Source organism: Rhipicephalus microplus, chromosome 2 (assembly GCF_043290135.1).
Source record: "Rhipicephalus microplus isolate Deutch F79 chromosome 2, USDA_Rmic, whole genome shotgun sequence".
NCBI lineage: Eukaryota > Metazoa > Arthropoda > Arachnida > Ixodida > Ixodidae > Rhipicephalus > Rhipicephalus microplus.
This window is the reverse complement of record NC_134701.1, coordinates 248,803,798-248,947,976: the sequence shown is the minus strand read 5'-3', so window position 1 is coordinate 248,947,976 and position 144,179 is coordinate 248,803,798. Positions and strand designations below refer to the sequence as shown.

Genomic DNA, 144,179 nt, shown 5'->3' with positions numbered 1-144,179 from the left:
GCCCCTGAAATGCTACGAGATGTACTTTCTCAAATTATGTGTGGATGAAGTTATCTAATATCGAATATCAATCATTAGTATATACGGACCATGCCGCAAGGCTTATGGTGAAGGTTGTACACCACTGAGTCGCTGAATATCGACAACTATTCACGCTGTTAGTGGCTAATCAGTGATCACACTAGGTGATGTGGCGTGGAGCTTCAAGTTTCATATAGCTTTTTTCAGCGACAGACACTGCTCCAGACGAACACTGGAGGATTGTTGAGCAGTTAGCATAAATACTGTATGCACGTGAAAACATGTGCATACGAAAAGACACGCGAATTAAAGGTGGCCTTAGAATTAAAGGTGGCCTTTTCTCTAACTACCGTATTTCCGTTTCAGAAATATCTTATTTTCAAGCTATCGATCTTGAAATCATTCATGTTTACTCTACTAATTTCTGTGGCACATTAATTTTGTTGGTTTAGCATGAATATAAATATACTTCCAGTAAGTTTAGCATAAATAACACTGGTTCCTTGTTGTGCTACAACATGATAAAACAACTAATTATCATGGTGGAATGCCGAGTGGAAGAATATTATATCAGAGATAGGAGGGGGAAAGGGGAATTCATATTTTTTTCCCAGCAGGATGCCACCTTCACGTGCGCCTGAGTTTCCCGCACTTGGCCGTTTCATTCAACCGTCGTTTTCCATCGCATTCCTCGTACAATCTAAGCTTTCGTGTCCCTTTTTTTTCCCACTTGCAGCTCTCCTTGAGTCACTTCGTGCGCTCTTGTCGGATTCGCCACGTCGCTGCTTACTGCTACCCTGTCGTTTCTAGCTTTTCTATACGCCCTCCACATTCCCTTTCTGTGCGGCCGCGCCCATAGCGACATCAAAACCATCTGCGGCAGGACTGCGAGGCGGCCGCACGTTCACAGACGTTGCATGATCCACAGCGACTGTGGCTGGCTGCAGCCGTTGGTTGTGCTTTTCAACGAAGGGTCCCGAAATCGTGGGATTGGGTGTGGCCCCCTGCCGTTTATGATATCTCAGATTCGCTCGTTTCGTCGGAGCATTCGCCATAAAAAGCGTTCCTCCACATAGGGAGCATGTCGGAAGTGTATAGGCAGACTCCTTTGGTCAGCGTGGGATTTCAGGAACCTGGATTGTTTTCCAGTATGGTAGAAGTAAAAGGTAAATGGGGCGGGGGGGGGGGGGGCACTGTCGGAAATTGAAATGTCCAAAGACGTATACATTTTCACGGGCACTAGACCTTTGAAAAGCGTTATATTTTATTCTTTATGTATTTATTTCTGGGAGTCCCAATGGTATCTTCACGCTTATGTTTTATCTTGGGGGGGAATTCACAAAACTTTTTCTCGTAAGAAATCTTTGCCATAGGCTGGCTTGTTTCGGTAATATTTTATGCACCAGGATTGATTTGTAAACTCTACGAACGTTACATAAGATGTCCTTGGGAGTAAAAGCTAGCCATGGAGTTTCACTGCTTTTTTTTTCCTGGTTTTTCGAGCTAAGGAAGGCTGTTGAAAAAATGATCTTAAAATTAAATTCTTTGGTTTTATATGGAGATACTGTAAATTGAGTGGAGACTTCAGAGTAATTTAGACCTCAGGGATTATTTAAAACATGTATTCGGCGAAATATGTGAATTTTTCGGCATTTAAGCCCCATCGGAGCAGAACAGACTGAATTGTAACGATAAAGAAAAAAAACGGAGGTGATGAAGACTGTCTGAGCGGCACAGTAAAGTTAAGTTAAAGATTTTTTATACATACACACAATGCCAATTATGTCTTTATTAAGTCAGGCTTAATAAAGAAATTAACCCAGAGAAGATCTCATATGTTCAAGCTGAACCATCATATCCTGGTTATGAAATAATGGTAAACAAAAGTGGATAAAAGACCAACTTGCTGCAGGTGAAAGTTGAACTCACAAACCATGTGTTACGCGTGCAATGCACTGTGGACTTTTTGTTCTATGCTGGTGGCCATTCTTACATTCCCACTTAAGTATTTCTGTATTTGCACTGACAGTACCAGTGGGCTCAGTACTCGTTGCCACAGCGACGAGTATAAACTTAGGGAAAATATATACCGAGTAATAAAAACCACAGAGACGCTGCCCGTGGTGGAACATACCTTTGTGCTAAACTGCGTCATATTACGCGTAAGTATTTGCTAGCAATTGACCCATGCAAAAAACATATCGTATGCTACATAAAGGCGCCAAACCTGCCGGGTCGAGGCCCTCGCTGCTGCCCTAACACTTGGGTGAGCGAATCGAATGACGTGGTGAAGAAAACGGCCGGAGGTCAAAATAGGATGCGGAACCCTGATAAGAGATTTCGTAGTAAGGTAGGGCATTATAACACGTGTTCAGATAACGTCACGATTTCCTATGTACCTAGCGAGAAGGAACCAGGATGTTCGTCTTTAAGGGCACGTGCTGTAAGCGCGCGCACATGTAGGTACGCAGGATCCACATACGCTGCAAAATGAGGTTCCTAGATATTTAGGGGACATATAGATCTTCCTTCCCGGTTGCGTCGTGCTTTATCTCGATCGACAAATTACAATATGAAGACCAATGAATCGAACGATTGCACTATGAAGACCAATGTTTGTAATGTCATAAATTATATGGCTCCGACAGATACCGGGATACTTTGACAAATTGAGGCGTCATTTATATTTAGTGATTATTTGTGCAACTTTCCTAATCATTGCGAGCGGGACAGGGCACACAAATTCAAGCTTTCATGCTTCGTAAGCATATATATATATATATATATATATATATATATATATATATATATATATATATATATATATATATATATATATATATATATATATATATATATATATATATATATATATATATATATCGTAAAAATATATTTCGTCGTTAATAATTAGCGGTCGTGACAAGACAAATGCACTGAAGCTTCAGAAGAAGAATCACAACTAAATTGACCTCCATACATAACTATAAACGGAAATAAAACGTCACCTAAATGAAAAGGGCATCACTATTTGATGCAGAAAAAAAAAATCAGCTTCGTAAACTGAATTCAGACGTTATCTGAATGAAGAGGTGACCACTATTTGAACGCAGAAAAAAATCAGCTTCGTAAGTGCATATTTATGTCATTGGTGAGAGAATCTGGCCATTGGCGCGTTCTACAAGCAAGTTTCATGGCCAAACTTTATGGGCTAAAAAAAACAACGAAAACAGCATCAAATGCGCTGTGAGTCTCTCATTCATTCAGCGAATGAATGACGCACTTCGTTTTTTTTCTAAAGAAAGAAAAAGCTTCCTAATAAAGCTTTGCGTTTAGTGGTTAATTGCTTCCTGAACAACCATGTTGCACGCATCTGATGCAGTAGTGTGAAAGGAGAGAAAAGAGGTCATTACACATGAGATCCAAGGGCAAAAATTTTTGTCCGCTATCGTGGTTGAGTGACAAATTATATTTCCTGATGCATGCTGTTTCTTTATTCGATTCTGTATGTGACTACTCCGTGCCTCGTATACTGCGTTCGCCACAGACGCTGTCAAATGCACATAATACCAATGTTGATCTCTCTCCGTGTCCACGAGTAACTGATATGCAGCTATAAGCGCTGCGCGGCGGGTCATGTGCCAAGATTAGCAACTCGCACTCGATGCGTCATACTTGCGTTCCTTATCACCGTATCTCTCTGCTTATGTCATGCTTCCTTGGCAAGGAATGTCACTTTCTTACTGGTAGTAGTGCAATATATCGTATTTCACTTAGTTCTTGGCGTACGTTGCACAAGGCGTCTTAATCATGCCAACCTCAATATACTTCAAACCACTATATATATTTCTCAACCCGTGGAACATTACTATAATGCTTGTACCGGAAAAGAGGTGATGGGTACAGGTGTTCTTTTAACGGGTCGTGTAGATTGTAACGACAATCAGTTTGGAAAGCCACGGCTTTAGCTGGCGAAACACGTAAGCCAGGAGGATTATTCAGCCTAAAGAGTCTGACGTGAATCCTGTCTGTTCGCACAATAACATTGTTAAAGTTGAATCTTTACTTTCGGCAACGTGTACCGTTGTTATTCACTTGTTGGTGATATTCAAGTGCCCTGCCCGTCGATATTGCCTCTTCTATAGGCTAAACAGCACTCAAACATAAGTTCTTTTTCTTTTTCTCTCTTTTTCTTTCCCTTCTTTCTCTCTTTTTTTCTTTCTTTTTTTTCTCACTTACGTGTGTCTTATTGTAAGCTAATATTCGTCTGAATTTCATACACCAGTACGTGGTAGCCAGCCGATGTTTGCTGTGACCTTTTTGTCTTTTCCACTCTTCATCAGCATAACAAAATAATAAAAATTTAAAGGCTCTGTCATTTAATTAGGCACCATATTGATGAGGATTACCAGACTATGATGCCAAGAAAAGTAAAAGGAATGTTATTAGTAGCAATTGTAATCTTAATGTGAAGAAAGAAAACAAGCAAACAAAAAGACAAGTAGCCGCTAGCAGCTGGGGACCGAACGTGTGTGCGAATAGTTGGAATAGTTGTGGCATTCTAGTTACGAAGCGGAAAAAGTGATATATATATATATATATATATATATATATATATATATATATATATATATATATATATATATATATATATATATATATATATATATATATATATATATAGCTGCTTGTGTCTTTTTATAAACACGTGTCAGCTGTGACCCCGAATCCTACAAAACTGTACTATATATATATACTCATATAGCTGTACTAAAGGTATTGAGGAAAAAACTAGTGGCGCAGCTCATGCATAGGATGTAAATATTTATTTTTTATTTTAAGCATACGGCTCTTCCTCATGTGAATATTCGGAGAGTTAATATGCTTGAACATTCCATAATCTTCAGCGCTAGCCCATTAAATCTAAGTACAGGGGCCTTTATGGTATTTTGCGGCGAATTGTGGGGCTGGTGGTTTCGCCATTCGATCCCGTGACCTGCGGGTCAGCAGACAAACATCTTAAGCATAGACCACCATGGTTGGTAGTCTCCCTTTCTAAACATCAGAACAGTGTATAACCTGCTAGAACTATGTCCACTTGTTACGTTTAACCAAATTCGGTTATCGTCTTGTTACAATCTCTATATAAAAAAAAAACGAGAACAAAAAACAAAGAAGCTAAACGTTCAGCGCGTAAAAAGCAAGCTGTGATTATGCATGACGTACGATGTTGTGTAATGGATTACATACATAATAGGACCACTAGATATATGTAAATAATAACTAATCAATGCGTTAATACAGTAAGCCCATGGCTTATATCACTCTTCATCTCTCTGGCGATGTTCGCGCGAATTCTTTGCTGAAGACCAAATGGGAAAATATACGTGGCCCAGGACAATACTCGAGGAATACTTTGATTTGGACAAGTTAGTACATATATGCTTAGCTGGTGAAAAACACAGTGCAGCAAAAATACGAGAATGAAGGAACACAGCGAACAGGATGAACACATGCGCTCGTCCTGCGCAGTGTCTTCCTTCGTCCTTTTGTCGCGTTGTATTTCTTCAGCTAACGAGGACAGAACGTCGCTCGAGATTTTTTGATGCAACCGGAAAACGCAGGAACTGAACGAGCGTTGCATGCAGATCTTTTGTCGCTCGAAAGATGACACTGGCGTGCAGTACCCTGCTTCCTTCCTGCCAGCGCACGTTATCGGGGACGCCGTGTATCTCCCACGAAGAAGCGCAGCAGCGAGAACACCTCTGGCTCACGTAGAATGTGATAACGGAAGCTAGATTGCACAAACCGTCGGAAACGGAACCGGAGGGTCGGACTCGAACCGCGGAAACCCGCCGATAAACGGCGGGCCGACACGAGGCATTTTCCTTTGGCTGGCGGCAGCCGAGCGTCCGGAGTGAAGTGGAATCTGCGTCACAAGACACGCTCGCGCAATCGTAGTGCGTAGTTTGACGCGAAAGAATGCCATTTCGTTGTCCAGCGCTCCGCTTAACGGCTACGGATAATAGTGATAATAATTCTTGGGGTATTACCTCCCAAAATTATGATATAATGGAACGCTGGAGTGTAAAGATAGATAGATAGATAGATAGATAGATAGATAGATAGATAGATAGATAGATAGATAGATAGATAGATAGATAGATAGATAGATAGATAGATAGATAGATAGATAGATAGATAGATAGATAGATAGATGGGTAGATTGATAGATGGATGGGTAGATGGGTAGATAGATAGATGGGTGGATGGACGGACGGACGGACGGACGGACAGACGGACAGACGGACAGACAGACAGACAGACAGACGGATGGATGGACGGATGGACGAATACATAGACGGGCAGACAGACAGACGGACGGACGGACGGACGGACGGACGGACGGACGAATGGATAGACGGACGGATAGACGGATGGACAGACGGATGGATAGACGGACGGATAGACGGATGGATAGACGGACGGATAGACGGATGGATAGACGGGTGGATGGATAGATAGATGGATAGACGGATAGATGGATAGGTGGATGGATATATAGACGGATAGATAGATTGATAGACGGATAGATGGATAGATAGACGGATAGATGGATAGATAGATTCTTTACTAGGGTCCTGAAGGACTACAGTTACGAAAATTTCGACCACCTGGGGTTCTTTAACGAGCACCTAAATACAAGTACACGGGCCTTTGCCATTTTGCCCCCACCGAAATGCGACCGTGCGGCCGGGATGAAACCCGTTACAGTCGGGTCAGTACCCCAACACCGCAACCACTGCATCATCGTGGAGGGCACTGTTTTGGAAATAAGCATATCAAGATAAGGAAGCGCGATTTTCCTTTTTGTGGCTGTACACCCTGATGGCCACAATGGTGGCACGCCTGTGGAAAGGAGTATCATCAATCATATCTGCTCAGTAGGACACCTCTGCAAGGGCTCAGGCTATAGGGAAATTGCGCTCATCGTTCTTTGTTCCAGCTCGTTTCAGTGATCATTCTACACTCTCAGTCTGGTGCTGGATAACGAACAGCTTATAGGCGGCACGCTTCTAGGCATAGATGAAACGCAGCTGTTCGAACTTTGAAGCTGCCTAAATTTGCTTTTTCTTTTTTCGAAGGGCATATAAATTGGTACATACTGCCTCGTATTCATTCGTCACTCGGAGCCAGACAATACACTGGGCTAAAATCTCTTAGGTTAGCATTAAAAAACTTCATCCGTTCATCTAAGCGGCGAAAAGTTATTTCCAAACTTACTGTAGCACACCCAGGAATTTTAGCGACTTTCTAGTCTCTTTCTCTCTCTTTTTTCATTCTTTTTCACAGTATGCATTTATCTTCGCCTACTTGTTAACATTTCTTTATTGATCGGCAAACATTAATTTTAAGTAACTTAATGATGAAATCAAGTTACAACATGAAGTACGCCCTACCATGCAGAAAGATAAATCTTTAGCATTTCATGGCTTTTCATATAGACTATAAGATACAGAGCCAATAATGACTTTAAACTAGAATGCATTGCCATTTGTTTGAATTTATTGTACTAGTGATAAAATTTTGACGCTGTCTATAAAGATTATCTCGATATAATGAGGGGGGATATGACATTGCATTGTTCCTTCTTCAGCCCGCAATTAGGGCGGGCAACACAACCCGTGCCCTGGCGTCGCGTCCACTTCGGTTGCGCTGATGCCCGTATAACATTTTTTCTTGTTTAACCCGCAAGCAGGATTGCAAGCATCGTCCCACGCGCTGCAGGACGGCGGTTCCGGTCGCGTGGAGCCAAGCGACGACGCCGGACGTCGCCCAAGGTCGCGCCGCTACGTCGCGGTGCAGTCCGCCGCAGACGTCACCTTCTTGGAATGCCCCGCGCACCGGTCGACAAAGAGCAGCGCCCGATCCACTCTTCCGCTCCTTGCAAGCCATTGTTGTGTGCGAGCCGCAAAGGAGGAAGACGGTCCGTCGTATCTGCCCGCAGCTCTGACAGTTCATTGATTGATATGTGGCGTTTAACGTCCCAAAACCACCATATGATTATGAGAGACGCCGTAGTGGAGGGCTCCGGAAATTTATGACCACCTGGGGCTCTTTAACGCGCATCCAAATCTGAGCACACGGGCCTACAACATTTCCGCCTCCATCGGGAAATGCAGCCACCGCAGCCGGTATTTGAACCCGCAACCTGCGGGTCAGCAGCCGAGTACCTTAGCCACTGGACCACCACGGCGGGGCGCAGCTCTGACAGTTAGAGGTGCAATGTATTCGCCGTTACAACCGCATTATATACTATGTTCGTTCGTTTGATTACTGTGCACTTATTTGAATATTTACGACCACGTTTGTGCTTAGGGGGACAATTAATTTTGTTTTATTGACAACTGTTAGGGATACCAGAATAGTCACTTTATGCTGGGTATTTATTTATTTATTTATTTATTTATATGTAGATACTATGATCTCGTACAAGATCTTGGCAGCGTGGTACGTATATAAGTGCATAAAAGCGAAAAATAACGAGAAAAAACAATGCATCGGTTTGTTCGCACATGTGCTTTGAAGAACAAAACAAAAATGCAAGCGACGTTATTCTAACATTCTTTAAATCAAGCAAGCAATGAGTTAGCACGACTAAGAACGGGAAAAAAGTACGTAAGTTATGAAAAGGGAAGGGGGACAGAAGGGTGCAGGTTGGAACGACACCTTCGTGTGCAGGTTGGGACGACACCACGCACTTGAATCCACCGCTCCCACATTGGACGTTTAGTTTTCAAGGATCATATTTCATTTTGTTTTTTCACTGTTAAGTAGCTAATATCCATCAAACAAACGCTGAAGTTAGAAGTACTTTGCGATTTCCAGAAGTGACGCTTACCTCTTAGTTTTTGGAAGACGCTGTTCAGCAGAGGCTTTCTGATGATATGTGGGGTTGAACGTCCCAAAACCACCACATGATTGTGAGAGACGTCGTAGGGGAGGGCTCCGGAAATTTTGACCACCTGGGGTGCTTTAACGTGCACCGAAATCTGAGCACACGGGCCTATCTTCGCCTCCATCGAAAATGCAGCCGCTGCAGCCGGCATTCGATCCCGTGACCTGCGGGTCAGCGGCCGAGTACCTTAGCCACTAGACCACCGCGGCGGGGCAGCAGAGGCTTTCTTAAATGCTACAGTTAGGCGTGCCGCAAACACTTTATTACTCTTGGCTTCAGGATGCAAAGTAAGTACAGAATCTCTGATCATCTGCAATTATTCATGTCGAAGACTTGAAAGAAACTTGAAAACTTGAATGTAGTATGATTCCGAGTTCTCGCGACTGGGCACGAAAAGGACGATAAGTGAAAGACGGGGTAGATTAGGGGCGGTAGCCGGATGATGAATCGCCACACAGTGATGACGATGCGAAGGTGGTTTGCTGGTTCACTGGGCACAGGCTTGCGTGACACTTGTCGCTCTAGAGGTGCGATCGTGTTGGAGCCGTGCATCCCGTCACTTAATGGAGGCCTTTAAACAAAGGCACGAGAAACTTTTTCAAATAAAACCCGGCCACACGCGTCCATCTCTTCGAACACAGAGCGGTGTGTGTGAGCGAGAATAGCGCATAAACAAGGAGTCGCCACAACTGGGCTGCAATGCTCTTCGGTTCGCAGCTAAATGCACAGAGGGTAACACGTGTTTAAGGAGCGATGTCACGCTAACAACCGCTTGCCTACGTCATTCTTTGCCTGCGCTTGTCAGCGAACACTCAAAGCAGCTCCGAAACACAGCTTGCCGAGCGTTAATTCCCCAGACATGTTCTCGGTAGGTGCCGCGGCTTCAGTCGAACACCCTCAATCGGTTATATTCCGCATGTCTCCGTGCAACAAGCACCGCGTTTGGGGCATGCCCTCCCCAGGAAAATAAAGTAAGAATATGATAAAAGCAAAGACGCGACGGAACATAAAGTGCTAGCTGCACTTATCCAAGCTGCTCTGTAAAGTGCGATTATTATTCCGTTTATCGCCGGACGCACATATCGCGTCTCCTTCGAGCGTTTGACGTGACCTCTGCACTGTGCCTTACTTGCGTATACCGGATCTCCCATTCTGACTGGCTGTTTGAGATACACGGTGAAGGAGAAAAATATAGGGATGAAAATGTTACGCGGGTTCCTCTCAAACGGTGCCGCTGCACACGTCAGACAGGCGCGGGCGACTGTACACAGTCCTCCATGCTACGTAGGCTGCAACATGGCTGTGCCCAGACAAAAGACCCGGCGCCACACACTACACCCCCACATTTGAAAAAACACGCGGGCATCAATGTTTAATGCCAGACCACTGGACAGACCGATCTTTTCGGTGGGCGGAGGGAGACCCACGGGGCCGTCTGCACCGACGGATGGCCCGGCCTGCATCTCCCTCCACAACTTCGCTTCAACCGATGTCCGGCCGTTTGCTAGCAGTATCGTGGCGATGCCGCGGTTTTCCGTCGCTGAGTAAGACTCGAGGGCACGGGCGATCTTTTTAAGCGGCCCCTGGCCTCTTTAGTCGTAATGAGGGGTCTTTTGTGCGCCTCTAATGGCCTTAAGTACCTCAGAGTGCCGCGAGGTGGTGCTCGATACGACTGGAGCGCGTGCGCGCCCCGTGCGGCTTTGGGAAAGGCTTTTGTAATGACCCGTTGTGGTGGGGGCCTTTCTCTTTTTCGCCCGAAATCCGGGACTGCCAAAAGACCATGAATCAAAGTCAAACCACGTCGCTTCGTTCGGCTGTCCACTTCGGCGTAAAGACGTGTTCTTCTTCATTTACATTCATATATATATTAGAACTCTACTCTTGTATTCCGGATATTATAGGAAAGGTGATACCGCTTTTGCGTGTTAGAAGAAGGGTAACACTATGATTGTGATTGCACCGATATGCTTTTGTCGCGTGACCCGTAAGTAAGCGACAACTGAGAACTTTGATGACAGCTTAGAAGGCATGTCGCGAAAAAGGAAATTGGGTTGCGCTCTTCGCTACACAGTTAGAGACCAGTTGATGCCAGCATTTTTTTTTTACTACTGAAGCGGTGTGTCTGCCCTTTCAAATATTGCCACCTGGTTACGAATAAAACCTGCAATTTTTTTTTCGGATGATGTTCTTTTCAAATTTTCCATTAAAATAATCGTATAGACAACCTGCGATACCGCAAAATATATAACGGTTGCCGTGTAGAGGCTAGTAAGTTTGCCAATTATTTTTAAAGCTCAGTAGTTTACTCAGGCCCATGAAATACGTAGTTATGTAAGTTTAAAAGTATTATTCTAACCGCAAGGCATCAGGAATCAACATGTACTTTTTCAAGGCCCTGACAATTGTCTCTTTTTGCAATTTTGCAATGTTTTTGTAATGCTTATTTGGCCCTCGGTTTTAGTGAACCACATGGTCAAGCGTTGGGCAACGGCCCTGCTTGATTTGTGTTCCCTTTGCAGCACCGTATTACAGTGTCTGAACTTCAAATTAATAACAAAGGAATAATAAAATTGTAAACCGATTTGGTTCCATATCACCTGCTTGTTTCATATCACCTGCATGCATGCTTGTTTTACGCGCGATTCTTATTCCTAGTAACTATATATCATTACTTATTCTAACCAATGTAAATGACATACGCACAGAAAGCCACATATATACCGTAAAATCTGTGACATTGCTCAGGTGTCAAGTGAGCCATTGATCATTATTTGTCTGAACATACTGCCGATGCCTCTGTTTTTCGCTCGCTCGCAGGTCAGGAAAAAGAACAACGAGAAAAAATGTATGAGGAAAAAATGTTAAGCGCCCGGGAAGCTGCGGTAACTCCAGGCATGCCGTTTCATGACGAGTGCAAATGACCCTCTATAGATGGGAACCGTTTGGTGAGACGATTGCCCCTATGAATAACGATAGCCCGTATGCATTCAAGACGGTGAGGTTTTAGCATGTGGGCTTCGGAATGCCCCCGAGAGCTTCGGAGGGCTTCGCAATTGACCCGACCAGGGATGAGAACGTTTAGGTTTAGACGGGAAAATAATAATGAACAGCAACGCACGCTCGATGTGCCGCATCCGAGACATGCAGCAGACAGGCGAAACCCGCGTGTTCCTGTCTTTACAACGAGGGCTGTAATTTGTTGCCTCCGGAGAAAGCGGCTGCGCTGAAAGAGCATACGTGGCGGCATTCTGTTCTCCGTGTATACGTGGACTGACGCGACTAGCAAGGCGACTTGTGTTGCGGGCGTGTATACCGTGTTTGCTCTTTTACTGTCGTATCGCTAAGCCTAACTTTATTTGACAGCTTCCTTACATGACACGGTAATGAACAAAATGGACCGTTTGCAATAATCTTGCAAGGCGGCTTTTCTGAAAGGTTTCTTTTCTAACCGAAAACTCTCGTTCACAGACTGCTTTTATCGCTCGTTTTGTTGTACTCGCGTGCTCGCCTGCCTTCGCTGGACAATGAGCGAGAAAAGCAGTCTGTGAACGAGAGTTTTTGTTTGGAAAACAAGCCTTGCAGTAAAGAAGACTTGCAGATTATTCCAAGCTGTCCATTGACTCCGAACAAAGCTTACTCTTTCTAAAAAGTCGCGGCGTACACTCCTTTTGAGAGTAAGTGGCAGAATGGTAAAGAATTAAGCCAAATGTATACGCGTTTGTTCTAAGGACAGTTGATATTTATTTCGAATGGAAACTTCGATTACTTGACAAAAGAAGAAAATACAACCATTCACCCACTGTACATATGTGCAGCGTGATTGTTGTCTTTCGGCTCGTGTCAGCGCGTTTTGTCTTAGCACTGACTACTAATGCGACAGGTCCTCCCTCAGAAGTTACTCCTTTTGGGGAGTTATCTTCACAGCAGAGTAGTCAGAACCTTTTTTTTTTTTTCAGGGTGTAAATTTCTATTGATCGAGTCCACACAGTCAGGGAAAGGTGATAGATTATCTTTTATTGTGTTTGAAATGTTGCGAGCCGCAGAAAGGTACACGTGCTTTTGTTTTGTTTTGTTTTTCTCTCGCTAGTCGCTCGCGAATGAGCGTTCACGAAATGCCTTCGTTCACAACAGCGCGTAGGGATGCCGCAGCAGCCTTCTTCCAGTTGCTTCAACGCTTCAACACGAGCAAACGATTCTGCATGCAGGCACAGTTCCATTGCAGAAAGAATACACATTTGCGGGTTGTACAGTGACAAACGCGGTTGTGTTGTGGCCGGTGCGGCGGCGTGCGTTTCCGATCGGTATAATCAGCCCCATCTCCGCGAAGTAGTTTGTCATTCGTGCCTCATTGACAGCTCTGCCGAAGATCGTGAGGTGCGGGCCCCACTCTCTCGGCACGCTTCATCACGCACTGTAGTATATGCTTTTCGCATACGTATAGTAAGTAAGAAAGCCGCATCGTGGTGCCTCGTCCAGATGCAGGGAATTGGGCAATTGTCGCCGAGGATATTTGTATCTGGTGCAGCTGCAGAAACGGGAACTATTTACGGGATTCAGTGCGATTTAGTGCACACACTTGAGCCACCTCATTAGGCGACTTTGAAGTGAAATACTAGAAACGAGACTGTAACGTTTTGGTGTACTGCCTAAAGCGGGCTACAGGAAGTTTTTGATGATGATGATGACGTTTCATTACATACTTTACGTTACATGACGTTACATTACATACTGACAGTTGCATTTCTTTTCTTTTTTTCTGTTTTGTGTGCAAGGGTATCCACTTTCATTTCATATCGCAGTTCGATGTTTGCGAAGTAGAGACAACTCCTTAGTTTATCAAGTTGATATAATTTACCAAGCAAAGGCAGTGTGATCATTTATTTATTGTCTAATACGGCGTAACAATGATGATAATATATAAGCACATAGCAGCAGGTGGTTTCATCACTATTCGCTGTCTTCGTTCTGAAAATCTTCGCTTGGCTGGTGATGTAAATCACTGAGTGCTGTCATACTTTGAAGGTTTGAGTGAATGAGAAATATAATGTATGTACCGGATATATTCTATAGCAGCGATGTCCAAGTCTCTATAGCCTCAAAAACGTCACATATGCTTCAGTTGTTTATACAACGCTGAAAGTAATGCATTCTCAGCGTAACGACTTTTAGAAAAATAATTATTACAATTATAGCGATTTTCTCAAGCTCCATATGTAGTCCAGCGGCATGTAATCCAAATTCAATGTCACTCGGGCACTACAGTGAGGGCTCGTTATTACTGAAATGGCACGGTGACTATTACATAGAGTTCCGAGAAAAACAGCTTTCGCTCTCTGTCCTCCTGCTCGAAAAGCAGACGTGTCTGATAATTATAACCTTGTTTTTTTCACGAGCTCGACATTCGGTGTGCGTAATGCGACTGATCACGTGGTCTCGGGAGACGGCATTGCGTGTATACACTTTGTACGCGAGTCGAAGAAACGGACGCGTGGCTGCGACGGTGGCGTTGCGAATAGAGACGCACCGCTGCAAGCGTCGCATCCATCCGTCTTCATCGGACGGGTGAATCTGAAATGCAGATGAGGCGTGTACGCGAGGCCATCCTCCGTTCGGGACATTCTCGACAGCTCGGCCTGCTGTACCGCAGGGCCACATTGTCCCAAAGAAAGACCAAGGTGCGAGACTAGCTGGCTCCCCTCCACCTCTGCTACACGGCGAGCACGACGATATATGCGAGTCGGCTATATCGTCTCGCTGTTCCGATGTGACCGCTTGCTGCGCTGTCGCCCCTACGTGCTTTCGCGTTGGCTCGAGGCCAGGGGATCCGTAGAGAATGGCACGATCGTGTGTAAAGGCCCTTACAGACGGCTCATTTATGGACATCGCGAGATCTACGAGCGAAAACATTAAATTGTGAACCATATGTTTCCTTGAATACATACGGCACCAGATCTCCTTGAGGTTTGTGCTGTGCTATACGCCCCTCCCCTTTCCATAAAGTTTTGATCAGCGATCTACACAGGAGGCGTGTCGATCCATAGGCGCATTGTTTAGTATTGTGCAGAAAAGAAACGCTATACACTAGAAATAGAAGAGAGAATGAGAGAGAAATAAATAAAAGGAAGAGACAGGGAAGTTAACCTAGAAGAATTGGTTTGCTACCCTGTACAGGGGTGGGGGAAACTGGGTCGGAAAGAGGATAGAGGTAGAAAGATGTAAAATAAATTATCGAAAAATTCACATGCGCACACATGTAAAATGACTGGAGATAAATTATGCAAGCTCCTTATATCCTGGTTATTGCGATGCAAATGGTTAACGCCTAATCAGTACACGTTCAACGAAAGGTGTTGCTCGGAGACGTTGTCACAGAAAAGACAGACACAACGTTCAAATTTACACACTGGGTTTCATTCGAAGCCAGACGCTTATACTAATTTTTCCAGCGGTGGACAGCCTGCTAGTCTTTTACGGTCCCCTAGCAATACGTTTTTATGAACGCTCCTGAATAAACCATTCGCGTTCCGCCTCGTGCATCACTGGTTCGATGCCTTTGCCCCATAAACGTCACCGAACCAAAGAAGATCGTTGTATACAAAACTGTGACGTGCACCCACGAAACAGCACATAGCTGTCGTACGCGCATTTTGCTCCCCGGACAAAAATGTGACGACTGGCAGTGAGTGAGTCTTTTCACGTCGCTCTCGATCCATCCTCGGGTCTTCGTCATCCTCGCTAAGGGGGGAAAAAAAAGCAAAAGGAACTCGAGTCCCGCGGTATGCTCGAGCGTGAAAAATCTTGTTGTGGCAGCAAGTAAGTGTAGTGTCGAAGACCGTACTTCCCCCGCGAGGAAGTGATCCATCAGGCGGGGAGAAGTCGGCGCGTCGCGTCACCAAAAAACCTGTCGCGCGCACCACACAGGGCCCGGCAGCACGCCGGCCCGCGGACGAGTCTTCAGCGATTGAAGTCCCCAGCGCACATCGTCCTGCTAGAAGCGACGTCTAGAGAAGCGACAGCCGCTCACGTGACGTCACCGTACACTGGCGACGCGGCTTCGTTTGCCGAGATGCGTAGTACGCCCGTGTGTGTGCACACTGTGCGAGGCTGCGCGGTTGTTGCGGGTGCCGAGGTGATCCGACTTACACGCGTTTTTCAGGAGAGCTTCTTTTGTGCGCCGTGCCGCCGCCGCTGCTCGGAACGGTTCCAGTACGGGGCAGCGTCTTGAGACGGGGCCATATCTCCCATTGTGAAGGACGCGGCCGCTGTCAAAGCGCATGATCGAACGGATTTAATGCGAGCCGATCTCGGATTGCTCTTCCGGTTCTTCCATGGCGTCTCTGTCAGCCGTCCCAGCCGCCCGCTTTAGCTGAGTGCGTTGCGTTGCCATTCGTTGGCCGACCCTTCTTTCTACAGTGCTCAACCATGCCAGACGGCCTTCGCGTTTGTTCAAGTCGGTGGGCGACGGGAGAATAACTCCAAAAAGAAACGAAAGGGAACGTCCCGCTTATAGAAACAGTGCTTTATCGATCTCAGTGAGGGGGCCGGACGGGGCGGAAAAGCGAGCTGTTCTGTGCATGCGCGTCCCCCACGGCTACTACTAATTGGAAGCTGATCGATCGGTTAATCGGCTTTGCTGAGGCGTACCATCCTCTTTCACGGCAAGATGCCTTTCGACGCCCCGAGTTGCGCACCGCTGCGTGGTCCCATCGCTCACATGGTTTCGGGCCATTGGAGACGGTCCGAGCACGTCCACGCATACAGTATAGACCTTGGAGGGAGGCTCTTTTCCAGCACGGAACTGATCACTCTCCCATGCCGTATCCCCCCCCCCCCCACCCCCCGACCTGCTCAACACCACAGGCTCCCCTTGCTTTTATCATCGGCTGGCTCAACGTCTCCTCGCTGGCATTGCGTCTTCGCTGTCAGCACTGCTTGTACGCGCTTTACATACGTCGGTCGCGTAAGTGCACCCGCCTATACGACCGCGACATGCGATACTGATGCTGACGTGAGATTGGGGTCACCCAAAGTTCGGACGCAACTGCTCAGCAACAAGCCGTCAGATTCTACAGCTTGCTGTCTCCTCCTTACAACTTTTTTTTTGTCTGTAGTCTTGCTGGGGTTGTGTTTTTCTGCACTTATAATTTTTTATGTTTGACTTTGCGAGCAGTTTTTTTCTTTTTTTTTTCATTTAAAATGAAATAAGGTAGTTAAAAAGGATGTGTCATCTGTGAAGGAAATTGAGGAACGATCAAAACAAACCAATAAACAAACAGATAGATAGATAGATAGATAGATAGATAGATAGATAGATAGATAGATAGATAGATAGATAGATAGATAGATAGATAGATAGATAGATAGATAGATAGATAGATAGATAGATAGATAGATAGATCTTATGCGTCATTATTTGCCCTTAGAAGAAGAACGCCTTATGGGCATTGGGTGTATAAGCGGCCACATTGTTTACCGAAAGTGATTCTTCCTTAGTGATGACTGATGAAGTCACACTGACTGCGCATTGCAGTTCGACCGTGAGGAAATTTTATCCTGGGTATATCGAGTGCACTCCTATAGAGCGCTCTAATGCCTGATGCGCAGTGAACTACGGAGAACGGACATTAATAAATCAGTTTTTACGGACGTGTGAGGATCACTGATCAATGGCACCATACGTTGGCTCCATCTGTGGCTTCTGACTAATACGGCGCATTTCCGCAACAGTGATAAACCTCACACTGTGCGGTGAAGGAAAAAGCTAAGTTTTGGCCGGCTCTCCTCCTTCTCCCCCGAAAAGAAGGAGCTGACTTTCGCTAATTTTGCAACCAAGTATCGTTCCTTCAAGCTCCTAGACGTAATCAAGGTGGTAACCATCGGCATACAAGACAATAGAACAACGTCTCTGCTGCTTATAAGTCTGCAGGTTATCAGCTCATGTAACTCCTACATTTCCCTGCACTGCATAAAGCTGGTGGCATGCTCTAAGCGGACAATTCAAATAAAGGTACGTACTTATCTCAACAGCCTGTGTCTAACGACCATACAGTCTTAACGTATAGGTCTTGCCAGGTACAATGCAGAAGAGATGATCGGAGTTACGTGAGAGGAAAGCTATGTGTGCAAAATGTTCGAGAAAAGTAGCTCAACATATGGTACACGAACCGCGGAAAGATCTGGGTTGCCACTTAAAATGTAGGTATCTCCCACACTAGAATCGTTTTTCGACCAATCACCATGTATTGTCTTCGTTAATTAATTTAGCAGATGAGTCAGGTGGGAAGCTTATGCAAGAAGATGGTGAACCCGCTTAACTTTGCAAGGGTGTAGGTGTTGTTGCTAAACGGGAGTCATGGCATCCCGCCGCTGGTACCGCTGTTGCAAATTGAGTGTCGCTGCATCCCACCGCATCCATCTCTGTTGCGACTTTGCGTAGCGTGGTCCAGACTGGAGCCCTTCAAGCGTCAGGATGTAGACGAGCCAATGAGCCGGAATTGAATAACAAGGAACGTTTATTTACAGTAATTTAAATGATGGAGGTAGCGTGTGACTATATGATGCTAGTTTTCCAGGAGTCTCGGCACTCGCATATTCTTAAGCCTGATGGCTCTTCGCAGGATCCTCTGCCAGAAGCCTGCTCCAAGGCACTCGGCTCATTGTCTGGTGCACCCTGCTGAACAAAGCAGCGCAGAGGTTACCGCTTTTTTTATGGCAGTTCTAGCTGCAAACAGCCCGCCTAAAATCCGTCAGACGGTCAAACATGTCCAAAGAGGCCACCGGCCCTGAGGCCAGTGGCCCTTGTTTTTTTTTCGTTTTTTTTTTTTGACAAACTGTACGACCGTGTGGTGTCGACGCCGCTTCGGGATGTTGCTCTCGGCTGCTGAGAAGGGCTTGGCCAGCGACAACTTCGTGCCAAACGGAGCTGGTGACGTGGCGTATTGCAAGATTTTCCGTATCTGTCACCATCCGAAGGACGAAGACTCCGTGGTATTTGAGCGAGACACAACACTGCACTTTGTTCCTATGTGAACCTTTATGATGTTATGGCGCGATTTTGCAATAACTGGAAAAGATTTTGTGAGATTTCATGTTAGGTAGAAGACTGGCGAAATGGTAATTCTGTTTGAGGATGGTATAAATCATTGATTCAGTGACCAACACGCCCCAGCGCCGTCACACACAATAAAATTCTGCGACGACAACCACAATGTAGACAGGCCAATAATGGCTAGCCAACTCACTACTAGTTATCCATAGCAAATCGCAGGTTACCAGAGGTTCCATTTCCTCAATTAGATTCATCTGTGCACTACTTGAAAATATAATACGGAGGTAAAAAAAAAATAGGCACACAGGAAACCCACGCATGGACTGCGCACGGGGTGGCCTTCGTGGTATAGCCGGGTAAGTTCGAATGGGCTTGGCAGCTTATGTAGAATTTCTTAAGTTCCTTGTTTTGACAAAAGAGGAAAGCGTGATACTGAGACGCCTGCAAAGCAACACATACACACATGTAGCCCTAATGCACCGTCTCTACCCAACGAGATATGGCTCTATGTGACCGCTCTGCAGCGTACCGGAGACCCTGGCACACTTGCTTCTTACATGCCAGTGTATCGCTAGACGTAATCTACAACAAAACACGACTGATAATGAAGCAGGACGGACGAACGAAGACTTAACTGAAACGTGAGAGGCGAAGCTCGCACTCGTGGACCTGGAAGACCGAAAACAACTCGTCGCCAGGGCCAAGAGTAGAAGCCAAAGAGTTCCGGGACTAAGGAGCCCTCCCACCTCAGGGTGACACCGGGCATTGCTCGGGGCACTGTTTCAATACTAAACGTTTACTTCTCTCTCTTCTCGTTGTGGGTCCAGACTATGTCAAAGATTGCTGCATACGAAAGCCATGCAGGCCATGATCAAAACTTGAAATACGTAACAGTAGGTAACAAACACGCGTACCTGCCTGAAACATTTCTGCGTGAAAAAGGCGATGACGTGGCAGCCCCTGCGTGGACCATTGTTGTATGACAGACAAGGCTAGACCAATTTCATTCATTAAGACCACACTGGTGCTACTTACGGCATCTTGCATACAGAAGCGCCACCCAAGTGGGGATGACTGATGATTTTCGGTGCATTTGTTTTAGCTCCGTCTGTTTTAAACTGCACAATTAGACAGAATTATCTGAAGATGTCTGATTATTGGGGTATTGTCTCTGTTTAATACAGGGCGGAAGCATAGATGCAGGACCTGCAAGAAACAGAACGCCTTTTGGCAAATGGTACTAAGCTGTACCGGTTTGAAAGTTTCCGATGACTAGGAATAAAAACGGTACATGACCAGAAAAAGTCATAAGAAGGCATGATCGTGGTTGAGAGTGCGTATAGGGCCTGCGGTGGCTAGCGAAACATGTCCAGAACGCAGTAATTATGAACGGCAGCAGAGTGGTAAGTGGTATGAATGGCTATCTGGACAAAGGTGGCCACAAGGCAAGGGTGAAGAAAAGCAGAGCGGCCCTGGAAAGCATGAACGCTTACTTCTTTCTCTCTCTCTCGATCAAAACTTCCTTCTGTAATGATTTATTGTTTAGTAAATGTGCCTGACAGACAACTGCGTACAAGCAACCACTCAGAACGTAACGTGCCTCTTCAGACTTCCCGCGAAGCGAGAGGACGTTTGATTAGGGGCGCTATTCACGCCGCGCGCTTGGCTACTGGCGGTTACGGCCTTTCGGCGGTGGCGGGGTCTCGGCACACAGTCCTCTTGTAGCGTCGCCAGTCACGCCTTTTCGCCCCCGAGAGGCGGGACCGACCCGGTAATGACCCGATTTGTGACGGCCTGCGTGGGCAGCGGGCCGCCGATGTCTCCGACGCCGCGGGTGCCTCAACTTAATTGAGTTGTCAGGGCTGAGCGCGATGCCGACTTGGTGGGCCGCGGAATCGAAAGCGAATCATCGCCAAATAAAAGGCGTAGAGGGAGAGTGAGGGTCGAGGAGAACAGCGGCCGCGTGGCGCTGCGACGGACGCAAAGCGTGATCTCTCGAACCGTCCAGCGCAGCGTCGCGATGTTCGACCGCGTCACGTGACACAAAAAACACGTAAGCTTCTACATGGTCGCTGTCAAGTTCGCGGCGCCGCGCGACTCGTTCCTCGCGACGGGGCTTCCCTCCTTGTCCACTCGTGACTTCACCGCTGCCTACGGAACGAGCGGTGCAAGCGGAGCTCGCAACTGGAAAAGCAGTCAGGCTGTTATGTGTGGAATACAAGAACACACGGCTCCTCCGGTTGGCTCAGTGACTCGAAGTGACTCGATGCACGAGGTCACGGTTAGTGGTCTACCCGGGCGGTAAAATGTCATCCGAGCCCCCTCGTACACACTGCAGACCCTGATAAGAATGCGTCGCAAAACTTCCGGGCGTTTTAACAAGTGCTCGTCGAACAATATTCCTTAATGCGAGCCCAGGTGTAAAAGCTAGAGCAATGATGCCAGCTTATTGTGATGGTTAAGTGCTAAATGGAGGCAGTTCTTCACTATTCTTTTTTTTTAATTTTGTTATATGCAATGGCGCTAGAACTGTTCATTCAAATAGAAGACATGATAACGTTTCCAGGCATTACAGATGAGCCTAGCTGCCCAACGCCCACTGCACTGTAATGTAGCTGGTCAACATTTGTCCTTTTTAACCAACAACGTTATTACCTCTCCTTGTTTTTTCTTGAAGCGAGAGGTATATCAAAGTTAAATATCTGCAAACCAATGGTCTCGTCCTTTTCCAAGAAACTGAAAGTGAACTGTCGCTACACAAACTGTGTTTAATCACGTTCAACCACCGGATATATCTATTTTTTACTATATTTATTTTTTATATTTGTACTAGCTTTCTATCACAAGCAAAATAGTGTAAATGATAACTCATTCATTCAATTAATTATTCATTCTGACTTCAACGTTGCACTTATTTTGAGCCTGCAACATCAGAAACGCCAAGCTGTTTCAAAGCAGCTTTCTAGACATGCATCTAAACTGTGAAGTTTCTCTATTCTTTGCTATAGTTTGATTGGTGACAAACAGTTGGATTTTTTTGGAACATGCCAAAGCACGGAGCCGAGCTCACAAGGCTTTTAATTTGCTTTTGAGTTGAATACAGTCGCTTTAAGCCAGCATGCACAGCAACGAGTGTTACTTCGCAAGTGCTCTTTGCCGTCAGCCATGCAGTCGGTCTCACTATTGACATTTCAAGCACCATGATAAGAGGCCCTTCATGCTGAAAAGTCATAGTGAAAGAAATGCTCTGCTAATCCTGGTTGTGAATCCACTTTTTTGAAATTTTTCAGATAGCAGCGGCTCTATAGTGAATACGAACGTGCAGCCTCTCCGTGTAGTTGGCAGGTATGCGACAAAAGTTGGCGTCGCTGGTCGACATGCGCACCATCGGTCTCGCAACAGAGTGTGGCCTGGTGAAGCAATCCTTGGAGGAGGAGCTTCCGAGACAGCCACGTCTCCCTCCTCGCATCTGCAGATTGGGAACGCACCCCTGAGAGAAATAAAGAATGAATTGAATGCAAGCGAAAACCAAAATGTCTGATTCGTTGCTAGCTTCGAGCATCGGATGCCGGCAGGGTGTCCTGCACGTGGGCGTGCGGACCGAGTAGCGATCACAGCAAGCCGTCCATTGTGCCCGCGAAAACGAGAGCTAAGCGTGATGCCCGCGAGAATGAAATGTCAAGGTGAGGTTCGACCTGAAGCGGAGGAAACGACAGCACGAGTTAAATAGCTGCCTGTTGCTGGCGTTGAAGAGAAAAACTCTGGAAGCTTGATGGTCGGCTCCTTTCTAGGACAGGCTGGTTGCAGTGGCGGCGTGTATTCGAGAGATGGTGGCGCATTTCTCCATTTTTCCCGCTCACCTCACCCATGTAATGGCTGCTTTCCGAATGGCTTCGCAATCGAGAACGAGCTGTGATGCGGGTATTGAGATGTGCAGTAGATGACTGCGAAATAATGGGTGTTGGTTCTTTACAGGTAGCTATTGTTTATCCTGCGATTGCACCAATCTGGTTGTAACAGGGAAATGGGAATCTTTTCAAAAGTATTTCACACAAGATGGCCACGAGCGTTATGCTTCTGGAGAAAAAAAATGAAAGCACCACACAAACCCTTCGGGCAGAACGATAACCAGCGAAGTTAAAACACGTGACGCCAGTGTTTATCACACTAAAGCCTTTCTTAATTGTTTGTTATGCCTGTACAGAAATCTTGATTGGTGTTGGCTATGTGTGTGCTCCCTTCTTCATTTTTAGTGTATCAGTGGTGAGTAGGGGGTTCACCTAATCTCTGTGGCACATAGTGCTAGGATGACTGCAGTTGGGCATGTTTTTATAGGTTCATGATCGATGAAGCAAGCGCAATATTCATGAAGACTTAGCAACGGAAAGCTTTTATTTCGGAAAGAACACTCGGTTGCTATCAATTCTGTTATAAATTCTGTCTGTTATTTTGTTGTTGCTAGTAAGCGCTCCGTACTGAGTTCTTACTCAGTTTTCGTGCATATAGTGCTTGTTTCATCATAGTGGTAGGAGTTTTTACGTACATATGGAGGACAAGTTTCGGCTTCGCTTAGCCATATACAGCTTAACACTGTCAAAAAAAAAAAAAAAACGCCAGGCCTACGCGAAACACGCAGCACTGTCACAGCGAAAGCTCGAAGAGCGTTCTTTCAGAGCGTTTTCTCAACACTCTGAGTAACTGCTACAAGCACACTTGATGGGTACCCACTACGCCTTAAATAATAATAATTTTTGTGTAGGAGGCTGGTATTCAATATATTCTATCATTTATCATTATTTTGAAAAGCGTGGCATCAGCTAAACTGTTGGGAGGAATTTCTGTGCCAATTGTTCATGAAGCGACTGACAACGATGAGGAATTACCCCTGAAGTGGGTATGCGCCACAGTTAATACGTGAACAAGAACAAGCTTTTGTAATGGGTTAGAACATTGGATGACCCACGCTTTACGCCCATCGCATTGTCTGACGCCTGGTTATTCCTTTGATGTTTTGGAACGCTTTATTATTCATATTAGTGCGATTCCTTTCGCGACATCAAGCTTGCCTGGCCAGTTTTGAAGTGAGTTTCAAGTGCCGGCGTAGCTGAGCGGTAGATTACTAGGCAGGCACGCAGTGGACTGGCGTTCAAATCCCGCTGTGTGTTTTGTGTTATTTTTTTACTGTTTTCTTTTTCTTATTTCTTGCGATATCGGTTATGGTCACCAGCGGTGGCGGACAACTACGGCGCCGCACAAGACCCGTGTTCTGATCTCATAACTGCTTTCGCTGTAAAATAAATATATGATGTTCTTCTAATCAATGAGTCCTAAGACTATCTTAAATAAATGTTTTGCAACAGACATGTAATACGTCAAGACAGTTATCGCTAGTGTACCATTTTTTTTCAGTTGTAAGTGCTGCGAGGTAAATATAGTGTACTGCATGTGTGTGTGTGTGTGTGTGTGTGTGTGTGTGTGTGCGTGCGTGTGCGTGTGTGTGTGTGTGCGTGTGTGTGTGTGTGTGTGTGTGTGTGCGTGCGTGTGTGTGCGTGTTTGTGTGCGTGCGTGCGTGCGCGCGCGCGTGTGTGTGTGTGTGTGTGTGCGTGCGTGTGTGTGTGTGCGTGCGTGTGTGTGTGTGTGTCAGAGAGAGAGAGAGAGAGAGAGAGAGAGAGAGAGCCTATGTGTGCACGAAACAAATGATGCAAGCCCATCAGGCAAGCTTTTCTAGTTTCGCACCTGCCTAGCTCACACTTCTTCATCAAAGTAAAAATGGCATAGGGAGATTTCTGACATGTCAACCAAGATAGTTTGCGCACTGTGACACGTTTGTGCTGTGAACAACGGCTGAACCAATTTCAATTTTTTTTTATTTTAGCGCTCGTATTTGATAAAATGATGCTGAATTGGGTGAACTGATTGTCTCGTTTCACCCGTCAGCTACTGCCGCTTGTTGAGCTCGGGCTTCTTCGACGTTGTCTTGCCGCAATCAAATCTCTCGTGAGTCAGTAACGTCATAAAAAGAATCGTGCTAGCCAGTCATGGTGTAATGTTGTCATTTTTCTATTAAACCAATTAAGGTGGTAGGCCACTCAAAAACAAAATTTTTTTAAGGGCAGGCAGCGTTGAAGTAAGTTTTTCCTCAAAACCAGCATGTCTTATTTAATTTACCCAGCTATTTACAGTGCAAAATATTGAATATTTATGTATTGGGAGGTAATCTTTGTCAAAAATGGCATTAAAAGTGCTGGCCACGCCAGGTGTGATAAGTGACTAATGGGTGGCTTTATTCAGTAAAGTTTTGACATTTGTGTAACTAATAGATGGAGCTATGCAGGGAACTAGAATAAATATTATGCAGTGAATAACAAGGAAGTAATGCTAAAAAAACAAAAAAAAAACGGGGAAAAAGAGCCAATTTAGACTGAACCTGTTGTAGAATTTAGCTGTGAACTGAAAAATATTCGGTGGATTTCTTTTATTCTAGTTCACGGCACACATATATACGTTGTAAATCATTGTGCAAAATTTCAGTTCAAAGTGCTGAGAAATATGTTATGAAAGTTTGCGTCGCAACATTTGGAGCAAATTTTTGTATTCAGAAAAACGTAAACGAAGAGTTCCGAGCTTGTAAAAAGGTCACAATCTTCGCATGCAGGCCTAAAATGCACCAGATTCATAGCTGGGCCGTTCTGCGGAAGCATTATTGTCTCCTTTTGTTCGGATGGCTGCTCGTCTTTTCTTCCTGGCCTGTTTTGTCCCATCCGCTGACTTGCGTTTAGCATTCTGCATGCGCAGGTGATCCCTGGCGATGCAAGCTTTCGTTGTGTGGTACCCTGGTTCTATGCCAGCTTGCCTCAGGATACCTAGGGTGCTTACACTGCCATTATTAAAGTGTGCCACAGCATCATGCAAGGCAAACATTACTGTAGGCAGGCTTACGTAGACCTCTTTGGGTGCCCGCTGCCATATTAGACCATTGAAACACTCACTAGCATTTTGAGTCTTTCCATGAAGGCACTTCATTAGAAGTTCATCAGAGCACAGATCACTGTAGACAGTTTTAACTTTGTTGAGCACATCATTTGGAGGTCTTCATTTGTGTACAATATTTCCCTTGGCCGAGTGCTTCGACCTTTTGGTATCCGCACCAGCTTTTCGGTCCAAGTGGACACAGGCCATGTCTCGGCTGCTTGTCGGTAGAGCTGCAATGAAAAAGACTGGCAAGGGTAGCCTTTTTCATTGCAGAAAGGTTCCCCACATTAGCCCTTATGGCGATGCCATAGTAGTTTTGCAGGCGGTCAATGAGGGCATCAGTGAGCTTTTCCTTACCACCGAGTCCACGCACTGTCTTCTTTAGTGCGTGGACTTTTAAACACAAAGTTGTATTTAATGACGTCATCTTATATAACAGTCACAATAAAATTCATAAAGTATTTTGAATAGCAATAATATAGACGAAACAACACTTGCTTTTGAAAGCGATTTTTCGAAACCGAAACCACAGTTGGAAATGTGGTTTCGGTTTTGCTATAGGAGCATAGGGTATAGAAAACTTGCTGTAACTCGCAAACTAATGACGCTAGGAGGATAATTTTTGTTGCAACATATATGTGAATGTTTGGGCATGCAAGAAAAATAAAACCCTAAAAATTTATTTCGCGAAAAAAGAAAGGTTTTTGAAGGTGGCCTACCACCTTAAAGTTCGTGCTTTAGCATCACAACTTCGAAATAACACTCAAATGTGTAACAAAATGGGTTAGCGAAGAACCCTTGGCTGTGCGGAGGCACTCCCTTACGGAAATGCCATATATGGCACTCACATAAATTATATCTGGCCACATATAAGCATATATGTCAGCATATGTGGCTTCCGTTGATCATATATGGATGTATATCTAGCGGGGTCGATTCATATATGGTGTTATATACAGCCATATATGCCGCGGTTGGTCTATATAAGGAGTCGAATCCGGCCTTATAAGGCACGGCCACAACACATATAACATATCAAGTTGATCCTTATATGTGAAAGTTCTCCCTTATATGGTATTAACCACGTATATATACCCCCACGATCCCAAACTTTTATGCGGATTGTCGTATAGCTCTATTGACCGTCAAGTAAGATTTGGGCACGTGGGGATGTCGTGTGCCATTTTCTCACAGATGCCTTGTGGTCAGACCACTGGCCAGAAGGGTTGCCTACACCCCCCTAATCTCTCGCTGCGGACCTTATCGTATTGTTGGTGTTTCACCATAAATAAATGGTAATGAAAATAGGTTCTTTTCCCAAATAGACAAGGCCTTCTACAAGGGGGCCCTAGCCGAAAAAAAAACTGCCTGCTTGTGGGCTTGCTTGTGGTATATAGATACAATTCGACACTACAAGACGCATGGTCCGTCACAACTAGACTATACGGTGACCACACCATTTTACTCCTTAGTGACACAGGGAGGAAGCCTCGATTCAAAAGGCGACTGCTCTCGTCACCGAACTTCGAGCGCACAGGATGATGTTACGGCACTCAACCGCGCGGCGGTGCTAGCTTCTCACAATCCTGGGCGGGCGTTTTGAAAAGACGGCATAATTCATCAGAACCAAAGGCGCTACAAATATCTACGCACTACTTAGGATAATTATCCATTCAATTTCGTGATTGACGGACAAAGCTTTGCTCTTTAAATCTTCGCTGTCATCATGAAGTTAAGCAGCCCATTCTCGTGTACACTGCTGGATAGAGGCCCCTCCCCTTTTGCGCGAGCTGTTTCTATACTTCGTGCCTGCGAACTTCCTTAATATATGTTTTGCCCACTCAGTCTAATTCGTTGCCGTACTCGTTTGCCCCAACATCCACGCTCTAACTGGACACCAGTTATCGGGCCTTCGTGTTACGAAACCCACTAAGGTCCACTTAGTGTCATACAGAATGCCGGCTACCCCTGTCAACGCGGTGGTATTAAAAAACAGACATCGCAAAAAATCCTGTTTATTTATTTATTGTTTTCTAGTGAAAGCTGTTAGGAGATCGCATCCGTGACGAGTCACGGGCGTCGCCGTATAGTTGTCCGCCGCCGCCGCTGGTGTCCGTAACCACTATCGCACAGAAGACTTGTGGTGACATAGTGGGATTCGAACCCGGGTCCACTGCGTGTGAGCCCAGTATTCTACCGCTGAGCGACGCCGGTGCTTGGGAGTTGATCGCAAACTCGCCTTAGGCAGGCTTGACGTTGGGAAAGAAATCGCGTTAATATCAGTAATAAAGCGTTTCAGAACAGCAAAGGAACAACCAGGTGTGACAGAATCCAAATTGCGTGGGTGGGTGGGTGGGTGGGTGGGTGGGTGGGTGGGGGATAGTTGCTGTGGTAGCTCATTGGTAGAGCACATCGAACGCGTTATTCGAAGATCGAAGGTTCGGTTCCTGCTCACGGCAAGTTATCTTTTCGCCCACTTTCCTTTCTCCACATTTACATCACAATTCGGTCTAATAACTTCCGCTATACATTCCTTGGCATTATTGTCTTTCAGTGTGTCAAAACATGGAAAAACGAGCCCTTAATAAGTATACACTTCTTTCCCTGTATATATATATATATATATATATATATATATATATATATATATATATATATATATATATATATATATATATATATATATATATATATATATATATATATATATATATATATATATATATATATATGAAAAGAAAAAGGCTGAGAAGAAAAGAAAACGTCTTTCCCGTTTCTAACATTGTTAGCGTGTTCTCTCAGCCGATCGTTCAGACACCTTCCGGTCGTTCCGACATAACAAGCACCGCATGAAAGGGGGATCATATAGACAACTTCCCGGGAGCATGCCGCATACCTGTTTCTATGTTGAACTCTGCACTGAGTAATGCACTGAGCACTGCACTGAGAATTGTGCGCCCCTTTTCAAGGACACAGCGACGCTGTACAAGCACAGAGATGAGTGCACCCGAGTCATTGTCGAGGCCGCGCAGATGGCACGCGAACAGGTGCTTTGTATTAGCAATTGAATTGCATAAACTTTCATTTGGTCCTCCAAAACACAGATCACTGTGTTGCGGGCAGCTCCCACGTGCGGACTGAGATGCCAAGCTCCTCAGCCGCCTCGCGGGCTTGGTGGACAGCCCAGAGCTGACCTGCCAAGGATGAGCTGCGGATTGCCGCCTCCCATCTGGCAGAGGTGATGTTCGATATATGAGCGAATTCGGTGCACTGCCAGAGCATGTGTTCTAATGAAGCTATTTCCCCACAATGTGGACAAAGATTACTTGGGTATACGTCAGGGTACATGATGTGTAACATTTTCAAAGTAGGGTACATCCGCATTTGCAAAAGCCTTAATGTAAGTGCTTGTGGCCGGGTTAGATTTTTGTGAGGTGGAGGGAAAATCCTTCTAGACAGGTAGAAATGTTTAGTGAGCTCGTTATATGTTGTAAGAATTTCCCAGTTATCCCCTTCACCGGTAGAACGCATCCCCGGGGAGGCGCGGTTGGAGAGTTCTCGCGCCGCCTCGTGTGCTGCTTCATTGAGATTGGGAGGGGAATCGTTGATTTGCCCAAGGTGAGCTGGGAACCAACTCAGAAGATAATGTGTTATGTTCTTGCCTTGCAGTATTCTCAGCGTTTGTTCAGAGACCGTCCCCTTGGCGAACGCCCGTAGTGCTGCCATGGAATCACTGTAGACGACTTCAATGTTATCCATCTTGAGTGCTAAGGCGATGGCCACCTGTTCCACAATGATTGGGTCTTTCGTCCTGACCGTCGCTGAGCTGACGACATGGCCAGCCCCATCGACCACCACTGCCATAAACGCTTTCCCATTGGCGTAGGAAGCCGCGTCAATAAATAAGACCCCTCGTTTCTCGTTTGAGACTTGACGAAGTATAGTCCTGGCCCTCGCTACTCTTCTTCCGACGTTGTGTTCTGGATGCATGTTTCTTGGTATAGGAGACACCGTGATATTCTCCCTGATGTAGCCGGGGATATCATTGTAATTGTGCCTGACTGCCATTGGGTGTTGGCCCAGCTCCTGCTGGATCATTCTCCCCGACCTTGTTGTAGATAACCTTGCAAACTGTGCTCCCTCTTGGGCTTCTGCTATTTCTTCGAGCGTGTTGTGAATGCCAAGCTCAAGCAGGCGCTAGGTGCTGGTATGTATGGGTAGGCCCAGGACCTTCTTGGTAACTTTCCTGAGGAGCACATTCAGTGTCTCCGACTCTGGTCTTGACCAGTTGTGCATTGCTGCCTCGTACGTGAAGTGGCTTAGAACAAACGCATGCATCAACCTGATGAGGTTGTCTTCCTTGATCCCATTTCTTTTGTTGGCAACTCTGCGTATGAGGTGCACCGCACTGTCTGTTTGCCAAGTTAACTTGGCTACAGATTTGCTGTTGGCGCCGGTAGACTCTATCAGCATGCCCAGGACTTTGATGGAGTCGACCCTCTGGATAGAATCCCCTTGATTTGTACGGAGGTGGATGTCTATCTGGTTTAGCGGCTTCCATCCCCTGGGCTTCGGTCCTCGGCGTGCAGTCCGATACAGTAAATGTTCTGACTTACTCGAGCAGCACTTGAGCCCAGAAGGACGAAGGTACTCTTCTACGGTGTCAATCGCCTCTTGCAGGGCGCTCTCAATCTGCCCCTTGCTTCCACCTGTGCACCAGATGGTAATGTCATCTGCGTAGATGCTGTGCTTCAATCCTTCAATACTCGATAATTTCTTTGACAGTCCAATCATGGCAATGTTGAACAGCATTGGTGAAATCACTGCCCCTTGTGGCGTGCCCCTTGCTTCTAGTTCGATTGCTGCGGTCTCGATATCTGCAATCTTCATCACGGCTTTCCGATCTGTAAAAAATGACCATACGTAGTCATAGGAGGCCTTCCGACCAAGCTTGGAAATTGCTTCGAGTATGAATGAGTGGTGGATGTTGTCAAACGCTTTTTCTAGATCTAGACACAGAATGGCTCTCACGTCTCTCGTTTTGTTGTCGATGACCTAGTGTTTGATAAGCTTCAATGCATCTTGTGTCGATAGCCCTGCCATGAATCCAACCATATTGTGTGTATATATGTCGTTATCTTCCAAGTACTTGTTTATCCTGTGCAGTATGGCATGTTCTGAAACCTTGCCGATACATGATGTCAAGGATATTGGCCTCATGTTGTTCAAGTTAGGGGGCTTTCCTGGCTTAGGAATAAGGATCATCCTGGCCAGCTTCCATTGGTCTGGCACCCTGCCTTCTTGCCATGCTGAATTGATCATATCCTTCAGTGTTTCAATTGAATCATCATAAAGGTTACGAAGGGCCTTGTTTGATATACCGTCCGGGCCAGGGGCCGACCTGCCGGTGAGACCATGCAAGGCTCTTCTGATCTCCTCGATGGTAAAGTCGCGCTCAAGACCTGGATTGGGCCTGCCCTGCAGGTACTGTCTACTTAGTGGTGCCAATCCTCTTTTGATTGGGAGGTACTTATGCACGAGCCGCTGCACAACTTGCTGTTCTGTAGTGCGCCCCATCTCTTTATGTAAAATTCGAGCGATAACATGCTTTTGATTTGTTTTGGTGGTGTTTTTGTTGAGGAGATGCTTTAACATATTCCATGTCTTGCCATTGCGCCTCTGACCATCGACGGAGTTGCAGATTTCGTCCCATTACTGCCTGGATAGTGCGCAACAATGTTCTTCGACTGATCTGTTTACCTCAGCTATCTTCTTCCTCAGTCTTCGGTTCAGGCGCTGACCCTTCCAACGGTTCAGTAGTGCTTGCTTTGCCTCAAGAAGATGAGTGAGCTGGCTATCCATTCTTTCAACCGGAAAATCTGTGGTAATGGTGGAGGAGACGGATTTGATGTCATCTTTAATCTGTTTGACCCCCTGCTCCAAGCCTTGTCTGTGGCCATCTTGTTCCCTTTCCATCCTTATCTTTCTGAACTTATCCCAGTCTGTGAAGTGAAATTCTCTCTAATTTTTACGCTCCCCGGAGAAAGTAGTGGCAAGAATGCAGTGGTTACTCCCTTGGTCACCAGCAAGGTTCATCCACTGGGCCTTCTTGATGTTCCTTACAAATGTAAGGTCCGGGGTGGAATCCCTGCAGCAAGATGTACCAAGCCTTGTTGGTAGGCTGGGGTCTGTGATTAGGGTGAGATCAAGTTCACTGGCACTTTGCCAAAGTCGATTTCCTTTCCCAGTGTTGTACTTGTAACCCCATGTATGATGAGGGGCGTTGAAATCACCTGCTATGACGAGTGGACATTCCCCGGCGATATTAACAGCTTTCTTTAGAACCGTCTTGAACCCTTGCTGTTGTTCCTTTGGACTGCTGTATATATTAAGAACGAAAATGCTCTGATGGTTGCTGGTACCTGTCACGATGTCTACCATGACGTGTTCCAACCGGCCTGCTTCTATCTTGAGGTCGTGGGTTACGTGCGTTAGTTTGTTGCATACGAAGGTGCATACTCCCCTCCCTACAGTATCCCCTATTACAGGCCGGAATCCAGGCAACGTTGCTTGCGGTGAAAGGGTTTCTTGTAATAATATAATATGAGGCTTTTCTTGGCTGCTCCTGATATACTGCTGTAGGGCTGCCTTCTTTTTAAGGTAACCTCTACAGTTCCATTGCCAGATACGAAATGCTTCACGTAGCGCTGCCATCATGGTTATTACATGGGCGGCTAGAGCCTGATGCTGCACCTGTCGACAGGTTTGGTACCACTAGTATTGGTGGCCGAAGGGGTGAGTTTGGTGCATGAGGAGGCCTTGCTGTATTGTGCAGATATGCTTCGACCTTTGTAATGCGCAAAGTCATATGCTCTTCCAGTGCCGCCACGCTTGACTGTAGCTTACCCATCTGCTCGCTAAGATTGGCTACTACTTTGCTGAGCGTGTCAAAGACCTCTTTCATATCTGACATGGTCGTTTGGTTGGCCTCCACGTGTTCTGCCATGACTGCCCTCTTTTTAGTGGTTCTCGAGTCCCCCACGTTTTCAGCCACAGGGACATCAACTGGCTGAGGCACTGGCTGTGAAGACTGCGCGCTGGTTAGCTTAGTGAGAAGAATTTTTATTTCCTTTAACTCAGCTGATAGCCTCTCGTTCGATTTTGTAAGTCTCGCGTTTTCTTGCTCTAGCTGTGCAATTCTATCATGCTCTGGCAGCTTACCTGTCATCACCTCTGCCGCGCCGTTGCGCACTCGCTCAGCCCAGCTGCCTTTCGATGTAACTGCAGGCGTCCTCCCTGTGTGTGAAGCCGTGATCTCAAACTGAACGCCAGGCAGCTGGCCATTCGGGTGCCGCCCAGGCTGATCCCGACCCTGATGGTGACCTTGAGAACTCGAGCGCCCCCGTGATTGGGAGCGGGCCTTGGGTCTAGAACTTCTTCTGGAACGCGACCTCCCCCTGGAGTGGGGCCGCCTTTTCTGTTCTTGTGAAGTCTGGATGCTCTGGGTGCCGTAGGCTGGAATAAGCTGCTTGTCGTTGATGTCTGGACTCGATGTGATTGATGCGTCCCGGGCTTCTGCGGCTGCTCGCGATCTTTCCCAACGTCTGCGTCTGACATTGTATGGCACTAAGAACCTGTTCTTGCACTCCTTGCCTGCCGTGGGATGGTGACCGTCGCAAAGCCTGCATCTTGGATTGCACTGGTGCAGGCTATCTGGGTTCTTGATCTCGCAGCCTCTGCAGATGGTTTCAGCTGGGTTGGGACAGACGTCAGACCGATAGACTTTCCACAGACGTAACATATATCGATGTTCTTGCGGTAAAGGGAGCACTGCAAAAGTGAAGGTCCATATCTCACGAATCTGGGCACCTTGTGTCCTTCGAACGCTATGATGATTGTCCCGGTGTCCTTGATTCTCTTGGCCGCAGCGCGAGCGGGTTGTTCGCGTTCACAATCTTTCGGGTCAAAATGTCCTGAGTATCGCTTACGGGGATCCCGCGAATTACTCCTTTACCAGTATCGTGGGGTGCCGTGGCGTACGCGCTAACCTCGAACACTTTGCCTCCAATGTCAATTTGCTTGACCTTGAGGTATCTTGAAGCTCTATCTTGGTCCGGAGTGCTTGCCACCATAATGTTCTGCTGCAAGTTGGAACAGATGATGTCCTGCATGGCCTCCTCCTCTTTGATGCCGGCCGCCAGTACTATCGCGTCTGCCACGGCTCCAGTGCCAATTCTCGAGATATTTAATCCTCCACGTGGTCGTAGCACAATTTTGCTGAAGTCCTTGGGTAGTGGCGGCATGCGTCCAGCTCGCACGATTGTATGCTTGGTATCATACCTACTACGACTGGTTCGAGCGTCTCCCGCAACGCCTGACTTAGTCGAACCCTTGGCAGCAGGAACGCTAACCGCGGCTTGCTTATTCCTTGAGCGTCTCGTTTCGGCTTCCTTCCAACCCATGTCTTCCGTGCAATCCTCTGGAGAGATGTCCTCTCCATCTACTTGGTATTCCATTCTCAGTTGCAGGTTCTGGAACGCGCAGAGCATTGAGTCAAGTTGGCGCCGGGTCGGCGCATAGGCGACAATCGCCTCCTTGATTGTTAGGCTTAAATTCCTTGGTGGCGTTGCCGTGTAAAAATGCCCCCAAAACGGTTTAAAAGTCCACTCACCAGCACAAAGGTGGGATCTGCTGATTTCTTGAGAACTTATGCACACGATGGGACTGAAAACTCGGCGACAAATTCGTGAATACCACAGGAAAGCTTTCTTGAAAGCAGGAGCCGATCTTCGCGTGTCCGCCTTGGTCGGCACCTAGAGCATCTCTCCTTGTATTAGCAAGCCCTCCGTGGCTCTGCCCGAGAAGGAAGTAAGGTTCCTCGGAGGTTTCGTCGCGCGCAAGTAGTTATATTATCTTTACTTTTCTGTTTCGTTTCCTTATAAATTTTTCTTTGCCTTTTTCTGTGCCTTTGTTTTTTCGTTTTTCTCTTACTCATGTTCTGCTTTTCGTGCCATATGGTTTTTTGTCACATGGTTACTGTCTCCTCTGTTTATTTTCACGCTATGCGCAATAAACGCAGTTGGAAGTTACGATCGTGTCCTTCGTGTCCGTCTTGTCTCTGTGTCGTCGTTTTGTTCTCGCGCTATAACTATCGTCTTTCTAACCTCGTCGAAAGTTACCTATAAAACTTCTGTCCCACTCGGCTTTCTCTTCAGTACAGAAGGATGACTTACCTGTCAGCTGTACAATTATAGGTAGTACACAATAAGCAATTCTATCGGGCCAGTTGGTATGAATCTATGTTGGTAGGAAGCGCAGCAACTATTACACGGAACATACAACACAAGTGCTCGTGTTGTGTGTTCCGTGTAATAGTTTCTGCACTTCCTACCAAAATGTATAGGCAACAGTTTTTTTTTATATTTTTGCCATATTCCCTGCATGTAAAGTTGCCGGGAATATCACCCTATTTTTCTTTCTGAGCGTGCACTTTGGACCTTCCTGATCAGTTTTTAGCTGTTTTAATTACACCGCACCTTTCTTACTGCTGCTACAGTTTTTCGACATCAGTGTAGATCCTTTAGTCGACGTTTTTATCCTTGAGGTTTTTTAGTTCCGCAAACTGTTTTAGAGCTTGAGTTTATCGCCTTCTTCATATTCATATGTTTTAGTTACCTTATCAATTATTTTCTTGTTTGTGAGAGTCTGCTTGCTTCTTGCTTCTGTGTTTCACGTCCAACTTCGATTGCTGCTTTCGAATTTCAGTTTATAGTTAGAGTTTGGTCCATTCATTTTATGTCGCTATTTTCTTCATATTCTAGTGCATCGTGCTTGTTTTCAAGGACAATGCTGAATTCAACTGCTTTTTTTCGGATTTAATCTAGGCTGATCTGTTTATTAGTGGTTAATTTTTCTGTTCTTAGATGGATGCCTCTTCTCGCTTCCACCAACCGATCTATGATCGCTCTATTTTACCTTGGTTGTTATTTTCGTGTTCTGTGCCGGACTGGGTTCGCCGGACGATATAAAATACACTTGATTGGTTGATATGTGTGGTTTAACGTCCCAAAGCCACCATATGATTATGAGAGACGCCGTAGTGGAGGGCTCCGGAAATATTGACCACCTGGGGTTCTTTAACATGCACCCAAATCTGAGTACACGGGCCTACAACATTTCCGCCTCCATCGGAAATGCAGCCGTTGCAGCCGGGATTTGAACCCGCGACCTGCGGGTCAGCAGCCGAGTACCTTAGCCACTAGACCACCGCGGCGGGGTTATAAAATACACTTCGTTCTTCGTTGCTTCGTTAGAGCTTTAATGTCACAAGCTAAAATCTACCTGTTATTTGTTCTTTAACATCCACTAAAAATCTAAGCACACGAACGGGGCCGTACTCACATCCCATTGACTAGCAACGAACGATGCCGGAAGTCTAACACACGACCTTATTCTGTATGGATGCCAGAACGCTATTCATTCTAAGCATCACAGTGAGCTGATTTATTTTCTCTTTTTTTTTCTGCTGTGCAGTGTCTTTATGGGTGTATGAACATATGCTGGCGAAAAGAGGCGGTAAATGAATGCCACGTAATCTGGAAAAAAAGATGGCACTTTTGGTTTATTCACTTGCGTAATTTTACAGCAATATCTTACAGCGTTTGCGACGACGCGTGAGAGGCAGTAAATATTAATTTGTTCAACGCACTGGCGCCGACAATTGCGTGGCCATCGCCTTCGCCAAATGCGTAACCATCGCTTCGCAGGCCCCGTCCCAGCCTTGTGCGCAAAGGTGTTTTTTTCTTCTGTAAAGCTATGTACATTACAATGGTGCTCTGTGGTCATACCTGTACGTTGGTCCACTAAACGCGATCAATGTACAGTCACAAAATGTATGGCACTTAAGACAAAAAACACAATTGAGCATAACGGAGAGGAGACCTTCCGCATCAACAGATCATTTTGAGCACTCTAGAGAAAAATATACACGTCACTGCATGGCGATTTCAAAACATACATGGCGATTCAGAAACGACACTCCCAAAGGAACAGACAAGTTGCAGTGTTCTCGTGTTTTAAGTACGTTCAACGAGAGATGATAGTTAAATTACAATGACAATAAACATTCAGGCACGTTGGTGGACAATAGACAGGGCAAGATTTTGCCTCAGTTCAAAAAGGCACGTTACGTTCATCAGTCTATGGAGTGAACCGTCTTCCTTACCATGTATCTCTATGCGCGATGTTCTAAAGAAAAAAAAAAGGCCACTGCTAACAAAAGCACGCTGTTTTTCCTTTCGAATCATTTTTTTACCGTTCTTTTGTTTTGTTGGAACTAGTTCCTATGAACAGTCATAAGGCACCTGTTTTGATAAATAGACAGAATATCATCACGCCCCAATGTCTGCTCGCGTTCGAAGCTGTGCCAAAAACAAAGAAAATAGGGGTGGTGGGGATGGAGGGATTTGGTTTTGTTATCTTAGCACTTCAGAGCTATGACTAAGAGCTGAAACGTTCTATTATGCTAACACTATGCGCTGCTATTTATTATACAATATGACATTTTACGACATTGATCACGATTGCTCTTCTTATGATTTCGATCATTAAAATTCTCGCCTCAGGCGACGGAAGAAACCTTCGAAAGAATTAAAAAGTGTATGCTAATGTCAGACAGTGACGACACAATTTCAGCGCAATTTCTGTCTATTCAACAAATTTTGATTCTACGGCAGTTCAACTGAATTAAATACCTGAGCATACGCTTGTGCTAGTATGACTTTTAATTTGTTCGTTTATTCACAATCACACTTTGGAGAAAGTCCAACTCCATCGAATAAATCGAACACTCATGTGGGATTGGAGAACGCCTATTAGCGTGCACTGTACGCTACAGGTAAACATTTTATCTGGTGATACATACAACGATGTTTGATTTTGTTCGATGACGAGAGTAGAACCAAAAGTGATACGCGCATAGTAACGTGAACTGAATAGAAATGAAATGGCAAGTTCACCAACAGCACCCGCGAAGTATGGCACGATCGAAAGTTTCATAAATGTATCGCTCGTTTACAACACTGAGGAAGGCACTCGTGCCTGCAAACCTTTACAAAGTCTCGCATTATTCACAGGCACCTGGTGAAAAATTCAGTCCATCTGTATAAAGGACGACTCGTTAGAATGCTTTTTTTTTCTTTTAGTTCCACGGTACTTCTTTAAATGAACTGAATCTTTATATTATAAACAAAATCGGCAGATCTTGCAACACTTTCTTCGTCAGAGTTTTTTTGGGACTCGTCAATATAGTAAGAAGGCTCCACACCAACAGAAAAAAAAATTATCTAGGCACTGAAAATACACCTGAAGCGGGCTGTTGGCTTTCGGGCACGAGAAATTAGTTTTGTTCGGGGGGCCAGCGCATGACAGAAAGAAAAATGACTCGCGACGAATTCGTGGGTGAGCATCACTCAAAAAACAAAACAGACAACGAACAACACGTAATAAAAAAAAAGAATGTGGCCGGGAAGAGCAGGAAAGATGACCGCTGGGCGATAACACAGCTTTCCCGTCACCTCCTCGCGGAACACAAAACGCGGCGCTGCGGATTTTATCGAAACACAACGCACGCTGCGCGAAACAACCAACATGAATGGCACTTGATGAATTCAGCAACAAAAAAAAAAAAAGAAATAAAGGCTTACCCCCGTATTCACAAACGCTCCTTGACTCAACCTTCACCCTTCACTTGACAGAGTTGAGCACTGCGCCACCTCTCGGCCGAAAATGATGCTGCGCTGCTCGAAAATCGCACCACTTTATTGCTGATATGCAGTGACTTGCCGTGCCTAGGGAGGGCGCTTCCATCGGCTTTCTCAAGTGAAGGTGAAGCGTTGAGTGAAGGGACGTTCTAGAATACGGGGGTTACACTCGGAGCGCGGAGGGCCTCCCAACAGCAGGAACGATAACTTTCTCGAGTGACGAGCTTGGCGTTTCGCAGTCTTTCGCGTGTGAGGCGACAACGTCACCAACCACACACGTCGAAACAAGAAGGCGACGGACAACACGAGGTATGCACGACGAGCGGTGACATAGACTGTATCGGTAAAAAATAAAAATAAAAAAAAACCCGAAGTGTTCACTTCCACGAGCTTTTTTTTTCTATAACCACGCGTATACACTTAAATAGTCCCGGAAGCGACATAACGTGGGCGATGAAGAACTTGGGTGGGGTCTTCGCAAGTTGCGTCCTGGCGATGCAGTCGATGCAGTTGGGCGATGCAGTCGCGCTCCGCTGTATACAGTCGACGCCTGCAGCTCGTTGTCGTCGCGAAGGGCGGTGAGAATCACTTGTTCTTGGGCTGGTGCCTCTTCATGTGCAGCGCCAAGTGGTCGGAGCGGGCGAACGAGCGCTCGCAGATGAGGCACTTGAACGGCTTCTGGCCCGTGTGTTTGCGGTAGTGGCGCGTCAGCTCGTCGGATCGAGCGAATCTCCAGTTGCAACCTTCCCATTGGCACAGGTAGGGCTTCTCACCTGCGATCGAGGAAAAAAAACAAACAAACAGAAAGATCGATTTTAGCTCAATGACACGACCAAGCCTAGCTATTATACGTTTCGAAAGAAAACAACTAATTGAAAATGCTAGAACACCTCCGTGATTACATTTTTACGCCTTTCAGAAATGTTGCTATCAACCATGCGTCCGTCCGGTCTTTGCATTAAATTGTCTCTCAAAGAATACGATACAGTGAAAATACGGGTACGTTAGTACCTATCGATATCCGATGCACAGTGAGCCATTGAAATAGAACCGTTGGCACAAATAGAGACATCATTATGCACCACTTTCAGTGTACACCCCCAAGCGCGGAATCGCACTGTACTAATGATGCAATATTATCAACGAGCGTACGTTTAGCAAGCGCGTGAACCGCACTAATAAACTAAAGTTCGGAAACTAGTATATGAGATCTGTTTTGTTCGGTCAGCTTCCTTCAGCTGTCATATTTGTATTAATAGGCTTCGCATCTTCAGTGCGACGCTGAGGCGACCTAAATACCTATATCATAACCTATGTACAAGCTTTCACATCTTAGGTTCAGGTGCTTTTAACCAAATGACAAATGTGCAGAAGAAGCAATTCTCCAGCTATGTCACTATATGTTCGCTGGTATATAGAGAACGGACAGATGTTACCTCAGCCCGAACCAAAGGCTGAGCGAGAACAATTATTCCATTTCGAATAGAAAGCCCATGTTGTCACTGTTGATACTGTTTCAATAGTAAGCGAGATTACCATAGACCTACACGCAAGAAAAAAAAAGCAACACCTAAATCACTGCTTTCTTTGCGGTTCGCGATGCACAATAAGGTGCGGCGACATTTGCGAGACCGAACAGTGCTCATGCATGGACAAGCGCGCGCCCACAGCCACCTGTTCGGTTATCTTCTGGTGTAGGCGCCAAATGCAGGGCTGCATCGCGTCCATTTGTACAACTCCGAAAAGGACGCGGCGTGCCTCCCGTTTTCAATTTCAACTGCCGTCCGAGACTTCGCCCGTGCATTCAATTGATAGCAGCCTTGAACTTCCCAGCCTTGCTTTCGCATTCCCACTGCCTATTATAATCGAACGACGCGCGCCGTATATCTCACTCCTCTATCAACCGCAAAGTGAACCGGTCGAAGAGAACTGAAAGCGTGCGTCACTTTCGCGCAGCGCCCAAGAAAATAGAGAGAGAGAGAGAGAATGAAGAAAAACCGAGGTTCCTTTCAAAGAACGGACGGCGAAGCTACGAAAGTTGCGGCGAAGGCACTGGACCCAACTGTACGTCTGCGCAGAATGGAGCCCTAATGGAATAATGTGGTTTCTACCAGGGATACATGGTGGTGCGCGTAAGTCTGCAAGCTCTCTATCTCGCTACACACACCCCCTCCTCCTCCCGACTGCACTTACCTACCCTTCTCCCCGTTTTACGCCCGATTGGAGACTTTCTCTGGCGTGACGACTCGGCTGAGCGCATGCAGCGTCCTTCGTCCTTTTGCCCCCCCCCCCCCCATCCCCCCTTAATTTGTGTCCACGATTTCTTTTCCCGTTCCGTCTTTCTTTGATACCCCGGGCGGCCCCGATGAACACCCAATCGCTATTTCTTCCTCCCCAATACTCTGTGTCGGCGAGATCGGGAGAAATAACAGCTCCTCCCTTCTTTCCTTTCTTTGAGTGCGAAGCCGGCCGCGAGAGAAAAAGCCCGCGACGAAGGCGTGCGCGAATCGCGCGTAACCGTGCGTAAGCGAACGAAGAATTACGGCCCGCGGTCGGTAGGAAAATCGAAAGCTAAGCGCGCCCTCCCCGTCGTCGGAGTGAGCCGGAGTCGCCCACGGGCACGGTGTAAGCTACTTCTTACACCGTGCCCACGGGGAACTCCCACGGTGAGCTCTGCTTGCCCCCCTTCTCTTCCTTCCCTTTTCTTCACCTTCCGATGGTGCCACGACGTAAGCGTCAAGGTCACGGTAACTTTACGGTCTACACAGCCACGTTTTGAAGAAAAATAAACCCACACCAAGTGCAGAAAAGCTTGAATGAGGATCGTTGGGATCGTCTCCCTCAGATCCCGTGCTCCGTGGCCCCGCCAGTCAAATCCATCCGGTCATTACCGGCTTATACCGGAGAAACACGAGATTGAGCAATAACGCTTTCTGTCACGAATCACGAATTGAGGAAACTGCTCGTCACGCCGGTGCCGGAGATCTTTAAGGTTTTCAAGAAGTCTGTATAGCGTCGAAATCATCGCAGGTTTCCTTTCCCACGAACCAATCTTTTTTTTTCTTTCTATCAGTAGAAGTAGTAAAGCTTACGCGGGACAATTTCATCGACCCCCTGATTATGTAGTTGAGCAGGAAAATAAAGCGGCACTGTGATTCATCACTGCACTGGACTGTACACTCCCACCCCCAAAAGTTTTTGGAGCACGAAATTTCCGAGACAGCTTTCTAACCACTTTTTCTGAGAACATATTATCCAAATAGCTGTTCCAGCATGTAGTATTTCCGGAGACTTACACAACTATGCTAGGTTAGAAGCGCCGAGCACTAATACAGCCACAATTTGCATTTTCATTGGAGCCCACGTTCTGTAAACTTTCGAGAGCAGGTATGTAATATAATCAACCATTTCTTTGACGCTTGTAATGTTCATACTCGTGCAAGAGAGCCAAGAAAGGAAACGCTACCCTGTGCAAGAAATATGTGTAAATTCACATCTGCACGGTCACTCAACTTTTTAAAAAAAATTAGACGTTACGCGAGTTCTGGAAGCGAGCACTAAGTCGTATTCCACAGTGAGCGAGTACAACGTTGAAATGTGAAAGGTGTTTTTCGAACTCGCCCTATAGTCTTCCCTCTATTGCTATAGTGCGTTACTTCGAATGCTAGTTCTGAACCACCATGGGTTCTGAATGACAAGAAGTTCAACACAACGAGAGGAGTAGGGGGCATCTGCGTGACCAACATTCTTTGTTGGTGCGTCGCCGCACACGGCCGGAGCTTCGCTTCGACAGCCGGGGTAAGCTTTGTACGCGACATCGTCACTTCAAGATATGACGCTCGACGTTGCCGCACCAGCTAAGTCCCGGACTGGGGGGGTGCTGAAAACGGTAGCCAGTGGAGGATCGCGTTTATTCCTGTTCTTTGCATTGTGTACACAGCATCAGCTGACACAGCGAAACCGGCTTAAGTAACAAGAGACGTCATGATGCGCCATCAGCGTGGCTGAAGGAAGCGCCGTTAAAGAGAAAACGATCAAAAGAAGAGAAAACACTGCAAACTGGCAGGGGATTAAGGCCACTTTCCGGCTGACCGGCCCGCGGCACGTCAACTTTGCGCGGATCATAAGCCGTTAAGATTGTGAAATGGGAGGCACACACACAAGCTTCGCCCGAAGCCTGTCACTGCTTCTCCAGCGCAGACTTGGTCATTCGAGCCCTGCACGAGCAACCGCCGCACGCGTAAACTGGCCGTCTCAAAAAAAAAAAAAAGAAAAAAAAAAACCTGCGATGGACGCGACGACTTCCGGAGCACGATCAATGGAGGCTGCATCGTTTACGACTGCCGGTCAAGGCGATCCGCCGCCTGGGCTGTAGACAAGTGGGGTCGGGCCAGCCATGGTTCCACTGTCCGCGCCGCAGGGATCGATCAACGAGAACAACGGCCGCTTCACAAAAGGATCTCCTCTGTGCCATTGTGAAGGATTTAACGGAGCCCTTTTAGCTGCCGCCGTATGATCTTACATATTGCGTCTGGGAACAACCGGCTTATGTAACCTTGGAACAGAATCCGCAAGCCAGGGTCACGTATGTCCGCCTGAAGGGACGCAAAATGCTCAGGTATAGACCACCTCAACGCTGCTTTATGACTTCCCTCTTTTTATACGAAGCGACCACCGGACGTCTTGACTTTCACGCCAACTTTAAGAGCTTCATATATCTCATTTCTGAAAAGAAAATGATTTTCAGAAGCCTAGAATGGGAACAGTTAGGGATAAGAGTTAATGGAGAGTATACCTTAGTAACCTGTGCTTCAGCGATGACATTGCATTGCTGAGTAACTCAGGGGACGAATTGCAACTTATGATTACGGAGTTAGACAAGGAGAGCAGAAAGGTGGGTCTTAAAATTAATCTGCAGAAAACTAAAGTAATGTACAACTACCTCGGAAAGGAGCAACGCTTTGAGATAGGTAATAGTGCACTTGAAGTTGTAAAAGACTATGTCTACTTAGGGCAGGTAATAACCGCTGAGCCGAACCACGAGATTGAAGTAACTAGAAGAATAAGAATGGAATGAAGCACATTCGGCAAGCACTCTCAAATTATGACAGGTAGATTGCCACTATCCCTCAAGAGGAAGGTATATAACAGCTGTATCTGGCCGGTGCTTAGCTACGGAGAAGAAACCTGGAGACTTACAAAGAGGGTTCAGCCTAAATTGAGGACGACGCAGCGAGCAATGGAAAGAAAAATGGTAGGTGTAACCTTAAGAGACAAGAAAAGAGCAGAGTGGATTAGGGGACAAACGGGGGTTAAGGATATCATAGTTTAAATCAAGAATAGGAAATGGACATGGGCCGGGCATGTGGCGCGTAGACAGGGTAACCGCAGGTGATTAAGGGTAACTAACTGGATTCCCAGAGAAGGGAAGCGGGTTAGGGGGAGACAGAAGGTTAGGTGGGCAGATGAGACTAAGAAGTTTGCGGGTATAAATTGGCAGCAGCAAGCACAGGACCGGGTTAACTGGCGGAACATGAGAGAGGCCTTTGTCCTGCAGTGGACGTAGTCAGGCTGATAATGATGATGATGATATCTCATTTCTACACCGTTATGGGCGTGCTCAGGTGACCTATATATATTACTAACACTTTGGACTGAGCTTTACATTGAGCTGAATCATTTTTGCACAGCTATGTATGCCACTGGCGGTAACTTACCTGTATGTATCCTTTGGTGGGCCTTTAGGTGAGAGCTCTTCGTGTACACCTTCCTGCAACCTGCCAAAAAACAAAAAAAAAAGCAAACAGAAGATTTAGTGAGCAGTCCGAGTACGTAAAATTTACTCGTCCTCTCATTACCTCGGCCTCCACGCGGCAGGAACTCAATTTTCTCGCGCCCGGCGCAGTCATGCATGTTTATACCCGCTATAGCACCGGCGTAAACGAGCACACCAAGTCACGTACGAAGACGCGGGCCCTTTCTCACATAAAACAAAATCGACGACGAAAGAGAGCGAGCGAATGCTGCCGCGGTCACAGCCCCCGTGGGGCAATTTCATTTCATCGTCGGCTCTTCCACGGCTGCGTTATAGAACGTCCCCGTGTAGAAGAGAGCAAGGCAGAAAGGTGAAAGCGCCACGGTTGAGCAGAGAGAAAAATGTTCATTGAGAAAAAACTGGTTGCTAAGAATGCGCGTGTAGGCATCGCGGCCCTGCGTGATCTCCCTCGCCAACTCCTCTGCTCGCTTCTCGTAGTCCGCTTTGCCGAAGCACGAATCGATCTCAGTCCCCGTAGCCTCTGGAATGCCGAGGAATCTTCAGTCGTGGGGGCAAGATAGAGAGAGAGGGGGGTGTTACGCTGTCTTTGCATCGAGAGATAACGAAACAACGAGAGAGTGACGATGGGGGGCATCTCGCTTGTACGAACAGGCATATTATACGCCTGAAGCGGGCAGAGAAGGGGGAGGGCGGCGACCTGGCCTCTTACATGGTCACTACGCAACGCTCGCGCACTCACACACGCCGCTCTTTCCCTGCGCGCCGGCGCAAGGCAGGTAGTAAAAAGGTAAGCAGTCTCTCGGAGGCATACGATCGGACGTGGGGGAGATTGGAGAGAGGCCTTCTGACGGCGCAGATGTTTCACCCGAGGCTATGTTTTGGCTGTTTACTTGTGGCCCGGGCTCGCCGCGCGGTCTGGGCGGACCGCGAACCGAGCGGGGGCCGGCCGTCGGCGGGTACGACGTTCGCCGCGACGCCTCCGGAACGCCGCGGTCGTGTGCGTGCGTGTGTGTGCTCGTCCGTTTTTGTCTCTGCATTGAGGACCCGGAGGGTGAGCGAACACGCTGATGCTTATCGGTGGCCCCCAGCTCAATTTGCGACGTTCAAATTGCAGTTCTGTCGCGGTAGGAATAGAAAGGCAGGGATGGGGTGGGGGGGTGTAGAGATGTCCGAGCCGAGCTCTCCCTTCCCCTCCGTCGCCTTCTTAGTGTGGCAGGCCCCAACGCTGCCGTTGCTTGTTTCTTTGTTTTCTTTTTTTTCACTCATCGATCGCCTTCGTCAGCTTCTCCCGCGTGTAGGCTGCCGCACTCCGCATTATGTCGCGCAGCCCGCGGTGATCGGCTTGTATTTAATGGACGCGCTTTGTTTTTTTTTTTTGTTTAGCTGGGTGTTTGGGTACGCTGCCGCGTTGGTGGCGGTTATAGGTGGGCGCGAGTTATGCGAAGAATGAACGGCGCGTGTGCGATCTATCGTTCCGCCCGCCGAAGATTGGGGCGGCCGGCCGGCAAGTGCGACTTCGTCGGAATGCGCCACTGTCGCTTTTCTTCGCCGGCGTGTTGTCTCGCCGGGATGCCGGCATTCTCTCGCATCTCCTGTAATGAAGGCGGCTTCGTATGTCCCCGTGACCTTGTCGCTGGACGAGATCGTCTAAGGACGGTTCGTGCTAAAGTGCAACACAGGTTTCCTGTGCCGTAAGCTGGTCGTGCTACTGCAGAACGCCTTCGATAGCTAAGTGCAAAGCAATCGCTGATAGAAAAATCACGCTTTGGTTCACCAGCCTTTCTCTTGCGATTACGTTGAGGTGAGAATGGCACGCTTCTTAAGTTCCTAGATGCATCGATATAGCGTGCAACACAGCGTTTTCCTTTCCTCGTATACCCAGCTTTCGGAGGCTCCGAGAACAAAACGCCAAATTAGCCTAGCCTGAAAATTTTATCGTTTAAAAGTTACATTCATATTTTTCTTGAGCTGAATAACGTACACAACTGGAAAACGATACGCAAAACTTGATTAGTCGATTTCACGGGCAAACAGTTATAGCGGCAGCGTCAGCATGTCAACCCGACACCTGTTGGTGGCGTATTTTTCACTGGAGGCTGATCTGCTCCCTTGAAATTTTTTTCCACAGGTTCCGAATTTTCTTTTGTAGCACTTTTCTGAGCAATTTTCGCCTCCTGTCTTTTGTGACCGTGTATATAAACCTTTCGCGGCTCGGAAGTACAATCATGTATTAGTTCGCGCATCAATCTGAGCTTGTTCCTGCGCTCTTTGCAGAGCATCATAAGATGAAGTCACGGGAACTAGAGTGCTCTAGCAGCCTTATTAGTGTATATTTTGCGAGTATTGCAAGTAGCCTTGCACATCAGTTACAATACCTCGGAATACATTTCAAAAGCCATCGAAATGCAGCTGAAAGAGTGGTTCTCAGACCCACCTTCGAAGTCGCAGTGGTGGATTCGTCGCTTCTCCAACTCGGGGTTATTCCGCTTGTTGTACTTGGGGCGAGGTGGTTCGGGCACCGCGGCACCGGAGGACGTGGACGGCGGACACTCGGCCGGGTACGGCGGTGGCGGTGTCCTCCGCGTCGAAGACGCTCCACCCAAGGGAACTCCGTCGGTCGACGGACTCCCGGGCTCTGAGTTGGGCGGCGTCGGGGGCATGCACGACACCCGCGCCATGGAGAAGTGTGGTCCCCCGACCATGAGCTTGAAGTTCGTGTGGGGCGCCGCTGCGGCACCCTGAGGCGAGTAGCCGCCGCCCGGATAGCACGACGCCTCGAGCCCTTGCCTACCCACGGCCCCGTACTGGCAGGGCGCCAGCACGGACCCTTCGGTCTTCACGACGGGCAGGATGTCAATCGAATGAGAGGGCGTAGCCGAGATGTCCGTATCCCGGGGGTTGATGCACGCAGAGAGCTCTTGCCACACGGACATGGAGCCGGCAGGCGGCGCGGACGGCTGCTGGTGAAGATGCTGCTGCAGATGCGGCTGCGGAGGGTTCGGCTTGGCGAACATGTCCTCGGACTTGGGGGCGGCCGATGGGTAGAGCCGGTAGTCGGTCCGCATGTGCGCCGTCGCATGCGCGGGGTACCCATGGTGGCGGTTCAGGTAAGCCGCCGGGGACGGGGATGAGGCGTAAGGGGCGTACGACGACGCGTTGATGCCACCGTCCCCCAAGGGCTCGACTTGGTGATCCTCGAAGAACTCGTCGACTTGAGAGGCGCTCTCGCGGCGAGCCTTTTGCTGGGCGCTCGCCTCGGATAGCCGCAGTTGCGCCCAATCGCCGTTCCGCTCCACGTAGGTGTCCAGGTCCTGCTTGACGGAGCCCTGCGACAAAAGGGACAGTTACGTTACGCATGTGGCGCACGTGCTCAAATGCCCGCTGTATTGCCATACGAGGCCGCGAAGTATGAAACATTCGCTTGGCAATGGCGCTGTTGAGAAGGTATTTCATTCAGTTCTCTATCATTAATTAGGCACTTTTAGCCGAGAGTTTATGATTCGCTTCGGTCATACTTGCGTTTGATCGCGATTTACACACAAACGCGCAGAAGGAGCTATGGCGCGCGTGCGCAGAACGATCGTGTGAGCAGCACAACGTGAAACCATGGAGTGGTAGACCACGTTTCTTGCTCCGCTGAAGTCAGCTGAGCGTAGCATAGAGGTGCGTCCACTTGGTTTCCCCGTCGTTTTGTAGAGAAGCTGATCGCGCGTCTCGGCGAGACGAGCGCGCTCGTCAGAAACGTCCCATATGTGCTGTTTTCATGGAAGTTCCGTTGTCTTTTTTATGTTCTATCCGCGGTAGTTACCTGCACTAGCTCTGCCCACTCTCGGGACGTCGCCTCTTCACGGGGCTGAGCATAATTAACCGACTCTCAGCTAAACGCATCTATATATGCGCCGAATCATTGGCCGTTTGTCGTGTCACTGCGGTGCCCTGCACAAACCACCACGTCTCAACATAGCGTTACAGAGCCTTAATATGCCACTGAAATTCATACTTTTGCGAAGGCGCAGAGCTCACCGACAGCCCTCGCGCTTCCTTATTCTAATGTAGTGTAGTGCGTCAAATGACATGGACGACGACAAATGCACACAGGGTGCTCGCTAGACTTGAGCTGAATATTCACTTTAGATGCATTACAAATGATGTGATAAGCGCCACCGCGGTGGTCTAGTGGATAAGGTACTCGGCTGCTGACCCGCTGGTCGCGGGATCGAATCCCGGCTGCGGCTGCTGCATTTCCGATGGAGGCGGAAATACTGTAGGCCCGTGTGCTCACATTTTGGTACACGTTAAAGAACCCCAGCTGGTCGAAATTTCCGGAGCCCTCCACTACGGCGTCTCTCATAATCATATGGTGGTTTTGGGACGTTAAGCCCCACATATCCATCAAATCAATCAAATGGCATGTTAAAAATGCCAGAAAAAAATAAAAGCAAGCAAACTGACAGCAGCGAAAAGCTGCCAAGCTATGTCTCGCGCCTATCTTCCCATAAGAAGAGGCAAACTTCTCGCAAGCGTGCATGTGGGAGAATCAGGTTAGCGCATTGTAATTTTTCGCGTAGAGGTGACGCTACAAGGTTTACATTATATTTTTTTTCGGGATGTTATTACATCGTTTGTCACGTATCTGTAGTAAACTTCAGTTGAAACCTCGAGGATCTTACGTGCACAAAGTTGACCCTGTCTGGTGGCCTCTTACGAAGTGATTCAACTTGCTATAAAGTGTTTTCTTGTACCTGCTGCGGTCGTAATTAGCAGGTGCGAAAAAAAAAGAATTCAGATGAAGGTGCGAAAATCTGTCCGCGTTAACGGCATTTTCTAGCCACTTTGATGGCAGTCCTTTCACAAGCGGCAGCGTACGCCCAGATGTGGTATACTAAGTCGGAGAGGTAAATAATGTTTCACATGATTATCTCTACGATTGAAATGCTGACAATTTATGCGTCCCACGCGCGCGAAAAGCATCAATTGCTCCTAAATGTACGTGCCAATTGGTTCATATAAGTGAAAGCATGAGCAGGGTCCCTTATTTTGTGTGGTTGCAAGCTTTAGCCCCCCCCCCCCCCCCTTCCACCTTTGTTGGTTGAGTCTCAAAGAACACAAGCTTTTGCAAAAATGAAAATGAAGCAATGACGTGCTTCCCACAGCGGCCTGTCACTGTTCCCCAGATTTCGAGGTGTAAAGGTGGGAAGTAATGGGTTCCATCCAGGAAAGCAACTTTAGGGTTCCCTCGGCCACTGTTACCAAAAACCTGCCTTGCTATTTAATCAATGACTGAGCAGGTTCAACTGAGTAAATGTATGGAGCAGACTTGGCGCCCCTTTGAAAAAAATCAGGAAAGCATACCCCCTTCCTCTTAAGTCGTTACATATTATGGAAAACAAGAAACACTCAAGGAGAAACAGATGCTGTAATTTGTAAAACGCTGTGTTTACACTTTAAGCCTGCGTTGTGTATTTGCCCCGTTACGACGATTACCGTGCTCCAACACCAGTCCCTGCTCTTTATGTTGTAGGCCCGTGTGCTCAGATTTGGGTGCACGTTAAAGAACCCCAGGTGGTCGAAATTTCCGGAGCCCTCCACTACGGCGTCTCTCATAATCATATGGTGGTTTTGGGACGTGAAACCCCACAAATCAATCAATCAGTCCCTGCTCTTTATGGCGAACGATCCGGGAACAAGTCTGAAACGCTGTCAGGCACAGGCCACCTCGAGGTAGAACGCGTTATCTGGCTTCGGCAAACACTGCAATACGACAGACTTTCAAGCATACTCCTACTATCAGTGACTCAACGCGAGGCCATGATAGCCCGAGGCCTTTGAAAGCGTCGAGACCGCTATACGCCGATGAAAGTGCGCCCTGACTCACGTCGATTGAGTCAAACAACACCTGGCGCGTCGCTTCACCGAGGCAACGTCGACTCGGACCGGAAGACGAGTCGATCGCGCCCCGAGCGGCAAAACCGCTCGAGGCTCTCGCGCGCGGCCAAACAAACGTTGCGGTTCAGTCGCGTGGGCGGTCGTGCTTGTTCAACGCGATGCGGGGGACACGACCTCGCGTAGGGCTACTCATAACATGTATACACTTCGCGTCGCGAAAGGCGGGAAAGACTACAGATGACCGCATGGAACGCGTTTCGCGACCGTCTTTTCCACGAAGTGGCGACGCGCGTGGGTTCCCTGGCCCATCTGCCGCTTCCTGCACTGGACGACCACGAGAACCGCTGAAGCCGCAGGCTAAACAAGAAAAGGCTGCGCGCTGCACGCTGTGTTCGCTCTGGCGCTACATTCGGCGCGTTGTGGCTTTGCCGCATCCTCCTTAGCGTTATTTTTTTTTTCCGACTTGGCCATTTCGTTGCTTCCGTTTACCAGGCGGCCGCATTTAGCTCAAACGCGCTCCGAGGTGGCACACGAATGGGTACGATGTTGGTATTTGAAAAAAAAAAAAGAATAAGCTAGACTGCGTGAACGCTGACCCAATAATGCTGTAATACGGCTGGTCGGGAAGTAATTGAACGTTTTATTTTTGTTCTAGAGTGTTCTTTAACTGAGTGTGATCGTGAATGACAGCAATGGTTATTGATTCGCTGTATTTCGTGGCACTCGGTCAACGTTAGGTTATGTTAGGGCATAACCTATGTTCGACAAATGAAACAATATCAATAAAAGTGAAAATTGACTTAACAAAAACAAAACGATACGCACTTCGAAAAGTAGCCAACGTAACACTACAAAGGCACAGAATGCATATTTGTACAGTGATATCGTAGATGACACTTACTGGAAGTGACGTTTAGGACAGGTAACCATATCTAACCAGGAACACATAATGGGGAACCGGGTCAAGCGAATGCAGATTAGGTTAAGTTAGCGGGAATGGTATAGTGAGCGAAGAGAAGAATAAGAAGGCGGGAGCTGGTGCCGTATACCAACGCCATCACTATCCCGGCACCTCCACCGCAAAACTCTTACGGTTGAGGTTCAAGCATGTTTATTGACAGGGCGAGGTTGATTGTCGTGTAGTGACGGCGCCGTGGTTGACTGCACCAGCTCACGCTGTCTTTTTCTCCGTGCTCGGCTCATACCCGTTGCAGTACGAATGATTGCACTTCAGAAGCAACTCAGTCTGGATGAACAAACCAAGGCGATATCAAGCCCGAAGAAGTGACTGAGGTAACATTTTCAGCTTTAATACTCAATGATCGATTTAGCTTATGATTTGATTTTAATAAGCATGGTGATCAGCATTTGCGAGACAGGTATACGCATACCATGGCTTCTGACGCCAGAGTACGTACGCTCAACGCAGGCAGCCTGGCATCTTCTTCATTCCACGAGAGGCAAGAGAGAAGGAAAATGCAGATAGATGACGTTACATATAGATAAGTGCAGGTAGATGAAGATACAGATCGATAGATATAACGAAACGTTATATAGTGAGGAACGAGTGGAATTAAGTCCCTTAGTATGTTTTTATGAATATTTACTTTAAAGCCTTCACGTAAAAAAACTAAATGCACTCAACGTGTTCAGTCGCGCACTTTGGGGAATGAACATCTTGAGGTTGCATGCATGGTACTAGAGTGAGAATTCATTCCAATTGATATAATTTGCGAACTGACTACATTTATTTCCCCAAGCAGTGTAATGTGGCGCAAAACGATGATGTGGGACGTAATTTTCGAACCTTTGTATATTAATATAGCATGCTTTTTAATTTCTCGTGTGATTGATCCAATTTATTCAAAGAATACCCTTCAGAAACTAGAATATATACACACGTTATGTCTGTAAATTTCCTATAATCTGAATAAAACTATAGAGAGGGGCGATCGCATATCTTGCAGCGTTGACTACGCAATAAATTACACACTTCGATTCAAGAGCTTCAGAGAAACGCGTTCTACGCGGAGATAACACACGTTTGTGTATTCCGTGGCTACAGCTAAAGATGGAAGTGTCCTGCGAGCCGGCGCGAAATGTCGAGCTCAGCAGGCGTTGCAGGGCCCTGTGTGTCCTTGGCCTTCCTACATTCACGATTAAGAAGGATGAATCAGTAGCCGGTAAAAAAAAAAACGGGCGGTGAAGAAAGAATGATCACTTATGTAGTCGGCTGACTACGTGTGTTGAATCATTCCGCCCACGCGAGCTTGCTTGCTTGTTCCTATATGCTCTGGCTCGTACCCACTATTGGAGATTGGCGAACTAACACCATTCAGAGGAAAATAGTTCTTCGTTCTCATCTTCTTTTTTTTTACAGATAAAGAAATGCGATGAAAGACAACTGGCGAATTATTTTGTTGGACTTAAGGGCCACATCGATGTCATAGACAGCTGTGAATTACTTTAAGTAAGGCTTTTAGATGCTAGAAATAATTATCTTACACCGCACCTACAGGCTTGTGTAAAGGGCGATGTGTGATTCATCCGACGGTGGTAGCTAAGCCCATTGCATATATTAGTACACACTTGGAGCGAAAGGTGTAACGAGATTAGAGCACGGGTCACGCGAGGCGCCGCAGTTGTCCGCCGCCATCGGTGTCCGTAGCCAGTATAAAAAAAAAACAAAAAAACTCAGTAAATAAAAAAACACTATATTGATACAATATGACTCGAAGCCGGTTCCGCTGCGTGCCAGAGTATTCTGTTACAGAGCCACGCCAGTAATTGAAACTCGTTTCCAAAGTGGCTTCGGCAGGCTTGATGTCGGGAAAGGAATTGCGTTATAATGAGTAATTAAGTGTTTTACAACATCAAAGGACCAGCCAGACATACAATGCGAATTGTTTAACGAATGGGTCGTCCAATATTTCAATTCATTAGAAAACTTGTTCTTGATCACCTATCAACTGTGGCACATAGCCACTTCAGACACAATTCTTAATCGTCGTCAGCCACTGCGTAAAAAAAATGCACACAATTCCTAACGAGTGTGCAGACGATACCACGCTTCCCCAAAGAATGAAGAAGAATAACATAGTGAATGGTAGCCTACTACAAAAAAAAATAATTATTTATGGAGTAGTGGGTGCCCAGCAGTGGGCTTGTAGCAGTTACCCAAAGAGCCTTTAAAAAAGGCTTTGAAAGACCACTCTTCTAGCTTTCGCTGTGTGCTGCGCAATCCGCGCAGGCCTGGCGTTTTTTTTTTTTTTTCGCTTGACATTATTGTACTGCGGCAAAACTGACTTAAGCGACACTCACGCGATCGACGTAGAGCAGAAAATTTATTTATAACCGCTGTTAATTTGTGTTCTTTTCTTCCTTCGGTGAGACTTGGGCTGTATTTCGGGAGAATTACGGCTATGCCCATATGACTGCATTTTGTCTAGTTTTTCGTGTCGCTACGTGAATGGATTAATATACTCTCTTTAGATGTTCATTTATGTAATATCATTTCGTAGCTGTGTGAAGGAGTAACCGCGGTGCTATATACAAGCGCTAATGTCTTCTAAGCAGCATATTAAAAAATAGGAAGAACTTCTCAAAACTACGGAGTCTCTTGGACAGATCAGGAGAGCTCGCAGGTATACGCATTGCCATTAGGTTCAGCTTGTCCTCAGCTATGGTGAGCGAGAAATGAGCGAAGTTAATCGTTGCATTATTATACCTATACTGTGCTGACAATGCCCAATTGATTATGACTCGATGTACAAGCCTATACCAGCACACTCTGGTACTGACCTCAAATACGCACATGTACCTAATATTACAAATTAGGATGCCACGCAGCCAATCTTGCGATTCGTGTGGTTATAAAAGCATCTACTCTGGTACTCATACACTCACGCCAGTGTGTGGGTGTTCGTTCCGAGCCTAAATCAGTGGGAACTTTCATTTCCCTGCTGGCACGAACACTTTACTCCTAAAGTGCTTAAATATGTTGGCAGAGCCAACGTAAAAGTGAGGCTGTTAAACTGTAGGTATACATCGTATAGAGGGGTGTTTCATAATCATCGTGGTTATGGTACGTTGAATCCCAACGATTATTATTAGTACATCGTATAGAAGAAACAGAGGCGACCGTAAGCGGCCTATACAGGTGATACAAGTGATAATACCTAACTTGGCGCTCAGACCAACGCCATGCACAGCATGACGTTGTCCTTCTTCGATGTTCCGCATTGCCACGGAGTGCGCGACGTGACCACTTCGACACTTCATCTCGGCGCCGGCACTTTGTTCTCGCGCCTCTCCAGGAGCCCCGTAACGAAGCCAAAGCCGGAGACATTAGCCGATGTCGCAACGCTGTCCCATTCTTGGATAACGCTTTCAGCAAAGAATAAAACAGAAACGCAAAGACGAGACAGCAAATCTACGAAGCCATTAATTCAACGCAGCGGGAAGCGCTGCCTCCGACGCAAGTTGCGACCGCGCTACAGCTTCTGAGTTCGCTTTTGCTCCCTTAGTTTTCCAACCGATCCGTTGGCAGCCTTCAGCACCGCGATCCCGCGGGCTCTAAACGGCCGCCCTTGCAAGATGTTCGCTTCTATCCTCCCCGCTTCGCCTCCCTTGCCGAAACACCGGAAAGGCGCCATCGCTTACGCGGCCGCTCAACGCGAAGCAGTGCATCGCCTGCCACGGTGCGTTGAAAGTGCTGATCGAGGAGGCGACACATCTTCGGAACGCGATTCTTCGTTCCCTTTTTTTTTTTGTTTTTATCCCTCGCACCAAGTTTATTCGAGTCGTCTGCGCTCGGCGTTTCTCTCCAATTTCTCGTCGTAGTACAACCTTCCTCTCGTTTCTCAGGCTACTCTTTCCAACTTCGTTCCCCGAATGCAGAGCATCTCGGTTTGAGCGAAGAGCCACTTCGCATTCGAGACACGCAACCAGCGCTACATGGGGTCTGCCTCCTCGGGAGTGTATGCGTGTGTGTGTGCGTCGGCCACGAGACAAGGCAGCTACGTCGGTTGTGCGCGCAGCAGCTGACCCGTTCGTCCCACTCCAAGCCGCAGCGAAAAATAGCGAGAGAGCATTCATACATTTGTTTCTCTTTCTCTTAAACTTTCTTACCCTTCTGCCACCGTCAACGTTGCTGGGCTCATTATTATTCTCGGTGTTCTGAGGCGCTTTCATGCCCCGCGCACCTTCTGTCAAGGTCAGAGCATGGCCTCACGTACGTGCATACATGCGCTGATGGTTACGCGAGGAGAGAGATGGACCCCCTGGTGAGCGCGTTTCCGAAATGCACATTAGACGGGACGAGACAGATCACTGTTTTTGTTTTTTTTTTTTTGCTCGACGGAGCGCGTAACAACGGAAACGCATTTCGAGGGTGCCCGACCCTTCGTCGTATCTTCGCCGAACAACGAAAGCTCTCTCCTGCGCGCAAGAAAACTGTCACGCCGCCGAAACAGAGGGAGAGGGCTGTTGGGAAGAACCTGTTCCGGTGCAGTCATCGGCTTTTACCGCGCGAGACGGGGGAAAGAACGAGATCACGGTGTACGCGTAATCGACTGCGGTTCAGGACAAAGACGATTAGCAATGCTTCACTCGCCTGTTTCGTTAACCAGACCAAGCAAATGCTCCAGAGGACGCTTTGCTGGACAGTCCGGCCGGTAGCTCTGCTATCTCGAAGTGTATCGCAAAGAGCAATGGAAAGCTGCCCCCACCCACTCGTTCTTTACTTCTAAACACAGGTCGTAGTTTATTGTAAAGCTGTCGTATCTCTCAGCAGCAACTTGCTTGAAATCTTTGTTTTCTACCAGAAGTTAAACAATGTAATAATTGTTTAGGTTTAACGTTCGAAAGCCATAATGTGATAACGAGAGACGCCGTAGTGGAGGGATTAAAAAATGTAGGCCACCTAAGGGTTCTTTAACGTGCACCTATTTAAGTACGAGTTTATGGGCATCGAGCATTTTTGGCTCCATCGAAAATGCGGCCGCCACAGCCGGGATTCGATCCCACGACCTGCGGGTTAAGGAGCCGTCCTTACAAACGGAATCTCTCGTTTATTGTGGCCCTTAATACGTAACGACCGGCACAACAGAGTTATGTTACTGTAACGACCATTGGTGATTGGATCGTACACCAGGAGGGCCATCTTGCAGTACCCGCATAGTGCAGGAGGGGGCCCTACGAATCGGTGGTCAAGAATCTCGATTCAATGGAGGCAAATCGCGTCCCTGTGAGGAAGGCGTTCATGCGATGTGGAGTGCACACTGTCGGTTAGAATGGCACACCACTTTCGGTAATGTTGATCGGAGGCTTTGGAGCGTTCGTCCCCCTTCACAATCACATCAATGATGCGTCAGTCGTTCTGAACTGCACCAGGAACCACAGCTCGTCCCGAGATTTATCTCCTGCGGGGGCTGGTTCTCTCCGGCGAAACACCCTGTACACCACCAGAAAAGGATGGTGGCTTGATCTCGGCGAAACCAAGAATGTACGAGGCACGACTTTGAAAACCTGCGCTCGGGGTCCGGTTAGCCCAAAGATTTCGGCGCCGTTTCCCCGGGTGGCGGAACAAAGAGACGCTGCCCAGCGGCCAGCTGGGGACTGCCGAAACCGAATCGTTGCAGATATGTAGAGCAAAAAGAACGCACACGCGGAGGGGCTGTCCCTCGTTCAAGGCCGCGGCACGGGCACAAAGGGCTTTCTGCCGCGGCGTCCAGCCACGGGGTCCGCACAGCGCGTAGCCCTTTCAGGCCCGGCTGAACTTGTGCGCTGCTGTGCCAAACGCTGAGAGCGAAAGCAAAGACGAACCGGAAAGCGACAATGGATCTCCCAGTCCGTTCTGCCCGGACGGGCACCGGAGGCATACCGCTGTGCGCGGAAGACGAACGGAAAAGGGTCAGTGTGTTTGTGGGTTGCCCCCCGCTCGAAAAAAAAAAAGTCATAAAACTGGAGCACGGCTTTCTAGGAAGGCTACGCGGTTCTTTACCGTACGGCAGGACTTCACTTGTGGGGATACAGTCAAGGGTGAAACGGGGCAGCAGTAAAAGAAGAGACACGCAAACGAGCCGCGTTCTTCTCTGTTGGCCGTTTCGTGAATGGGAGCGAGAGTATTTGGTGGCACAGAGAAGGAAGTGGTGAGGAGGCGGTGGCAGAGCATGCCGGACAACGCCGATGCCGTATGCTTCGCGTACAAGCACGTTTGGTCAACAACAGTAGTGTACCCCGGGCTTCAGGAACAGCGTCGTGCCCACCCGGTGCTCCCTGGAGACTTTCCTCGGCCAAACGAAGCCGAATCACAAGAAGCCTCCCCCCTGACCTTTTGTGTGAATCCTCTACTTTGCACGTACGCGCGCTTCTCCTTCCTTTCTCTTTGCTTCACGCGCACACGTGGCCGAGAATACGCCGGGAAATTGCGGCTCTCTGCGGTTACCGCCAGGAAGAAGGAAGTGTGTCCACGCGCGGCGAAGGAGATGAAGAAAACAGGAGAGTGGCAAAAAAAAAAGAGAGCCGCGTAGTATACTACGCAGCCGCGCAGCAGAGTCTGCGAGCCCCCGTTGGCGCCACTGCTGGTAACGTAGTGGCACTTCGTCATCCTGACGCTTTCGCTCCGGGAGGCGACGGAACGGCCAGTAGTTGCCGCTCTCTATATACTGGGACCTTTCTCCATTCTGCGACTCGCGCGCTTCCCCCTGTGCGTGGATTTTTATCGCTTACACGCATCACCCCGACCGTGCGGAACCCCGGCGTTCGAAGGATCTTACTTGTTTTTATTTTTTTTTCCAGTCGAGGGTTTTTCTTCATTCACAATCCTTTCAGCCGGAAGCTGTGTTAGTGTAGTTCCGTTTTCCTCGTGCGTCCCCCCTTCTCCTTGCTATATCTCTCTCGTTTTTTTTCCCACTTGCATAATAACGACGACGTTCCGTCATTCACTTCGCGCCCGCATTGCCTCTGTGGCGTTCCTTCCCACTCGGAATCGAAGCCCCGGCCGAATGACGTCAACGACTCGCTCCATATGTCGAGCGAGCTCTTGCTGATGACGTCTCGCATCTGGTGAATGCCGCCGACGTCTCTCGACGATGTTGGCGGCAATCGACCCGCCTTGACGAGCAAAGGAAGACACGCAACCGCCGTGGCTGTAGTGGCTGTCGGTGGCCGAGCACGCGCCAAAATGCTCGAGCGGAAACTCTGAGCGTGCGTCGTCATCACTTCCTTCTGCCGCGATGGTGCATGCCTATTGCCTGCCTGTCTTCCTTCCGTCGAAGGGATTGCATGCTTAGGGTATACATCAGGAAATGCCTATTGGTTACGCCAAGATGTTCATTACGAGGCCAGCATGCACGAGTCGTAAAAGCGTTACTGCGTTTGCTTAGAGAAGCCGGACTAAACGACACATTGTGTGTGTCTGAACATGCGATACTGTTTGTTCTTTGTGTTGGTCAGTCATTCACACTGCCATAATGACTTTTACGTGTCTACATACGCTCTTCCGTTTCATTCTTTCACGCATTCCACTAGACTTGTAGAGCTTCTCTGGTTTACTCTCCCGTGTTTCCTTGGTCCTTCTCACGCTTCCTCTCATTACGATGACGAAACGAAAACACCCATGTGCTGAAGGCACGCACTTAGAAGTGTGGCGGCTTGGGCTAGTTAGTATGTCATGACGATAGTTATAGCCCGAGAACAGAACGACGACACACGGACAAGAAGGGCACGAAGGACACGAGCGCTCGTTTCCTTCGCGTCCTTCTTATCTGTGTGTCGTCGTTCCGTTCTCGCGCTATAACTATCGGCACACACTGAGACGGACTTCTATGATGTTTCTCATCGGTGATTATTTTGACGCAATATCGGCTACGACACGCGATCGACAAGTTAGTTGCAGGTGGATATAGAACACGCGCGCGAAGGAGGACGCGTCACTAATTTGCCAGGCGGTTCTTATACATTGCCGACTCGGTCGCGACCGAGAAGGATCGCAAACACGTGGTTGGCATCCGTCTTTCGCGCGTGCTGTCCCGCGGTGCGTCCATATCGGCGAGTCGCGTGAGCGAACAACTATATAAGCCTTATCAGCGCGCGTAGGAAGATACGACCGCGCGATACAAGAGGCACGTGGTATTTGTTTACGCTTGACGGAACCTAGGCGCGAGTGAAAGGGGGGGGGGGGGGGGGGAACCGGACGCGAATAAGTATGACTGATTTATCCTCCGGGCGCAAGAAAGAAGCGCCGCAAGACGTTAATTAAGCATGTCTCTTTCCTGCTCGACCGGAATGGAAACGCATCATTTTAAAGTTTCAGAAGTTCTCTAAAAAATATTCCCATATGAGACTAAAAATACCCATAGTCTCAGAATTCCACGAACAGACAATGATGAGCAAACCCGTGTATTTTCAGAAAGTCCCGAGACGCAACTCACCCTGTCTCCCCCACCAGTTTCTGTGGCTTTGCCAGCGTTCCGATTCTAATAGTCACAAGTGTGGCAGTTTGGGCTAGTTGGTATGATATGACGATTAGTTATAGTCGTCGTTCTGTTCTCGCGCTATAACTGTCACCTAATACCCAGTTTGACCTCATATATACCACTCTCAACTGCCTTCCGCCTCCTCGGTGCCCATCTTATCGAATAGAGCTTAGGTTTGAGCATTTGACTCCTATATAAAACTGTTATAAAACACAAACTTCTTGCGCCGCCAACACTGCTTCTACCACAATATTACAGTGCTCCAATCAGCGAACTGGATATCTCTTCTGCGCACCCGCTATGCGTGACATTACCGAGATCCTTTCTTCCTAATAATCCAGGTGTTAACACATGGGCTTCTCTACTGCATTCTCTTTCTATCTCTCTTTTATTTTAACATGCCGCTATCGTCTTCCATAGCGTTCGCCGCGCGGCGCTCAACTTCTTTTTAGATGGTTTAGTTGTCACCTTGCGTCATCCCGATACCGTACACGCTAAATACACAGCTGAACGTTTGAATTTAATCTTTACGATTATTTCCCTCGAGGAGGACGTCTCGAAAGCCGAGGGAGTGATGTGGAAAGCATCGCGAAGAAGAGAGCGAGCTCGAATCGGTGCACTGACAACAATGGGCGAACGAGCGGGAACCCGACACTCGCAGCTGTGTCATCTCGTGTGTCGCGTTATGTATACCACTGCACTCGGACGGCACAGAGAGAGAGAAGGTTCCTGGAGAGAAAGGCCCAGCGGTTGGCCTCGTCTTAGGCGAGGAAGACGAAACCACGACGACGACGACGAAAAATGTGACGCACGTGTTTTCTTGGGAGGCGCGCATCCCGAGCCGACGAAGAGGATGTCCCTTCTTCCACGGTGTGTCCCGCTATACGCGAAACATCGCGCGCTTCGAGACCATGGGAAACGCGGATCTTCGTCGCGTCAGCAGACTGGTCGCCTTCGCCGCCGGGGAAGCGCCGGAGGCGAGAGGACAATGCTCTCGCTTGTATTTCGTCGTTCCCGAGAGCTTTGTAACGTTGCTCGTTTATGTAAGTGTATTTCTCACATCCTGCTCTAGCGTAAGACGCACGAAACCGATGACACACAAGCTTCAATCGTGAGAAGAAAAACAAAAAGACTAAGGCGCTTTCTGAGAGCGTTTTCTGAGTGCTTTTTCTTCAGACCTCTTGTTCAGCCGTACCTATTTTTTGATATTTATTGTGTTACCAACACTAATATCTTGCTCCACTGTGCCCTGCATTTCCATCTGTGCCCGAATCGTAAAACAGCAGTTTCACAACCACCTTGCCATGCGCTCATAATGAGCGTGCAGTAATAACGTAATGCTTACCAAATGGAAAGCAAGTGTGACAACGTAAGAAATAGTGCAACGTAATAGCTGTACTTTGAACAAATGGAGACGTCCCTGTCGGTGCCATTAAACGAAAAAAAAATATTTTCTCGCGCTTTAAAACTACACTTTAGTAACAGATTTTAAGACTGTTCGTGCAAGAATGCAAGTGCATTCAAATTTTTTTTAATAGCCCACCACCTCGCCCGAATAAAACTGCCAGGCTCACTTTAAATAAATTTGTTTCAGTCATTGATTCAACCTAAGAGCTGCTGGCTTCCATGTCTTCAAAGGGACACATTGATTCTTGTGTGGATTCTACAAGCCACGACACTCCCAATGGAGTATAATGAGCTCCAAATATAATTAGCGTGTCACTTTAAAGAGGTTCAATTACGTGGTATGTCAGGACTCGGAAAAACGAGTCAAATAATCTTTTTTTTTTCGCAGACTGTAAGTTGTGTAAATTGCCGATTGTCCAATTGTTCCAAGGTACGCAGGACGGAGCAGCATGACGATTAGGTTCAAATTTGCTAGCCACGATGACTCAATAGTTAAGACATGCGTTATATACTTTACTTCAATTATTTGGCTTTACCCTTTTGTCTTTGTGCAGCAAGGCTGTCTCGACGTCGGCCCCCCAAATGGCTGAGCAAAACCAATAACTCGGCCTTCAGTGGTCGCCACCTTGTTGCCGCTTTCGCTAAGTCCGTACGCCCACCGCGCTTTCGGTTTTTTTTTTTTTGGGTCCTCGGAATACGCAAGCCGCGACCGATGCAGAAGGTGGCAGAGGTTCGTGTGTGCAGAAGAAAAAAGGGGGACGGGGTGTAGTTGCGCGCACATTTCGGGTCCCCTTTGTCGCCGCCTTGCCTGCTGACCTCGGAGGTCAACTCGGGACTCTGACCCCGCGAAACGCGGGGGAGGCCCTCTATAGTGCGACGTGTCAGGTGCACGTGCGCAGCGCGCGCTGCCTGCCATCTGACGCCCGAAGTGCACCGCCCGCTCTTCAGCGGCAACTCCTTTTCATCAGCCGGATTCTTTTTTTCCCCTGCGTACTTTTATTACGAAGCAGGGCGAGACCCCGCATGCAGAACGGTGGTCCCGCGGCGCGATATCAAGCGCGGGTTCCACCGCACGTTTTTTTTTTTTTTTTTTTAACTCATCCCTAGACACGTTGTGTTCCTCCGGGGTCACGGGGTCTCCCTCCCGCTTCGTCGCAGGAGACCCGAAACGTGCGGTCCCTGCTCCGAGGTCGGCCGGCGTCTGAATGCGTGGCAGCACCGATGGCTCAGTCCTGTTTCCTTCGTACCTGTTCTTTTTCTTATGTTTTATTGTAGCATTTTTGTAAAAGTTCCATTTTTTTACGACTGCAGAGTACGCAGCGGCCGCATCGCGAGAAGTACAAAATATGTCGACATAAACACAGGCACACGTTGTGGTCTGTGACCCCCAAGGCGATAGCTTTCCTCACCGAAGACGTCGAAGCGGTGCTCAAGAAAAAAAAAATGCGGAGAAAATAACGAAGCAAGAAAAAAAAAAGTTCACTGCGGGCAACACGCCGCATGTTCAATGGAAAGTGAGAAGGGCTAGAAAAAAAAGTATTAAATAAAAAACACTTAACCTGGCAGGGGATTGTTGAGAGTCGAGCGGGTAAGAAAAAGTTACGACATACCTTTAAAGGACGCACAGTAAAGAGGAAGAAAGCATGAAGGCCAGAGTTCAGAGTGAGAGAAAAAGAAAGAAAGAGAAGCGATTGAACAGCATAGGCGCAGGGAAGCTAAACAGAGGAGTTGAGGAGGTTTTAAGAAAGGGAAAAAGTAGTCTCAACCTCTTTTTTATGAATGGGCAGGGAACGTTAAGCAAGCGGGTCGAGTCACACAAAAAAAAAAAAGCCCCAGGCCGTAAACAAACAGAGATGAAGGCTGCCTGCGCGGACCCGAAGATTTTTCTGCATGCGCAGCTTTCTGTTCTATTGCTCAGACGAGAGAGAGAGAGACTGGGAGTAAGAAAACGATGTTCCAAGAAGTAAACAGGAGTTCTCTACGAGGCGTTCTGTTTAGATCTCCCTTCTGGCTTCTATAGCGCGCGGCAGTTGCACCGACTACGAGCTCAAAGTAGATTTGTTTTGACTTCTATTTCTTTTGCTTTCTCTACAGCGCCACCACCTCTCCTTGTGATGGAAGCGAGAAAAAAAAGAGAGAACGGGGCTTCACAGCTGTTCCGTGGCCGTCAACCTTCTTCCATCGACCCCGCCGCCTCGTACGTATCAGCAAACGCTTACGCAATGGGAATGGTGCCTTTGTTGCCTCCTCATACATAAACGCGTTCGACATATTACGGCGGGACACGTTCAGTTTCTATTGAAACCGCGAACGTTTCCATCGCATTTCCCATTTTTTAAAGCTTCCTTCCTATGTATGCGTTTACGTGGAGCGGCTGTTATGGCGACATTACGTAACGACAAGATTCGAGTCGAGCACTTGATGCACGAATCACGCAGCCCGTATTTTTCCGAATCGAAGGGCACAGGCGATATGACCAGACCTTGTTTGCTTAACCTTGGAGGACATTCGCACCTGATATTGAGAAAGATAAAACAACGCAGCCGTACGGGCACATTCGAGATATGTGCGTGCTCGCATGCACGTGATCTTCGTTTATAGTTCTTGATGGCAGAGAAGACCGAGATAATGTGCACTGTATGGAAATGACGTGTAATACAGGTTACACGTGTTTAGATTGAAATTTTTTTATCACTGTGCACAATGCGAGGAACAAGCACCCCACTCTCAATCTTGCCGTTATGAAGCACCGTCGTGCACGACGTGCAGAGTTGGCTGCAGGTGCGTCGAGCCAATTATATTGATTGATTTGTGGGGTTTAACGTCCCAAAACCACCATATGATTATGAGAGACGCCGTAGTGGAGGGCTCCGGAAATTTCGACCACCTGGGGATCTTTAACGTGCACCCAAATCTGAGTACACAAGCCTACAACATTTCCGCCTCCATCGGAAATGCAGCCGCCGCAGCCGGGATTTGAACCCGCGACCTGCGGGTCAGCAGCCGAGTACCTTAGCCACTAGACCACCGCGGCGGGGCGAGCCAATTATATGCTGGTACGAATAGAAATAGACCTCGCTCTGGTTTCTTATTAGTTACATACATAGCACCCTGCTTCCTAGAGTCCGGTTATATGGGGCTGTGGTTGCGGTCTCGAGAAGCTCTGGAACAGTACTGTGCAATAGACCTCTCACTGATTGTAAACAATGCGACGTCACTGCGCCCCCCCCCCCCCCCAATGCCCTCTCTCGGAGCAGGTGCTGGTTGGCAAGAAAGTTCCTCCGGCGGCATTTATCCGCATAACAGAGTTGCGTGTCTGCAGTCTTTCGACAGAAATTTCTACATTGCTACGTTCAAAAGTCGCAGCTTTTGAAAGAAGGGGGTCGCGGAATATTCAATGCTCATAGTGTGGAAATTAGCTCGTCGTAGTTGAATGGATGGAGAAACTTCGTTTGTAGTACTGAAAGACGCGACTAGCAGGCAGTGGCCTTCACCCGCGTAGATGGCAGCCATAAAATAATCTGATATTTTCCGAAAGCGAACGTTTTGAATGTACACTGTTACTGGCACTTTGGGAAATATTTGCATGGAATGGATGTAAAGTTGTTCAATTTCCATCGTGACATGTGCAATGCAGTTCTAAACGAGGTACAGCATTGGCGGCAGCGTGGTTCTGAGCTGCTGTGCGCGACCGTCAGGGATAAGATTCTCACTCAATGCCCAAAAATCTGATCGGAGATGAATGAAAAAAAAAAATTCTTGCCGTGGGTTAGGCTGAGGTTAACACATTCTCGTGAAAACCAAAGCAACATTCTGCCGCCCCGTTTCTCAATAATCTCCCGTGAAAATTCGTGTGATGTAAAACCTGACATCGTAATAATATATATTATCTGGCACAGTTACCTTGCTGCATTTGACACCTATAACGTGTTTTCATACCTACACTGCTCCTCTAGGCCTGATAGACACTCCTTATGCGCATTGTCACTTCGTAAGGATCGAGCCGTAAAAGTACAAAGTAGATAAGAAACGAAAATCTCCGCTGTTTCTATTAACACGTACCAGGCATTCGATGATACGAGTTATAGCCGCTGGTGAAGCGCTTATGCCGATTCGGCAACGCTACTGCAACATGCTTATAGCTCATGCGTAGTCGTATATATCACCCGGAAATCATGCACTTTTATTTTTCTGCACGCTGCGCATACGCTGTGATGTACCCACTCGCAGATGATCGCGTCGAATGTATTTCCGCCTTGACTAAAATGTCTGATAGTGAAGTTCCATCGACAACCGGTTACTGAAACCAGCCCACAACGAATACCAGTGTTTTCGCAAACAGGACTCATCGCGTTATTCACACTGCACACCCCACGCACAGTATTCCCAGTTTCACCGCCCATAAAGGGGAACCAATATTGTCGATGCCTTTCAACGCACACTACACGCCACAGTCAACGCAGCACATTTTCAAAGACGATGCCGCGCTGTCCCTCGCACAGGCCGCCCAGCGTGTTCATTTCTCCGAGCTAAAAAGCCATCCAGCATGGCGAATATTTCATCACGCACTTTATGACACACCTAGATGTTCTCGGACACATACCACAGCTAATGCTGCCACTGTGAGATTAAGATTAAGCTTTCAAAAAAAATATATTTGCCCCAAGCACCGAGCGACTGCACCCCACTCAGCCACCGGCGGGAGTGTTTTGACAACCACCGCCTCGCACGTGCACCAGTGACGTCACGCTGTGACGTACCCCGGTAGAGGTCTATTGGCGATTGTGCCTAATGAGACAGACAGACAGACAGATAAGATAGATAGATAGATAGATAGATAGATAGATAGATAGATAGATAGATAGATAGATAGATAGATAGATAGATAGATAGATAGATAGATAGATAGATAGATAGATAGATAGATAGATAGAAAACGAAACCACAGAGCGCTTTCACAGGCCTTGGGCGGAATACTCAACTCAAGACCCCATGAGTCGGGGCCACCCAGTGAATGCTCTCGAACGTGGTTCACAGTATCATAAAATAATGTGCACTCACCCGATATCTACTCTGCCAAGCAGCTTCCCGATTCCTGGTGACTTGCCAGGTGTAAGGGTTTTGTCCGGGCCGAAGATTTTCCTGCGTACAATGAATTGAACATTATTCAAATGCCGTTGCTGTATCAAAACGCGCTTAGAGTTAGTTCTTAGCTCTTCGCTCAGCAACAGTAATTGGAAAGTTCGTCAGGCTTCCTATATGCTAAATATTGTAATGCAAAATATAATATGTGAGGTGGCGTGGGGTATTATAAGAGGAATTTGATTTATTCATAAATCAAATTCAAAGAGTCAATAAATTTGACCGGTGAGAATTTTATATATACGACACAGTGAAACTTGTGCTGTCAGACAAGTATCAGTGTGCGCATTTGTATTTTATTGCGCTTGCCGCCGAGCAGAAAATTAGTGCCGCATGAAACGCTAACGAGGCGCTGTGAGTGTTTAACCGCTATTTTTGTAACGTAGAAAATTAGGAGCCGACCGGACAGCTGTGCTCGAATTCGGACTGGCGACAGGCGACGCCAGCTGGCAAGCAAAATGTATAAAGTTATCTCTCCTGCACAGTCTTTACCACTGTGGAGGTGGTGTGGGTGCCAGTGGACTACTGGCAAAAAAACGTTGCATATGACTTTTGTGAACGTTGCATACAACGTTGCATACAAAAAAACGTTGCATACAACGTTGCATATGACTTTTGTGAGAGAGGGAGGCGGTATGACTCGTCACCTTGCTATTTGGAGACGAGATAGATGTTCGCATTCCTCCAAGCTACACTTTGCAACTCACCACAGTCTTGAGGAAGGCAGTGGTGTAAAGAAACCAAAACGCTCAATAAAGAGAAAAAAAAAAAGAACAGATAATCTGACAGGTGTTCCTATGACGCTTTCTCCTGGCGTTTGGGCCTTCCTGTCTCGCAAAAAGAAAAGCAGAAACCTCGGAGCAATGCTCTTCGACCTTACTTTCACCTTCCACCGCTTCGCACGGTGCCCGAGTTCTAGTCTTCCCCACTGTCTAGGTCGTAGCCGAACGCCCGGCCTATCTGTGCCTCCTCTCTCCTTCATTCTTTCCACCGGCATACAACCACCTCACGACCCGGTCCCGACCTGCGGCCGCCGTCAGTTTCTTCCATCTCTTTTGCTTCGACGTCTCGGAGGTTGGTTGCCTCGCTTCTTCCGGCGTCGGTGCGTTTCATCCGAGCGCCCGTAAAACTTGGAGGGGGAAAAAAAGGGAAGGATAGTAAAACCACGTTAAGCCGCCCATATAAAGGGAGAGAGTGAAGGAAAAAGAAACCCGCGACGCATAACGCGGGGACCGCAGCGAGGAATGGGTGCTAGCTCTATACGGAGACGGAGGGAAGCCGGCCGGGCAGGGGGCATTGTTCTTGGCGCAAACAGAGCCGCGACCACCGCCAGAGGAACGGCTTCTTCCACGCGTTTGTGTGTACACACGTACGCACACCGCTCGTATAAGCGTCGAGATTTTAAATTTATGCACGGTCACTATCTCCCTCCTCCTCCTCTCTCCTTTTCCTCTTCTTTCTTCTGCTCTATACCGCGCTTTCACGTGGCTCCAGACGAAGATGGGCTCGGGTAATACAGGCCCCGAGCGGGCAACAGGTCTCTCGCTTTTCTTTTTCTTGCTTTCTTTTTTTTACGACGCTCGCCTCCTCCCAAGCTTCTCTCCTCCTTCGACGTTTTCTTTCCTCCTCCTCATCGTCAACTTCACCCGGGCCTAGCGTGAGAATCGCCGAACCGTTGCTCGAGCTCCCCACGGATGCAACGGTCTTGCGAAGGAGGTCTTCTCCGTCGACGTCGGCTCCCCGGAAATTGACATTATCTCGACGGGCGTTGTTGGGTAGAGAGAGCCGTCTTGAGGGGTTACCTTCTTGGGCATTACTTGGGGATCAGCAGCTTTCTTTCACTTCGAGGTCTTCTTTATACCCTTCTTTCTGTTCCTTTATTTCCCCCCTTTTGCATTTCAGCAAAAAATTTAGCCGCGTTTTCCGTTATGAACCAAGGGAAGACAATGTACTGGCGCTATTTGTTCGCTTTATTGTTCTCCTCTTTCGGAGTTTCTTAGCTTTATGTTTAAAGAAGGCGAGGAATGAAATGTGAAGCTTTTATCGCACTTTCACTTACATTAGACTGTCATATAGAGAGAGTTTTTGGCGGCAGCGCCATAGGTTGGCGCATTCTGGCAATTCACTCACAGTCGTTGGTAATAAAGAATGAATATTCGGGCCTCCATGAGGCGTTGCAATATTCAAGCACTTCAGCACTTGTAGTAAAAAAACGCCAGGCCTGCGCGCAAGGCGCAGCACAGTCACAGCGAAAGCTAGAAGAGCGGCCTTTCAGAGCCTTTTCGAAACACTTATTGGGTAACTGCTGCAAACACACTTGCTCGATACCCACTTGGTCATTATCAATAAATTTATCTGGGTAGTAGGCCGGCATTCGCTTTGCTACTTTTCGTCATTCTTGTTAGGAGCGTGCTATCCAATAAGCATTTGCAAGGAATTTTGTGCCAGTTGTTCATGCAGTGGCTGACGACGATGAGGAATTATGGCTGAAGTGGGTATGCGTTACACTTCATTGAGCTGTTTCTTACACAGCTCCGAGCATTACCAATAGTATGCGCAGTATCAGAATCAAATGAAACCCGAACAGTAACAAGCATTCGCGATGGTATAGTGCACGTTGTCCACTTATTACTACAAACAGGCACGCATATATGCGCAAAGCTGCTGAACTGAGGATGCGCGCGCCTGTCAATGGTGATAACTAGATGGTACGGACTCCACCATCGCAAAGGTTTGCCGCTGTTCTGGTTTCATTTGACGCTGATAGTACAATAACGTACAGGCAGTGAAATCCCGTTGGCACGTATGAAACGTATAATTCTGTGTACATTTTTAGGCCTAATGCATTTTATTTTATTTTTGTACCCAGCCAATGGCCCCTTAGAACAATTGATGCCTTTGGTGCGATCACAATTTTTTTTTTCCGAAATTGGATAATACGACCACTAAAGTGAACCTTGACCGATATATCTGTAAATCATACGTTCGTTCCTTGGGTATACTATAGCTCAAACTGCGCTCCTAGAAGCCACAATGGGGTCGCAGGAACGTCAAGTTTCCGACGAAAAGATCGCTCCCGTCCAATGGCAATGATGATGATCGAGGCGACGGACCGCGCCTTCCATCTAAACGTAATCGCGATCGAGAAATAAGGGGCTGACAATGCACTCTCGTTGACAATTAAACACTTTGCAAGCATCCGGCGGCTGGCTTCTCGGCAGGACACCGGTTGTCGTACAAAACAGCGTCCGGCGAACGCTCCTATCTGTTGACAAGAAGAATGCTGCTCAATAAAATGCAGTCGCTGACGGAGCATTCACGTTTTCCTTATTTTTGAAACCACATATATTTATACGTTTTTCATCATAATACGTTTCGTTTTCCGGCTCCCGTAAAAAACGTAACATTGCACTGTACTACATTGACAATATATCCCGGCAGGCATATTAATACAATCTCCCCAGAACGTATCTTTGTTCAAATCAATCGAGGGCAGTTGATTGATCTTGCGATATGATTGTGCCTTCGACCTTTTATCCTTCCTCGTTTTCGCAAGGTTGTCTCGTGTTATTGTGACGTTTGCAAAAATGGATATCATGCTTGAAAGTTGACCATATATCCCGAACGATGTGGCGCATTCCATCACTCAAGAGTGCCGTTAGTATAGTAATCTGAGCTCATGGAAGACCCCGTAAAAGCCAGTTCATAAAAAAAATTGACTTGAGGGTTCTCCAAGGGTCACTTCCTTGGGACAAGAATTAGTCCATCGTTTTCCCGATCTGTTCCAGAAACCTTAGTCATCATGCAAAATGTTTATGCGTACGCAAAAAAAAAAAACTGGATTGTACTTATGTGAGCGTTTTTATTTTTATGGTAATATTCAAGTATCTTGATTCGCAGCGATAAAATAAATTGCAGAAATCGTCTGACTTGCACGTTCTAAGGTTGCAGTTTCTTTTCTACGTTAACTCCTAAATCGCGCATTTAAGTTCACTTTACTGTCAAAAATTCTTTCACGTTATCTCTTCTTATCGTACTTTGATCAATGAAAACGTTATTATTTGAGGGAAACGCCGACAGTTCAGTAGTTGTCAATGTTTCCAATTTAAGGAAAATAAATCCCAATAACACAATTTCTCGTGTGCATGTGTGAATTTCACGCAGGAAAGGCCCGAAACCTCACTGATGTAGCCAGTGCGGAGGGGTAGGGGTTCAAACCCCTGTCCCTTTCTCCCTCAACCTCCGCAGTTTCTTTATTTTGCCAGTGTACACTGCCTCAGTTTTTCCTTGCTTTATTTTGATATATTCGAATCTCATCCACAAAATTTTCTAGCAACGCTCGGTGCGGACCACGTCGGCAATATAAACTGCTGACTCGCAGGTCGCGGGTTCGATTCCCGGCTGCGGCGGCTGCATTTCTGATGGAGGCGGAAATGTTGTAGGCCCGTGTACTCAGATTTGGGTGGTCTGAATGTCCGGAGCCCTCCACTACGGCGTCTCTCATAATCAGATGGTGGTTTTGGGACGTTAAACCCCACAAACCAATCAATCACGTCGGGAATAATCGGGAAGCTTTCGTTACAGATCATTCTGTTAAGATTACGCGCAGGACGCGTATGGTCAAGTTTATTAGCTTATTCTAGAACGTACGCGAGCACCAGCGATAACGCTGGAAGATTCAACGAATGATTTACAAAAAAAACAAAAAACAAACAAAAAAAACGACTCGTCCCAGCGATGATTAGATTACCGCAGGCCAAGTCTGTTCGCCGCCGGTAATGTACGGCGGGCGCGTGTTGCTTGTAGCCTGTCTATTCATATTCCGAGCCCAGGTTCGCCCGAATAGAGTTTCGTCTTGAACCCACCAGCCGCAGTCTTGTTCGACGCGCGCAGACACACGCAAGCACGAACGTACATAATGTATGGCTGAATGCCTCCTCCCCTCTCCTGTCTCAGCGTCTTAGCGTCCGCAAACAAATTTCTGGCGCTGCTGCTAAGCTTCGATATACTATACACACATCCTTTGGAACTAAGCTGATTTCAGAACAGCAATATCCATGTTAAATTAAAATGTGTATTCTTTCCATCTGTCTCTCTATCTCTCTCGTCCAACATACGCCAAGTTACAAACAGCAGCTGCAATCTACTGAGTTGCTTTGAGCGGTAAACATCGTCAGTAACCAAGTGCTACGCGCCTCTTTTGTGCCACAGACACCGCGACGGCGCAGGTCGGCGACTGGCTGCAGTCACGTGATCTGTCACAACGCGTCTGTCTCAATGTCATATTTGTCTGGCGACACGGCGAGAACCGTGTGAAAGGGGTCTGGAAATGACGAACCACCACTGCTACTATGCAGGCGCAGGGCCCACATGCCGTGTCATCCGTCGGCTTGTTCTAGCTAACCCCGGAGGCCACTGCCTTCGCGAGTCCCTTCCAAGGACACATCTCCTTTCTCTCTCTAGCAGCTAGGCTCACCACACATGACTAACGTCTCTCGGCATCTTTCCGAGCGGAAGAGAGAATCGCGGCAGCCCAGGGACGTACGACTCAACGCTGGCGAAATTGTGCGGAAAGAAGTGCAACATTATGATCGTGCCTATCTCCCTTTCTGAGATCACGCGGAGCTTTTCCTGGTGCGGACTTAATACGGTTCGTTCAACTTTACTCGAACAAAGCTCTACAAGTTCCCCTATTTGGTGACTTCAGCCCTCATCATCACATCACATCACCTCTCCTTTCTTTTAACTCTGATGCATTTCGCTTTCCAACGAACTGTTCGAGCTAACGTGCAAACTCAGTTCTGAGAGTACACCCATAACTACTTTTCATCCATTAGTCGTGTTCGACGTCACCTGAAACAACTATGCAGCGGGGATTGTACTTCGTTCCTACAACACTCTCCAAGCAAAGCCATCCGACTCATCGTCCCGAAAGGGACTTCTGCTATTCGCGTTTTCTTTATTATTATTGTCATTTTGACAATATCAAGCGATACGAGCTTAATACCCATACGCTTGGTACGCATCCGGTGCTGTATCAGAGGTGTAGTTCTTGATATAATTGTTGGGGTTTAACGTCCCAAAACCACCACATGATTATGAGAGACGCCAGGGCTCCGGAAATTTCGACCACCTGGGGTTCACGCACCTAAACCTGAGCACACGCGCATCAAGCATTTTCGCCTCCATAGAAAATGCGACCGCCGCAGCCGGGATTCGACCCCCCAACCATCGAGTCAACAGCTGAGTGCCTTAGCCACTGGACCACCGTGGCGGGTGAGGCGTAGTTCTAAATGGTCGCGTGGTCAACGTGGCAAATTATACCAAGTCCATCGATCGCTCGGGTGCGTTCCCGTTTGAGCTTCATAATGAGTGGTGGCATGACCATCTAACGCAAACCTCGTATGAGTCTACGAAGCAGTATAGCGGACAAGAATAGCATCGAGCGGAAGCTCACAATCTCGAACTCGCGATACTTGCAATGCAGCAAATTTTCTATCAGATTTTGTGTCGGTATCGCATTTACTTATTTATTCATTTGGTTTGTACACACAGAAAAAAGACACAGTAACAAGACGCAAACGGCCGCAGAAGCTATTAGAGCAGCACCAGAAACTTCAGGAGCAATAACAGAAACCAACTTTCCCATGTTGACGCGTTGCCATCAATCATTTCATGAGCTAACAGGGTTCCTTATGTATGCGCCTAAGACGAGTGGAAGACAAAATACATCTTTTTCTTCTCACTAGTGGTCGTCTCCTTCCGAAAGTTTGCTAACTTGGTAGAGCGCTACCTCCAGGAGAGAGGGCGCGGTAAAGCTTCGTGCAAATCACTTGGTTTTGCAACTGCCTCCATGATACCATGATACGCCCATCTCTGACCAAGGGAAGACGTCATGTCGTGACGTCATAGCTACGACCTGTGGCTACGACCATGTGCCCAGTAAGACTTTCACCTTAATGTCTCCAAAAAAATGGAAGTAATCGAAGAAAAACCAATGCACACGTGTACTGCTGCTTGGCGTACGCGCTAACGCCTATCTAGAAAAGGCATTTAACTGTCGGCTGAGTCAATACTTTGTTACTCACTCAATAAGATCACGTGATCCAAATGCTGCCATGCATGCACACTCTGGAATGTGCGTTAAGAAATACAGAATAGTATATTCGGACAAATATCCACATATATACCATCTTCTAGGAATTATTATTTACTTTCTCATAGTATAGCTAACGTTTTCGGTTCACAGCGTGCATTTCCGCTACACCAGAAAGACGTACAGTGAAGCGGCACTTCTGGCCGATTGCAGAAGTTTTCAAAGCTGAACGATAGTTAGCGTATAAATTGTGCTTTAAGCGTTACAGCTTCCTTGGCTGGTTGTTCACGATTAGCAATTCAGTTGCCATATACTTAACGAACTAATAGAACGTCAGCATGTTCGGTCGAACGCCACTCCACAAGCGAATGTTAGTCCTAACTATGTGGTTGAGCAACCACTATAACGGATATACTAGCGCCATCATTACAAAGACGTAGATACAGATGGGTAAAAGGGCAGCAAGGCTATACGGGCTCGAAATGGCGTGAGGTGCAAAACAAGGCAAGGGACGAAAGTTTTTGGCAAGGGACTCATGTCATGTGTCATGTGTCAATCACTGCGAGGCTTATTCCTTCTTCTCTCGAATGACTAACACGGGCATGAGTGCTTCATGTAGACGAATAAAGACTGTTAAATAGCTTTTGTACGCGTCTTTGTATATGGTATATTTTACATCGACAGCGAACTTCTTTGCACACCATGAAAATAGTTAGACCGAAGATTGTTTTCGGCAACGGAAGCCGTTCGGTCATGACCATGCGCATCACTGATACAAGAAAGCAGCGCGTGCATTGATTATACTGCAGCCATTTGCTCCCAGTTGATGGGCCTCTGAGATCCTTTTGTAGACTCGATGCGCAGCTTCGCACATTAAGTTTAGCGATAAACATTTAAATAAATACATGTGAGCAGGTGTTGACGCCGTCTGCTCTTTAGCTTCTGCGCACTAACGAGGAACGCTTTAAACTTCTATACTTAAAACCCCCGGCGAGTATCTCGGTCCCTACACACTTCGCCCTCCGAGACCTCAGCCTGCATTCAACGAATGATCATCCGCTGGAATTCTTCATTAAAAAATTCAACCAGTCGAGATGGACGTATGATATGGCGACTAGCCAATATAGTGTATGTTACGAACGAAAGACTTCGTGAATTTTTACTCCATATGAGGCATGTAAATATGTAAGCTATCGCTATCATTGTTCAGTGCACGAGAGTGCTGCAAACAAAAAACGGCCATCAACTTTTCCTTGCTTCTCAGCATACTTCACACGTCCAATAATGCTGAAATACGACACAGCATGTTAATTTACCCGAGCGCATAAACACGTATCTTAGTGCATGCACTTTGGATGTAAAATATTACAGCGTGTGTCACAAACTATTTGTAAGAGTTCGCATTGAATGGGCCACCCACTTCCTAGTCACTATTTATCTTTGGCTGAGGCGAGCTCCTCTGGGTACCTTGTAAGAAACATCAACTTGCTGTGATGATGGTGTTCGTTATGTTTGTTTACCTGACGAACTCGGGCCGCGTTTGATGTACGAGTATAACACGCGCTATAACGGCTGACTACACCTTGACTAACGTTCGCACTACTTCAACTAACACCACCCTGTATAATTTGGGAGTGCTTGCACAGAGTCTTTTATCTTGCCTGCATAATCTAGCGCCTATAGACAGGGGTAGGCGCCGTCGATATAGTGAGGCACTTGTAGCGACGTCTCGGTGCGCAGCCCAAATCTAGCCTCGCCAAAGCTCGTTCGCGCGGGAGGCTCCCCGACGAGCTTTGGTAGGCGAGCTTTGGGCTGGGCGGAGCCTACACGCCCCGACGTCACTACAAGGGCATCGCTATGTCGACGGCACTTACCCCTGTTTGCAAACATGACGTCCGTCTATACTCCATAGTGCAGAGGACGGTCACGAATAATTGCCTTCGGAACTAGATAGGAAACCAGGCGTGTGCCCAAATGTCGCGACGCTTATCAGTGACGCTGAAGTGTCAAGCGGCTTGTTTCTTAGAAGGCCGTACTGGTAATGGAGGGGGGTCGTGGGTCCGCTAAGCAGATAAGAGCGTTTCCGCCGCGACGCGTATATGAAATACAGATAGGCTAGATAACGGAAATAAACATCTTATCTGCGGAGCTGATGGGAAAGGGTGAGCTCACTCAAGACGCCAGCGCGTCTGTATTAGAAGTGGAACCTTTGAGTGCCGTGCGGGCGTTCGGACGTGAGTTCCACGGGCACAGGCGGGCAAAAAATGTCCAAGCAAGCACCCGTGGCGTGGCTGCATCAAATGCCCTCAAGTCTGCACCGCGTGTAGTCCTTGCAACTTGTATCTTTCATATCCCAAACTCTCTCATAGCCTTCACACGCCGCCATTATGTAGCACCTATTTTAGTACATCACTCACATTCATAAACGGTCAGATTATTCAGTGTATATACTGTGTACGGTGAAAACTCGAAGAATGGGTGACGTATACGAATTGGAACAGCAGGACATACAACATCAATGTTATAAATAAACGCCCACAATCACATCGTAAACTTCACATCTTCCCCCCCACTGTCATCAGAAATTGAACTCTAAGTATTTATGAGGAATTTCACCGAAAAGTTTCGCCATATAGTGATGTGTGCTTTCCTGCGCCTCGAATACATCGGGTTATCAGTGTAACTCAAGGCGCAAGAAGCCAGACCTAACGTGAACAATTGATTCGCGAATTTCCGAAGATATTGGAGAGATTTCGCTTATATGCCTTTACTGCGGACTATACTGTACGTGAGGAAGACCTTTATTGTAATTTTCTCTCTTTTTAGTGGAATTATACCGGGACATGTTGGCGCACAAATAGAGCACCGACTGCTACTTGTCTCTAGAGCTGTCAAACATAGAACAAGCAGGGTTCGAATTTCCGAACATAAATGGTTGTACATAAGTTTAATCTAGCACGGAATATTTATATTCGTCATTCCTACAGCGTTATAAACTTAACGAATGTCAGTAGTGTATACGCTACCCGCAACTGAAAAAAGATAGATCAAAAGGAGTTCGAGTGAAGCATGAAGTACAATGACCCAATGTTACTTTTTTTAACTGATGGTTATGCAATGTAATCAACTCAGGCAGCTCCAGTTCAGTGTAGGTCAATATTGCGTAAAATAACATCTTAATAAAGGGATGCAGCCTGCTGCAACAAGAATAATAACGTGACATATCGAAAATTAAGCTCTGCAATTTGAGGTGCCAAAGAACGACTGGTTATGAGACACGCCTTATCAGGGGATGCCACATTGATCTTCACCCCTGCCATCACACGTCTCTTAACGGACTGGGACAAAAAGATGAGAGGTGAACATGTCCTTTAATGTGTTCCTATAATGGTGGAGACGGTTGTCCAAGCAGTTGCCCCCTTTGCCAAATGTGTAGCTTTTCAGCAACGCGGAGGAATAAAAACGACGCTGACAACGACTCTTCTAGACTTGAGAGATAATAGGCGGCCTTCCGAGGAAAACGAACGTTGAATACAAACGGAAGCTTGAGAGCTCTCAAAATTCTTATTACCAAGCAGCTACCTGCGAAGGTAGTTCCATAACTACATTCCCCTTGTAGTGAGACGAAACAAAGGATCAGAGTTCGGCATCCTATTTAAAGCATTCTTATGTTGGTATTAATCAGACTATCAACTCTGATGCACTGCAAAAAGCTCAGAACCACCGAAAAATGAGGCACTGATAGGTGCATACCCTAGCGCTTCTTGACATTGTATTGGCTGGTCATAGGGCTTTATAGACCCGTGTTGTAATTCCCGCCTGTTCTTTTCTGTACTGCGCATCGGCTCAACCAATAGCGCCACTTTTCATGGTTCAATAAGGACCAAGTTCTAGGGGCACGTGCTAAGGCTTTCTTTTTCTTCTCTGATATCCGCCATTGTAACGCAGGTAAAGTCTACATTTTCTCGGTCAGCAAACTTCCGTTGTCCACGATACTTGCAGAAATTACTACTCCTTCGCGTGTTCGGTAACCTGCATGGCGGAAAATATGGCTTTACATTTACGAAAAGGGTAGGAATAACAGGATGCAGTGCCTTGCGGCATACTTAGGAAACAATATCTACTTATCTCGTGCGCTTTCACAAGATACGCAAGTTGATCTCACTTGTTTATGAAATCTACAAAAAGAATACAAAGAGGGGAAATGTGGCTGTGTAAACAAGGCAACAAGAAAAAGTTGTACTTCCCGTTCAAAGCTTTTACTTGTGATTTCTCCGTCCGGGAGGTCATTTTTAAACGTGTCTTTCGAATTACTAACTGTCCAAAATTACAGTGTCTCGCACGATCACGCTCGGGGCTCATCTAGCGGGATGCCGAGCCAACTCGTTTCGGTCCGGATCATGCCCGTACGCCACGACCCCTCTCCCGCCCGCCCCGACCGCATCGCCAATTTCACCCGGCAGTAATGAACGGCTTGGCCGCGACTAATTACCACCGCGATAGGCATACCTGCGATTTCCAGCGTCGCTCCGCAGCAGGCGCGGGGGGTTCGGGGTCTTGAAACATGCGCACGATGCCGATGGGCGAACTGCAGTCGGGCACAATCTGGTCAGGCTCGAAGACCATGTCGTCGCACAAAACTTCCTCCGCGCACGGTCGGCAATCCTTCAACGCCGCCGCGGTCGTTGCGAGCGCACCGGTGGTTTCCATGGTCGGCAGGCATGCGAACTTCTTCCGGGGGCCCCCGAGTCTTCGTGCCGAGTCCTATACACGACGCTTATAACGGCACTCCGTTTTGCTTCTTGGCGATCGCGTCGACTACGCGACTCTCTCGAGCGAGCGACACACTCGGGATTCGAACCGCGGAGCACGGGATAGCGAGATCACGAAAGACACACACACACGTGCGCGCACACACACCAACGAGAACCGCCGCGCGCAGAGGTGTTCACGGCGCGTACGACGACGCCTCAATGGTCCTTTCTTGTTTGCTTCGCGACTGCTCCCGTCTCTCTCTCCACACGCGCGAGCAGCACTCTTGCCCGATGATGAGGTGTTTCTATATTTTTATAGCCGCTTTCTCCTCCTCCCGACGTGAGGCGCACCGCCGGAGGAAACGCTCCCGTCCCTTGCTCTCTGCCTTCTCTAGCTCGCTCTCCTTCTCTGGTACAGCAGGTTGCATCTGATTGGCGGCGCTCTCTCACTTCCTCCCCGCTGCTCTCCATGCTGCAGTGGCGTAGGGTACCTCAGCTAGGGTGACTCTACCGAAGCCACTAGAATGCCAAGTAGGTTTTTTTTTTTTCTAGCGCTTTGTTGGTGATAACTCGGTAGCTAGCCACCACACAAACGCTCCGCTCCGATCTGTATAGTACCTCCATTTCTCCTCCCTTCTCCTTTAAACGCTGAGCCAAGGTCTCTATTAGGAAGGCGTGAAGTAACGTATCTTCCTTCAGAACCATGACTACTTTACATGAGCAGTGAAGGAACTGTTTGCGCATGTTGACAAGACATGATATAAACTAAAACTGCACGGAACGAAGACGGGAAACAGCCTTGAGACACACAGCGCTCGTACATCTCAAGCCTCTTCGTTGTCTTGATCCTTTGCGCTTTCAGCTTTTATCAAGCACGAGCGCTGTGATTCAACAAACCGAGGGTTAATGAAAGCTTAGCATAGTAGGAAGGACGTTCATATTGGTGAGTGCTGGTCTTTTTTTTTTTTTTTTTAGGTGCTATCTTCAAATGCTAGGTGCCCTTGTGCGATGTCTCCTTGTGCTGCGTACCAGTATTTTTTTTTGTATATTCCTGTATTCGATGCATAGGCGCCCCGAAGAACGACATATAGTCACGCATCTTCGCCAAATGAAATTATTTGAGCGCATTATTTTATGCCACAGACCTCTACAGACCACGTGGAAGATCCCGTGTGGCCTTTCGCCTGAGTTATTCATTAAGTGCGATCTAAGCAAAGGCTCAATCGTACGAGCAACACTCCAGTATCGGGGTATTTTGTATTGTGTAATACGTATGAGATATTGCAATCCCAGAGCATCCCTCCGGTAATCGCGACGAGCATGGTGCGCCACTCGAGCGGATACTTTATTTTTCTTTTTTGCTTCCGTCGGATGTCAGCTCGTAGAGGTATCTTGTCAAGCACGCGCAGTGCGCCAGTGGAAATGTCTCTCTCAGCAAGTTTCATTGAAAGTTCTTGTCACTGTCTTTCAACCTATGCACTAATTTGTTTTTTTCGTATGTCAGGCCAGCATATTTTGCCAGTCCGATATGCACACACACACACACACACACACACATCTTTCGGAGGACTGTCAGAAATTTCCGTGGAGAAAAAAAAATTCTTCTTGAGAATCAAATCGTGGCAGATGGCCCAACAGTTCCAGCAGACGAGGCAGACTTTTGTAGGATAACAGATAGACAAGATACAGTTAAAGACCGCACGCAGCACGCGAAAGATCGAAAAATGATAGGCGTAATATTGAGAGGTTGGAACACAGCAGCATCAGTGAAAAACGAACAGGTGCAGTCTACATTCTAATTGACATTAACAGAGAGGGGGAAAATGCCCCACCTCCTCGAAAGGAATCGTGAGGAAATGCAAATGCAGTTCTTGCACCGAGAGAAGGCACCATTGCCGTCAGACTTTCGTCTTCACCGACTTCTGCCATCGTTTTGAGAGGAGGCCGGCCAAAGAACGGTCGAGAGGGAGGAGCAAGCGGACGGGAGAGGGGGGTGCAAGCATTCTCGGCTCGGCGTTGGCGTTTCACAGCGGCGTCTCGAGCACACATTTCCGGACGTTCTTGAGAGGCGCCCAGCCAGCGAACGGTCAAGAGTAAGTGGACGGGAGAATGGGGCGCAAGGAGGAGAGAGAGCGAATGGCGAGAGAAGCAGCGGCGAAGCACTGCACCTACCCTCTTCTACATTCTCTCACACCACATGCTCAGGTTGCTAGAGGCGAGGATAAGCGCGCGCGCCCGCAACTGTAGCAATCGGAGAGGGAGTGAGAGCGGAGAGAACACCTGCCGGCGTGCGGCCGCCGCCGGATGCCTGACATAGCCCGACAAGGAAATGCATTCACATTAAAGAAAAAACAGCTGGACAGGCCACAGGCGTAGTTAAGGAACGGAATTGGTACGAAGGATTGAGAAACGCAGCCGAGGAAGGCAAGAAACAGGTACAGTGATGAATTACCTAATAAAAATTGAAGGCTTAAAACGAAACCATTCAGTAATTTATTGTAAACCATTCGTAGGCACATTCGTCCTGCAGTGGACGAAAAAATGAGCTCATCGTGACTAATTACCTTTACAATTAATTACTTTGAGGTACATACTGCGAAGTACGAATTATTGCCGGCAAGCTCGCAAGATTTAGTATATGCTGTGAACGAAATGTCAGGGTGACAATGGTTTCCAGATATCAATTTCCGAAGTGTACGACGAAACACTAGGCGGTATGGTTATACTGTTATGCATCGAAGGGCAAAATAACGTTTTCTTAATTGTTACTTGAGTTTGGGCCACAAAGTTCAATTTTTTCGCATTTTTTTTATCGCGTACGACAAAATCAGCGCCACTCTTATACTTCGTTCCATGTAAATTGACGCCTTGCATATTCCCTTGTTAAAATTCGTCAGTTGCAATATGAGGCTTAAAGTAATCAGTTTTAGGAATAATTAGTGAGCTACAGGTAATTAACAACGAATTGGCGTTCACTCAGAACGTATGTGTGTGCTCCCAAAATGACAGCCTGCTTTCATGAAGTTTTCATTTTTTTTTCGTAAAACTTTGTCTTGAAGAGTTCTTGAGAGCCTTCAGAACAACGCCCACATACGGTGTACAACGAGGAACTATATAGAGGCATTTTCATTCCCATCCTGTTGCTATTGTCGCTGCTTGACGAGCATTGGCCATAAACCTGCGGTGTCGTCACTGTACCGTCAGGACCGACGAAAGATGCGAAATGAAGAGCACGGAAAGCAATGGGGAGCGTAAGACGTTATCATGTGGGAGTCGGGCCAGATAGCGAGCACGTGAGTTACACAGTGAAATCATCCTAGTTGCAGTGTAGTGGGCCTCCTACTTGCAATTGTTTTGATAAGCAGCGCGATTTCGCATTCAGCAAAGGAAAATAACGTCAAAGAAGTTTAATTACTTGTGCATTGACTTTCTGCACTCATATCACGAGGACTGTTTTTTTTTCATTTCAGCAAACTTCCTATTAAATGAAATAAAATATGCGAAAATATTTTTGATATCTAGCTAAATAGGCCTGTTCAACATTAACTACACAAAATGGTGCGCACTACTCATGGTCACATGGTGGCAGCGCCTGCTGTCGAGCGCTCCATGAACCAGCCACTTGTTGAGCTTCACAGATAAAGCTTCAAAGTCCTCATAAGCCACGTGACTAGACAGAAGTTGCCAACTCACCTTAATCATACCTCGGTTTCGGGATGTAACCACCACTCCCTTATTATCAGCACTTCTCCGATAAACAGCCCCACGTAACATTTCCCTCTATTGCAGGTCGAAGTACCGCGGCACCAAGAGTCAGTCAAATATCATGATTTAAAAAAAAGAAGATAAAAAGGGGACGCGCAGGCACGTCAGCGTCGCTTGATGTAAGAGCTGTATTCAAGTGCACACATGTACACACAAACGAGCGAGTAAGACACGGTCACTTCTTCAGAGTTGAGAAACAACTTAGACAACAGTTAGTGGGCAGTTAACAAAAAATTGGCCCCGTATATGCATGTTACACTGCAAATGTCGTCGAAAGACGATAGTCTTGCGTCAAGAGAGGGTGAGCAAAAGTTGGGGGACCCTTAAGGTTCGCCTTTAATTGAACGCGATAGCGAAATCCGGCCCATAGTGCACCCTTCAACCGCTAAGTGCATACTCATTCATGTGTTTCGTTACATACACACGCACGCACACAAACACGTACGCACTAGATTGTACCAGCGTTCGCTATATATCGCCGAAGGGGCCCGTTTTCGTCGTGATACCTGCCGAACAAAATGCGTTAAATGGGCCTTGAAACAGTTTTTCAAGTAACCATGGAATTAATTCGCTAGAAGAGCTTATTGCCTCACAAATTGAACGCCGCAAAAATTTTCAGAATCCGTCGAGTGTGAGTGGAGTTACAAAGCTTTGTTGCATGCTGTAAGTGCAATGTGATTATCTCTTTTCTCCTCCCGACGAAAGCGCTGGAAGCTAACCAGGGAGGGGTGGCAGGGCTAAGAAACCATCGCGCCTCGTGACCTCGAGCACTTTTTTTTTCGAATGCGCCGCTTGTTGAGTGTTATCGCGCGCGCACGCGAGGAGTGTAGCGGCCTCTCGCGGCTATCTCGGTAACTTGATTTTTCGGTCACAGACGCACACACAATTTTTCGCTCACAACCAACGGGGCCGACGCCGGTGGCGGGTTTTCTGCGACACGAGCTCTTTAACGCTATCACGTTAAAACGTCTATGTTCTGCGCAAGAAAATCGGTGAATGGCATACTAGAGGCGCTGCGTTAGAGTGCCTCGAGCGTGCAGCTAAAGTGCACCGTAGGCAAACGAGCGCATCATCCCACGTCACACGTGAGACATGGGCGCTATCTGGCAGTTATCTTGGAAAACGAAGCGCGCGCGCCCTGCGTGCCCGTTTCGGAGGTGGTAATATGTAGAACGCAAGGCGACGGGTAGGTTGCACCACCGTGTCGTCTTTGCGAAGCGTTGGAAAGACCAGCCTTTTAAGTGCGAATGCACTTTATAAGCGACCCTGAATCCGCCGTTCGTGGTGCGCCTCCTCCTTTCCCCTAGCAACGGCGCGAGGAGCGGAGAGGAGCGTGTGTAGCAACGGCGCATTGACGTCACACACCACGTGATTGCGCGCGCTCCGCCCTCCGCTTCATGGCTCCACGACTTGTTCGAGATCGGCAAGTCGTCATAGGTATGGATCTATCGCAGGCATCAACCTCGAGTGCGATACCTCCAACAACGAGTACTACGCAATCGAATACGAGCATTGCACGCGTCGTTGAAGATGTCGCGCCGGTTGAAGACAAGGCAGCGCGGTGAGGGGCCCGTGATGCCGAGCGCAAGTGGGCGAAGCAGGCCGCGGACATAAACATCATTATAGTGCGAATTTGCTCTCACATATACGCGTAAACTCACCAAGATTTAGCGAGAGGGTCTAATGGTTCCTGGAAATCGCAATGTGATCACACGGGGGAGTTTACGTTAACTCACTGGCGAATGCCAACGGATTTTAACTTTACTTCCCCTCATAGCATCACCCCGTGCATTGGCACTTAACCATGTTCACCCTCGGGGAACTGCTTGGGAGTTTGTTTTTTTATCGTGCAAGCGTTGTCTGATCAGCGCAACGTGATTAACGCTATGGTCCTTATAAATACTTATGTATGTCTTTTCTAGTAAAAGAAACACATACAGAATATTGACGTGTTGTTATGGTGCCTCAGATATGCGTAATAATTGCTTTTTAATTGACAATTGCACAAGTGTGAATGCTCAATCTTGAGCAATATTGGTGGGCGCTGCGGATGGGGTTGGCCGTTTGGAGTATCGTTGGGCCACTTTGGTGCCGTTTAGAGTACCATTAATGACGGAAAAACAGACAAATGTACAGACAGAAAGATATGCAAAACAAGATTTTTGCGCCGAAGGTCCCCAAGAAAGACATTGCCACGAAATAAAGACGAAGCACTACACTCCAACGCATGGCTCCATGCAAGAGTGGTAGCCGATGCGACGACACGGCGTAAAGAAATCTTGTTAGAAAACCGGATGACTACAGCTCAGGAAAGATATTCGCTATGCTCTCGAAGCGTTGTTGCTCATTCTGTAAAAGAAATACCTGAAAATACTGCACATTCTTCGAGCAGAAAGTCGGTGCTGTGAGTATACTGCATCAATATAGGCGTACTCGTTCGTGACATTGTATATAAAGAAAAACTGTCCCTCAACGACTTAAACTTTGCCAGAACATCTCATAGACCCATAATCTAAAGAACCTGCATCACTTCAGTTGAAATTCACCGCGCAAAACTAAATGAAAGAACGAGAAAACTGCAGCCGCATGATTACCTTCTATGCAAACAGCGAGCTCCCCGCATGCTAGATGGGTTGCCAGACCAGAAAAGGGCCACCCGCCAGCAAGATGGCGGTGCCCACGAAAAAAGTCTATAAAGCAACCCGAACTGCTGTACTAACTACAAACGCAAGAAGAGCGGGACACCATGAGGGAACTGTGCCATGCACGGCAGCAGCTAAACTTGCAACAGCACGTACAGTGACTCGCTGATGGTGCACACGAAGTTCACTAGGCAGAAGTGCTCTGAAAATACCCGAGTACCCGCAGAAGTTACAAAGTTTTTACTCTTTAAGTTTGCAATCCATAGAAGTCGCCGCTTCTTGTCAACAGGAAAACGATGCAACTTGAAGAGTCCAAAGCCACAAAAACTACCCTGGTTACAAAAACTGTCCACAAAGTACTGTACTTGTCAGCCTCTTCTGTCCGCCTGTTTTTAGGGGCGAAGCTCCTTAGGGCGTGGGCTGTGCGTCCCCTGTAGCCTGTATGTAGCCACCTCTAGTTTAGTTCTTGCAGTGTTCACTAGATGGCGGTACCGTCCCCTGTATGTAGCCATCTCTAGTTTAGTTCTTGCAGTGTTCACTAGATGGCGGTACCGTTTCCTGTATGTAGCCACCTCTCGTTTAGTTCTTGTAGTGTTTACTAGATGGTGGTACTTGTAGCTGATGATGAAAAGATGCAAGATGTTATAAACTAGAAAGCGGTACTTGTAGTTGATGAAAGACGCGAGATCTTATAAAATAGGAATGATGTCCCATATGGCGCGTGCCATTGGTTGAAGGCAATCGTTCGATTTAGTGCGGCGACGTACGCTAGGGGGAGCGATGTAATAAAATCGAGTGGGCAAAATGTACAGAGGATTCATGGTTTACCAGGTTTACCTCCGGAGCTTCGCCCACTCATCATCATTCACTTCGTGGATATGGCGGAATTTTTTTTTAGTGCGCTTCAACAGAATTTTAAATTATGAACGTAATCCAGCTGGCCCAACTTGCCATCTTGCTGCAGAAATCCCACGTCTGGGGATGCACATGGCATGCTTCTTCCAACAGCAGTTCTCTTTTTCTGTAGTTGTTACTGCACCCAAAAACAGCCCAGTGGTTTCCTGATGACCAATTCTTGGCCGTCATAGCGCCGGTTGGCTTAATACACGGCAAGTTGCTCGATAACGGCACACATACCAGTATAACGCCACACACACGCTCCAAAACGCCACCCGCATGCCAGGGAGGAAGTATGCGTTGGTTGCCAGACCAGACTTCCTCGCCCGATGCAAAGATCTATACTCCCAGCTGTCTACTCCCCCTCTCCAGAAGCCGGGATATACCCCACCTAAAAATAAATAAATAAATAAATAAATAAAATCTCCCCAGTAAGTTTACCCGCATGCTGTGCTCCTTCAAACGTGCTTATGATTCCGCCCCTGTCTCTCTCTTTTTTTTTTTTAATTCAGTCCCTCTTTTCGCCCCTTTATCCAATCCACCAGTGCAGGGTAGCAAACGCGACGTGCGTCTGCTTAGCCGCAGTGCCTTTCTCTCTTTTCTGTTCGTCCTTAAATGTAGTTGAAGAATTAACCCTCTGATAGTAAATATAACACGTTTCGACACAAACTTGAGCCCCGCCATAATGGTCTAGTGGCTAAGGTACTCGGCTGCTGACCCGCAGGTCGCGGGATCAAATCCCGGCTGTGGCGGCTGCATTTCCCATGGAGGCGAAAATGTTGTATGCCCGTGTACTCAGATTTGTGTGCACGTTAAAGAACCCCAGGTGGTCGAAATTTCTGGAGCCCTCCACTACAGCGTCTCTCATAATCATATGGTGGTTTTGTGACGTTAAACCCCACAAATCAATCAATCAATCAATCAATCAATCAAATCAATTGACACAAACTTGAGATACATTTTTTTATATAGCATTCTAAGTTGGTTTTTTCTTTCTCCTTCATCGTTCAACTTTCAAGCTCTTTTATATTGTGAGTTGTTGCACATTCTTTTTATTAACGTAGTATAATCTGCTCTTTGGAAACTGTTGAACTGCGAGGACTGAATGCATTTTTTTACTATGTACTTCGTTCCTAATAATAACGCGCACTGTAGTGTTGTTCTTTACAAATTAATTTCAAATTTTCACTATACCCCTCCTCCCTTACCGAATGGCTTCGGGGCCGTAAGGTATTTTTTGACAATAAATAAGTGCCATTCGAATAACACTTTGGGCAATTGCTGCATGTTGTGGGAGGAAAAAATGTGGAGGAAAGGTGCCTGGAATTCAGAGTACATTCTTTAGATTTGGACCCGTGTGATGTGCCAGATCTATGTATATACTTCCTTTTTTTGAAACTGCAACATCACCTACGCGAGGCAAAATGGTTGAGGAAAAGAGCCCGGAAGTTTGTAGATTGTGCTTCCTTTTTGAAACTGAATGAAATTGCGATACGATATAGATTGAGGTGCGGCATTCATTACGGTTACCAGAGGAAATGCAACGTCCGTGTTTCAAGGCACATCTCGTGCTTTCTTTTTATCTCGCAAGTTTTTCTCGTGCAAACTTTTCGTTTTTGAATCTTCAAAAGCGTGAAGATAGGTCAATATTTAAAGTTCGCTATCCCAAATATATTCTTTCTGTAAATAACCCTAACAAGGTAAATGAAAAATTCGCACGAAGGGCGCTCTATCTGACCCTATATAATGCAGATTTTGAAGAATGGAATATGGAACCGCATCGTCTCAGAGTTTAAGGATACCGGTGCAAGCAAGATGCAATGAATGAGTGCATGCAACGTGATAGTTACGTTAATAATGTCAGTGCCGTCAACGGCATCCCTTGAAATGGATACCGTGCCAGTAACGACAAACAGCACCCTGGTTTCTTAGGCGCTGGCTACGGGAGCCCATTACTCAGTCAGGAATTAATTCCGGTATATACAGTATCGTTATTCGGGGAGGAGACCAATCAAGATCAAAGCGAGCATCGGGATAAACGCGTACGAGGTAAACGTAAGCGACAAAAGCGGCCACGGCCTCGAGCTCCATAAAGACATGACTGACTGCGTGATCTTCGCTTGATACATTCGAGCGCTAGCTGCTCGACTTAGCGCACGCCAACGCACCCCTGGAAGTGTGCTGAAGAGAGGGTGCGCACAGACGCCAACGTGGCTCGAAGTATATTCTTTGGAGTGCAAAGAGGTTGCAGACTCGAGGAGATAAGCGCCCGAGATAAAAGGAAATCGAAACGCGCACGCACCCAGACGTTTGTGCTAGAAAAAAAAGAAAGAACAAAAACAAGGGGGGGGGGGGAGAGAAGTGAGGAAATGACCGCCCAGCCGTCGAGCCAGGGTCTTTTCTTCTCAGTCCCGAACGCCAGCAGCAGCGCGCAACAGCGACAGCAGAAGCAGCCACACCACAAGCGCAGCTTTATAAGCAGCTTCACACAAGACCGATCGCTAAGCCGCGAGCCGGGGCTTTCAATTTTCGTTCGAGACGCCCCGCTGCGAGAAGGGGGCTAGCTCAAACAAAAAGACACCCGAAAAAAAAGGACGGCAATTAGGGACAACGACGCAAGAACCAGTTTGGCCGAGAAGCAGCAGAGGCAACAGGCAACCACCACGGCGTAATGCCACCTCCTGCCTTCGGGAGTCCCGCAAAGTTTACCGGGGCTGCAGCCGACCGCCGCAGAGCCAGCCAGCAGCAGCATCAGCGACTGTCCGATGGCAGCGCAGCTATAGCTAGCCAGACCTGGACGACCGAGTGAACGCAAGTCTCCCGCCGCCGGACTCGTTATGCTAATTGGGAAGGTCCTAAATGGATCCCATGTCGCCCTGACAAGGGAGATTACTCGCGCTCGGCTTGGCACGTACGTGCGTCTGTGCGTGAAGTCGTGAGAGAGAGAGAGAGAGAGAGCGAGAGGTTATGCTGCTTCATAGGACAGATGCGCGTCGCGCATGTATGCATTCATATGCGTGTGGGTACGTTCGCCGGTCGCTCCTATAGCTCGACTCTGGCTGTACGCCGCAAATGTGCACGATCGTCGGGCCTGGCGCAATAATGCGATGCGCATTTCTGAAATCCGCCGCCGACTGCGCGGTTCGCCATTGGTGCCGTCTCTGCGCCGATGCTTCGGCGGAGGTGGTTCACAGGGGGGCAATCGGCACGCATCGCGCGTCGCTGAGCGCACCCACCCACCGACCTACCTTCGCTACCGCTGCTGTGTGCGTGGTGGAACTTGGCGGTGGCGAACCCGCGCGCTCCGCGGCGAACGGTGCCACGATCGATTTGACTAAACGCCGCGTGACAAGCACCCGCGGGGTTCGGAATCCGCGACGGAGCCGACGCCGCCGGGACGTCCCACTGCGGCGAATTGTGTCGCGCACGAGTTGCTTGCTCCCTGCTCGCTGCGCGCGAGTTGGATTCCGAGAAAACGTCTCCGTGATGACATCACAGCTGCTTATTTCACTCCGTTCGCTTGCGTCGTGTCTGCTCTTCGTCTTGTTTCATTTTTTTTTTTAATTATGATGTGAGAGAGATCGACCCACTCGTCGGGCTGACAGAGGTCGCCAGAAATACGGCAGCTGTTGCCGGAATTCAAATTTTCGAGTACTGCAGTGTGTCGCTGACTACGTGAAACGTTTACGACGAAGCAGTATGAGCTGATCTGTACTGTTACGTCTTCACTACGCCAGTGTTCAGCCAGGCCGCTATGTTATTTTTCGAAGCATGATGATGGTTTCTCCGTAAGTACTTACAAACCTTGTTACAGTACTTTGGGTCTAAATGTTCGCAGCTAGAAGGGTATGTACATTTATATGCAAGCTTAACGTATCATTCGAATGAAAGGACAAGATTATTGCCGCATGTTTACCCCTTCGTGGTTGTGCTCCACAGCAACAAGAAGATTGTGTAATACTTCATGAATAGGTGGTTTCCAAGCATGCTAAATAATCATACTACTGAAATGGGAAATCACTACTGCCAATCGTGTTATACGTTGTCTTTCTTTAACACACGGAATACCGTATCTACGAAGTACTAGTACGAGTTATATCGTATGCAGACGATTCGGTTGATTGCCTCAAGCTTGCTTAGCAATGTTGTCATTAACGACAATGGTCCACTGAACAAGTTAACAACATGCTGCAAGTCCGGTTGGTGTAATTTTTTTTCTCATCAAAGACAACCCTCACTGTCCCATCACTTACATTTTATTCATGCGCAAGGCTGCGTTTCGGATAATAAAAATTCATGGTGAGCACAGTTTTGATTTAAAAAAAAAAAACTTGCAAAATAATAATCTGCGCAATTGGAGTGAATGTCGGAGTTTAAGGACTAATCAAGTGCAACTGTCTTTGCTTCTGTTCACCGCAATCATGAATACTTACTTGCGTGCGCAAAAAAAGAATAAAAAAAGGAGGGGGTGGGGAGTTGCCGGCAGACCGCCTTGGCTAACACTGAAGCACCAGGGAGCGGGTCGCAAAGCCCATCTTAGATGCCTTAGATGTCTCCTCAAACAGGGAAATTTGACCGTTCGCAGCGGCCCGGTCCCACGGCGTGGATGACGAGTGATGCGAAAAATCACCATTACGTGATGACCTCACCGCACGACGTGAAGTATCTCCAAAATCTGTAACGTCATCCTGGCGTCACAAAGTTCTGGCGATCCTTGACGTCATGGGATGCAATGCAACTGCATCCCACGACTCCATTGTAGCGTCCTCCGTTTGGGCGCTAACAAAACTGGAGAGCATGCCACCAGTAGTTACGAAAATCAATCAACAAGGTGCTTGGCAATGGCACTGAAGCCACGGCTCATGCTCCCTACTCCATTGCGTTGATTGGGGAGAAAGATATGCCTTTCACCTTCGAATCATCTTAGGTGAAAGAATGTACAAGGCACCCTGCGAGTTTTTGCTCGGCGAGCAGTCCATGCAAGTTCGCATATCTCAGTTGAAATGATGGCGAGTATATCGTACTGAAAACCGTTCGCTTCTGCATTAGCGCTTACATACATAGAGCCACGGATTTCAGGTAAGAAGATTGAACGACTTTGCCTGTACTAGTACAGATTGTGAAAACACTCAGCGTTGCCATTTGTGGTAGCTTCTATTACAATATATAGTATAGGAGCATAGCCAGAAAATGTTTGCGGTGTGAGGCACGGGGAATTCAACAACCCTTTATGTGGGTTAGTGCTTGTTTTTGTATGGGTGCGTGTATATGAATATGGAAAAACAAATAATTAGAGATACGCCCCCCCCCCTTTTTTTTTTCTGGGATTACACCTCTGCTTTTCTCGGCCCTTTCACACTATAGTGGTTAATGTTCAAACTTTAACTGGGTAAACAGTTTCTTTCGGGGCCGTGCAGAAAATGTTTTTCGGCTTATTTTTTGACGGGCGCCAATAGAGCAGGTACGATGAACGTCGCGAGGCTGTTGCGCTAAGGACATGCACCTGTGACCCGGTAAGTATTTGTAAGAATGAGCTATTTCAACTATTATCAATTCGCGAAACGTCTCAGTCCCGCCGCGGTGGTCTAATGGCTAAGGCACTCGGCTATAGAGTGACCCGCAGGCAGCGGTATCGAATCCCGGCTGCGACGGCTGCATTTTCGATGGGGGCGAAAATGCTGCAGGCCTGTGTGCTCAGATTTGGGAGCATGTTAAAGAACCCCAGGTGGTCGAAATTGTCGGAGCCCTCCACTACGGCGTCTCTCATGACCATATGGTGGTTTTGGAAGGTTAAACCACACATATCAATCAATCGAAGCATCTTAGAGAAAATGCCTTGTCGCCGTCTACACATTTATAGCTCATGGTTGCGCATTTCTATATGACGCGTCGGCTCTAATAGAGATGGTGGTCGAACAAAAGACGCCATGGTCGAGGAGCCCGGCCCACCCACGAAGACGATGAGCGGCCCGCAGCCTGCGCGCTCTCGCATTTAACACGCAACGACGCTCTTCCGCGACGCATTGCGCGCAACTTTTCGACTTGCGGAAGGAACCGAAAGACGTTCATCTTGCGAGCTCTGCGGGACGCCTAAAATGAAATACGTGCTGACCGTCCCGTGTTGAGATTGTTTTGCTTTACAAAGGGACCGTCGCAATGCGTTTCAGCGAGCTCGGAGTAAACTTTACGTTTGTAGCTTTCGTTCTAGAACCCATTACCCAACGTAGCGTGCAGCAAACAAGAAGCTGTAGTCGCCAAGAAACGAAATTACAATGATCCGTGATAATTAAGCCCGCCGTTCAGGTGCAACGCCGACTTAGAACCGCTCGGGTGTGGTAACGTCGTCGAACTTTTCGGTCGTGTATGCAGGTTCGCGTAAACCTGTATGTTTTACTAATGTTATCTTGTTAGCACGTGCGGTTGGACGGGTAGCCCTCGCTCGAAGCAGATGAGAAAATGCGAAAGGAAAAAAAAAAAGGCGTGGCGCGTGCAAACGTGCGTCTTGTCTGCATTTTTGGTTAGTTGATTCGATGGTTTGTAGAATTTTACGTTCGAAATTAGCTCAAGGTTAAGGGATACGCCATAGTGGAGCACTCGGGATACTTTTTACCGCCGGGGGTTGTTTAACGTGCGCTGATGTATTACAGTCTACGGGTCTGCATCATTTCCCTTCCATCAAATTGCGACTGCCGCATGCGGGATCGAACCCGCGACCTTCGGGTCACCAGCCCAACACCACAACCACTGTTCAACAATTGTGGCTGTACGGCTTTCCAGTGCAATATTAATAATAATAATAATTAATGGGGTTAACGTCCCAAAACCACCCTGTGATTATGAAAGACACCGTAGTGCAAGGCTCCGGAAATTTCGACCCCCTGTGGTTCTTAACGTGCACCCAAATCTGAGCACACGGGCCTACAGCATTTTCGCCTGCTTCGAAAATGCAGCCGCCGCACCCAGGATTCGATCCTGCGACCTGTGGGTCAGCAGCCGAGTACCTTAGCCACAAAACCACCACGGCGGAACAGCTTTTAAGTCGCATTCCCATCTTCTCGACGCCGCCGAAGACGAAAAGTGTTCGTATTCCGGTGCCTTTACCTGGGCTCTGCATTGTTCAACTTCTCACACTGGATGCATACTAGGCATTGTTCTTGCTGATGACTTTGCTATAAGCTGCATGTTATGAAGGCGCCAAAAATCTGTCTCTATGAGCCACCTTGTTCTCCATATATTTGACAGGCCAGCCCGTGTTCAGTGTCCAACGGCGGTATACCTGGTCCAACCTAATAATACAGCTTTCCATAAAATGCTGTAAGAATGGTCCGAAAGTCACATATAAGAGGACATCTGTGGATGACATATAGACGTCGTTTTTCTAGACTGGTTTGCCAGCCAAGACACTATATAGTCAAGTCTTTCCGAATGTAGTTAAACAACCTCTATATATGAATCTCTACAAAAATACGGTCTCTGAGCCGGCTCACATTTGCAATCACAAAAGGAAGCATGTATATTAAATAAAGAAGCGAGAATGGTCACTCTACACAGCCATAAATCCTTACACTCTCACCCCGTTCCCCTTTATTTTTCGGAAACTATAATTTCCCTAACATAGAAATTCCTATTTGCCAGAGTGTTATCATTCTGGCAATGAATTTGGTTTTGTTTCTCTTTAAGTCTTTCAGACCTCATAATGTGTTCAGAACAGGCTGTAGACTTCTACCCCTAATCATCCTGTTTCATTGCTAGCACACAATGGTCATCTATACTATAAGAACTACCACCCTAATCGCACTTCCCACGGAAGCACAGGGTTCGGGAAAGCGACGAAAAGCAGACGCCCTCCTGAGAAGACATGCATACTCGCGTCAGGAAACGATACCGACTGTGGACTGTTGCGCGTGCTTGTCGTGAACAGATGGAGTCGGCGCGCAGACGCGGGTTCTTTACAGGCGCGCAATTGACCGTCGCTAAGCGTGAGTTAACACCGTCTCCCCCCCAAAGTACGCGCAGATGCCACAACGCGGCGCGGACGCGCGCGCAGCAAAGTGGGTCCCTCGAAACCGCAAAAAACACGAGCGCCTGGATTTCCTCCGCGGTAACTGCAGGAAGGAGTTCCCATATACCTGTCATCTCTTTCGGCACCATCTCACGCGCGAAGAGCAACAGCGCCGCCGCAAACACAACAGGGCTTCGCGGCTGCTAGCGTTACTTCCCCGCACAGAATGTCCTGTTTGAAGAGGGACGCCGCCGTGCGTGTATACGTTTGGCGCAGGCGGTGGTTGTATACCGTCGTAAACCCAGATCCGTCCGGTCCATTGGCGCTGACAAATTGTTCGCCGCGCCGGCGGGGTGCTACGCATCCAGTCAACTCTGTGTACGCGCGTGAACCATGAGCCGCAGAGGATTTCGGTTCGGCTTGCGCGCCGCAAGGCAAGGCACCACCGGGGGAGGAACGACGCTTAACGCGCCGAAAGCAAACGAAAACTTCCGTCTCGGTGGGTACCTGGCTTGAAAGAAAAACCGCGTCGGGCTCACTCGGTCGAAGGCTGATCGTCGCGGGATGCACGCGGGAGCCATAAATTTCGAAACGCAATGCGCTGATCGTGACCTTGCTCCGTCTCGGGTCCTCTTTCTGCTGCGCCATATACTCTTGTGATGTCGGCCCCAATATTTGAGTTTCACTTTTCGCGGGTCCTCAGTCGCGCACGCGCGTGTTTTTTCAGCGGCGGCGATGAAGGAGGTGGGGGTGCGATTTTCTCTCCCGAAAAGAGGTTCTCGCTGTGCAGGCCGACCATTCTGAGAGTGGCTCGTGAAGTGAGAAGGAACGGCCTTCTCTCCTCTGTGCCTTAATCTTCCCACAAAGAAATCGCCCGCGAAGACGACGCTGAGAAGATGAGCCCGTCTGCGTGGTCTTCTTCTTCGTCTCCAGATAGAATTTAGTTGGAAGAAAGAAACGATGAGAACTGCACAGGCCCCCCGTATACGAGGATGGCCCGCTGGATTTATCGCCGGAAGAGGACGACGCTATAGTCTCTCTCCGCCGACCTTTATCTCCAGAAAGAGGAGTTGGAAGCTGCCCGCGCGTCCTTCCCTGCCTTTACGTGGTCTCTCTCCTTTTTTTTCATATTTGTTAATCTGCATTTTTGATAAGTTCTCTACTTTCGGCTAGCACGGCCCCACCGCATCTCTTTACCCCCCCCCCCCCTCCCTCTTCCCATTCTTCCCTTTTTTCAGAGCCGCGTCACCGTTTCCCAGGGACCCACATAGCCGCGCATTGTTTGGCCAGTCAGTCATTGTGCAGCCCGCGTGCCCGCTTTTCCCTAATAACCGTTCCACACGCAAGCCTCGTTTCGTGTTGCGCGCGCTGCCGAGAACCCCGGTTCTGGAAGGAAATCTAAATCTTGTTTCCCCTTTCCTTCTCTCCCTTTCTTGGCCGCCTCACCTGAACCTGCAATGCGCAACGCTCTTTCCCGAGGCACCCCTGAGCAGGGAGTCCGGTAGCAGCGCGCGGACTCTTAGTGACGGTCTGTGCTGAAGCGAGGCCCCGGGCCGGCGTGTCCGAAGCTCCCTGGCGGCTGATTCTTTGTTGTTCACTGCGGATGATGCTCCCTTCCTTGCTGCGTGCACTCTCTGGCGACCGGGAAGAGTAGTAGATTTGTTTTGGAGCCGGCGTACCCATTGTTCCCGGAGTATAAACGTTTCAACGCTTCTTTCTTTTCCTATAGAGACGACGAGTCCACGTCCTTTTCTTGTTGGCTCCTCGGACCCGAGTCTTTTTCAACGCTCCTTCTTCGGGGCAGCGCGTACTGTCGGCCCACTGCCATCCATAGTGCCTTCTCGGGAACTGGCCCGTATCTCAATTTATTGTGTTTTCTCGCGAAGAAATTTTTGAAGCCGTGTCGTCGTGACGCGCGCGTGGTCCTTTCCTGGTGTGCGATTCGCAGCGGCGGCGACTGACGGTTGCTCCTGGCTCGCCCGTTTGACAAAGGACGAGAGAGTAGAAAAGATGTGGAAAGGTGTAGGTACACACAGCTCGAGAATCCGTGCGCATCCTTCCGGAGCGTGGAAATGTAAGCGAGAGAAATTGCGGAAGAATGCGAGCACAGTCATTGTGTGCGAGCCTCGCCCATGTGTCCGTAACTTCCACGCTTTTAATTCGAGATTTCGTTGTCGTCCACGTTAAGAAAGCGAGAGAAAGAAAAAGAAGCCGGGTGTACTATGTCGCATATAAGTAACGGCCAGGGAAAGTGCGACGAGAATGCACGTTAGGTAAAGCGATAGTTTCGGTGCTTTGGTTCCAGTTGTTTCTCGACTTCGACAAAATCGCCGAGTACACACGAAGACTTCATGTGACATCGGCTGACTATTCCTTAAGTTGGCAACAAAGCCGGGAGTACAATGCAACACAATACTGGGAACCTAGTGCACTGGGAACCCAACTTTAGCTATTGAATGTTGCAATGTGCATTAAGCCTTTCTCCAAGATAATAGCCATGCACATGTACATGATCAGGCGTTAGTGTCACGTTGTTAGCAATGTTTAGTACACCTAAATGCTGCAAGAAATAGAGCCGCACTTATTTAACCTTGGCGGAGCATATATAACAAAGCGAGAGTTTATTTGTGTGAGTCTTCGTTTAATAGCGTTCAGTATGAGCCTAGCAGTTGATAGTACTGAGACGAGCTAGTGGCTCGACAAAAGATTGGTAGTTTATGAACGAGGAAGATAATAGTGTAAATGAGCGTTTGAAAACGGCGTGTGGGAGAAAGGGAAGCATATCTAGATCCCTCAGAAAAGCATCCATTATGCTGACCACCTTTCACTGCGCAGCTGGCTCCGAACCGATTCAGTGAAACGCAATTACAGCGGCCTGTTAGGACGTCATTGTGTTCGTGTATAGAGTGCGAATAGGCGTCATTTGGAGGAGTACTGCTGGAGAGTCCAGACTCTTGCGTTTCTTTTTGCGACCAGCGGTGATAGTGATCACCAGACGCGTGCTTTGCACGGACGCCGCGGTGCCCCCATTTCAGAACAACGGCTGGCACCGCGTGCGCGCTTCGGACGAGTCGCGTTACCGGACCCGCTGACCAGTGGCCCCTCTTTCCGCGCCCATCTTCTCGAGTCGAAAGATCTATTTTAAAGGCAGAACAGATACGAACGCTCGCACTGTGTGTAAGGCTAATCTGATTTCTCTGTCATCCAGTATTCTAGCATTCAAGTATGCGCGGCCTGCCAGGGTGTGAACGGAGACTGCGTAAGTGCACATACGACCCAACGGTTTGAAAAATAGTTTGAAGAAAACGTCGACACTGCATGGCTGTCCATTACGCAATGTCTGTTGTCATTGCAGGTGTGACGGGAGTGACACGCGATGACAGTGATTTCTGGGATGCTGTCACTTTGATCTGGACCAGGGCAAAAAAAAAAAAAAAAAGACCACGCTGACTGCAGAGACGAACTGAATGGATTCGCCCTCATTTCTGGTTGCATGCTGCTGCTATACCCTCATGCCCTATTTCGCTTTTTTTTATCTATCGCAGTGTGATGTATTCGCATTCACGAGGAGAAACCCGCGCTCAAAGACAAGCGTTAACAACTGGTTATCCTCAGCTCAGTGAATTTCCCGCAAGGATACTTTAAGGGTTCGTATTCCGGTCGTAAACTGACTCGTTGTTGTTCCCACAATTTTTGGTACTGTTCGTATCACCTCGTTATTACGAAAGTAAAAAAAAAATGAGTCAAGGCCCACCACCACCACCACCACCACAAGTTTTCTGGTTTGCCCTTAAATAGACACTAAACATCAAAACGCTTCTTTGCATTAGTAAAGTACGATTGCACAATCCTGAAAACACCACACTTACCGCGACACGACACTTTGTAAGCGTAGAAACGCGAGAAAAGAAAGTGCAGGTGGAGACGCCACATCCAGGTTCCCACATTAAACACTATGACGTCATACATTTTGAAGGCGTCTACTGGGTGCTATGTATTTTGTAATCGATAAAATTGAAGTACACCGTCATCGGTGGATGGAATAGACTTAGCATTCAAAGTTTCAGAAAACTTCAAAAATGAAGCTTGAGCCTTGATCTTCCCCGCTAATAATGAACTTATGACACTGAAATTTACGAATTCAGAGTTCTCAGAGTGCAGTTTATTAATCTCAAACAACTAATTGTTTCTCTTTAATGTTACTTTTAAGGGATTATCATAATCCAGATAAAAAACGATGAAACTTATTAACTTGCAGTGTATTCATAGCTCTTCTATAGACACATGGCCCACCATTTCAAGTAACGACATGATATGTCACGGGACGGCTAATCTCGAAAGGCATTTGCGTAAGAGAGTTCTTGTGAGTACAGGTTTTCGATATTGGTATTGCTACCTTAAAGGTTCCAATCATGACAACTGTAGGACGTCAACAGTGCACCATAATTGACGGAAGGCTGTGACTTTCATGTAAATGTATAAGCCGAAATGTTTCTCGTTGGAATGCTAGGATCTCGGTTCACATTCACAAAGGAATCGCTTGCAAGAGCTCGGTTCAGCCGATTGCAATATAGGATCTATCATTAGCTATAAGGTCGACGTTGTTACACAGATGAGCCTTGCGTATGCCAAAAATGGCTTAGAAAATAATATTCTTGTAAGTAGAATACAAGAAAACTCTAGCACGCTAACGTTAGTAGTTTCATTGCACTTTCGAGATTTTCACATAAAAAGAAAGAAAAAAGGGCGTTACACTCACTGGAATAATCTTGAGGTTAATATATAAGGTTTCCCTGCTCTCAAGTAATGCTTGTCGGCTGAGACTTGAAAAATAGTGGCCAGCTAAGCGTTAGTGAGTTCTAGATGCTTGTTTTTTTTTTATGGCGTTCCTCTCTTTTTCAATTTTACAACCGATAGAAAGCGAGCGTTGTTCAATGAATGGTGCACTGCATTCTTGCGGACATTACTCTTATTTCCACGCCCATTGTGACATACCACGCCGGCAACAAACCATGGGTGGGGGTAATAAAACTGACCAAGTCACAAAGGACTACTAATGCCTCTTTTGTGGACCAGGACACGAGACCAGTGGTGTCCGGGATAATCTAAGTCGATTTAGGCTAAAAGATGAAAAAAAAATCGAGGGAACAACGGGGTGGGTGGGAAAAAACTGATCAAAGCCCATTGTCGAAGCCAGTGAAGTCGGGAAACTTGACCAAGCGAAGTCTATTGGCGATACAATCCCTCTCACAGACCGCCCCTTCGTCGTGAATAGGGTTACCTCCGTAGAAGTATTGCGTCCGACAACCACTCAGCCGTGTTACAGGTCTGATGCCGAGCCCGATTGTTTCCACCCTCCCGGGTGCAAAATTGGGAAATAGGGATAACGTTTCCCCCGTGCGCCTGCCCGTAGATCGAACCGCAGCCCGGAGATGGGACTGAATAATACCCATATAAAACCTCCACAATCTCGTACGTGTCGATTGGTTTGAGAGAATGCCAAGGAGCAAAATGAAGAATGGAGAGAGGAAAAGTAGGGAAGCGTGGGGATAATGCCGCGGTTGAATCGGAATACACACTACATGTATACGCTTCTGGTGTGTGCACCAGGATCAAGTTTGTAGAGAGTTGGCTGCTCCTTTCGTGGCCTGCATTGTACGCTGAGAAGGCTTGAGGGGTGGCGACTACAGGAAGGGACGCCAGCACGGTGGCATCGAAGGGGCGTGCGTTTTTTTTTTTTTTTTACGCTTCATTTGGTTCGAAGAGAGGCGATGCACTTTCACGCTCGGCGCTGCCATCTTTGTGTCAATCGCGCGCCGCGCCAATGGCTGCTTTGCTCCCGTTCGCCATCCTTTCTCTCTTCTCTTATTTACTTTTAAAACTAGAAAATTAAACCCCGTTCGCGCGCACGCATAACATGTTGCAGCCGGGTGGGAACAAAAGCTCCAGGCGACAACAACAGCCCGGCAGGGAACGCGCCACGCTGCCTGCTGGGATGCTCACTTTGGTTCCTCGAATCAAGCCCACTTCGCTATCAGGTGACGAATAGTGCATGAACGGGAACAATGGAGGGAAAACTCTCCCTTTTTCCGCGGCCACAGCCCTTCTGTGGACCCGCTGCATTTTTTGTGTATAACTTATTGTCTGAGCGATGCTGCCGGCTGCGAACTTCCACAAGGAAAACCAATATTTATAACAGTCGAAACAGCTCTGATATCTACTGACAGCGTGTGAATAAGTTGACCAGCAGATCATATGTTGTTGTTTTTTTTTTGCCCTGCAAAACGTACTTTGAGGAACGTTGCTCCAGAAATCAAGAGTGGAGAGGTATTTAATCGGCTGGTCTAAACGTATGAAAATCCGCAGGGAAACCTCAGCACCGAATGCTTCGTTTTCAGTCAGTATAGCCGCGTGGTATGGCCGCAGTGTGTACTGCAGCTTCAGCTGAATCATTTACAAACACCGCGGGAAGGGTCACCGTTTGGTAGACTTGAAAAAAAAAAAGAGTCAGAATTGAAGCTGTACGTAGCCATGCCATCTAATTTTAAAGCCAATTTTGAAGGCAAATCAAAAATGTGTTATTATGCATATGGTCGTAACCATACAACTATCAATATTACGATTTTGTATAAGCGAGAACGGATTATCAAGAGCACATTATTTTCCCTCTTTTCCCACTAGCTTGGGCTCCCAGCAACAAGTACGTTGCAAATAAATGAATAATTTTTATACTTTCAGTGCACCTGCATATAGTTTGCGGGCAGTATATAGAATTCTTGCAGAAGTAAGAATTGGGCCAACAACTCATCGGGAACATCAGCCGTCGAAACCAGCGGCGTAGCCATAAAGTGGCACACCAGGCCTGTACATCCCCCTCCCCTCTTTGCCCTCCATCCGATTTTTTTTTTTCGCCACGACTATTGACCTTGCCGGTCCCCGCTTCGGATCAAGTAGGTGCCCCTCTCTTAGGCCACCCCCCCCCCCCCTCACTCTTCCCCGAAAAAAAAAATTCTGCCTACGTCCCTGTTTGAAGCTTTTTTTTTTAATTATTGATGCCGTAGGCCGCAATCGGTACAACGTTACAGTAATACCAGTGCACCTTCATGTAGCCAAATCTCTTGAATATTGCCCCCAATTCAGGACTTATCACGTGCTTAACACTGCTTGGTTCTCAAAACCACCCTCAATCATGATCTAGGTTATTAAACGATCTTTATTGCTCGCTCAATATTATGGGCCGTTCAAATGCATCAATCGAAGCAACGAGTTCTAAGCTTGCTCGACGATTCTGTTTTTCCCCGTAGCAACAGGCCAAAAATCAATAACTGACGGAAAATGCCGTGCATCTATATACATTGCGAAAAAAAGCAGTGTGCGTGTTATTATTCATCGGTACGCGAAAAATATATCCCTTATTCTCTGTTTAAAAACAGTCGTTTAGTCCTTGCTTCACAGCTACTTTCGATGTCTGACTTGGGAAACATATACGCGCCTTACCTTACTGAGGTGGCTCTTAGCTAAGGAAGGTTGAAGGGAGCTTTCAGAATGTGCTCGCTTCCTCAAGGAGCTCCTCAAGATGAGAAGTAAATGGTAAGAATGAGGTAGTGAAATGGTCAGAGGTAAGGAGTGCTTCAGAATACGGGCCCAAGTGTTATCACTTCTTCCTATGGTGGTTATAAAATTCTCATTAGTCAAAATCACAATCGCTGCATAGATGTATCACACTGTATACTTTGTCATGCGGTGTTTATATATATATATATATATATATATATATATATATATATATATATATATATATATATATATATATATATATATATATATATATATATATATATATATATATATATGTATATGTATATATATATATATATATATATATTTATATATATATATATATATATATATATATATATATATATATATATATATATATATATATATATATATATATATATATATATATATATATATATATATATATATATATATATATATGTGACGTATGAAGCGATGGTTGGTAGAGGCAGAGAAGGAAGAAGTGCAGAACAGAATAAACATGGAGTATGAGCCACGCCACGTCTCGCATTCTTCTTAGCGTCACACGAGTCGACAAGATGGAGACCTGCCTGCCCCTTCATCAGTCACTCATCATCGACGCAGTTCCTCCAGAAGACACCCTGACCATACATTGACTACTGAATCATCGCCTAGAAGGACAACGACCGGCACCATGACAGGACCATTGGCTGACCTCGACATCCCCAAGTACACCGGATCAGCGGACGACGGACCCGTACAGGACTGGTTCAACCTATTCGAGGTCCACGCCGCCGCTGCATCATGGTCGGAACGGGAGATGATCATAAACTTCACTGACTACATATCAGGTGAGGCATTCAAATTTTACCTCACCCACATCTTCGAGAACGATGAGTCTTGGAAAAAGATCAAAGAAGAAATGATCATTCGTTTCAAAAAATACGATGAAGATCTGTTCATACCTCATCAGCGGAAGGCTTTTCAACTGACCCATCACAGTTACGCGAAGTCTTCCCGCAGTAAGCCTATTTTCCAAACGAGACGTCAGAGAAAATATACCACCATTGTACCGTCATATGACTCTTCCGAAAAAACGTCACGCATTCGAACTCCGACTGGTAACTTGCACGTCGCAACAGACAAGGTAAAGCCTCCGTATACCGAAAGGAATTTAGAACATTTCGGCAAAAGACTAAACCTAAAGCCGGCTTTCCCAAGAACAATGAAATCAGCATTTTCAACGTGTTCACTGCACCACAACACTTCACATTTTACTGAACCACCCGAATTTCTTGATGCTTTGTGTCACACACAAGGCCCAGACGGTTTCGAGCGTGCGATGGAATTCACGCGTGACGAGCTAGTGAATCCTCACAATACCAGCCCCTACCCTGACGTTCCGGACCAGGGTCGTTCGACAGACATTGTCAGCCTAACTATGCTGCAAAAAGAAAAACATACGCCATCAGAACCACCTGAAGCCATGTCTGTTGTGCTCTCATCGTCAAGTGACAACACACATGTGAGTCAAAGCACTGCAGGAATTTCGAATCCACCAACGCCGGCGCATTGTCAACTGACAGAAGCATTTACAATCAATGATGACTCACAACCATCTTGGGAGCGTTCTCATCAGCCTGTCACGCTGCTTTCATCGCAGGACAAGCCTAGCAGTACAGTGTCGACTACCGACAATCTACTGATCACATCACCATCTAAAGAAAAGCAGACTCATGTTCCCGAAAGAGGCCCATCTGACGAACTTTCACAAGAAGGCGAGCAATTTCAACAAAGGCAACTCCACGAACTCCAAGAACTGCAGCGGCTACTTGAACAAGAACAACGATTAAGTGATACCCCCTCACGAGTATACACTTGTGGCTGAAAGATCATCAGAGACAACATCAATTAAAGAAGCAAAGACGAAGTCGATGTCTAAGCCATCTTCGCAGAAAGCAACGTCGACAAAGTTTTCTGCACCAGTTCTCAACGCCGTGTCTACGATTCAACGAACTGAGAGAAGACCACAGAAAGCTACGAAAGAGACGTGCAGCTACCACGTGTACAATGAAGGAACAAAGGCATCATACGATCATCTCCGGTTCTCGCACATGCAGGCTGCAAGCACTCGTTCTGTCTCAGCCACGACACAGAAAGCAGCGTCTACGACGGAGAACTTCATGCCTACAACATCCGACTCTCAAATGCTACAAGTACTTTGACCCTTGTTCATTCATGACGAGAATCGCTGTGTCATCAGTAATTTCTACGTTCAAGGCGTGCTTCAGTTGGCCAGAACGAAACAGTCAACCTCGCCCACCAGAGTTGTCATAAAATTCATCGGACTGCTCAATCGGCCTTGAAGATTTCGTGAGATTGTGGAACTCCGTCTTGACGTGAAACTGTGAATTTGGGCATTGTTTTGTTCATTCATTTCTTTAATTTGTTATAGTTTGTAACCAGTGCCATCTTTCAGGAGGAGGGGGAATTGTGTGACGTATGAAGCGATGGTTGGTAGAGGCAGAGAAGGAAGAAGTGCAGAACAGAATAAACATGGAGTATGAGCCACGCCACGTCGCCCATTCATCATAGCGTCACACACACACACACACACACACACACACACACACACACACACACACACACACACACACACACACACACACACACACACACACACACACACACACATATATATATATATATATATATATATATATATATATATATATATATATATATATATATATATATAGAGAGAGAGAGAGAGAGAGAGAGAACAAAGAAAGCATGTAAACACTGCGCTGTCTCAGGCATCGAAAGAGCTTAATATCCTGTCGTTTTTGAGTTTCATACTACAACTTTAATTCGCCGGAGTATTATGAATCAGTGATCATGTCGTTGAAGTCATAACCTTCTTGCCACCGCCAATCTGCTACAGCGTCACTCGCCTCGGTGGTCTAGTAGCTAAGGCAATCGGCTGCTGACCCTCATGTCACGTAAACAAATCCCGGCCGCTGTGGGCGCGTTTTCGACGGAAGTTACAATGCTTGAGGCCCGCATGATTAGATTTAGCTGCACGTTAAAGAAGCTCAGATAGTCGCAATTCACGGAGCCATCCATTACAGCGTCTGACACAATCACATGATGGTTTCGGAACTTTAAACCCGAACAATTATCGTCATTAATAATCTGCTAACGTCTCACTCTTGCTGGCGCAGACACAACCTCTCTGGAGGCAGAATCCAACGATGCATGCTGATCAACCACCTTCGATCTGCGTCACGCAGCATCGATCTATGTACAGGGCTGTGTCAACCGCAACAGCATCGGTATTATTTGGTTGTAGCAACCTCTTCATAGGTTTCCTTTCGACTGAGCACCGCACAGCAATAACACTGGTCGCGTGGCCAAGGATCGCGTGGCCAGCCAAGTGTGGCTGATCCCGCGGATTCACGAAAGGCAGCCACGCGCGTCGGAAGTGCCAGAAAAAAAAAAACGGAGCTTCTGTCAACAGGAGATTCGACTGGCTAGGTGCCACAGACTTCATCCTGCATTTAACGATAAGGCTTCAAGCGTGCGCGAGACTTCGAAAAGAGGATATCACAACCGACGTCCTTTTATCTTCCAAGCAGACGGCCTGAATTGGGGGTGATTTCTTTGTTTTCAAATATATATATTTTTTTTCATTCCCTTGGCTGGCATCCTCGGTGCCTCACGTACAATCAGTTTTCCTTTCGGAAGGTTCGCATCCTGTCTGGTCTGGTTCTAACATAAGGTGTAAAAAAAAGAGAGAAAAAAAAACAGGAATTTCGGCGTAGGTGCGCAGACCACTAGGCAATATGCACCTGCAAAGTGGAAGTGCTTTATCAAGGCCAATGCCACCTGCGCCGACTGTGCTACCACGGCGGCAAGAGACAAAGCGTATACAGCCTGCTCTGGACCCAGCCATGTACAAGAACACCCGACTCAGCACATATGGATTATCTGACCTCCGTACAGACTGCATAAGCATGCATTTTAAAGCCGATTGGAATCAATATGGCTGTTATTATACTGACTGACTTGCGAGATGGAAAATTGCATTTACGTAATTAAGCTCAATTTTGCAAATAATAAGGCAGTCCTCGTATAAATAGTTATGAAACTTGATGTTTGATGCAGACAACATTATGTACGATCAAGTAATCAATAAACCAATTTTATTCAACTTCTTTGGATATAATATAACATAATTAGTTACGTATTACATTCGGAGGTCGTATAATTTCAAGAACTTGCGGGGGGACCTTCTGATGATGTGCACAGCGCAACGAGGCTAATTAAATGCTGCTACATCGGAATATCAAACTGCCCCGCCACGGTGGTCTAGTGGCTGAGGTACTCGGCCGCTGACCCGCAGGTCAAGGGATCGAATCCCGGCTGCAGTTTAGATGGAGGCGAAAATGCTGCAGGCCCGTGTGCTCAGATTCAGGTGCACGTTAAAGAACCCCCCAAGTGGTCGAAATTTCCTGAGCTTTGCACTACGGCGTCTCTCATAATGATATGGTGGTTTTGGGACGTTAAACCCCTCATATAAATCATGTTGTATTTGTTTGTTGTAATGACATCAAAAGGAAGCTCCGAAGCAGAACACCATGCATGCACACCAGGATGCCGCACGTAAACGGGTCGACAACCTATTATGGGTGCATCTGCACGAATCACGCATACACGTAGCACACCACAGCAATTCCGGGGATTTCAAGCGACGCTATGTATACGCGGGGCCAGTATTATAGGCCTCGTTTCACGCGATGCGACCGAGTTATCGGGAAACATCGCTTGCGCGCAAATGAAACGAACGCCCCACCAGCAGTCGAGACGCATTTCGATGCATTGCGCCAGCGATACCGCGATTACCGACAATAGTGCAGACTCCCGGATCCTCAAAGTCCGCGACTGCGATCGGGAGCGCGCCGACCGCCAATTACCGGGGAAGCGTAGAAAAGACACGCTGGGCGTGGTTTGCCCCTGAGCTGTCGCGTGTGCCGAACTCATGAGCATCTCGCGCGCAGTATTACCCTGCGGTCGCTCTGCCCATTCACAGGATCATTACGCGGGCACTGCGCAACGCCGAGATGGATGGATGCCATGTCATGTCAGGCCAGTGCCCACACTGGAAACGCCCCCTTGCGGAGCGAGAAACTCCCCTTGCTAGGCATACCATGCAGTCTTATCGTTCACTGGCACGTCAGCGAAAAACTAAAAAAAAAAGAAGCAAGAAAGTTTGTGTCTCGGTCCCTGCCCGCTAGATGGACCCTAATGAGGGCCGCTAGCTCATCGATAGCGTGCGTGCACCCGCTATTCTGACCCGACACTGTGTCCGATCTTGAGATCTTACGCCTGGAAACGCAAAGCAACCTTTTTCTGTGGAATCGCCACACCTGGGGAGCGGGTGATCTGCTTCTGCACCCACGTACACAAGGAAAGTTTCTTCGCCTGTTTATGTTTTTTTTTCTATTTCTCCTTCAAGAAAGTCTGACGAAGGTAACTTGCCGGAAGGCTACAAAGAACTTTTGTAACATATATGCTGGCAGGATGTTGATGATTCGTAGGTTTAAAACCAATAAGACAAAAGACAGAATGCTGCACGTCCACTAACCCACCAAGTTGGTTGAATTCAGCACTCATGCCCTGCATCTGGTTTCCTCTTTACGAATGTGCCGCTACACCGACGAAATACCCTACTGCTGAGCGCATCACGCTTTTCCGTGCGAGTCTCCTGCAGACACACTGCGCATTTGCGCCTGTTAGAATATTGACCGTATCGAATAAACCTGAGGTCAACGAACCTTACAGCCTCTGTACGCAAGACTGAGGTCAACAAACCTCTGTATAGGCAAGACATTTCCTCTCCTTTAACTCAACAGAAAGAAATAGAGACGAAATGGAACGCATCAGAGCGCTAAGAATGAGCGAGAACGCTCTCGGCATTCGAATCGTCATGTTTGTGTCTTCTAATACAGCGCGGAAGATGCGCTATTGTGTGTAGACTCCATAGCTAAGAAAAAAAAAAAAGAGGAGAGAGAGAGAGATAGAAACGCCCTGGGCGGTGTTTCTGCGTTGTACCTTTCCAGGCAACTAGGGGGCCAAAATAGCCAAACGTCATCTGCCGTCGACGCCAGATGTCGAAATCTCTTCAACCCACGGAAAAACCTCACATGGGAGTTCGCACTGTTTGGTTTTAGGCACATGCGATAGAAGCACGGAGTCTCTAAACGCCCTTATCGCGCTGCGCGTGAGGTGGGCAGAAAGGAAATTGAAAAGGTCGCGCCTCTTGCCCGGAGGCGCAGTTCTTTCGCGGTTGCACGTGGGAACAACGAAACGAGACGGCCCCGTGCGAAGGTGGGGGACCTTATTCTCATTTTGAAGCGATAGATCGTGTCCGTCTCTTCGAAAGCATGCGGCTTCGAAATTCACGACGTCTCTGGCATTGTCGCCTGGTGGTTATAGTGAATGTTGTGTGTAACAAAGAAAAGGAGACCTTAAATTGACACTTACCTACAAAGAGGGTAAGGGAAGATAGCAAAGTATGGGGCCACGTATATGACGGAGTGTCTACTGATTTAGCACAGTTCAGAACAGATGATTTGAAATAACCGAAAACAACAACAACAACAACAATTGTATATTCTCGCAGTCCGGGAGACAGAGCCGGGAGCTTCTTCCTCAAGTCACACATTCAATGGACGGCGCAACAAGCACGAAAACGGTCGCCGAGCAAGAACGGACTTCCCGACATTTTCGTGTAACTCCTGCCTTTGAAAATCCCCCGCCGCGGTGGTCTAGTGGCTAAGGTACTCGGCTGCTGACCCGCAGGGCGCGGGTTCGTATCCCGGCTGCGGCGGCTGCATTTCCGATGGAGGCGGAAATGTTGTAGGCCCGTGTGCTCAGATTTGGGTGCACGTTAAAGAACCCCAGGTGGTCCAAATTTCCGGAGCCCTCCACTACGGCGTCTCTCATAATCATATCGTGGTTTTGGGACGTTAAACCCCACAAATCAATCAATGCCTTTGAAAATCCAGTTTAATACAGTTTTGTTTTTGTTTTTTAAAAGAAACTGATTGCCTTTCTGGATTTCGTCATTGCTGAAAGCTGCCGCAATGTTTAGGTTGAAGCCAAGTTATTTTTAAGTTCGTGTGTTTGTTTAAAGAGTAAAGTTAAGTTACTTTTGACTGCGTGTTTCTTTAACAGTGTGCTTTTTGTGTATTTTGTGATAATAGAATAACTAGCACACCGTTTAAATCAGTCACACCACTAAGGTTAAGGTTAAGAATGTTGTAGGTAGCCGGCGGATCTGGCCCTGCATAAGTTGCAGGCAACATCCCCACTCGGTTTTCTCTTTGCTAATTGTAGCTATTATCCTTTGTTTGTTTTTTACTTAGCACGAGCAGGCTTTTAAAATATATATCGTACATAGTGCGACATAAGTCTGCATAAGACGGCGGCCTTTGTGCTATTCCACGTGCAGTATTGTTCCGGTACTCTAACTCGCTGCACTATACCCTAAATATAATTGTCGCTTATCACCAGTCACATGCGAGGTCTGTAGCAATGAAAAATTTCAAGAGAAGTCGCGACACCTGTTTCCTGAAGATCGAGGAACCACGTGGAAACACAATATCAGTCACGCTGTCACATGGCGAGCCTAACTGTTGCAGTTCCTCAAATGAACCTTGCCGTTGCTTCTTAAGCGCACGACATTTAAGCAAATAGTGTTGATTGATTGATTTGTGGGGTTTAACGTCCCAAAACCACCATATGATTATGAGAGACGCCGTAGTGGAGGACTCCGGAAATTTCGACCACCTGGGGTTCTTTAACGTGCACCCAAATCTGAGCACACGGGCCTACGACATTTCCGCCTCCATCGGAAATGCAGCCGCCGCAGCCGGGATTTGAACCCGGGCCCTGCGGGTCAGCAGCCGAGTACCTTAGCCACTAAACCACCACGGCGGGGCCAAATAGTGTTTTATATCACAGTTTTCCTTGCACTTCGGGCACAAGGGCGTCGCGGACAGTCTGATCTTGTGAAGCCATGCTGGTGGACGCGCTGATCCCGTTCGAATGCGATGAACCAAGCAGGCCTCTTCCCTTGATAGCCCTTGTGTCATACATGGCTAGTGAGGCGCCAGCCATAACGAGTGACAATGCTTATTGACAGCCTCTCGTAAGATGCGCAGATTGTCTTCGGGAGCCTTCTTCGTTGGTGTAAGCTCCAGAGCACTCCGGGCAAGTCAGTCAGCCGCCTCATTACCCGCTATACCCACATGTGTTGGAATCCATTGAAACTTGAAAGCTGCTATATTCGTCGCTTGCAATACACGAATGCACCAGCTTAATGAGAAAGACATATACAGAGAAAAAATACCCACGTGAGTCATTACGCTTTGGAACTTGCTCATGGCAAATAATGACGATCTCTTCAAGTATCGGAGTTGGAAGACAAGTGTGCTATCTGCCATAAGTTGGCCTTTGAAAATATATTTAAAATAACATTTTCGAACATTATATTAACCCCCCCACACGACAATTAAACAAAAGACAGACTTTAACAAGTAGGTTACAGCAAACGAACACTTACCCCAGCAAGGAAATCCCATGCCTCTGGGTGCATTTGCGGAGAAAAAGCCTCACTGTGGTACATGCTTTGCGACTCTGCCGGGAGAAATGTCGCTGCCGCCACTCGCTTCGCCAAGCGTAGGCTCAAGTCCCTAGATTTTTTTTCCCCAGTTACAGAACAGGGAAAAATTTTGGCGCGTCAGCCACGGCTATGCTAGACTGCACCTGTGCGATGGGATTCGCACATTAAAAAGGTGACATTCTCGCTACTGTTCTATGTTTTCGGTGTTTGAAAAGTACAAAAAAAAAAGAAGCATGGTGCGGGACGAAAAGGAAAAAAAAAAGCGGCTTCAGCCAGTGGTACCACGGATAGAAATTGCTGCAGGTGTGAAGGAGGTCATGGAGGCGCTTTGCAGAAGCTTCAGATGTGGAATGGTGTGATAAACGCTTTGAAATCGGCATTTTGATTCTATTCTAAAAGCCGAACGAATTCCTAATCAGTTCTGCTACTGTTTACACAGGGAAGCCATGTCGAGCAGACGAACTACACGTGAAAACTGATATTCCAGGTGCAAACCTGAAAGTCGCTGTACTCGTACCAAAAAAGAGTGCTGCATACGTTTGTTTACATTGTTGTTGGTTACATTGTGCTGCATACATTGTTTGCCTGCTAAGTTTAACCCTCTTAACCACTCACGGCTTTTTGGGGCGCTAACTTGAACGGCAGGCTTGCTTTTGAGAATCGAAGCTCCCAGTGAAATCAGTCGGCTTTTTTCGTTCTACTTCCCCCTTCAACTTGAGAAACTCAAACGGTCACAATAATACCGAGGCATTTCGCAAAGTTGTGAAACGACTACAAACGCGGGAAAACAAGCAGCAACATTCGCTGTTTGAAACAGGTTCAAAACTTCAATCATCTCTACAGAGCTTTCGGCCGCGAGCGCTCAGCGACGCCACAGTACAAGGCACAGCGTTGGAGGCAGTATGGTTTCGAGCTGCTGTGCTCGGAATCACGGATAAGATTCTCACTCACGGCGCTAAAATTCGATCGAAGACGAATTAAGAAAAAAGCAACACTTTTGCCGTGCGTTAGACGCAGGGTTAACAAATTCACGTTGAAATTGTAGCGAACTTCTACATAAAATTCTTAACAACCTATTGACAGTTTACGTGACTTGATACACGATAACCTAATTATAAACACAATTTCTTGCGCAGTTATTTCCTTTGCTGCATCTTATGCCTACAACGTGTTTGCATACTTCTTTGCTCCTTTAGAATTGATACACAAGCTTGTATACAATGTGCATTGCGACTTTATAAATATCGAGCCATAAAGGTATCAAGTCTACGAGGAACAAGAATCTCCATTGTTTCCTTTAAGACTTATGAGGTCTCCGATAATATAAGTCATACCTTTATTGGGTTTGCGTATTCACCCTGGTGAAGCGAACGTGCGGCAATGCTGAAACATGCTCATGCGTAGTGGCATCTTTCAGCCCTGAGATCATGCGTATTTTTTTTTCCTGCACGCAACGCAAAGCCAGCGACGTACGAATTTGCAGATGATAGCGTCAAGTGCATTTTTATCTTGACTAAAATAGCGAGTCATGATAGTTTATCGACAAGTAACTGCTACTTGTACACAACAATGTTTTCGCACACAAGACGAATCGTAGTTCCCACAACACACCGCACGCAATAATCTCATTTCAACGTTTTTTTTTTTTTGACGCATACTTCAGGCAGCAACAAACACTGCACATTTTAGAAGACGTCGCCGCTAACCTTCGCACAGGCCACCATTTTGGTTCACCTCTCCAAGGTAAACAGCCAGACAAGTTTTTCGTCACGCAGTTTACCACACCACACCTCAAAAATCTTTTTTAAACCTTCAGAGTAAGACACAGGTGCACGTGCAGGGCGACCACACGCGCAGTCAGAAGGCGGAAGCGGGGTGACCGGTTTTTGCCAAAAAGGCGGCGAAACGCGCGCGCCGCAGCGCCACCTGAACGAGGTTGGGACGCCTATACCAGTTCCAGTTCAAATGTTGGGACACTCAAAAACACCTTCTACCATCGGCTATACGACGCTATACATTTTACAATGTAAATAAACGTCTGTCCTGTTATCAGCTCCGGCTCCCCTGCTCGACTTTTCCCCGAGGCATGAATGGTTCCCTGTCCTATAATGGGCAGACCCCCGACCACATCAATATGCATACCTTGTCACTGTGACCGACACCGAGTTAAAAATAATTTAGACATGCCCTTAGATTCGCTTTAAGGTGCAAAACGGGGCTTGAAACATAGCAAGCTTAGCTGCCGAGCAAAAGTGCAGCTCTGAGCCTTTGCTGCTCGTCACCATATCGATGGCATGCGTTATACATTATGCGCTTGTTTTTTAAATCTTTTTTTCCGTGATTTCTTCTCGTTTTATGACAAGTACTCCGCAGCAGTGTTGTTCACGTTCTTCAACAACAGAAACGAATGCTCGTTCCTCGTTCATGCACAATTTTGGAATGGTTTCCCGTTACAAGTTTCTCTAATACGATAGGAACTCGTTACAGTTACAATTCAAGAACTGAAACGTATCGTTACATCAACGTTACATTATGGTTTTTGAGTACAACTATAGTGTCGGATAACTATGAAGCGAAATAAAGTGAGTGATTCGAGGGTCGCTTTGAGCCACATATATTACACGAATTTGACATCGCTGACAGCAGGTTATACGCATTCAAATATTCTAAAATAAAAGACATTGGCACCTTTGAAGTCGTTCTTCAAAGGCGCAGTCAGGATAGTGTGCTTCAGATATTCAAATAGAAATCTCCACCCATGCACCCATATAATTATTTTTGTTGTATAGGAAACTGAGTCAAAAGGGACAATAATAAAGCGTTTATCGAGGGCTTATTCAATACTTCCATGGCTATAGAAAATAATGCCCAAGATATACATTTACCACACAGCAAAGTTCCCTGCTTGCAGTGCCAACATATTTCTGTGTATTTCTTTTTGTCTTCCCTATTTCTTTTCTTTCTATTTATCTCTTTTTTTTCACCTTTTCCCTTCTCTCTCCTTCTCCGTCTAACTTTACACTCGTCCTCTCCTCTTAGTCGTCCTCGCTACAATCTGCTCACGCCCTTTCTGCACTATTCTATGATGTTATGCCATGCTCTGCTAGCGTGCATGTCGTGTAGAAACAATTAGCCAATAATTTGCTGAACACCGCATTTAGGATGGTGACTCCACTATGAAATATATGCGGGTAAACAGAAAGTCATCCACAATGCCATTTGCATTGGTAAGGTACTCATCCTGACCGCTGTTGTATGATTAGAAAATGTCGTTAATTGGTATATATTCGCTCTATAGAGACCAATACTGATTCTTCAGTGCTGTGTTTGTCGTGGGCTGCGATACGAGCTGAACTAACTTCAGGTAATTTCCCTTCTCAGCCATTATTGAGTTGCTTCAAAGTGCCTATAATGAATAAATACAATGAAACATTAGATAACCCGGTGATTACGACGCTCGCCTTTAGATCGTGGACGGCTTCGAATCTTGCCTCGCCGAGAATAATTTTGCACCGCGAATATCTTTTTTTATTTTTGTCTGTATCTTTTTCTGTCACTCCTTTTCTTTACTCGTTTTTCCGGCCATCGGGGTTTTTGCATCTCACGCCGGACAAATCGGCCCACGTGTTGTGAAAACGAAGCAAGAAAGGAATAAGATGAGGAAAATGTTTTGGTAGGTTCGTGGTGATAATGTTTTTCTGTGTATACGACAAAACTACAAACTTCAAACGTATAGCAGCCTTGCTGTAAAAAGAAAAAGAAAATCGCCACATCTCCACGAAACGAATGTTGATGAGTGGGCGAAGCAGTGCGATCATTCAGTGTGACCGTGAATCAAGTCAAAGTCAAGTTTATTAAATAGATCAGTTGAGTTACATGGTTAGCGTTATTACAGCAGGAGGTCCCAAAGTTCCAGAGAAACTGACAGGGGGACCTCCTATATATGGCTACATGGATGGGGTAATTACAAAAAATACAGCAATAGTAAACGGACTTGTGAGTAATAATGAATATTCTTGATTAAAAATAAAAATACGATCAATAAACAACATAATGGTAATACTCACTATTTAACAATAACAAGGAAATAGTCAAAAGCAAGTGAAGACAAAAAACAATAATAATGAACTCTACGTGACAGGTCGTGGGATCGAATCCGGGCTGCGGCGGCTGCATTGCCGGTCATTCGCGGCTTTGCCCAATCACGCATGTAAATGAGTGACAAAGCGTTGTGTAGTTATGTACAACGTCCATTGGTTATAAATGTTATGCCGTGTTGAGTTGTGGATTCCGTTTTGCCTTCATTATTATACTGCTTTGTGGTCCACGGAATCTAGAGCCAATAGTTCTTCTATCGAATCTAGCCTGAAGTTGACAAATAAGAGGTCTATGCACGTTCCCGTAGTGGTGGTTGGTTGTTTCCAGTCATGCGATGTGCATAGCGGGGCGTGTCGAGACGTCATACTGGACGAGCCAGTCATTTTCCGTGATGTCAACGTTGGGGTTTGCGACGAAGTGGCGACGAGGATGGGATTGGACAAGAACTGAAGACGGCAATGGCTCTCAGCAAGCTACCGGAATTCGCTCCCGGCAGCGGCAGCTTCGACGTGTTCGTCGAAAGATTCGAGCTCTACACCACAGTCAATGACATTGCCGAGGCCAAGAAACTACAGCTGTTCTTGAGCGCCATCGGAGAAGAAGCCTACGTGACGCTCCGAAGTCTGCTACTACCCAAGACGCCGAGCACGTCGTCATACCCGGAAGTCGTGTCGGCGCTGAAGAAGCACTATTCTCCGAGGCGGTCAGTGGTGAGTGAAAGGTACCATTTCAACCAAAGGAAGCAAGCCTCTCAAGAAACTGTCGCAGAATTTGTGATGCAGCTGAAGAAATTGGCATCATTAAGTGACTTCGGCGCCTTTTTGGAACAAGCGCTTCGTGACCGCCTGATAGCAGGCCTGCACTCCGAAGCCATACGTTGCCAGTTGCTGGTCAATGAGCGACAGCAAGCTCACCAGGGACCGCGTCTGCAACACCGCTACGGCCATGGAGGCGGCAGCGAAAGACGCCGTGGAAATGGTCGCGGAAAACACCGCCGAACAGTCAGCCCGCTGCAGTGACATACATTGGCAGAGCCAATCAGCAGCGTTGCGTCGGAGTTCACAAAGTGGGGCATGCACCGGCCACGGCTCCGGCAACACAAAGACTTCGGTGACACGGACTAAGACTATCTGTCAGCGATGCGGTGGACAACACGCACCTGTAAGTTGTCCTTTTCTGAACAGCAGGTGTTATAAATGTCAAAAGAAGGGCCATGTCGCGAAAATGTGTAAAAGCAGGGTTGTACATCAGCTAGAAGAGCAGCACTCATCAGACACTGAACTGCTAACGCTTTGTCACACCGATAACCGTTCGGGCAACCGTGCCATTGTAATAAATGTAAGACTAAACGGGAAAGAGGTACCCATGGAACTAGACACGGGAGCGGCAGTTTCTATTATGTCCGAAGCAGAGTGCGCGAAGTATTTTCCTGGGGTGAATTTCAGGCATGTCAGACTTGTTACATATAACAGTACACCCGTTGATACCAAAGGCGTCATTGACGTTGAAGTGCAATACCACGAGCAGTGCTTTCATTTGCCGCTAGTAATTGCCAAAGAGACGAAATGTGCAAGAATGCCTACGTTGTTTGGCCGTAACTGGATGAATAAAATCAAAATCCGATGGCATGAAGTTATGCAAGTGAAGGCACTGACAAAAGAAACTCCCTTGACTGACAAATACCGCGAAGTGTTTGAGCCGGGTTACGGAGCGATAAGAGGGTTCAAGGCGAGCATCGTTGTTAAGGAAAACGCGTCACCTGTATTCTGTAAGGCGCGATCAGTGCCGTATGCGCTACGCGAACAAGTCGAGCAGGAATTGGCAAACTTAGAAAAAGCTGGAGTCATTTACCGGGTGCGGCACAGTGCGTGGGCGACACCTCTCGTGATCGTGCCCAAGAAAAATGGCAAGGAGCTTCGGCTATGTGGTGACTACCGTGTCACAGTAAATCCTGCCATTGAGGTAGACCAGTACCCGCTCCCTCTGCCAGAGGATATTTTTGCAACTTTACATGGTGGAACTGTCTTTTCGGTTCTGGACTTGTCCAAGGCGTACTTACAGCTCGAATTGGACGAGCGAGCACAAGAACTGCTCACTGTCAATACCCACCTGGGGCTGTTCAGGTTCCGGCGCTTGCCATACGGCGTAGCCTGTGCACCGGCGGTGTTCCAGGCCGTGATGGATCAGATCCTACACGGCCTCTCAGGAACGGCCTGTTACTTAGATGACGTTGTGATCGCAGGCGCAGATAGAAAGCAATGCCATGACAGGTTGGAGCAGGTGCTCATACGCCTAAGAGAACATGGCATACGGGTCAACACTGAGAAGTGTAAGCTGTTCCAAGAACGAATCAGATACCTGGGTCATGAAGTTGACCAGAATGGGTTGCATCCTACTGCGGATAAAGTAGCTGCCATCAAGCAGGCGCCAAAACCGGACAACGTGACTCAGCTCAAAGCCTTTTTGGGCTTGGTAAATTACTACTAAAAATTTTTGCTACGGTTTTAGAGCCCCTGCATAACTTGTTGCGTCGAGAAGCAGCATGGGATTGGTCACGCCAATGTGATGAGGCATTTAGAAACTAAGGAAATGCTTACTAACGAAAATGTGCTTGAGTTGTATGATGTCCACAAAGAAATACAGCTAACGTGTGACGCCTCCGAGTACGGTTTGGGAGCTGTTTTGTCGCATGTTGTGGGCGGCACAGAGAAGCCAATAGCATTTGCGTCGTGATCACTATCACATGCGGAGCGTAGTTACAGCCAAATAGAGAAAGAAGCTTTGAGCATTTTGTTTGGTCTGAAGCGATTTCATAATTACTTGTATGGTTGAACTTTTAAGGTTCTTACCGACCATCAACCTCTCACCGTGCTCTTGGACCCGAAAAGGAAAGCTAGTGCTGTAGCCACAGCTCGAGTACACCGATGGGCTGTTTTCCTAGCTAACTACAGCTATAAGATTGCACATAAGCCGGGCACGGCAATCAGTAACGCAGATGCTTTATCTAGACTGCCATTGCCCCAGACCTCTGAGCAAAATGAAGACATTTTTTTTTGTCACTCTGGACGAACTACCGCTGACAGCAAAAGATATAGAGCGTGAAACAACGCGCGACAAGCTACTATCAGTAGTGCGCGACTTGATTTGGCACGGCTGGCCGAAAGCTGTCGCTCAAGAACTGCAACCATTCTGGGTGTGACGGTTCGAACTCGCTGTTGATGCTGGTTGCGTTGTTTGGACGAATAGGGTAGGTATTCCAAATTGTTTGCAGAGAGTTGTCATGAATCTGCTGCACGAACAACACATCGGAATCACAAAGATGAAAATGGTTGCAAGGTCAATGGTTTGGTGGCCAGGAATCGATGATGCATTAGAAGAAACCGTGCGAAAATGCAGCGTTTGTCAAAGCGTACAAACAGCAGCACAGCTAGCGCCTTCGAGCCCGTGGAAATTGTGCGAACACCCATGGGAAAGGGTGCATCTTGATTTCGCCGAGAAGGAAGGTAAAATGTTCCTATTAGTAGTTGATGCTTACAGTAAGTGGCTAGAAGTTAAAGTATGTAGCACGACGACTGCTACTATGACAGTGGCATTGGTTCGGTCTTTGTTTGCCGCGCACGGACTTCCTTTAGAAGTAGTAACAGATAACGGGCCGCAAATTCGGGCTGATGAATTCCAAAGCTTTCTAAAAGCGCAAGGTGTAAACGACACGTTCACACCCCCGTACCACCCGTAGTCCAACGGGGCGGTGGATCGGGCGGTACAAACAACTAAGACGGCCTTGTTTAAACAGTTGTTGGAGGACAAAGAAAAAGGCAGTGCAAGAACACTTCAGCACAGAATAGATAACTTTCTGTTGTGCTATCGCACAACGCCGCATACCTTCACTGGAAAGACACCGGCTGAACTGTTTTTGAAAAGACAGTTGCGTACCAGGTTGTCTTTGGTGCGGCCGCATCTGACAAAGGCCATGACCGAGAAAGTAGAAAGGATGAAACAGTCAGCCGATAAGCGCAGAGCGAAGCCGCGATATTTTGGGGTTGGTGACAGTGTGTTGGTTCGTTCCGTGCGAGGAGAATCGGTGAAATGGCTGCCAGGAAAAGTTACGCGAGTGAAGTCTCCAACTACGTATTTGGTTGTTATTGGAAACCAAGTGCGTTTTGTACATGCTGATCATTTACGACATTCTGTGCTCGACGACCGAACCCCACGTCGTGAAATATGCCTATACCACACGCCTCCGAGGTCGCCTCTCCGCCACTGCCTGTGGTGCAACCGGACCCTCAGGTTGAACAAAGGCCGCCGGACCCGGGGTTAACCGATAATAACAATGCAATTCCTCTGAGACGGAGCAACCAGGAAAGGCGGCCTCCTGAGCGTTGGTGTTACGACCGTTTTTGATCTAGTCATGAAGGAAGTGCTGTGTTGTTATCGGTGTTACGGCGCGTGAAAGGCATCGCCCATGAACAGTGTTATTTACGTCACCATGTTATCGTACATGCGCGAGTGGCTGGTGGGCGTATATACTCTGGCTCTGGTTCTGTTGCTGTGGGAATCCTTGCTTTGTGCTGCAAGCATGCAGTGCCGTAAATAAAGGTGTTCTGTAAGGCCTTGGTCTTTCTCTTCCGGCAGATGCGACAGGGTTTAACGTCCCCAAACCACCATGTGATTATGAGAGACGTCGTAATGAAAGGCTCCGGAAATTTCGACCACCTGGGGTTCTTGAACGTGCACCCAAATCTGAGCACACGGGCCTACAACATTTTCGCCTCCACCGGCAATGCAGCCGCCGCAGCCCAGATTCAATCCCACGACCTGCCGGTCAGCAGCCGAGTACGTTAGCCACTAGATCACCGCGGCTGTGCCGTGATGTCAACGTTGAAATCTCCGACACATACGAATGGCTAGATGGATGTATTTTGCTACGTTGCCTCGAGAGAGATTCGGGGCCAATTAAGTACACTGTCGTGATGTAAGATTGGCTCGTTTATGGTATACGTGGAGATTCACCGCATTCGTTGGTAATTTCACGTACATCCCAACGCCACCCGCTGAACGCCACTGCTTTTGCATATATAGATGATGGAGAAGACTCCACCTCCAACCCCGAAATCCGGAGGAAGGGGGTGTTTTACTAATAATGAATAATGAAAATAAATTTTTGACAAGGCATTAAACGAATGCCCCTGCCAACAAAGCAACTTAAGTTTTGGTATAACTTACAGCGTATACCTTCTTCTCGCAGTGGTGCGTCTACAGAATGCAGACAGCTGACAGTAACGGATATGGGTATACTATAGTTTTTCACCCCACTGCTCCCCACAAAGCATACATTAAACAATATAAATTACAATAAAGGAAAAGCTCTTGCAGTGGGATGCCTCTTTCCGTATGAGTTGCTTTTGTGGCCTTTGCCTCGGAAACGGGGATTTCCCGTCGCTGACACGAGAGCCAAATTCGCGCACCTGCAGTGATTTCGATGAGGTGGTGTGCGCGGTAGCCGCGCGGCGGAGTAATACGGGGGCAGGCATGCCGGTCATTGCTTGCGCCTGGAATCCCCAGACGCTTGCTCTTGTTGTGTTTGTTTGTTAATTGTTCCCGAGCACACATAAACAAACCCTTGAAGCGACCACCGACAGCATCTTAGCGATCGACCACTGTGTGCTCTCTCCCAATGTTACTGCGTTATTTCTTTGTGCGCTTTCTTCCAACCTTACTTCTTTTTGTTGCTTTCTTTTCCTTGTATTTTTACAGAGACGTTGTATAGTGAAGAAGCATTTTGTCTGGGGCGTAGCTGCACCAGACACTAAGGGTTGCCTACACTAATATCATCAAACGAGGAGGAGGCACACCTACAGCTTTTGAAGAGGGCGGCCTGCTTCTGCGCGGCACTTTTCAGGGCACTTGGAACACCGGAGAGCTTGTGAAGGCATGAAGGAATTTAACCCCTATACTTACGCACTTAGGTGTCTGAAATTAAGAGCCCTGGTGCTACTGACAGATAATATGATTTTGTCTGAGCTGGCAGTGAAATAGTTTTCACAAAATTGAACGTATTCAGTTTCCTTGAGAGAAAGAGAGAGAGAACTTTTCATTGATAGGCAGAGTATTTAGCCAGCGTGTGTAAATCGCTGACTTACTACTGTGCGTCGGGAAGTGGATGGGGGACTGAAAGACAGAAAAAGAGAGATACAAAAACTACATAAAAAGTAAAAATTAAATAAGAAAGTAAGCATACAGACTGAGTCTCGCTTTTTTCATTGCAATGTAGACATGCCCTTAAGGCCTAATATTTGTGCATATGTGTATTGTGTGTATGCTACAAGACCTGCGTTGTGCATGAGCGGCATTTTGTGAAATGTGTTCTGTATCAAACGGTCATAGCGGGGCACTGTATAAGGAAAGCTATAGCTCGCAGAGAGCAGAGGGTGCAGCAATCTGATTGAAAGCCTCCACATGTTCAGGTAGGCTTACAACTTTAAGACGGTGCTTAGAGCTGGATTGAACCGAGTCTTGTAATCTGTGCTAACTGCATCTACACAAACTGTGTCGAGCCCCACCATCATAAGGACGCTGCAGAGTATTAAAAACTTGCTGAGAACGTAACTATAGCACCGGAAATCCCAATTTGACAGAAAGGGAACACGTATGTTAAGCTTTCGCCGCATAGAAGCCGGCGACGCAGCGAGCCAGGGATCGCTCCTGCGGCCGCTTCAACTGCAGTACCACTTTGTCACCCGGTTTCCTATTTCGCATGTCCCGAGCACTGCTATCGAAACAGGCTGATTGCATTAACCGACCTATCATCAGCCATTCTCGCTATAGCTGTTGAATAACGTTACGCGTAACTTATTTATCAAGCTATATGAGATGCACAGAGCTCGGCGAACAAGATGGCACCAGTTCATCAAGAACCAGCAACAGCTGTCGTCACCTTTCTCTTTCATGCAGAGGGCTGCTGCGGCTGTTCTGTATTAATATCTTCACGAGGGAATGCGCAAAAGCATGACGCAGACGCACCTGTAACTCTAGCGCATAATTGACGCATGCCTGTCATGTACTGTTGCTAAAAGAGGTCACGTGAGTTATTTCCGTTAGCTGAGACTTGTTATTTATTATTTAGGTATTAACATAATTGCACCATGTTAGAAAACTCTGTTTTTTTTCTCGGAGAACTACATTGAGAAATAATTAGGCGAATTGACTGGAACCCCCTCACCTCTCGTCCTGGTAGAGCACTGCTTTGAACGATTGTGCAGTGCTTCTCTGAGGATGTAGAATTGTCTTAGCACACCAGCAAGTTTTAGTGCTGGGGACCTCGAGCCATTATACCTGCCAAGCTGTCGCGTTCTTCAGTTCTACTCCTGCTTTTTTTTTTTTTCTGTTCGTCGACTATCCTCACTGAGAGCATGAAATAACAAAAGACGCTGCTTCGAGGCTCCTCTTGAGACCATTCATTCAGAAGTACCTTCAACTGAACTTAAAGCAGTGTACGGGGGATAATTAGCTTTTCTGCGCAGCAAAGAGCTCGTATAAGCGCGGTACTAGAATCTTGCTCTATAATGGGTGTCTGCGGCAACGGGATATTAAATATTTGTAGAGAGTAGAACGCACTGTGATTGATGAAGGTACAATTAGGCTTTTGTTACACCTATAGACGAAGTGACTATATGCATCCCAATAATAAAAATAATCACAAAAAGACAGTCCTCTGACTCTTCTTCTTTTTTTTTTTGGCTGTACCTATCTATACTCTATTTGGCGAGATCTAGGAGGCGGGGCTCTTCAAAAGAAAGTTGACGTCTATATCCTTTTATAAAGTGTCATACATGTGGCCAGTCTGCACTCCCAAATACAGACAAGAGAGTCGTGTTTCTCTTAGAGATAACTAGAAATTGGGTTGGCGTGATTAGATATGAGAACGATTGTTCGCTAAAATGAGTTCTGTTACTATAATTAATATCAAGAGTGTAGCGCTTGAAGTTCAGTGTTGGCATTTTGGAAGGTGTGATACGTTACTATTTTGCTATATACGTTCGTATAGCAAAATGGAGCTCATTCTTCTCTGATAAACTGTGCTGCAGTTGTCGAGTGTAATAACAAAGAAGCAGCACGGCCATTTGTTGCAGCAATTTAAATGACAATTGATTTTGCTCATCTCTTCAATGCCGACCATAAATTTTGATGACACAAGCGCGCAGCGTATTTGGGTCGTGTATTCCATGTCCGGAAATAGCTAGCGAAAAATTTTGTTGAAGTGTATTTATACTAATAGTGACATGGATGCAGTTGTTTACAAGTTTTCGAAGTTGTTTAGTTTGTTTTGTACAGAATCGTTAATTCAGAAATAAATCGCTAATTTTTCTAACCATTGCAGTATGAAGCCTTAATTGTTTTGTTTTTTTTTTGCTTTTTGAGATGTGTGCTTTTTTATTTATTCAAGTACACCACATGTTCCAATTTCGAACATTATTTGAGGGGGGGGGGGTCATACATAATATTTCAAACATCACAGATCGTGAGTTAGTGAATACAGGAACAGGTGAGTTGTACAAAGTGAATGCTAAATACAAATCTTTAAGTACACTGAACATATTAGTAGTATTGAGTGAGAAGGCGACAGACGAAATTGGCAATAAAACACTTCATTCGGTTATACGAATTAAACAAGAGCGAGCGTCCTTCGCACAAGCTGAAAGTCGAGGATATGCGAGAAAAAATACAAACATAAAAAAAGTTATGAAAGAATAACATGTAGTTCTTTTTTTTAACGTTTCAGGTTCACGTGCACTAACAGTTTTATCTGAAAGATTGTTCCAGTATTCTATGGCACGAGGTAGCGCCGATGAATTAAAATCCTTTGTTTGACTGAACAGGCATTCCAACCTTCAGCGATTGTAAAGATGACGAGATATACGATGCGCGTGGGTAAGTGGCATGTAGATGGGTGTTGACTGCAGATTACCTTATGAAGAAGACTGGTAAGTTCCTACGCGACTCCAAAGATTGAAGTGATATCATCGATTCGATATCAAACACGCTTGATGCGCTCTTGTAATCGCCGACGACGAAGCGAGCTGCACGTTTTTGTATAGATTCGAGTGAATGAATATATGCTTGGAGAGGACACCATACAGACGCCGGAAATTCCAGCTGTGGATGGACAAATGATAAGGATACTTGTATTTGTACGCTGCTGATTTAAAGTCTCTGGCACTCTTTTGTTACCTATTCTCTATCCTTGGGTATAGGCAGTGTATGACGCAAAAAATTGTCTTTAATGGTTATTGTTATCATTATTATTGGTTGATTGCCATACATAAATAAGCACGTACACAGAGGAAAGAAGGAGAGAGCAGGTTGACAACTGTCACCTAGAGGGGTGCATCACCTGCCTATGCTTTCGCAATGAGGGAATAGACAGAGTAGAAAAAGAAGAAAAAAGGAAAGTAAACAAATAATACGGACAGGAACAAAACAAATGGTAACGTCGAAAAATATGGTTGATCCCTCTGTAATGGGAATTGGTATGACACGAAAGTATAACGTGCCCTTACTGAAGTAACTGCATGTTTATATATACTGATACAGGCCAGCTTGCACAATGCATATTGATAACGTGTACGCACCCGACGTTGACGTTTAATAGTACATCCCCATTCCGTCGTTTAACGACCATGATTAACGATTAAACAAATCATGGTGGTGGCTGTAGGTGTCAGCGGCGAGAGCATAATCAGAGAAAGAGGTGTAATAGCCAGAAGGACGTCACATGTTGGACGCATTGCAGGGCTTGAGCTAAGGGCGCCATCCCGCGGCATGTTAAAAAGCGAGATTGAACACCACGGCCAGACCAGAACGAAACGCTGGGCACGTCGCATGGCCCAGCCCGGCAGCGATTTTTCTCGGTGTGAGCGTGGAACGCGGTATTACAGGCTGGCTATAGGTATAGGCGCACATCATGCCGATATCAGGGGCGAAGCTCCTTATAGTGGCACCCGTTTATCCCTCGTAGCCTTTGTAGTGTGTAACAACTATAGCGTTTTGACCTCCAAGGTGGTGCCAGTGAGAGATTTCTTCTGTGCGTTGTTGAACAATAAAAGATAGTGCTCAATGTACATGCCAATGGCTGCTAATGGAGAATGAGAGACAGGAGCATTCGGCTTTTAGTTAACGCGCACGCTGCGATCCCCATTAGCAGCCATTGGCACATATACATTGAGCACTATCTGACAAAAAAGGGTTGCTACGTTATACTAGCTGCGTGTAACCTCCTTAGTTTTAGAAAGGTTTAGCGAGCGTTGAGCCGCAGTGCCATCAATACAATGAACTACTATATAGTGCCATGAACTCGAGGTGGTTAAAGGTGGGAAGTAGATACGAAGCGCAAGCCGTAAAAAGTAAAAGCCAAATTCTCCTGTCTCTCATTTCCCATTAGCAGCCATTGGCATGTACATTTAGCACTATCTGACAGGAAAAGGTTGCTATACGTTATACTCGCTGGGCGTAACCTCCTTGGTTTTAGAAAGGTTTAGCGAGCGTTTAGTCCTTGGAATGTCCGCTGGATGGCGGTGCTTCTATATGGGGAACATATGACGAAAAGATGCGAGATGGTGATACTTGGAGTGTTGAATCGATGGACGAACGGACACACAGACAGATGCATGGATGGACGCATGAACGGACGCACGAACGCATGGGCGGATGGACGCATGGACGGTCACACAGACGGACGCATTGACGGACGAATGTTTCACCCGACTCCGTGGATATTTTGCCATTTTGTTTTACAGCAATAGCCTTTCTTGGGATACTCGATGTGTTTAGCGAAAATGTTTAACGATTTCGAGTACTTCGTACTCAACTATGGGAGAGCACTGAGCCGTCCCGCTAAAAACCCCACCTCTGTAGACGATAGGGTCGAATGTGTTTAGAGAAATTTATTCTCACAGACAGTGAACATCAATTACCATCCAACAAACATTGCGACAGAATACAGCATCCACACGGGGGGGGGGGGGGGGTAGAAAAAGGGGGTAACGATTTAGAGCACAGGGTACTCTACTATGGGAGAGCTAAAAGCCGTCCCAGACGCAGAACTTTCAGACAGTGTGCCTGTCTTTGACACGATTCAGCCACCCGGCCAACACTTAACCCGACTTGCTAAACGCCCAGCCATCTTGAACTGGTGGCTGCCTTCATACTTTTGAACATTGTTGATGAAAAAGCAAATAATACGCACTTCTCACGCGCAACATCAATACGTAAGCACTGGGTGATGAGTTCTTTTATTGAAAAATACAATATAAGTAATTCCAAAGACGTTTGTGTTTCTTTAGCTGAGCTGAAAATGTGACGCTATGCATGAACAAGACCGCCGGTAGAAGACTATCGTCTTTCGCCTACATTTGCAGCGAAGCACGAGGATACGCGGTCTTTTTTTTTTGGGGGGGGGGGGGGGGGACTGACGCTATGAGCAAGGCCGACACTTGGGATGAAGCACGCCACCTCACGTTGTGTTATGACGTTGAAAAAAATTGCACTCTTGTGGAAAATGTGCCGAATCGCACGGAGGCCTAGCCACACGCGTAGCAGTTGCTTATCGCGGAGTGCGCCGAAATGATGAATTACTTCGCCGCTGATCAAGAGGGTGACAACACCCCGATGATTAAGAGCACTGTGAAAGAAAGGCGTGAGATATAAAAGGCACGTTTGTAAAGCCGCTGGAGTCCAAAGTCGTGGCGCAGCGGATAGCGTGCTCCGCATCTCGCTGCCGACAGATAGGTCGGCGGTTCGATGCCCTTTGAAAGACCTTTTTTTTCTTTTACATTTAACCGCGTACATTCTTACAACGTCATTTCCGTGATAAAATGCATCCCTGAAGTCTTAGTGAATCTCGACATGAAGCACTTTCGTGTTAAAATTCCTAAAAACGTAAGGTCAAATTGGTTTCGTTCACTAAAGTTAGCAGTGCTCGATGGGTCAGGTCGTCCTTCAGCACCGCAACCTCCTGGACAGAAGTAATCTTTAAACCCCGTATTCAGAAATGCTCCTTGACTTAAAATTGACTTGCCACCACTTTCAATGCTGCGCGTTTGAAACGTGTTTGTGCAGTAAAAGGCGGTGGCAAGTCAAGTTCAAGTTAAGGAGGGTTCCTGAATACGGGGGTAAGGGTCACTCAGTAGCCATGGCACAGAGGGATCAAGCACGTAATTACTAAATGTCGTTCGCTTGTAAAAAGGTACAGCCTCGTCTTAGTCGCCTACGTTTCACAATCTCCATACTTTTGCTAACGCAAAGATTGTGTCCTGAAGTAGCAAATTGCAGGAGAAGACCTTGAGGCACTTACCCTTGGAAGCACAGGCGTCACGAAGTTATTCATTCCTGGTGGAAGCGGAAATCCACAGCGGTCCAGCATGGCTAGTGGACTTTCTTAGCAAAGGACACGCACGGTCCGTCACGTTGACTCCACAGGCCAACCAGTTTCCGTAGCACGAAACAGCGCCACCTGTACCGCAAGCTGACGTAACGCTTCTTCGCAAGGTGTTGTTCGGCAGTGGCAACTGCCACTTTCGGCGCGCGAAAACGACTTCAGCCCGAATGACACGGTTCGAAAGGCACGCGATCACAGCAGTCTTCAGTCACTAGGAACAATGGTGACGGCGGTGGGGTTTACACCCGACGCACACCTCTGCAACGCTGGTGTCCAGGTGTAGGCGTTCCAGTCACATCAGGAGGCGCAGGGAGAGGAGGTTAACGTGGTCGACATAACATCCGCAGCACGTGCTCGAGGACAATTCGCCGCTGTCGTCGCGTGTCATTGGTGCCCGTGAACGCGCCGCGATAATCCCTCCGTGGCGGCAGCACCGGACGGCGTTCCGGCCCTTGGCCGACGTATCGGCGGCGTCCCGCGCTAGCACGGCCGACGTTGCGCGTGCTCGGTTGCTCTTTCTCGTCGAACAGCGGGAGGGGGGAAAGTGTCGGTGGACGCCGACGCGACGCTGCTGGCTTTGGAGAGGCAGCAACCGCCGCGGCAGTCGGTGCTGCTGGAGGGGCGAGGAGCGCGTGCACTGGGCGCGGTCCGGCAACACACCAGCCGCGAGGCGTCTTGTTGCAGCAGCGCGGCTTCTTTGGCAGCCAATGGGAGCGCCAGTATGGGCGTGTACTCTTCTATCAGGCCGATCCGGCCATCCCCCCTTGCTATACCCCCTCCCTGAATGCGCGTGCGATCCTGATTTCCTTCTCGGCGCGGGGGGGGGGGGGGGCGAGGGCAGCGCGAACCACCGCCATTACTGCACTACCTGCCGCTGCCGGCACGGCCGCGATGACCGCCTACTTGGGGCCCTGCACTTCTTGCCACCGCAACCTGCACATCCTCCGGGCGACCGCGTCGCGTCACCCCGACCGACGTGCTACATGGGTTTTGTCTGGCGCGGCATCATTCGCGGCAGGTGCCTTTACGTTCGGCTCTGCTGCACTGCACTGCGCTTCGGGTAAAGCGGGCTTCGCGGCAATCCTTTGCGCGTGTAGGCTAAGGAAACTATACACACCCAATCGGGCATGAGTTTCCATGTCCTACTCTCTCACGTACGAACTGACAAGTTTTCGTCACACGGGTATTGGACGTACGAAGCTTTATATACATTTCTCAAAACGTGTTTCTTTCCTGGAGGGGTGTTAGCAAGAGACAAGTTACGAGCACGTCCGTCCGAGTGGGCAGTCGAAAGCGGGGCTCATTTCCATCACTAGTGGCTCCTTGTGGTTTCGCGGGAACGCACAAAACCAGTTTACCCTAACGAGTTGTCATTTCACAACTAATGTCATTGACACACAAACTCAAACTAACCCAGTTTCATTGAAACGCAAATGCATCACTATGGGAAAATTAGGGACCACACTCTGTTTTGGACAGGGGAACCAGGTTTCATCAAATTGTAAAGAAATTTTGAGTGAGATAAAAAAAATCAGAGCATATCCGCGGCATGAATGATGATGAGTGGGGCCAACTGTCCATCAATCTGTCCGTTTCTCCGTCCATACGTCCGTACGTTGGCCCATTCGTGCGTCTTTTCGTGCGTCCGTGCTTCAGCCCATCCGCACGTGCGCCCGTTCGTGCGTCCACCCATCCGTCCGTGTGACTGTCCTTCTGCTTCTCTGGGAGTCCATCCGTTCATCTATTGAACACTAGAGGTACCGCCATCTTGCTTCTTTTTATCATATATATTCATCATATACAAGTACCGCCATCCAGCGAACGATCCAGGAACTAAACGAGAGTATGTTTATACAGGAGGCACTGGTACCACATTTTTGCTGTCAGCGCTTTGTTAACACCGACAGCCGGATAAACGACGCCGTTCTACGGTTTTCGTAACATGTGGACACGCGGATATGTGCCCGAGGGCGGGTGTGTGCCACAGGTTACGTACTACGACAACGGGACGCACAAGCCACGCCATAAAGAGCTTCACTTCTAAAAATGTGCGAAAGTCAAAGAGGTAAACCACAACCATAACATCTGGTTTGCTGCCTTACAATGAAGGAATGGAGAAGAAAATGAGAAAGAAGAGCAAATGCGAAAAAATAATTGAGAAAGACGTTAATGCGACCTTAAGAGAAACGATGACTTGGCTCAGATTGACAAACTCTGAGAACTCTAATACCATATAGTTCAATACCATAAGTTAATTATTGAACTGTCATTATCAAATTTCACGCCGACATCTCTACATGGGACGTCGAAAATTTACAAGTGTATTTTTCGTATATCGCGACATTAAAGCGATGGAATTTTCCGGAACTTCGTATGCTATGTATATGGCACCCACAGATGACTTTGCACTTCAACCGTCAATTAGAAGCTACGTAGAATCAAGTAGACACCTTCCAAATCTATGACGTCACGGTGTTTGGTGCGGGAATATCCAGGTGGTATCCCTACCCGCATTTCCTCTTCGTGCCTTTTCCCGCTTATCAGGTGTCGTATCACCAAAAAAAAAAAAGTGGCGTTTTCGGGATCGCGAAATCGCCCTTTTCTGATACGCAAAATGTCGTTTTGCTCTTTAGGAATCATGGGGATTAAACTAGCGATAAAGGTGGGGGCCACGTGTTTCAGCTTTGTTGGCTGAGAGTACTTGGGCGAATCTTTTTTTCGTCCTCTTCCTCCCTTTGCTCGTGAAACACAATTATTTAGATTTTTTTATAGCCTAGCTTCCAGACAACTTATGGCGTTTCCTGACAACTTAGCGTGGCGCGACCAATGCGGCGGTGCGGGGACTGCTGCTGCGCCACCTCCAGTTCCTCCTCCTTCTCTCTCTCTCTCTGTGTTATCCATCCTTTGAATTCGTTGCGTTGGTTTCGCTGGTCGCATGTCGTGGTAGCTGCAGCTCTTAGTTCGAGCGAACATGCGCGTCTTAGGTGGCGGTCTCACATGCTCCGTGCTTGAAGTGACGCTCGGTTGAAGAAATACTCATAGAGCTGCGGACACAGATAACGTGAGCCTGTTAACAGTGGGTGTTCTGTTTTCGCGTGGACTAATTACACAGCGCTGGCTGGGCGTCTGCAGCAGCTCTGCGGAATTAGGCTGCCAGCAATTTCCAACAGTAGCATGCGTCCGCGGCAATGTTGCAGATGCCCAATTAAAACTGTAACTCAATACGGTAGTTTGAGGGAGAGTTATGGTGCGGTGCTGCTAGCACGTACACGGCAGTCTTTCAAATTGTTTAGGACGCGCCTTGCCGCTAACGGGAAAAGCTCTAGACTTTCAATGACACACGTCGTTGTGCCGCCGCCATGCGCTCTTTTTCCTTGTTTCTATTTGCTGCCTTCGTGCTTTGCTTACATCTGCAATGACGATAGAAATAGCCGTAGAGTCGCTTGACCCACTATAGAAGCGACACCGGCAAGAGTCGCCCGACTCCCTACAAAGTGGTAGCGTGATCCTTAGTGGAAGAGTTCTTTCACCCTAAGAACGTCAGGGGACTCTCCGGAGCACGCTGACTCTGACCCATCAACACAGCCATGCACTCTGCCTCTCTAAAAAGAGTCGTATACGTGGCCAAGTGAGAACCCCCCGAAAAGAGTAAGGTACACTCTCTTATAGGCACGAAGCTCCTTAAGGCGGGGGTCGTGCGTCTCCTGTATGTAGTAGCCGCCTCTCGTTTTAGTGCTTGAATTGACCAATGGATGGTGGTACTTGTATATGATGAATATATGATAAAAAGATGCGAGATTACGGTACTTGGAGCATTGACTAGATGGGCGAACGGACGGACATACAGACAGACGTACATGCGGACAGATGAATGGACAGACAGACAGGCATACGTACATACGTGCATACATACATACGGACGAATGGACCAGCGGATGATTCACGGTTTACTGATGAAACCCATCGAAGCTTCGCCCCACTGATCATCATTCACTCCGTGGATATGCTGTGATTTTTTTAGAGTGTAGGTCGTTGAATGCTCCATTCCATTACAAAAGCTTCAGGCTTCAAATTCTCCATAGTCTTCAGCCAAAGCATCAAACAAAGACACATAATGCCTTTATAACAAGTGTGTAGCGATCACCACGCTTTCTCGTAGAATGTCGAATCATTGCACCATGGATGTTTCTATCTTAGTGGTTGTGATAAGGAAAAGAAGAAAAAAGTGCCTCCTGTAACTGTGTCTCCTTAAGAGGACACCTCAACAGGTCAGCACAAAAAATAATGATGAATAATGGTGTCATGGGTATACCATGCAAGTCTGCTTATAATAGTTGCCCCAAGAGTGTATAAAAATCACAGCATATCCACGGAGGGAGTCATGATGAGTTGGGCGAAGCCTCCCTCCGTCCATCAGTCTGTCTGTAAATCCGTCCGCGCGCTCTATCACACTAGAGCAAGCATGAACGGACGCTTCGCCCCACTCATCATCATTCACTTCGTGGATATGCTGTCGATTTCTTATTATAACAGCGTCATCTACCCCGTTTAATCGTCAACTATATGAAAACCACTAACGCCATCTAGTGATATTATTTCCAAGGATGGATGGATGGATGCTATGATGGATGCTCCCTCAAACTACCGTATTGAGTTACAGTTTTAATTGGGCATCTGCAACATTGCCGCGGACGCATGCTACTGTTGGAAATTGCTGGCAGGAAATTGCAAGGATATGTACACACAACGCCATCTAGTGAGCAATTATTATTACTACCTCTAAGGGGCTATTACAACATAGTACGCGGGAACCAACGTTACTAGAATAGTAACGTTGCTTGTGCCTTTCTTTTCGCGTGTTTCGGCCGATGTTTTTTTTTGCTTTAGCAAAGAAGTGGAGACGTGTCAGCGCGTCGAATTTATGTTTGCTGTGGACTTCCGTCTATACATGCTCATCGAACTCCGCTTCTTCAAGCTTCACCCCTGTCGAAAAGGCAAAAAGCAGGGAAGCTTTCAGTTCACTCCTGTTGAAGCGCACAATTAAATGTATCCTTAACGTTTGAAACAAGCTCCGCAACCACTTTATAAGGGTAGATTAAGCCCATGTGATCAAACTCCCTTCTTATATTAAGAAGGAAGTTTTATAATCATGTTTTCTTGCTCAAGGCAAAATACAAAGGCATGAGGCAAACTAAGGCCATGAAAATCTTTTCGGATACTATCTGAGAACATCGCCAACTATGCATGTTGTTGCGACTCCGGGTCCTGCGGGTCTCATTCTAGTAGCGGGCCCCCGTCCTAAGACCCATCGTCCAACAAGTCAGATGAGGCGCTCGTAAGAACGATAAGAATTTATTTACATGGTTAGTAACTGAGAATGCAAAAGGAGGTGATCAAGTAGAACTCAAGAAGCATAGAACTTAAAATATACAAAACCGTCTTCCACTTATACAGCTCTGTGTCATGAACCTTGGGCGCATTGTTCACGGCTTCAGCCGATAAGGTGCTCCATGGTCTGTGTGCTCCAATCACGAACGCGGGGAAAGACACCACACAATGCACGTGGACAGGGCACAGTCTACACGATGCCCAAATATGGTCACGAATGCATTGCACCAACGCTTTGCACACGTCACCAAGATTTTGCACACGTCCACGCCCGATGATCCTAGATGACTTTGGTTTCCAAGAACTTTTACCGGCAGTTAGAGTGAGGTTCGAAAAACCGGCTCCCGGTACACGTGTCGAACTTGCCTGACGGCGTTCTGGTAGAACAATGTAGTGGCCTGACAGCTTGTCGTCAAAACATGCACTCCATTTAGCCGATTCCATGTAGAGAGGAGGAAGAAAGAAATCCCTCGTCGCCTGCCAGAAGTTATGGCTTAACTGCAAATTTCCGGGACGTCGCTTCTACTCGCAAAGTGCAGCAACAACCGGTTTGGGTTTTAGCTTTCAGCCCAAACCTCAAATACCACGCTGGTTCCGGTTTCTCCAAATCCGCAGTGACCTTGAAAAGGGCTATAGTTGCCTTCTTGTTTCCCTGGAAAGCCTTGAATGGAGTCGAGTTCACAATGGCCTTTCTTTTCTCGTGGGTTTTCTTAGCGCCGACCGGGTCCTGGAACTCCTGTTTCGCGTTTCGCTGAAAGGAGATCAACCCGTGGTGACGGCAACTCCTTGCTTGGAATGCGTCGAAATATTTTCGTCCAGTTCACAAAGGCCGAAAAACTTCAATAATGATGACGGTAATGGCAATGCATTCGCAACTTTCGGGGACTATAGGGGGCGCCACAAGAAAACCAAAAGGCTGTCGATGGGGTGATCCGCCACCTGTGCGGAGCCTTCATCACAGGTGTTCTCACTGCGTGGTTACCACCGCTTTCGGCTAGAATATTTTGGCGTGGCATTTAAAATCCAATGAAGGAAGCTGCTTAGGCTAGAGTGCATAAAGTGTGGTACACGTGGTATGATCTTTCACCGAGTTCGATATCCGACGCGCTCGTCAGCAGTCTCGCTGACGTTTCGTCACACTGCATTGCCGGATCAGGCATCCAGCGTGCGTCGAACTCGGCAGATATACGGCGCGGCCGTATATCGACAATGGTAAACAACATGGCTGACAGGTGACGTAAAGCCGCATGTGCTACCGGCCGTTTCTTTACCATCCGATCATTTTCACCTAGGGTGCCGATTTCATCCCAGTGAAGTTGGGTTACAATTGTTTCATTACACAAACTGATGCTTAACCCAATAAACTTGTGCTCCAGTATGTCACTTTTTGAAAAGAGCGCTGGCTTACAAGCTATACGAGTGAGATCGGGAACAACGATGCTTAGATATTTGGCAGGTAAACATGCGACACTGCAGACCATCTCGCCCAACCAGCTTGGTTTGCTTCGATCTTCGTATCAATGTTTCGGAGAAAACTGCTTGTGTATCTCGACGCAGGCATAAGACTATAAATATATGTCATGTTGCTGGAATTTGAGCACCCTAGACAGCTTTGCGCTCGATCGCGGACGGCGGCGGTGTCTGCCCAGCCAGTGCTCGCATGTCTCAGTTGGTACGAGCTGTGTTCGAGTGTTTTTCGCTCGAGAAGGCATAGTTGTATTAACCGTGTTATTGTAGACCCCCCCCCCCCCCCCCCCAAAAGCACGACCACTCAACTGTTTGTCTCAGTATTGATAACAATAATAATTGCTGTGGCTCATTGTCCCAGAACCAACATATGATCATAAGAGACGCCGTAATAAAGGATACGGAAATTTCGACCACCTGCGATTCTTTAACGTGCACCGAAATCTAAGCACATAACACGGCCCGGGCCTCAAGCATTTTCGCCTCTATCGAAAGTGCGGCCGCCGCAGCCGGGATTCGATCCCGCCACTTGAGGATCTGCAGTTGAGTGCCTTAGAGTACCGTGGAAGGTATAGTTGACAACGTGAAGTGCCGTGCTGCTGAGTTCGCTGGGCTCGATTGCCGGCCATGACAGTGGTATTTCGAAAGGACTACACGAAAAGGAACAGCCGTGGGCTTAAATTTAAGAGAACTCTAAGGAACCCCGAGTGGCGAAAACGAATCCCGAGGTCCCCACTACAGTGTGTCTCATCATGTCGTGCTTTTGGTAAATAAGATCCGAACAATTAGGTTCCATCCCAGAAGTGATTCCGACTTCAAATGCTCGCTGGTAACCACCATATGTTGACAAGTTTCGCGATGTGTGGCTTGATAACCCATTGTTTTTTCCGTCGTCAGCCGAAAAGAAAAGCAGCATGCTAATGACGCCTTTCACAGCACAGTTTGAGCCTTGAAGTCCACACCACAAGTGATTTATCTTGTAATATTCGCCCAATATTGAAGCTGAAAGGTTATGCAACCTTGCACAAACAAAATTTATCGCACTTCAGTGCAAGAAGTTGTGGGACACAACGACGATGAGGCACGGCTGGCGTGTTGTCGCCAAGCAAGTTTTCGTTCTATCACCGCATCACGGCTTTCGCCACTTGCCGCGTAGTGGCGCCACCGTAGTTGAAAGTTGCGAATAATGCACTAACCTAATATGGCTTTGCTTTTAGGTGCAACTGTCATGATCAGACTACCTGCTGTGTGCTTCTAACGCAGGCGGTGCCCATTAAAAATTGCCATCATTCAATAGTTCATCAATTATTGTTATGAGACGCCCAGTCTTTCCTTTTCCAACATCAGGTGGCTTTATAAGGACGAGGTTATGATGTCCCCGGTTAGTTTTTTCCATTCTAAGAGGCGTTACAACTTTAGAACAACAGGCACGTTTATTGTGGTTAAAAACTGTTCAGGTGAAGGAAGGGTGCATGGTCATTGCAACCGCGGTTGAATATGACAATGAACTTGTTCCCGTATTATGCTGACTAAGATTAGCCGTGCATAAGTACTTGTAGCCTTTTAGAAACTTCGCGCTCTGGCGAGTCATCACTGGGGCCTTTAGACGTTTTTCGGAGGTTATTACGTATACTATCCTTTTTATAAGCTTCACACGACCCTTTGTTGAATCAGTTGTGCTGTATTCCATGTCGAGATGATCTCTGTAGAAAAAGTCCACTTTAGCACTTCCTCGCTAAATATATGGAATACTAAGTTCACGCGCACATTTTCAAATGCATTGGGGTAGAGATGTGATCTGGTAATATGTGGCATCATTTGAAGAGTGAGTCAATATGTCTTCTTTCACGCTTCTTTGATTACGTCTTCATTGCGCGGAAGAGTGATTAACGTGGAACAATGAGCGTGGAACACAGAAACCTTTTCTGTCGACGGCTTGTAACCACCTTTACAACAGGGAGCGAAACACGCCCTTCCTTTATGTGAATGCATTGTCACAAAAATTCCGGCCAGTTGCATAGCATAAAGTCGTTGCTGTGCTGTGTCAATGCAAAATTACGCAACGATCAAGGTAAAACCCGTCGAGAAGCGCGTTATGGCAAACTGGGGGCTTGATTTGCACTCCTTTGGCTTCTTCGGCTACAACCAGATGATGATGATGATGATGATGATGATGATGATGATGGATTGTGGTCCTGCCCTTTGTAATGGTAGGCAGCTCCCAACTGCTTTAACCAGAAAAAAAGAAAGAAATGAAGGGAGACGTAGAGAAAAGAGAGAGAGAGACAAATAAAAACATAATGTGTCACACACACATGGTCACGTTTGCAACAGCCAGCCAGTGTCTCCTTGCAGACCGGCTACCTTGTCGAAACGTCTACATTGTCTGCGCGTTCTGCGCCACCACTGCACCAGTCTCTGTTTCGTGACGTGGACCGTTCTGGCCACCGCTGTGCTCTTCTCCGTATTATAGTGTACTATATCCGTATCTCCTCGGAATCCCAGTGCCAGCGGGAAGGTGGTACCCTCTAGGTGACCCGGGCACAAGTCAGCGCAGCGGAGGACGATGTGTTTTGTGGTCTTCTCTTCAGTGCCACATATTCGGCGTAAGGCCCGGGCCACGTCCGCAGATGTGTCGAACCTGCGACGGTACGCCAACGTACGCAGCGCTCCCGCCTGAGAGCAGCAAGCAGCGCCCTCATCTGCCTGCTCCGGACACTAGGAAAACCTTTCCAGTTTCCAGTTCTATGGACAGACAGACAGACAGACAGACAGACAGACAGACAGACAGACAGACAGACAGACAGACAGACAGACAGACAGACAGACAGACAGACAGACATGCGCTTTGAGTTACTGGTACGCAGTTCACTGATGCTTCCCGTCCCCGTTTAATGGCACTAAGCAACTTTTCCGCCACTGAAACCAACACATGATCAGGGAAACCGGCGCTTAGCAGACGGTAAGCCCGCTCAACAAAGCTGCTGTTTAACATGCGGGAGCAAGACACGCGAATAGCATTTCTAAAACACTGATTTGCAATTCCTATCTGTACGAGCTTCGAATGAGCCGACAAGTACGGTAGAAGTGGTTTGCTTCTAAATGTGCTTCCCTATCTACATAAGATTTCTCGCAATTTGAAAAAGTTAGGTGATAAGGTTGATGTGAAGGTTGTTTTCTCTGCCCCAGAAAAGCTTTCAGTGCTCTGTAAACGTGTGAGTGCGCAGGTCCGCACGAAGGAGCTGCTGTAATTAAACATAGACGCTGTTCGTAGCATGTGTGATTGCTGTTGTTTACTTGGTCTCGTTGTCATGCGGCAAAATGTATGTTGAACAAACGAACAGGTGCCATAAATGAGCGTTTTAAAGGAGCATCATTACAATGTTTGCTCACCTGTTCAACGCCATTTGGGTATTCATTGTAGAGACTGTGGTTTGCAGACAGGGATTGAAAAGTGCGCCGTTGTCGCAAAACACTGCCAGCAGCTAATAAGAGAAGTTATTGAGGCTAATCAAATGCAAATGCTGGGTCATCTATGTATGCCCCGCCATGGTGGTCTAGTGGTTAAGGTACTCGGCTGCTCACCCGCAGGTCACGGGATCAATCCCGGCTGCAGCGGCTGCGTTTCCGATGGAGGTGGAAATGTTGTAGGCCCGTGTGCTCAGATTTGGGTGCACGTTAAAGAACCCCAGGTGGTCAAAATTTCCGGAGCCCTCCACTACGGCATCTCTCATAATCATATGGTGGTCTTGGGACGTTAAGCCCCACAAATCAATCAATCGTCATCTATGTATCAGTGTGCCTTCGGTGCACTCACTAAAAACAAATCGAGATCTGGCTTTGACGCAATAGATTTTGAGTTTACGCTGAGGTGTGCTGTTGTACCCACTTAACGAGATATTGATTGTCTAGCCGTGACGCAATAGGTTGTGCGGTTGCGCTTTGATGTGCTGATTTCTTGTAATGAGTATATATATCCAGCGTTTTCACTAATAACATTAGTTGAAGTCAGTGCTATTTTCTGTCCTTGTCTCTTCTTCCGTAGTTATGCCGTAACCACTCGTACTCCTCGCGCTGTGCAAATATCTTGATTCCAATCACCAACTAGCCTAAGCATCTGTCTTATCAAGTTCCAACAACCCGCCATCTTACTGGTGTCAAGATATTATTTTATTATGAACAAAGAAGTGAAGGTATAAGAGTTAGTTTTCTTTGTTAGATAGAATATTAACGAGAATTGTCCGTTAGTTCTCATTACCTTTTTTTATATGAGTGATTTGTTGGGACATTCAGTGCCGAGCTTACGCCAGTAAAGTTAGCCCACGCAGAATGCTTGGGTTACATTCCTGCTGAAGCCCCAGCATTTTTCTTCGTATTCGTCAGTTCAATGCTGCCGATGTCAGTTTTTTTAGGGGCCAAGCTCCTAAAACCATCGGTCTGTCCATGCATGTGTCTGTCCATGCATGGTCGGTCTGTCCATGCATCCATGATCTGTCCATGCATGGGCAGGGCCTCTCTTTGTGACCGGTTCATAACGATCTATAGTCGGGTACAACTTGAGAAGGCAGCGGCGCTTTCCCCTCAAAGGTGGTTGTACATGAGCCTCCGCCAATAGACACGTACTTCAGGTGACGTCATGCGCTGGTCTACACTCTAGCCGCGGACCCAGCCAACGGAGAACATGCCTAACACGGCCGCCTTCGCTTCGAACTGGGGTGAGTCCCGTTGGCTGTGTGCATCTCCCTTCGTCAGAGGGAATTCGAATTATGTGTGGTGGTCTGTCATGCCGGGAATATTATTGTGAGCTTACGATACACAATGTGTGCCGCGTGTGTTTGTTCTGAGCCGTGAGCCGGTGAAGAGAGATTGAAGGAAACATCGGTGGCGCTGCGCTGCGCTTCGTCTGGAAACAGGATCCCGCAGCGACATACCGATGCAAACAAACATCATGCGTGTTTGTTTCATGGTGTTTTATTTGCGCCTAAGAGAAGTTAGTTCGAGGAGAGTTCACCATAGGCTGGCATCTACTGTTAACTTGCACGGAAGAGAGTTAATAAATCATGTGAGTTGCGAAAATCCCCAGGCTCCATGTATGGAAATCCGAACACGTCATTGGACCCTTTGTCGAGAGTGAGCAGATTTTCGCGCCAACTGTTGATCGACACGCCCACTATTAAACGCATCATTTGTGTTTTGTGTTGTTGCTCCCAGGTGGCCCGAACGTCAGCTAACTTCCCAAAAATTGGGCTGACTGCGTGTCCGGATTTCGGAACGTAGTTTCGCAACTCGTATATTGATTAACTCTGGCACAGAATGCCCTGGGCCAACGTGCGTGAACTCACGAGATTGCAGGTTAGCAACCGAAAAAAAAAAAAACTAACCTGGCACATTGAAAAAAAAAAAGCTTGGGAAAACACAAAAAAGTACATGTGAATCTTATGCTATGAAACCAGCGACTGCTTTACAATTACACGCCCGGTGCCGACGGTCTTGCTCCGTAGCAGACGACGCACAGCGTTGTAGATGGCACGGAGTTATTTTTCTCTCGCGATCCGGCATGTGATTTATAGCATTTACATCATTACAGTCTTATCAAAGCTCTCGTCTCGATACACAAATTTATTTATACCGACAAATACGCGTTTTAGAAGCACTCACAATTTTTTGAGCGGTACTATTTCTTTAGCCGCGGAGCAAATTAGCTTCTGCGCTTTGGTCGTCTGGGCAGGGCCCCTCCTGCCTTCTTAAGTTGTACCCGACTATACTTGCATTACTCACTTAGCAGGTGGCGCTAGTGTGAGTGACCTACAGACAGACTGACGGATGGACAGAGGCACGGACGGACTGATGGACGCATGGACGGACGCATGGACAGACAGACAGATGGACCAGCGGAAGCACGGACGGATGGACGGGCAGACGGACGGACAGATTCAAGGATGGACGGGCGGGCAGAAGGACGGACGGACGAACGGATGTATGCACAGACAGACGGACTGACGCACAGAAGCATGGACGCACACTCGGACGGATGGAAGCACGGACGAATCGATGGACGGGTGAACGGACGGACGCATGGACGGTTGGACACACATATGGATAGACGGGCGATTCTCCCCACTCATCATCATTCACATCGTGGATATGCTGTTATTTTTAACGCTCTCGCGTTAGCATTAGCGCTGTCTGTTCTTGCCGTTCCTGGGTAGACAAACTGTCAATCACCTATGCCGCATACTCGCGTACCACGGCCCATGGTATACGGGGAGCGGAGGGTTTGACGATGCACCTGACGCGGGATTTCACGTTATGCCATGGCCAGTGGGTCATATTCGTCAGAGCATCTTACCTTCTCATACTAATTTTGGTCAACCTCAAGATAAGGGGATGACCAGAAGAGAACCCAGATAGATAGATAGATAGATAGATAGATAGATAGATAGATAGATAGATAGATAGATAGATATAAACGCTCAAATTGCCTGCAGTACATCAAGAAATATTTAATAAGTGCAAGATCATACACGTACAGCAAGAACCCTTTAATATCATATCTGCTGGGATTAAAGCATAAACTATTGACTCTTGCAACAATTTCGTGCAGAACTACGAAGTTTCTTGCGCTGTTGCAGAAAGGGCACTTCTGTCACACGTGTATTGCATGAATCTCCATGAACGAACTAGCAGTACTAGCCTTGTGACGACAATAAACATTAGTATACCTAGAGTGGAATGACAACAGGTTAGGTTTGGTGTATGAGTGGGGGAAGCCTGAAACGAAAGTCTCATTTTTTTCATCTCATCTACATAGTTTCAATCCATCAATAACTGTTGTGTGCACTGCATTTTAATTAAACGACTACAATAGACTGTTGTCGAAGGGAACCCAAATGGACCAGGAACATGTTTCCGTTTAACAGTAATTCCGTTTACTTGGAGATGAACAAGGGTGGAGAATCCAAGTAAGAAACTAATTGTGCTGGAGAGGCAGTTGTTCCATTTAGGCAGCAGTTCTATTTAAAAGGTTTTCCTAAGCTGTTAGTATATATATATATATATATATATATATATATATATATATATATATATATATATATATATATATATATATATATATATATATATATATATATATATATATATATATATATATATATAGAAGAGAAGCAACACAACTTAGCGGTTGTCTTAATTTTATTACCAATGGTTTTGACCGGTGGGCCGGTCTTCGTCAGGATTTGCGAACACCGTTGGTAATAAAATTAAGACAACCGCTAAGTTGTGTTTCTTATATGGCAGCGTCTCGTGCGCCGCGCGGCGCTCTAGCCATCCCCACACAGAACTGGCTGCTGCGCCGCACGGAAGTGACGTCACTTTAAAAAAAATTAACGTAAAGCTATTTAAATGTGCAAATAATTATTTTATAATGCAATAAACTTACAAAATTGTCAATAAACAAGTGTGTAACGTGTTTTTTATAGTGCATAAATTAATTATTAACGCATTGAATAAAAATATTTGTTTTTGTATACTGTTTTTGTAATATTAGTATATATTGCTCAATTTAACAACCTAATAAATTATTTGTTGGTTTATAAGTATTATTAAAAGGAAAATAAGTTGATTGTTTGTTCTGTGCTCGAGGGTGCAGCGGGTTTGCCCCTGGTTTCGGTTTGGAGCGTATTTTGATCCTACGACTACCCTAATACAGTACATGTGTACAATATTGTACACATACAGTACACATACGTACAGTATCGCACACAATATTGTACAGTACATGTGTACGTTCTACATCGCAATGTGCCATGTCAACAGCATTCGCCGAACAGGGTGTGATAAATCTGCATTGCAACGTCAACAGAGTGTTTCTTTGATAGACCGAGAGGAAATCGGTGGTCTGGCGTCAAATTAATGTGCATCCTTGCCTGTCGACAGAGTGTTTCTTTTGTAGACAGAGAGGAAATCGGTGGTCTGGTGTCAAATTAATGGGCATGCTTGCCTTTCGTTCGCGAAATCTATGCGTCCAGTGACGCTGTTCTGGTACCACGTCTACTGCGGCGCGTTTTTCTGTCATCAGAGCCTCAATAAATAGCGTGAACAGCATTGCTTACCCAGTGGCGGAGGAAACGATGCAGTCAGTTGCATCGTTTTCGCTTACGGGCCTGGAGTTTTGTGTGTCTTTGTACGTCTCGGCAAGAAAGTGCATCGATTGTTGAACAAGCGTATAAATGTCCTATTCTGCGAGGATAATCAAACATTCGAAATCAAAGGAGGCGGCATTCAGGAAGATCAGTCCAATATGTGCTTAGGAGAAACTTGTTAACTTGTGTCGCAGACAGTACATTGTTGTTATTGATTTCAGCAGTGCTCTGAGGGACGAGGATCTTTCAGTGCGCTGCTAAAATCAAGAATGCGATCCAACTTGCGTATGCAATTTTCAGTTTTCATGCAGCACATTATTGATCGCCTTATATGAAAAAGTTAACAAAAAGTCATTTATGTACGTGCTATGCATGCCACGTTAAGCTTCTGTGCTAACTATACCCTTGCACTGGATATTAAAATGTTTACATGCTTACACTCTGAGGAAGAGATGGTCCGCTTATTTCTTTTAAACAAATCTGGAATGTTGGCCATGTTGTCGCTTGTGCCTCTAGACCAGGTAGTCGTGTCTGGACCACCAAGCAAACCAGCTTGACCTTCCTCATGCCCAGGGTTACACATCTTAATTCATGCGGCTACGATGTGCTGCTGCACTTCCACTAAGTATGAGTTGAATATGTTCGCAAATAGACTGCCATATAAAGCACTTGCATGTGCTCTTCGGTTTTCTTTTTTAGCGTGTTATAGTGCAGCGATTGGTTCGCAGGTAGGACTTGCAAACCTTGTACAGCTATGGACAGGGCTGACTATTGTAGCTTCGTATGCATGTAGAAACCTTTTCCAAGTAGAAAGGTTATTATCATCAACATAAGAGAAAGGTATACAAGCTGTTTTCATCCAACCTTTCTTCACAAATGAGATAAAGATGACTAACCCATTACTACTTGAATTACCAGCCATACTGTACAGGTTGCCATCAATTTAATTAATGCAAAACCCAACATTAAAACCACACTAATTCATTAATTTCACCTGTGACGACAATGTTAGTACAGTCAGCATTAGGCCGGCAATCGTGGCACTGCACGAGAGCCTCTTTTAATGTTGCCTATAGCAGCTAGATTACAAAAGCACTACAACTTTGTCGAAAAACTCACATGATCTACGAAGTCTTCACGTCTCGCTATTGAGGTGACCAGGGCATGGTTGGAAGTGCTGCGATCATATGTCTGACTAAGGAGCTGCAGTGCTTGCTTCATGTGTGATGCCTGTATTGCGTTGATTTGCTTGCATCGGATCCATGCATTCATTGTGCACGATGACCTAAACTGATACGACACATGCATTTTAATCTCTCATAACATAGACAGATTAAGAGATGCCCTTCTTGGCTACTTAGTTCATAACTGAAGCTCAACAGTGGCAGGACAAAAACATGTGGGTCTAAAGGACCGGGCAAAATCCTCCTGACCTTATATGATGGTCTACTGACAAATTTTGTCGCCTCCTCACCTACGCCAAATTTAGTGTTAGTTATAAACGTTCGGCGATTTTAAACTTCCAGGCTTCAGTTTTGTCACTTTATCTATCTTGGCTAGTGATAAGGTAGCCCATGCCTTACTATAAAAGCTTGTTAAGACTTTCGCCTAACTCAGTTTATCACGAAGCCTATACAAATTGTAGGTTCTGATTTTGATGAGATAAACCTTGAAACTTCTTTTTCTGAGAGCCTTTTAGCTCTATGTTCTCCCCATTTTTTTAAACAAAATTAGACGCCGTTCAAAACTACCCGAACTTATGATATGACACATACCTGTTACAAAAGTACGGTGTAGTAAATGTGCATTTTTGCCTCAAAGAGCCAATAAAAAGAAGAAACAAAAATGTCTGTGTAGGTCTACACTGTACCCTATTAATCCTTGGGAATTCAACAGCAAGTGATATGGATTACAGAAAAATGCTCAAAGCCTCAAGCCGTCAGTTGAGGTGCTGTGCACTATCATCATCAGCCTGACTACGTCCACTGCAGGACAAAGGCCTCTCCCATGTTTCGCCAGTTAACTCGATCCTGTGCTTGCTGCTGCCACTTTACACCCACAAACTTCTTGATCTCATCTGCCCACCTAACCTTCTGTCTCCCCCTAACTCTCATGCCTTCTCTGGGAATCCAGTTAGTTACCCTTAACGACCAGCAATTGTCCTGTCTATGCACTACATGCCCAGCCCATGTCCATTTCCTCTTCTTGATTTCAACTATGATATGCTTAACCCCGTTTTGTTCCCTGATCCACTCTGCTCTCTTTTTGTCTCTTAAAGTTACACCTACCATTTTTCTTTCCATTGCTCGCTGCATCATCCTCTATTCAAGCTGAACCCTCTTTGTAAGTCTCCAGGTTTCCGCTCCGTAGCTAAGTACCAGCAAGTTACAGCTGTTATATATCTTCTTCTTGAGGGATAGTGGCAATCTACCTGTCATAACATGAGAGTGCTTGCCAAATGTGCTCCACCCCATTCTTATTCTTCTAGTTACTTCAATCTCTTGGTTCGGCTCCGTGGTTATTACCTGCACTAAGTAGACATAGTCTTTTACTAAAAACTCGCGCTCAGCTTGACGACTTAACTCATCGCCGCAGAACTGCCCGCCTTTCGCTTCTCCACAAGCTCTATCATCACCCATACCTTCACCGCATTTTCGAAGCACCAACAGTCATCTTTCCACGCACAGACCATATCTTCAAGATAAAATGTATAACTTGTCACTCAGCTCATTACGCTAATTCCTTCATTCCCCGAACAATAGTTGCATGGAATAGCTTGCCATCCCACATTGCCACTCAAGCAGATTTCCC

The 144,179-nt window shown here is 47.0% G+C and overlaps 1 protein-coding gene across 2 annotated transcripts; it reads right to left on the bottom strand.

The window, feature by feature from the left end:
- Nucleotides 1–36,594: 36,594 nt before the first annotated feature.
- Nucleotides 36,595–126,977, bottom strand: LOC119170173 (uncharacterized). Of its 2 annotated transcripts, none has more exons than XM_075878836.1 (5): nt 126,286–126,977; nt 66,371–66,451; nt 46,972–47,863; nt 44,479–44,538; nt 36,595–39,534 (listed from the first exon to the last, which is right to left on the bottom strand). In XM_075878836.1, exons 1-5 carry the CDS (start codon nt 126,352–126,354, stop codon nt 39,347–39,349), a joined length of 1,290 nt encoding a protein of 429 aa, XP_075734951.1. In that variant the 5' UTR covers nt 126,355–126,977; the 3' UTR covers nt 36,595–39,346. The 2 variants fall into 2 exon arrangements, with proteins under 2 accessions (XP_075734951.1, XP_037277147.2); XM_037421250.2 differs by lacking the exon at nt 126,286–126,977 and adding an exon at nt 78,057–78,574.
- Nucleotides 126,978–144,179: the final 17,202 nt, after the last annotated feature.

Excerpts from the sequence above, each read along its gene's own strand:
- LOC119170173 (XM_037421250.2), bottom strand. The coding sequence starts at position 78,257 with ATGGAAACCACCGGTGCGCTCGCAACGACCGCGGCGGCGTTGAAGGAT. Across the intron at positions 47,864-66,370 it reads CTTGGCAGAGTAGATATCGG|GGCTCCGTCAAGCAGGACCT; the intron begins GTGAGTGCACAT and ends CTTTTGTCGCAG. Across the intron at positions 39,535-44,478 it reads CCACCAAAGGATACATACAG|GTGAGAAGCCCTACCTGTGC; the intron begins GTAAGTTACCGC and ends CCTCGATCGCAG.